The following is a 142,042-nucleotide window of genomic DNA, read 5'->3' as shown; positions in this document are numbered from 1 at the left end:
TTGGGGTTTTTTTAGTTGTTTGTATATTCTGTCAGGTATGTCCAACCTGCAGTTCATGGGCCACATGGGTAGAAAGAGACCCAAAACAAAAGTATTAAACTAGTTTAAATATTATGAGGGGTGTGTGTGTGTGTGTGTGTGTGTGTGTGTGTGTGTGTGTGTGTCTGTCTGTCTCTGTCTGTCTGTCTGTCTGTCTGTCCTGGAACTCACTCTGGAGACCAGGCTGGCCTCACAGAGATCCACCTGCCTCTGCCTCCCAAGTGTTGGGATTAAAGGTGTGTGCCACCACCACCTGGTTTATTTTTCCTATTTTTGTGAAAAGTGGCATTGGATTTTGATGATTGCCTTGAATCAATAGATTGCTTTTGGTAAGGTGGCCATTTTTATAATAGAATATAAATTATATTTATATTGCAGTCCATGATCAAGGAAAGTTGAGGCAGGAGCTTGACCAGGAGGAAAGCTGCTTGTTAACTTGTTCCCCATGGCTTGAGAAGCTTGCTTTCCTCTGGCCCAGGATCTACCGAGGAGGAACTGCCATCGTGGGCTGGGTCCTCCTCCCACATTAGTCTCAGCTAAGAAACCACCCACAGACCCGCCGCAGGCCAGGCTGATGCAGGCGGTTCTTCACTTGACTTTCCTCTTCCCAGGTGACTCTAGATTGTATTGTGTCGACCAAAATGAGGCAACGCACAAACATGTCCATATTTTGGAATCATCTCAGAACCGTTGGTTAGTTAAATCTCTTCTGATGTGTTAGTGTGAACATGTTCTTCAAGCATTTCTATGTCTATTTAGTGGAGATTGGTTTTATTGAGACAGATTTGTTTTATCTTTTATCATTTATCCAAATTTTGCTGATGTCCCTAACGGGGTCACATTTTTCTAATTTGCAGCGGCAGTGGGGATAATTACTGCCTGTGTTGTTATTAATTCAGTGTTTGGGGGTTGCTTTCTTGCAGGCCATTCGTAATTCTGAATCATGTCTGATAGCGGAGAACTAGAAGACAAGCCCCCAGCACCTCCTGTGCGAATGAGCAGTACCATTTTTAGCACTGGAGGAAAAGATCCTTTATCGGCCAATCACAGTTTGAAACCTTTGCCTTCTGTTCCAGAGGAAAAAAAACCCAGGAACAAAATCATCTCCATATTCTCAGGCACAGAAAAAGGTAAGCAGCTGCTGTGACTTCAGGAGCCGCCTCCCATTTGCTTCTGATAGGTTTCCCATCTCGGCATCTTCTGTGGTGAATGATAAACAGATCTATGAAAACACTTTGGCTGGAGAGATGGCCCAGTAGTAAGGATCACTTGCTGCTCTTGCAGAGGATGACCCAGGTTTGATTCCCAACAGCCCTGGCCGTTTCCCAGGGGATCCAACACCCTTTTCTGGTCTCCAGCCTCCACCTACACCAGGCATGCATATGGTGCACATACATGAACACAGGCAAACACCCATACACATAAAATAAATAAATCTTTATTTTAAAATGCTGATAATAGGCCTACTAAACAGACTCTCATGGGCTTGATGGCACAGACCCTTACTTAGTACTTGGAAGACTGCAGCAGGAGGACCACTTGAACTCAGGAATTCAAAGCCAGCCTAGAGGACACAGGGATACCCCATCTGTAAAACAGAACAAAACAAATAAGACTTATTCATTCATGTAGCATTTTACTGTGTAGCCCGAGCTTTTGGTCCTTCTGCCTGCAGGTGTGTGCTGTTGTGCCTAGCAAAACTACCTGATAAGTGTGATTGCTGGTTCAGTCTGCTTGCTACAGACAGTGAGTTTCTATTCATATCTTCATTTTCTGAGACCTTTGTACAGCTTCCTGACATAGTGAGATTGGTGATTGCCCTAGTCTATTTTGGTGGCTTTAACAAAGTACCTGAGGCTGGGTATTTTATGTAGGCCTGGTGGTACACATCTATAATCCCAGCACTCAGGAGGCAGAGGCAGGTGGCTCTCCATGAGTTTGAGGCCAGCCTGCTCTACATATTAAGCTCCAGTGATCTAAAGCTCTCACCCCACTCCCTGAAAACGTTTATTTTGTCTATGCTTCTGGTGGCTAGAAACACCAAACAGCACAACCCCAGTGTCTGATGAGGTCAGTGTCACAGCATGGTGAAGATTCAAAAGAGGAACCAGCTGCTTATGGGAATGTTCAAGATCCTGAAGCAGAAGAGTCAGGAGGGGCCAGTCACCCTTTGTGGGAATCTGCTTCCTCAGAAATCATTGTGCTCTCTGACAACATTAATCTATTCTGAAGGTTATCACTACCTCCTATGAGGTCCTTCTTAAAGTTCCAGCTACTTACTATACTATTTTTATTGTTGTTGTTTGACTGATTTTTTTGTTTTTTGTTTTGTTTAGACATTCTCTTATAGCTGAGGCTGGCCTCAAACTCATAGAAAGGCCTTCTGAATGCTAATCCTCCTAAAGAACATGAATGATTATAGGCATACAGAACCTGCTCTTTGCTATACTGTTGACTGAGGATCAAGCCTCCAAGATATGAACCGTTAGAGCACAAGCCATATCTAAACCATAGCAGTGATATTTTTGAGGTCCATGCTCATGATGGTTAATCTCAGTTGTCAGCTTGATCTAGAACCAAGATGGAAACACCTGCCCACTGTGGGTGGCACTATTCCCTGGCTGGGATCCTGGACTGTCTCAGTGGAAAAAGGGAGTTGAGCCGAAGGAAGCATTCATCTTTTTTGGTTTCTGGTTGTAGTTATAACATGAGAGTAAAAACAAACAAACAAACAAAATGAAACTGAGACAGTGCTGGTATAAGAATGGCAATACAGAAGCCTGAGTTCCAAGTCCCAGCACCCACATAATGAAGAGAGCAAACTCCCACACCACACGCACACGTATATTAAAAGAAAAAGAGTCAGTGTGGGATGGGATTCAGTGAGTAAAGTCCTTGTTGTACAAGCATGAAGGTCTGAGCTCTGTCCTCAGCACCATATAAAAGGCCAGATATGTAGTGTGTACCTATGACCCCAGCATTGGGAGGGAGGGGACAGGCAGTCCAGTCAGTCTAGCCGGCTGATGAGCCTCAGGTTCGGTGAGAGACAGTGTCTCAGGAAATGAGGCAGAAGATGGTGAGCACAGTGTGTAGACCTCAGGCCTCCAAGGTGTGCTCACATACACATAAAAAACAATGGACAATATAGGAGGTTACAATCTTCCAAAATCTTTTTCTTATTTTTCAGTGGTAATGTACCATTTTGTCCTATGTTCTGTCGTAGTCAGAAGGAAGCTTAAAAGGCAGCTTCCACATGTCTTTTAAGAAGTCTGTCAGGGCTGAAAGTAGTGGTACACACCTCTAGTCTCATAGTGCCAGCACTAAGAGGCAGAGATGGCGGGTCTCTGTGAGTTCCAGGCCAGCCAAAGCAAAACAAACAAACAAAATCCCAAACAGTCTGTTCAGATCGCCTGTCCATCTTTAGTCAGGTTTTTTTTTTTTTTTTTTTGGGTAGGGTTTTTTTTGCTTTGTTTTTTTGATTGTTGAGTTCCTCATATACTCTGAATATTGATTCCTTGTTGATTAAATAGTTTGAATATTTTCTCCATTCAGCAGGTTGTTTCCTCACTCTGTTGACTGTTTTCTTTGTGTTGGAAAAGCTTGTCGGTTTGACATAATCCCCTGGAATTATACCTTTATAACAAATTCACTGAAGGGATCCTTTTTTCTTGCCCATTAATGTTTGCTCTATATGAATCACCAGGAATTAAATGATAAGCCAAGCAGATGGTGTCCCTACCCTTACCACACTAGTCCAAAAGCTAGTGGAGCTGGGACTATAACTTGTGGGTAGTGCACTTGCCTAGCATGTTGTGAGGCCCTAGGTTCATTTTGGGTGATGGATGGAGTGTCCCGTAGCATGTAATTGAATTGTGAAAGCTGACACAGTGGTAGTGTAAGATGTCTGACTAATTTGGAGTGTTTAGGAAGGCTTTCCTTTTTTTTAAATATTTATTTTATGTGTATGAATGACTTGTCTTCATATATACCAGGAGAGGGAATCAGATCCTATTACTGTGTGGGTGCTGGGAATTGAACTCTGGACCTTTGGAAGAGCAACCAGTGTTCTTAACCACTGAGCCATTTCTCCAGCCCCCTAGGAAGGCTTTCTAAGGACATGAAAACAGAGCTTAAGACTAAAAGGTTAGAATGAAGCAGTGGTTAAAGTGTATTCTATACCTAGATAAGAATCGTCAGTGGCACGGCCACAGGGTCATAGTATACTCATGGGACTGAATGCAGGCCAATGTTATTTAAAAACAGAGAGGACACGTGATAATTACAGGCAAGTGTGATGTTCACATGGCACTGCACACAGCAGAAACTGAAAAAGTGGGAAAAGATATGGTCAGAGAGGGCCTTGTATTCTGTGCTATAGAACTCAGATTTAGCCGGGCAGTGGTGGCACACACCTTTAATCCCAGCATTAGGGAGGCAGAGCCAGGTGGATCTATAAGTTCGAGGCCAGCCTGGTCTACAGAATAAGATCCAGGACAGGCACCAGAACTACACAGAAAAACCCTGTCTTGAAAAACCAAAAACAAAACAAACAAAAAAAAAAAAACACCTCAGATTTTTCTTGTTTCCTGAGGAACCATTGCAGAATGTAACCCAAGACAAGAGCTAGCCACATTTCTGTTTGAGGTACAGGAGACTGGTAGCCGTATAGAAGTCAGGTTTTGTTGGAGGTCTGAGACTACCTGGGAAACTATCAGGCTTTTGCAGGAGCCTTTAGCCAATTTAGTAGTTTTAATAATGAAAATGGCAATGAGTCCTTGGCTTATCATAGGCTCTAGTCAGATGTCTAGTGTTGAGTTGATAGAGTGTTCATCAGAGGAGTCAGTTTACACCCAATGATTCAGCCTGTGTGCATTTTTCATATCCAGTGGGTTATGAAGATGATATGCAAACATCCTTTCTTGTCCTGAAGTCCAGTATTAATATTAATACTAGCTTATACCTCACCCACTTCCTTGAGAATCAAGACGCTTCTGTGTGATGGAACAAGTTTACTTTCACTGATTTGGCGATCCCATCACTGGTTGTTAGACTAGAAACTGAGGAGTCTTCCATTTAAGTAGATAATTGTTCTTTCTTCCTCTTTTCTATGCACAGAAGTCTTGTGCCTCATTCTGCCAAGTGCTGGGGTCGTAGGCTTGAAGCTGTTCTTAATTGTGACTCCAGTTAGGTCAAATGTAGACAAAGGCAGTGGCCCTAAGATTCCATGTCAGCGTGTGGCTCAGAAGTTTACTTCCCTCCTTCCTGCTGCTGCTGTTTTGTTATGGAATAGGTTTCAGAAGTGATTCAGAGGAGTTTCCGTGGTCCATTATTCCCATCAAGTGATCTGTAGACATCTTATAGATTATTATGTTTGACAAGCAAAGGTAGGAAGTTGACTTACTTTTTAAACATGAGCAAATTTCTTCTCCAAAGCTAGGGTGTCTTGCATAATTATTAATTTCTGCCCAGTGTTGGCATCTAGAGTTGCAGCCAATCTGTAGAGCAGGTTTGTCTAGTACATGTTCATTCGGAGGCTTGCTTTCATATGTTTCAGATGCTGTTTCTAAAACTTCAGTCCTCACCCAGGTGCTACTAAAATATGGCCAGTACTTGTGAAAAAACAAGTAGATTAAACAGATTTTAGTTTCAGGATATCGTGTCATTCTCTTTTTTTAATTTAAAAAATAAACACAAACAAAAGGGTATAGTGGCCCACGCTTTAATCCCAGCACTCAGGAATCAGAGGCAATTGGATCTCTCTGTGAGTTCGAGGCCAGCCTGTTCTACATAGTGATTTCTGGGTCAGCCAGAACTACACAAAGAAACACTTTCTCAAAAAAAAAAAAAAAAAAATAATAATAATAATAATAATAATAATAATTAAGCCAGGTGACACATGTCTTTAGTTCTTGCACTTAGGAGGTAGAGGCCAGCAGACCTCTTGAGTTTGATGACAGCCATGGCTATATAGAGAGAGACCCTGCCTCAAAAAGCAAAGACTTATATTTATTGTGGGTGTCTGTATGCATGTGTGGGGTCAGAGGACACTTTGTGAGAGTAGTCTGTCTCCTTCCACGGTGTGTGGAGATTGAGCTCAGTTATCAGGCCTGGCAACAGGCATGTTTAACCACTGAACTACCTGGCTCCCACCATTTCCCTTTGAGTGGACTAATATATCTAGGTACATCTCTTAGCTGCTTAATTATGTTCATGTCTTCCTATAAGTTTTTGTTCTACATCACTAACATTTATGAAATGTTCTTTTATATATTTTTTTATTCTTCAGCATCCAAAAACTGGCAGGACCTTAGATACAACAAGACTCTGGGATGATTTTGCTTACATCTCTTCTTTCCTCTTCCCCGTACTTGTTTGCTGTCCTTTGCTGATTTAGACTGGACTTTTTCCGTATGTTAGGAAAGGGAGCTTTCAACACCAGCTGGCCTGCCTTACAATCCGGTCACTGGAGCCACGTTGATTCTCTAAGTCTGGCATAGCTCAGTCACCCTGTGACGCAGTTGGCCGGAATATTAGATGGGGGACTGGGGCTAATGTGGCTAATGTTGATGCCCACCTTGGATTAGGCATCTGTGATCAAGGTCATCTAAGGAAATGGCATTTTTTTCCGGTCATACAATACACATTGGGAAATAGTAAAGAAATTCATCAGGTAACAGGAAAAAAGCCTCTGCAACTGACTTTTTAAAAAGAAGCAGCAGATATTTTCATAATACACAGGGTTTTATTTCTCTGTCATCTTTACAAAAATGATATACAAAGTAAACTATTAGTTCATAGCCAACAAATGCTTTCTCCTGTTTGCAGTATAATGAGTTAGAAGCCCAGGGACATAAAGAAAACTAGAGGTCCTGACCTCAGATTACTCAAGTCAGTCTGGTGGAAAATGAAAGGTTGCTTATGATAGATGTAATTATGTGTTGTAGTAAAGACAACACAATTTTATGTGAGCTTAATAATTGCCTTTCCTTGTGCTCCTTTCCTCAGTGGGTGTGACCTGCCTTCTTGCCACAACTCTTGTTGGTAACTAGGTATACCTGGAGAATCTAGAGGAAGCATGGACATTTTGCAGAAATGTGTCAATAGTAGTCAAAAAATGGTATTTTTCCTGTGAGTGCTAGATTAGTAGTGTCTTTATGAGCAAAGAAAAGCATGTGCTAGTGTGTCTATGTACAGATTTATCAAAAAGCAGTGCAATAGGATCTTTTTGGTTAAACATGGCATATTAACCACATTTTTAATTACTCAGATTCTTTAAAAAAAAAAAAAAAAACCGCTTTGCTCTTCCCCCTGAGACTACTAAAATATAGCAAGCACTTGTGAGAAACAAGTGGAGTCAAACAGATTTGGGTTTTAAGATACTGCAATATTTTATTTTTTATTTTAAAATATTTGCATTGTGTGTACATGCATATGCCAAACCCCAAGATCCAACTAAAGCGTCAGTTGAAAAGTCATTTGTTTTTAAAGTCACTGTGAGGGTAAAGGAAAGGAGAAGAGACGGCAGTGCCCAGGAGTTGTTAGCAGGCGCGTAGAGGATGCAGTGGAAAGGGACATACCTGCCTGAGTGGACAGAAAGACTGTGATTGCAGAGTGGGGTGTATGAGAGAAGGGATCCACTTTCCTCTAAGAGTCTCGGTGACTCAGGATTAGAGACTGTAGGGAGGGGAGAATGGGATATCCAGGGTAAAAGAGGGGGCGTTACTTAATTCTACATAGGAAGCTATCCAACGATCACACTGTTTCACTCCTTATAGCCGCCATACATACATTTTCATTGCAGATCATGAAAAGTTGAAGCATCAGAATAAAAAATGCAGGTTTGGTCCAAATCATCACACAAAACTTCTTTCCTCTACCTTGTGAACATGGAAAGTACTTTTTGCCTGTCCTGCCCCTCAAACCAGACACTGGGAGGCTTTCCTCTGGATAAACAGAATGTTCTGGGGGAAAATACTTTAGATGCCCTGAGCCTTATCCTCATCTTTGATCTAGCTTGTCTCCCAGTTAGTTGTGTAATGCTTTTCTGTAAGAATGAACAGCAAAGGGTCACCAGACATCTGAAGAAAACATTTAGACATTAGAGCCCAGAACAGCGGGAAGTACCAGATGGCACATGCCTGGGAGGCCTACCTGTATAACTAAGTGAAATCAAGGCTAGCTGTGGCCAGATAGCAAGACCCTGCCTCCAAGAATCAGGTAATTTTATCAAACAAATTTAGAAGAAGTATTCCACTTCAGGAGAAAACCCACAGGATGGTTCCCAACCCTCTGAAACTCCAGTTCTAGGGATCCAGTGCTATTTTCTGACCGTGTGGACACTTCACATACATAGGTGGTGCATTTAACCTGCATATGTGAAATCCTAGTGCACATTAATGAAGGCTGAAGAGATGAGTTGGCATTGAGAGCACTGAGCACCGCTGTGCTTGCAGAGGACCTGGGTTTGGTTGCCAGCATCATGTCTACCTGTAACTAATGTCTTCTTTTGGCCTTTGGGGGTTCCTGCACACACACACACACACACACATAGAATAACTATGATCCTGAAGAGATGGTTATGTGATGGATGGTTGCAGCAGAGCAAGAGTAGAGCAAGGAACAGTCACTAATAGGTACAAGGTTTCTTTAGGGGATGGTAAAAATATGCTAGCTACATGGTGACAGTTTTTATGGGATTCTGAATATACCAAAATGCAGGTAAACGTAACATAGGAGATGGAAGAGAATAACAAAACTTGATTCAAACGATTGCAAAAAAACGATGAGTAAAGCCGCCGAAACTACATCCTCTAGGAAATCCACTTCATTTCTGTATGAACTTGCATGTTAGGTTAGATTCAAAGGTTTGCTAGGGTTGGGGGTCAAAGTCAGTGTAGGATGTATGAGTTCCAGGTTCATTCTCCACTGAGAAGACAGGTAATGTGTGTACAGGTATATACTCACAAGGCTTCTCTGTATAGTCTTGGCTGTCCTGGAACACTCTCTGGAGTCTGTAGACCAGGCTGGCCTCAAACTCACAGAGATCCACCTGCCTCTGCCTCCGCCTCCCACTTGCTGAGATTAAAGGCATGCACCACTACTACCCCACTGAAATTTCTTTCCTTAATATACAGATTTCCAAAGCTTGCTTTAAAAAAAAAAAAAAGATTAGTCGGGCAGTGGTGGCACCCGCCTTCATTCCCAGCACTCAGGAGGCAGAGGCAGGCAGATCTCTGTGAGTTCGAGGCCAGCCTGGTCTACAGAATGAGTTCCAGAAAAGGCTCCAAAGCTACATAGAGAAGCCCTGTCTAAAAAAATCAAAAAGAGAAAGAGCTATACATTTCTTGAACATAGACAATCTTGGCAAAATCTTAACAGTGGTAATCCAACAGTGTATAAAAGAGGCAATAGATCCCAGCTAAAATAGAGTTTGTTTCAGGACTGCAAGCCTAGTTAAACATTTGAAAATCGGTGTAACTTAGGATAAGCCATATGATCATTTAAGTAGATACAGAAAAGACATTTGACATAATCCAATATTCATTTCTGATGTAAGTGTTAAGCAAACTTGAACTTGAAGGAAATGTACTAAATTTGATAAGGGCATGTTAGAAACAGACTGTTGATATTAAACTAAAAAACAGTGACTGTTTTCACTCCCTGGATCAGTAAAACACAAAAGTTCTTATTACCACCTTTATTGAATCACGTTATAGATTAGGGACTAGCCAGTTCAGTGAGGTTAATAAGTAAAATTAAAAAAAATTATCCAGAGTGGCGGCAGAGGCAGGCAGAGACACGGTCATAATAAAGACCAGGCCAGGTGGTGATGGCACACGCCTTTAATCCCAGCACTTGGGAGGCAGAGCCAGGCGGATCTCTGTGAGTTCGAGGCCTGCCTGGGCTACCGAGTGAGTTCCAGGAAAAGGCGCAAAGCTACACAGAGAAACCCTGTCTCGAAAAACCAAAAAAAATAAATAAATAAAATAAAGACCAGAAACTGAGATATTACCCGCTGAGGAGTTAATGAAAACAAAGAGATTAAGAGCGTGGAACAGGGACTCCTTTAATCCCAGCACCTGGGGAAGGAGCCATCTCTGTGGGAAGCAACCAGAATGGATCTGAACACTCTGCCTGAGGCCAACCCAGGGCCCAGCTGCCGATCTTGTGAAACCCAACAACTTGGAGGTGTTGGTGAGATTGCCCTGCTGATCAACCTGCTCATCTGAGATCCATTCGGGAGAGGATTCAGAAGCCTACAGTCTGCAGTCTGAGGAAACAAGATCAGCTGAGGAGTTGACGAATGAGCAAAACGTGACCTGAGAACACAAAAGAAGATGCCGCCCAGACACTGAAACACATCACCAGAATCATAAGCCTACACTACACTGACTGGGAACAGGTAAGCCCCCATCTCTGGACCCGGCAGATCAGGTTTCTAGCCCCTAGGCCCTACCTATCGGAGTCCCAGGGACCAGACAGCTACCTTTCCCTGTTCCCCCACAAAAAAAAAAAAAAAAAAAAAAAAAAAAAAAAAAAAAACCTTACGAACCTAACAACCACTGGAGCCATAGGCACACCCTGCACCAATTGGGAACAACGGCTCCCTGAGACAGAACCCACTAACACTGATTGGACCAAGCTGCTTCCGAAGAAACAGAGCCCAACAGCACCGATTTGACCAAGAGCTCCTAGTGGACCAAGACTAACAATTAGAACAAGAGAGGCACCTTCAGACACAGACACCGCCTGCACCCAGCAGAGGAAGAGATGAGTAGATGCCAGTGAAAAAGTACAGGAACAACATAAAGACCTATATGACAATATCAGAACCTAGTGATTCTACACCTGCAAGACCTGAACGTACCAAGGCAGAAGAAGCAGAAGAAATCAATCCTAAGAATGACTTTAAGAAGATGATAGAGGCCCTTAAAGAGGAAATGAAAAACTCCCTTAAAGAGGAAATTAAAAATTTCCTTAAAGAAATGGAAGGAAAAAAGTAAAATAAAATTATCCAAATTAGGAAGGATATGCAAGCCTTTTCTTAGTTTACCACAGAATATTACTTTATAGAAAATCCTGTGATGCCTCAAAAATTTTAAAAATAGCCAGATGATGGTGGTGCACACCTTAAATCCTAGCACTCGGGATACAGAGGCAGGGGGATCTCTGTGAGTTCGAGGCCAGCCTGGTCTACAGAGTGAGTTCCAGGACAGCCAAGACTTTCACAGAGAAACCCTAGGGGCGGGGTTAAAAGTAAGTAGAAAAGATAAAATCAGTCCTGAAGAGTGAGTTTTATTTTGTATTTCCTGGTGGGGCTGACCCAAGACTGCAAGCATACTAGATGAGCACAAGCAACCTCTGAGCTGCATCCTGAACCTCAAAACTACCATTTTTAGTAGCATCAAAAATTAATAAGTCTTCCTGTGCAGCAATATGATAAAGTAGTGGCAGGATCTGTATTCTGTCTCCCTATACCAGCAAACATTGCTGAGAGAGATTAAAGACCTCATTTATTGAGATTTGCTATTGGTCGAGGATCAAAAGGCAAGGTTTCAATAAACTCTAAATTGATTTATGGATTAAATGCAGTTCCTGTCACAGCCCTAGAAGGCTTTTTGTAGAAATGTAAAATTTTTTTTTTGAGACAGGGTTTCTCTGTGTTTAGCCTTTCCTGGAACTCACAGAGATCCGCCTGGCTCTGCCTCCCAAGTGCTGGGATTAAAGGCGTGTGCCACCACTGCCCAGCAAATATTCTTAATTTCATATAGTAATGTAGAGAACCTGAAATAATCCCAGCAGATTTGAAAAAAGTAAAAATAAATAAATAAAAGGACTTAAAGGACTTAGACTGTACTTTCAGTGTTTGTACAAAGATGACAGTAATCAAGGTACCAGGGTTGGCATAATGATAGACATGATTTGAAGACAGTAGAGCATCCAGAAATAGACCCACAGGTTTAGGAGCTATAGGTTAGAGGAGGAGGACTGGGGAGGAGAAGGCATTGGTGTGTTTGAATTTGCAAAGGATGTTATATTGATGTAGCAAAAGTGTTGAAAAGTGTTGAAAAGTGTTGGAACCATAGAAAAGTTGGATAATTTAAAGATGTAACATTTACAAACTATAATAAAAAGGAAAGTGTAATATCTATAGGTTGATACAGAAGACTGTCGTGACTTTGAGGCCAGTGTAGACTGGAGAATAAGGTCCTGTCTCAGAAAAGCACGTTGGAGGAGGAGGAGGGGGGAAGGACTTCAGCTTGCTCAAGTGGCCTCTATAAATGTGTCTGTGGATGCACCTCCAGCAGGATGCATGCTGTGTGTGCCACTTTCCTATCAGCCCAGTTCCCAGTAGAAAATTCTTCTGCAATAACTTCATTCCTAATCAGTTTCAGGAGAAATACAAACACAACAACAAATGCCATGATTAGCTTTGTTTAAAGAGATTATTTTCTCTCCCTACCCCCATGCCCTCTAGGAAGTAAAAAGAAAGAAAAAGAACGACCAGAGATTTCTCCTCCATCTGATTTTGAACACACCATCCATGTTGGCTTTGACGCTGTTACTGGAGAGTTCACTGTAAGTTTACCTGATTGAGGTTTGATTTTGACAATAAAACAGAGCTGAAGGGTTGCAGGGATTGTTGTTCAGTAAAGAGAAGCATTTACTGTACAAGTGTGAGGACCCAAGTTTAAATCCCCAGAAAACAGAAGTAATTATAGTACTCCTACAGTATGATGGGAGACTAGAGAATCTGAAGGCTCACAGGGCAGCTAGCGTGGAATATATGTAGTGAAAAGGAGACCTTGTTTCCAGGTGGAAGACAGTGATGTCTGAGATGACCCTGTGACCACTGCAAATGTGCACACACTCACGAAACCGAAAAGGGTACTTGAGAATTTTTAGTATTTTAAGTTTGAAATCAGTTTTTCTCTCTGGTTTTTTGAGAAAGGATTTTTATGTAGCCCAGGCTGGCCTCCTGTGAACTCATTTTGTTTTTGAGGCTGTTCTTGGACTCAGTCCTCCTGTTTCTGCCCCTTCCATGGGTTGGAGTTGTAGCTATGGGCTAACATGACTGGTGTTGAGCTTTTCTATCCCGTATGATTATTAGGTTTTTTTTTTTTCCCTTTGTTGTTGTTTGTTTAAAGCAAATTCTTGCTATAATCCCAGTAGAACCTGGAACTCTGAATCCTCCTAAGAGTGTGGGGTTACATGCTGACTATTATAACTAGCATTAGTTGTCAATCTTACTGTTTTATGCTTGTCATAAAAACATTAGACTCTTAATCTCAGGATCGTGGGTTTGTGCCCCACGTTGGGCGCCATTTGTAGTTGGGGAGCTTCTCTCCAGGTTCCACCAAGCCCCCACGGTCCCATAACCCACGTATAAAGTAATCATACGGACACTTATATTATTTAAACTGCTTGGCCATTAGCTCAGGCCTATCATTGTCTAGCTCTTACTCTTATATTTAGCCCATTTCTGTTAGTCTATACTTTGCCACATGGCTTGTGGCTTACCGGTGTCTTTACATGTTGCTTCTCATGGCAGTGGCTGGCAGTGTCTCCTCCCAGCCTTCGTGTTCCCAGCCTTCTCCTCTTCCTTGTCCCGCCTACCCTATCCTTCCTGCCTGCCTACTAGCCAATCAGCACTTTATTTATACAGAGTGATATCCACAGCAATTGGGGCTGGAGAGAACTACATAAATGCAGGCAAAACATTCATATACGTAAAATAGCCTTTAGCTGTGTGGTGGTGGCACACGCCTTTAATCCCAGCACTTGGGAGGCAGAGCCAAGTAGATCTCTATGAGTTCGAGGCCAGCCTGGTCTACAGAGTGAGATCCAGGACAGGCACCAAAACTACATGGAGAAATCCTGTCTAGAAAACCAAAAAAGTAAAAAATAACCTTTAAATAAATTAGCAGTTAGATGACCTTTTTCTCTAGCGAGCTGAGCCTATCAGGTATAGTTACAAAAAGAACAGATACAGAGAAATGGATTTTTAGGGCTGAGTAATGGCTCAACTGACTCAGTTGACCTGAATTCAGGTCCCTAAACCTCAAATAAAAAGCCAGATGCTGCGTTGTGATCCTGCACTCCCAGCCTCTGGTAACATTCTAGGTCAGTTGAAGACCCCATCTCAAACAGAAGTGGCAAGCCACCTGAGGACCACACTAGAGTCTGTTCTTTGACCACATAGTCCTTTAACAAAAACTGTACTTTGGCAGAGTGTGGTGCTGCACGCCTTTAATCCCAGCACTTAGGAGGCAGAGGCAGGCCTATCTCTGAATTGGAGGCCAGCCTAGTTTACAGAGTGAGTTCCAGGACAGCCAGGGCTATACGGAGAAACATTGTCTCAAAAAAAACTATATATCTTTGTAATCCCAATATCAAGGCACCAAAGGAAAGTATTGTGAATTCTAGGCCAGGCTGAGCTATATAGTTAAAACTTTGTTTAAAAACTAAATTAAATAGGTCTGTAAAGCTGCTCAGTAGTTAAGAGCACTTGTTCTTGCAGAGGACCTGGGTCCATTTCCTATACTCACATCAAAGTTCACAACCATCCATAACATGTGCTATATATATATAGACAGACATATATGTGGGCAAAACATTCATACATAAATCCAAAAAAATACATTTTTTAAGAAAACTTTTTTTTAGCAAAGCCTAAAATGTATGTGTATTGATTGGTTGTCATTGGTCTGTGAAAATGTTCTTTATTAGAGCAATTCACATCATAACTGACTTAAGAATTTCTTCGCGTTAGGGCATGCCAGAACAGTGGGCAAGGCTGTTGCAGACCTCCAACATTACAAAACTAGAACAGAAGAAGAACCCTCAGGCTGTGCTGGATGTCCTGAAGTTCTACGACTCGAACACTGTGAAGCAGAAGTACCTGAGCTTCACTCCCCCTGGTGAGATGGCGGGTGGGGGCAGTCAGCTGTTGTCCTCCTCTCCTGCCTACATCTGCCTTTAGAGAGTGGTGACTGGGGGCCTAATCAGCTGGCTGTGCTGAAAAACACCCTTAATCCCATCTGGAGGCAGAGATCGGCAGATCTCTGTGAGTTCAAGGCCACTGTGGTCTACATTTTGAGCTCCACACCACCCTAAGATCCTGTCTAAAAAATGCTTTTCTATTAAAAAAAAATGGAAACTTTGTGGACTGGAAAAATGGCTCAGGGATTAAGAGCACTTGTTGTTCTTAGAAGACCCAGGTTCAATTCTCAGCCCCCACACAGTGGTTTAAACCATTCCTAACTCCAGTTCCAAAAAATCCAGTGCTTCTTCTGACCTCGGGGGCACCAGACACACGTGGTACCCACCCATACATGAAGACAAACACTGGTGTGCACAAATAAATGAAGTCCATATTTGGGTGGGAGAGAAAGAAGAATGACTAACAGGGCTCTGTAGCAGATACCGAGCAGCCAGAGCTACTTAGCAAAACCCTGTCTGCCTTTTGTTTTGTTATTTGTTTGTTTGGGGGGCTTTTTGCTGGTCATATCCTGGTTTTCTCTTTCAAATTGGTAATATCTTTTCTGTTTCACATTTAGAGAAAGATGGCTTTCCTTCTGGAACACCAGCAGTAAGTTAATAATTTATTATAGTTTATGTTCTAATGTAGGTTACGTAAAACAAATCTTTTTTATTTTGCTTGCTAAAACATAAAACAGTTAGATGTGATAGCCCATGTCTCTAACCTCATCATCACTCAAGAAGCCAAGGTATTGAACTCATTGTGACTTTGAAGGACCATGTCTCAAAAGACATAAAATTAGCCATCAGATAAATATCTATGTAGTTTTTGTTTTTGTTTTAAGTTAGCTACATGATTAGTGGAGGGAAAGAAGCCATATTAAGTAAATAGGATTTTGGGGTGCACTTTACAGGAACTAAACTTTATAAAGCCCTCCAGAGCAACGTAGCTACTTCTCCAGTGTTGCGATATGGAACTTGAATATGGTGAACTGGGTGGCTTCTCCCCAAACCTCCTATAGTACCATTCTGAGTATGGTAAACTGTGGCACATTCAAAGTAGCTAAAACATGTCCGCTCCTTTTCTTGCTTTATTAACTGGTGAACCTGGATCTTAAATGCCTCAAAGTGAGGTTTGTATCTACAGCATCCGAAGACCTTTGCTTTTGTCCTGTGAGTAGATTGCTTCCTTACAGAGCACTGTGTGTGCTTATGTAAAGGGCTTATGTAATAGCACTCCAGTATACTTGAGAGCCATGGATGTACTCAGTGGTAGAGCAGTTACACCATACACAGGCCTTAGCAGAGCTGCCTCCCCACTGAAAATGATAGTCACTGCCTGTATTCATTTACTTTGTAATTGGTTGTATCAGATCCAGTGAAATTCATGTTTTTAAATGAACTGTTGAAGAAATCAACTTTTTAAAATATTTTTAGAGGGGAGTCACATTTTCACCTTTTAATTTTTTTGGCTTATCCTCCTTTTTGCTCCTATGATGAGTACAGCTAAACGCCAAGGGATCAGAAACATCAGCAGTAGTGACAGAGGAAGACGACGATGATGAAGATGCTGCTCCTCCTGTCATTGCCCCTCGGCCAGATCATACGAAATCAGTGAGTGACTGACTGATGATGACCTGCATTGGATGTCTTTAAAAACATTAAGATGCTTTAAAGGCCCTCAAGCTTAAAATATTATAGTATGAGCCGGGCGGTGGCGGCACACACCTTTAATCCCAGCACTCGGGAGGCAGAGCCAGGCGGATCTCTGCGAGTTCGAGGTCAGCCTGGTCTCCACAGCGAGATCCAGGACAGGCACCAAAACTACACAGAGAAACCCTGTCTCAAAAAATGAGTGTGTGTGTGTGTGTGTGTGTGTGTGTGTGTGTGTGTGTGTGCGCGCACATACATATATACATATTGTAGTATGAAGAAACTTGGTTATTTATCAAAATGTACTTTTTGGAGCTGATGGAGTGACTTGGCAGGTAAAAGTGTTGACCGCCAAGCCTGACAGGGTACATTCAATCCCCAGGCCCCACATGGTAGAGGGAGAACTAACTCCTACCAGTTGTCCTCTGCCTGCCTGCCTGCCTGCTGCACATTATGGTGCATGTGCATATACACACAATAAGTAAATTACAACTAATAAAAACTACTTAGTCTTGAGTAGGTGTGGTGGTGCCCATCCTTAATGCCAGCATGATAGATGGATCTCTGGGAGTTGGGGGCCACATTTTAGTGAGTTCCAGGCCAACTAGAGCTACATACTAAGGCCCTGGACCTCATCTCTAAAAGCAAACAAAAAACGACAGTGAACGTACTTAGCTCACTGGGTTTTTCTATATTGTTTCCTCTGTTCTAAAGATCTACTTCTCTAGCTTTCTCAATCTAGGTAGCTATTATATCTAAAACTAAATCATTGCTGTTCCCTGGGTTATGTATTTGACCTTGCTCTCGAAGACTGTGTTTATTGAAGAGGCATTTAGGCATGAAATTACTTACTGACTGAGAGAATTTTACGAGTAGGGCCTTAGTGGAGCCAGCAGTGAGAACCTGCCCCGTACTGTCCTTCCTGCTGTAATGACGTAGAATGCAGGATTGTGTTTGTGCTGCCCCAGGACTCCACTCCACTTAGCAGACAGAGCTGAGTTATTTCAACACCAAGAATTATTCTTTTCTGTTACTAAGATGTGTGTTACTAAGGTGTGCTTTTTAATTATTATTTTATTTTGTGTGTGTGGATATTTTGCCTGGAGTGTATATCTATGCACCACATTGTACCTGTTGCCCATGGAGGTTGGATAAGGGCATCAAATCCTCTGGAACTGAGTTACAGATGGTTATGAACAGCCATGTGGGTGATGGGAACTGAACCTGGGTCCTTTGGAGAAGTAACTAGTGCTCTTAATCACTCAGCCACCTCTCCATCCCCACAAGTGTGCTTCTTTTCATTACATCGTTCTCAGTACTTTAGATATAGTCACACTGGAATTTCAGAGACCAATTTTGCTAGATACTTTCAAAACACATACATGCTGTGACAAAAAAAAAGTTAAACATTGTTTTCCTGGTTACGTGTTGTGGGAGGTAAAAGGGTCTTAGAGTAGCCCAAAGTGTCTGTCCTTTTACTTCCTGTATCTGCCTCCGGAGTGCTAGGCTTACAGACATGCATCACTGTGCCTGGCAGGTATGTGTTTGGTGTGTGAATATACTGTCCCATTCTTCAAAACAGTGGGAAAGATAGCTTAGTTTTGCTACTTTAAAAAAAAAAAAATGCATTTTCTGCTACTAAGACCATCTGAAAATTTTTTTTCTCAAGTCTCAACAGTGAACTATATTTCTGCAGATTTACACACGGTCTGTTATCGACCCTGTCCCTGCTCCAGTTGGTGATTCTAATGTTGATGGTGGTGCCAAGTCTTCAGACAAACAGAAAAAGAAAGCCAAGATGACAGATGAAGAGATTATGGAGAAATTAAGTATGCAATCTATATTTTCCTAAAACCATTTGGCCCAGAGCTAGGGATAATTGCTGCCCAGGGAAAGCATGTGCTTAGTGTGTGTGAAACCCTTGGTCCCTGCCAGCCACATCTACAAGACAGTTTAAAACCCTTTTAACGGGGCTTGTATGCAGCTTCTCAAAACAAACCTATAAAAATATCCCTTGTGTGCTGGTGAGATGGCTCAGTGGGAAAGGACACTTGCCACCAAGCCTAGCATCCACATGGAGGAAGGAAAGAACCGACCCCTAAAATTTTCTGACCTCCGTGTATGCAGACACGTGCATGCACCCACACATATATACATACATACTAAACAAAAAGAAACATAAAATGTTCCTAAAGAATGTGACTTTCTATAATATGTGTCAGCATACAGTGTGTAGGGGGTTCTTTTTCTTTCCTTAAAATTCAGCATTGTTGGCTTAGGTCAAGCATTCAAAGGTAACAGTATATCTAACTGTTGACAAATCTACAGCAGCTTCACAGAGCACTGACTGGGGGTCAGGAGAGTCCCTGTAGATAGTGTTTAAATCGGGGGTGCTAGGTACTGCTTTTTTTCTCAACACTGTCAAGTGTGAGCCTGCTTTCCCCGGCAGTTGGTGGAAACACACAGTGTCCTTTCAAACAGCAGACCAGGACAGTGGCTGCCACCAAAGTCATGACCTCAGTCTCTTACTGGGGGGCTTGGCTTCGTGTCTATAGCTTGGAGAGGTGGAGTACTCAGGTAGATTATAACTTCATATATTCATGTCTTACCTTAAGCAACTGACAATGCTGAGTCATTTTCTCCTGTTTTGACTGACTAGTAAATATGAGTTTAAGATTTTTTCCAGTTTCTTGAATTTAATATTTATTTCTTAGTATATTGAAGTTTTTTCAAAATACTTAGTTTTTCTGGGCAGTGGTGGCACATGCCTTTAATCCCAGCAATCGGGAGGCAGAGGCAGGGGGTTCAACCAGCCTGGTCTACAGAATGAGTTCCAGGACAGCCAGGGATACACAGAGAAACCCTGTCTTAAAACAAAAGGTGAAAGATGGACTGGAAATGTTTGAACGGCCATTTAATGGTCATTCAGTTAGCTTTTTACTCATTTATTATTTCTGATAGTAAGTCATTTCACAGCTTATCAAAGTCGTAGATGGTCATGGTGGCTTTTACCTGTAATCTCAGCATTTAGGAAGCTGAGCCAGGAGTATTGGTGTGAGTTCAAAGCTAGCCCAGATTACATATTAGGTTCTGGGTTAGTCAAGGCTATCTCAAGCAATTAAGAAAAGGGCTGGGGGTGGCGCTGAGCTGGTAGAGTGCTTACCTGGCATGCCCTGTTGTATACTGGGTTCACATAGATCCAGGGAAAGAAGTACTGAAGTACCTGAAGGATGAACTTTCATCCTTTCCTGCTGCAGGGTGATTCTCCCCTAAGATCCAAATCACCCTTGCTCAGCCAAAGGGCCCTTTTATTGTTACACAAATCACACCTTTAACAAGTCAATTTCTGTATACCAAAGTCTTTGATCTAAGCTCCCAGAGGGATAATGCCAAATGCAAATTCTCAGTAACAATACCACAGTTTTCTGGGTTGTTACTAAGTTTACATAGAAAAATTCTCAGATAAGACTTCAAACGGAAGGTATGGAGCCGGGATAGCAATCACAAAAGGCAGATCAAAGCCAGGTACTAACACTCCAGTTTCAAGCTGGTTATAGCTTTCGCAATTCTCCCATCAATGCCCAGGACCCACATGGTAGAGGGAGGGTCCTAACTCCTATCAGTTGGCTTCTGACAGCCTGCCTGCTGTACAAGATGTTTGATCTCCAGCACTACATAAATGGGACAGGTTAGTGCATACTTGCATCCCAGCATCTGTGAGGTAGAAGCAAGAGGGTCAAATGGTTAAAATCATCCTCAACTACTTAGTGAGTTCAAGACTAGCCTGTAATACATGAGCCTGGGTTTTGGTTTTGGTTTTACACACACACACACACACACACACATACACACACACACATACACACACACACACACACACACACACACACACTATACCCCCTGCATCCTGAGAACCCCATGAGTTTCAGGCTGACTGAGATAGTTGGTTATACTAAATGTCTTTTTGTTTGTTTGTTTGTTTTTTGATACAGGGTTTCTCTGTGTACTCCTGGCTGTCCTGGCATTCACTCTGTAGACCAGGCTGGCCTCAGAGATCGGCCTGCCTCTGCCTCCCAAGTGCTGGGTTTAAAGGCGTGTACCACCACTGCCTGGCAAATGTCATAATTTTTTGTGGGGTGGGGGGGTTTGAGACAGGGTTTCTTTATATAGTTTGGAGCCTGTCCTGGAACTCGCTCTGTAGCCCAGGCTGACCTCAAACTCACAGAGATCCACCTGGCTCTGCCTCCTGAGTGCTGAGATTAAAGGCGTGCGCGCCACCACCTAGCTAAATGTCATGATTTTTAAGAAAGTGATTAAACTATCTAACCTGGTCTAACCAGTAGTAGCAAACATCTTTAATCTCAGCACTCAGGAGGCAGAGGCAGGGGGATATCTGAATCCAAGGCCAGTCTAGTCTACAGAAGTGAGTTCCAGGACAGCCAGAGCTACACAGAGAAACCCAATGGAGAAGAATGTCACCACCTTTTATTGCTTATTTTTCTTTTCAACTTTAAAATTTTATGTGTATTGAGTGTTTTGCCTATATGTATGTATGTGCATCACATGTATGCCTACTGCCAGCAGAGGTCAGGAGTGGCTATTGGATCCCCTGGAACTGGAGTTGTGGGTGTATGTAAGCTATTATGCGGGTGCTGGAAACTAACTGTTGAGACATTTCTCCAGCCCCTGCTTATTTTTCTTCAATGTTGATTATTTAAAGCAAATTATTTTTGAAACTTAGTGTATGGGAAAGTACCTTTATAATCAGTGCAGATTTATTAAAAGGAATAATTACCGAATTTTATTTACATTTGGTTTGCTTGACTGGCTTCTAATTTTTGTTTGTTTAAAATAGGAACTATTGTGAGCATAGGTGACCCTAAGAAAAAATACACAAGATATGAAAAAATTGGACAAGGGTAAGTTTGAGTCTGTTGATTTCATATTCAGTCTTCCTAGGTATACAGAATCTTCCCTCAGACACTGAGTACTTAACTGTTCTGGGTGGTACCTTGGGAGTTTGTGTAAATACATAACACAGTTTTATGAAGAGATTTTTAAAACAGAAGTGTACTTCTGAGTTGGGTATAATGATATATACTTGTAATTCTACCACTTGAGACGCTGGGGCAGGATTGCTACAGATTGGAGGCTAGCCTGAGCCCATAGTAAGACCCTGTCTCAAAAAATAAAAGTAATCCAGCACTGGTTAATAGTAACTTTATACTGTCTGTCCTCCCTCCTCGTCTTTCTCTCAACCCCTTCTCCTCTTCACTTCCTCCATCATCGTCTTCAATAAGGAACTATGTAGCCCAGGCTGGCCCCACACTCACTGTGTAACCCAAGTCTTAGTGATCCTCCATCCTTAGCTTCCCTGGTGTTAGGACTAAAAGTGTGTGTCACCATGTGTGGCTTTCATTGCCTTTTCCTGTATGTCATTACCAGTAGGAGATAGGTAGAAAACTACATGTGTAAATTTGAAGATAATTAAAATATTTATTGCAGGCTATTGGCAGTAAAAAAAAAAAAAAATCTTTAAATCAAGTATTAAGCTTTTGGGTTTTTGTTTTGTTTCCTCTTCGAATCTTAATTTAACACAGATTTTAATAACAAAAAAATTGAAAGTCACTGTTTCCAGTGCTGGAGATTAAACCTAGAGCCTTGTGCCTACCAGGCAAGGGTTCTGCTACTGAGCTCCATCTCCAGCCTTTTTTATGTTTGTACTTTTGAATAATAATAAATAATTAATTACATAGTAATAAAGATGAATGAATAAGAATAATACTTATGCATATGACAGTCACAAATCCAGTGTTGAAATTGAATGAAATTCTTGAAACAAAACTTTGTGAAGTTTAAAAATGAAGTCAGGTATATTTCTTCAGAAACATGTCTTTTTGTGATTAGAAGTTGAGAAACATATTTAGGAATGGTACATATCAAACCCAGAATGCACACAGAACACAGGCCAGTGGGTCCTGTTACAAAGGGTAGAGAGGCAGCCTTCGAGTTTTGTCATAGTTTGTTTGGTTTTGTTGTTTGGCTTGAGTTTTGCTTTCTTGAAACAAACTCTCTGAAGCCCAAACTAGCATTGAGCCAGCGTCACCTTCCTGGTGGTATGGGGGGGGGGGGGACCTCGGCTCATAGACATGTACACCTGGCTTATTTATTCATAGGGGTGTTGTTTGTTGTTTTTCACTTGGGGGTTTTTGTTTGTTTAGTTGATTGTTTTGGTGTTTTTGTTTTTGTTTTTGTTTTATGACTGGATCTCTCTACATAGCCCTAGCTGTCCTGGAACTCACTTTGTAGACCAGGCTGGCCTCAAACCCACAGAGGTCTGCCTGCCTCTGCCTCCTGAGTGCTGGGATTGAAGGTGTGGGCCACCACCTCCCTGCCACTTCTTTGTTTCTTAAGCATAGAAGTAGATTTGTGAGTGCTTGCTGTTTTCTTCTTTTTCCTCCCTTATATTTTTATAGTTCTGAAATATTTCCTGGGTAAGTTTTGGCCACAAGGAATGCCTCATTGTTTTTCCCCTCTTTGTTTTAGAAGTCTTGAGTCTTGAGTTGTTAAATAATTTTTCAGTTATTCAGAGTGTTGGAATAGTGTGAATGGTGTGTAACTCAAGAACTTAATTCTGCTCTGTTTTTTCTCCCCCAGGGCTTCAGGCACCGTTTTTACTGCAACTGATGTGGCACTGGGACAAGAGGTAGCTACTGTGCCATTGGCTCTTTGTGTAGGGAGAACTGTGCTGTGGGTACACGGGGCTTGTGTGCTTTCATGTGCATAAATGTGTAGCAGCCAGATGCTGTCCTCACCAAATAAGTGAGGCTGGCTGACCAGGGAACTAGTGGACTTCCCAAGCCTGGATTTCTAAATCCGTGCCAGCACAGCAGGTTTGGGGACAGAAGGAACTCAGATCTTTGTACCTGGAAGTGCTTTAGCGGCTGAGCTGTCGCCCCAGCCCTAGAATGTGTTATATCTGTCATGCCAGGTGGTGGTGGCGGCGCATGCCTGTAACCCCAGCACTCGGGAGGCAGAGGCAGGTAGATCTCTGTGAGTTCGAGGCCAGCTTGGTCTACAGAGCTAGTCCAGGACAGGCTCCAAAGCTACAGAGAAACTGTCTCAACCCCCTCCCCCCCAAAAAAAAGAATTGATCTGTCAGTCTTAGCAACAGTTAGCATGTTAGGGGAATGAAGAATGCATGTATTTACTATCATAAATAAGGAAATATTTTTAAAATATTTGCCAGTTTAGAATTTTAAGAAATAATTCCTTATATAGACTGACCTTAGTTGGTTGGTAAACTTCAAGATAAATCTAGGGTCAGTGAGATAGCTCAGCAAGTAAAGTCACTCAGCAACCTGAGTTCATTCCCTCTGGTTTCAGCATGTGCACCATGGCACATGCATAACCACACACATAAAACAGACAAAATTCCAGTTAGACACAAATATAATTTCGAATCTGTATCACAAGACATTGTGCATAGGCAGTATACATGTAAAAACATCATGTATGAGTAAGTTACAGTCGCACTGTGTGAGGTATACATATTTAACTAGTCAATTGCTGCTTGTAACTTTGTCAGAGAATTAGGAATGCTGTTTTGATGTTTCAAATATGTTTTTATTATAGGTTGCTATTAAGCAGATTAATTTACAGAAACAACCAAAGAAGGAATTGATCATTAATGAAATTCTGGTGATGAAAGAATTAAAGAATCCCAACATAGTTAACTTCTTGGACAGGTAAATACGAATATGTTCTTTAAAATTGAGATCAACGTGGGTTCATGGCTGTAATTCCAACATTGGAGAGCTGAGACAAGAGGATGGAAGAGTTCAGGGCAAGTCTTAAAAGGAGAATGAAGGAAAGAAAGTAAGAAATGAGAAAGGGAGGCTGGAGAAATGATTTGTGCTCTTGCTGAGCACTTACTGCTCTTGGGTTACCCACAGGGTAACTTAGAGCTGCCTGTAACTCCACTTACAGAGGATCCATGCCATGTTTGGCCTCTGCTAGCACTCACATAGTGCACATAAAATCTTAAAACATAAAAAATAAATGAGCAAAGAAACAAACATGCACTGGGATAAAAGTCTGGACATTTAGGGCTGGAGAGGGCCAAGCAATTAAGAGCTCTTGCTGCTTTCTAGAGGACCCAGGGTTGGTTCCCAGCACCCACATAATGGCTTATACCCACCTGTGACTCTGGTCTAGGGCAGTCAGCTCTCTTCCAGTCTCTGTATATATACAGCATTTGAGATTGAAATGCTGAAAAGGAAACCAGAGGAGGAGGGGAAGAAAGGTGAAAACCGTACACTGCAGAGAGGGCCTTTTCTGAAAGTATCTCACTCGGCAGGTGAGAGGACATCTCAGTGAAAGGTTGCTGGTGGAGCTTGTCGTCACTGAAATGAGCAGAGCAGAAACATTAGGAAATGGCTGGCTGGGATTTGTGCTGTGATCTATCTCAGAGATGACTAGCCACAGGTTTTCAACTGTGAGATTAGTTTTTATTTTATGTAACCCAGGAGGAAAGCCTCAAGCCTGCCGTGGGCCTGCTCGGGCCCCAGGAAGCTGGGGTCAGAGCATGTGTCACCATGGCCAGACAGTTTTTATTACAGGTGTTACTTTTCATGTTTCCATTTCAAGTTGCTATCAAAAGATCTCTGAGCTTAGCTATTGTGTTAAACAACAAATAAAGGGCAAAATATAAAATTATGTATGTTACAGATTTATTTTTATGTGCACTAGTGTTTTGCCTACATGTATGTCTATGAGTGCCAGAGCCTCTGGAACTGGAGTTAAAGACAGCTGCCATTCGGATGCAGGGGACTGAACCTAGGTCCTCTGGAAGAACAGCCAGTGCTCTTAACCACTGAGCCATCTCTCTGGCCCTACAACTGATTTTTTTTTTTTTTTTAAAGGAATCTCATTTACTTGAGTGAATGACCACCTAAGTTGTATTAGATAGTAAGACTTTGGTGAATGATAACAGATTGTATTAGATATAATATTTAGTGAATGATAGCATGGGTTGCATTAGATATAATAGATTGCAGATGATTTTCTTCTATATTTAAATTTGCTTAGAATAGGAGACTTTGACCCTTATTTGTAAGGACTTTATTCAAAGAAACAAAATTTTCAGGTCTATTTCCTTGCTTGTTTTTGAAATCTTTTTTGTTTTTTGAAATTATGATTATAGCACCTATGCCTTCTCCTTTTAAGAATTTTTTACTTATATGAATGCATGTGCCTGCTTGTCTGTGTGCACTGCTTCAAATGACGGCCTCTAGAGAGGCCAGAAGAGGGTCAGAGCCTAGAACTGGGTGGAGTGGTTTTGAGCCTCCAGGTGGGAGTCCTCTGGAAAGACAGCTTCTCTTAACACTCCAGCCACCCATTTTTGCTTTTTTGAACTATCAATTTCACAAAGCTGGAGAAATGGCTCAGTAGTTAGGAACACTGGCTACTCTCCAGAGAACCTGGGTTCAGTTCTCAGCACCCACATGGCAGCTCACATGTCTCTAATGCCAGTCCCAGGGGCTCCAGCACCCTGTTCTTGCAAAATACCCATATGCATAAATTAATTTAAAAAATTTTTAAAGTAAAATATTGTTCCCCATCACAGCATGAAAGCTTAGACAAAGCCTAGGCTTTGGGGTGACTGGTTGACTTGGCTGAGGATATGTCAATTTCTATATGTGTGACCTTGGATGAGCTACTGAACACTTACAGATCTCCACTTGTTCATTCCCCCTCTCACATACATGGGGATTAAGAGGTCTTGTTTTTTCTTTTTGTTTTTATTTTTTGAGACAGGGGTTTTGAACTTGCAGCTCCCTATCTCAATGGCTACCATGCCTAGCTTGCCAAAATGAAATGATTCTTTTTAAAGCAATTATATTGGGTTATTCTAATTGCAATAACATGTTTATACACTCTAACAGTGTGAGAAACTATAACTTTAAAATGATTCTGAAACATTTTTGTTTTCTGGCTTTCATTTGTTTTGTTTGAGACAGTGTCTTATCTATAGCTCTTTTGGCCTCCAATTCAGGGCCATCTTCCTAACTGCTTCTTAAGTGTTGGGATTGTAGGTTGCTACCAGCTGAGGGCATCCTAATTTTTTGTTTGTTTGATTGTTTTGGTTTTTCATACGGGGTCTCATTATGGAGCTCTGGCTGTTCAGAAACTCACTATGTAGACCAGGCTGACCTCAAACTCACAGAGATCCAGTGCTGGGACTAAAGGTGTGCACCACTACGCCCAGCTGAGAACATCTAAATTTGTGCTATTGTACCTATCTAGTGTTCTTCCTAGTTCTCAAACTGTTGACTCTTTGGTTTTATTGTTAATATACTTGGCATTTTAATTCCTCACTGCAGAGAGCCATGTTCTTAGGAAAAAAAAAAAAAAAAACCCACGTGTATTTGTATGTTCTGTTTTCAGTTACCTGGTAGGAGATGAGTTGTTTGTGGTAATGGAGTACCTTGCTGGTGGGTCACTCACTGATGTTGTAACAGAAACCTGCATGGACGAAGCACAGATTGCAGCTGTGTGCAGAGAGGTGGGTTTGCCTCCTTTGGATGTTAGAGTGCGCATTTAGCAAGGATGAAGAAAGAAAGATCGTGTTGTGTGTGTGCAGAGAGGTGGGTTTGCCTCCTTTGGATGTTAGAGTGCGCACTTAGCAAGGATGAAGAAAGAAAGATCATGGTGTGTATGTGCAGAGACTTTTCTCTGTATGCTTTTTGTGTGTTCTTTTTTTTGCAAGTTTTTTCTTCAATCCTGCTGGGCATGGGGATGCATAGAAAGAACTCTATAAATGTGAGGCCAGCCAGGACTGCATAGTAAGACCCTGTCTCCAATAAAAACAAAAAGGAAAAAAGAACTTTAGCCCCTTCCTTCCTGTGGAAGATAATTTGGGGACAAAACATGGTCCTGTGAGGTGTAGAAGTCACAGGCAGACTTTAGCAGTGTGATCATCATCTAGATAGGAAAATGGGATACCATTAAAAATGTGTGAATCAGGGGTTGGGGATTTAGCTCAGTGGTAGAGTGCTTGCTAGGCAAGCACAAGGCCCTAGGTTCAGTCCTCAGCTCAGGCAAAAAAAAAAAAAAAAAATGTGTGAATCAAAGCCGGGCAGTGGTGGCATACACCTTTAATCCCAGCACTCAGGAGGCAAAGGCAGGTGGATCTCTGTGAGTTCAAGACCAGCCTGGTCTACAGAGCAAGATCCACAAAAGGTACCAAAACAACACAGAGAAACCCTGTCCCGAAAAACAAAAACATGAGAGTCAATAGTAGAAACTAGAACCAGTGTGACAAACAAGATGTATATGCTTAAGTATCTGTGCAATGCCCTTGGCTTTAGGCAGATCACTGAAGGTGATGAAACTAGTTGTTTTCTTATATACATACATTTTTAATTTTTATTACCTTTTTACTTGTATGTGTATGCGTATGTGTGGGCATGTGCATACATACCATGACACATACAAGGAAGTCAGAGGACAACTTGTGGAAGTTTGTGCTAAGTTCATAGGACTGTTTTGTGTTCTCTGTAGTTTGTCTTTAACCTTCAGCAATGTACGGTGATACAGATGTGAACTGGAAAGATTACATATGGGAGGTCTTTCTTTTTCAGCTTTTACCAAAGGTATTTAAAGCCCAATTCTGAGAAAATATCAACTGGCTGCTCTGTGAGATAGGGCTTCCTGTGGCCCTGGCTGTCCTCAAGCAATATGCAGGAGGATGACTTCATCGTGATACTCCTAAGTGCTGGAATTACAGGTGTGCACTGCTGTGCCTGGTGCCACACAGAGCTCTTTAATAGTTCCAAATAGCAAACATCCCTTAAAGAGTACATTTGGTCACTTAAAAGCTGGTTAAAATTTACAAATTTATGTTTCATTGGTTTTTCTAGCAGTTCTGCTCAGTTGATCTAAGTTTTAGAAGTTGTGTTATCTACCTGGAGAGATGGCTCAGCAGTTAAGAGCACTGGCTGCTCTACCACAGGTCCTGAGTTCAGTTCCCAGCAACCACTTGGTGGCTCACAACCATCTAGTGTTCTCTTCTGGCCTGCTGGCACACATGCAGACAGAACACTGTATACATAATAAATGAATAAAGTTTTGTTACCCATTCACTTTGATTTTCTTTCTGTGCCAGAATTTTAGGACTGTGACAAAGTTGTAAATTTGTATAAATATTTACCTACCCTTTAACCTTCCAAGAACCTGATTAGGTGTACTGACACAGATCTATCTCCCCCACTTAAATGAACAGTTCATAACCAGGCATGGTGATACACACACCTTTAATCCCAGTACTTGGGAGCAGAGGCAGGCGGATCTCTAAGTACAATAAGTACAAGGACAGCCAGGGCTACACAAGAGACCTTGTCTCAAAAAGCCAAGGGGGGGGGGGTAGTTGAGATGATTTTGGAATAGGATTTTTAGTTGTTATAAATGGTATACAGATTTTGTTCTACTCTGAGGGGAATAATAAAAAATACAACTGAGTGTTCTCAGATTTACAATTCAGTCTCATTTTATATTTAAAAACACTAGACCAGAGTTTTGTTTGAGATTTTATTTATTTGATTTTGTGTGTATGGGTGTTTTGTCTGCATATTTGTCTGTGTGCTGTATGCATGCAGTACCCAAGGAGGCCAGGAGAGGGCATTGGGACTGGAGTTAGAGTTGTGAGCCACTGTGAACCCAGGTTCTCTGGAAAAGCGGCCAGTGCTTTTAGTGGCTGAGCCCTCTCTAACCCCCCGAAAAGCTCATTTCCTGTTTAAGGAAGGGAGACACTTAGTCTTTGTACTCAATGCTTTCTGGTATGAGGCATCAGAGGAAAGGTGTTTTTTAACTATTTATTTATTTTTACTTTTATGTGCATTGGTTTTTGCCTGCGTGTATGTCTGTGTGAGGATGTTGGATCCTGGAGTTACAGACAGTTGTGAGCTGCTATGTGGGTGCTGGGAACTGAACCCAGGTCCTCTGGAAGAGCAGTCAGTGCTCTTAACTGCTGAGCCAGCTCTCCAGCCTTGGAAAGTTACTCTTTTATACTAAGGATTCTTTATTTTGTTTTTGCGGTGCTGGTGTTGAACTCCAGCGCCTCATGCATGCTAGTGCTGTGCCACTGAGCCCTACAACCGCTCTCTCCTTTCATCAGGCTGTGGATGTAGTTTGATAGGAACTCCACCATGAAAGTATGAGGATGTCTGCTTAGACCACACTGAAGCCCTAACAAATGCTAACTACTTATTGTGTAGTTAAAATCAGGACTCGGGGGTAGCTCAGGTTCTAGTAGGAATAATCACCAATACACTCTGCGTGCGTGCGTGCGTGCGTGCGTGCGTGCGTGCGACAAGATCTTACTATGTAGCTCTGCCTAGCCTTACAAAAATCTTCCTTCCTCTGCCTCCTAAATGCTGGGATTAAAGGTGTGCACCCCCATGGTTATGCCTGGTTACAAGTCCACTTATGGTTGAGATCATTTCTCAAAAATCTGTGGGTGCTTACCAAGTGCAGTGCAGCTTTAGACATTTAAACCTGAAAAGGCCTAGAAGTTATATAGGCCCAGTCTTATGTTATAAGTGATCCACTGAAAGCTACATTTTGAAAATCAGTGGGAATTGGAGCTTGGAAAGACGGCTCAGTGGTTAAACATGGTTCCTGCTCTCCCAGGGAACTGGAGTTTACTTTCCAGCACCAATGTCTGGCAACTTTCAACTGCCTGTAATGCCTGCTTTAGGGGTCCCATTCCCTCTTCTGGCCTCCAAAAGCATTGAGGCCAGGTACACACTGTCCCCACACATAATCAAAGACCAGTGGGGAGAAACAATCTCCAGAAACAGCGGGCCTTGCTCCTGTGCTCCTAGTGCTCTGTGAGGCTGCAGCAGCGGGTTACAAGAGTTCCGAGCCGACATGGGTACAGAGCAAAAACCTTCCCCTCCCCCCTCAAAGCAGTGACCAAGCAAACAGGTGAGGCATTAGTTAATAAGCCTGACATAATAGCCCACCCTATAATCCCAGCACTGTGGAAGTAGAGGCAGGAGGATCAGGAGTTTGATAATTTTTTGCTATACAATAGCATTCAAGGACAGACAATGGAAGAAAACCTGGGGTGGGTTTTTTTGTTGTTGTTTTTTTTTTTTTTTTTTAAGATTTATTTATTTATTGTGTATACAGAAGAGGGCACCAGATCTCATTACAGATGGTTGTGAGCCACCATGTGGTTGCTGGGAATTGAACTCAGGACCTCTGGAAGAGCAGTCAGTGCTCTTAACCTCTGAGCCATCTCTCCAGCCCTTTGTTTTGTTTTTATGCTATTTATTTATTTGTCAGAGGCTGGGTTTCTCTGTGTAGCCCTAGGTATTCTGGAACTCTGTAGACTAGGCTGGACTCAAAATTCAGAGATCCATCTACCTATGCCTCCTGAGTGATTAAAGGTATGCACCACTACCACCTACCTGCCTTTTCTTTTTAAAGCAGTGTTGCTTTGTTCAACCCAACTTGGGCTATCCCAGAGCTCTCCATTCTTCTCCTCAGCCTCCCAGTACTGAGAATACAGACATGTTTCATCATGCCCAGCCAAAGTTGTAGCTTTTGTTTGTTTTTCTTGACTTTGCAGGTGAAAGGATATCTTTTCTCTCCAGATGTTAAATATTGGAGGGCCTCCTACTGGGCAGAGCACTGCTCAGACCCTTGCACTACATATGACCTCCCTTGGACTTGTTGGGTTGTTTTATTGATAGGTGTTCTCTGTATTCAGTGTTTACAGGCCTTGGAGTTTTTACATGCTAATCAAGTGATCCACAGAGACATCAAAAGTGACAACGTGCTCTTGGGAATGGAAGGCTCAGTTAAACTTAGTGAGTAGCAATGAAGTGACGTTTTCATATATCTGTGATTTATTGTGTGAAGGGTGGGTGACTTGTTAAATGTGCATTGTGAACCGGACAACTTGTGTTTATCCTACTACTTGAGTATTTTGAGCAAATTACTTGATGTGTCTTTGTTTTTTGTTTTGTTTTGTCTTTTCATATGAACAATAGGGAAAATACTAATGTTGGGAATTATTTTTGGAGATTAAAATAAAACAAAATGATATGCAGAGGACTGATATCTGGGCTACCCTGATAGGATTCTGCTTTGTAGGAAACGTGACTGGGTGTAATTGTTTGGCGTATTTTTTTCAGCCTGCCCCTTCAACTTCTTTTGGATACCACCTAATCAGAAATTGTGTGACCTTGACCTCAGAGTGACATGGAACAGTCTCCTTTCCTAAAACCTTATCTGTCAGACACAGGAAGTCATGAACCAGCCAGACTTTTTCCAGGGCCACAGTCCCAACTACATTCCCTGGAGGACCACTTTGAAAACTCAACGCATTATCTTGAATCAAGAAACCAAATCTCATCTGCTAAAAGGGCCTTCTCCCCTCCCCACCCCCTTCTCTTAGCCACACTCTCTAAAATGTTATTTGATAATCAGATGGTCGAAACACTTGTTATTCTTTTGCAGTGGAGCCTTGCTCTATAGCCTGGACTGGCCGTAAAGTCACTGCATAGCCCAGGCTACTGTGAACCTGCGCAAGTCCTGCCTTTGGTCTCCCAAGTGCTGAGGGTACAGGTGTGCCACCACACCCACACCCACATCCATACCCACACCCACACCCACACCCACCCCTGTGTTTTTGAGACAATATCATGTATCTCATCTGGCCTCAGGCTATATATGTATTCATCTTATAAATATGAGACCCTATCTTACAAAGCCAGAAATAAAGCCAGGTGTGATGACACAACCTTTCATTCTAGTGAGTTCCAGGCCAGACTTGTCTATATAGTAAGACTGTATCCCAACACGCCTTTAATCCCAGCACTCAGGAGGTAGAGGCAGTTGGATCTCCTGAGTTCAAGGCCAGTCTGGTCTACAGAGCAAGTTCCAGGACAACCTGGACTGTTGCACAGATAAACCCTGGTTTTTTGTTTTTTGGTTTTTTTTAAGGTTATAAACTAGGGGTTGGGGATTTAGCCCAGTGGTAGAGCGCTTGCCTAGCAAGTGCAAGGCCCTGGGTTCGATCCTCAGCGCCCCCCCCCCCAAAAAAGTTATAAACTAAAAAACCAAGCAATTCTTTGATAGTTTTTATACATAGTAACTTTAAAGTCTAAGGATAACAAGGCCACTTGTTAGCAGGTTTTGTGTGGAGTCACATGGTAGTGCATCCCTATGATCTCAGCATTCAGAAGGCTGTTAGGAGTCTCACAGATTCATCTGGAGGGATTTGTTTTTGTTGTTGTTTTGAGACAGGATCTCACCATGTAGCTGTGGCTGTCCTGGCACTCAGTGTAGAAACAGGCTAGCCTCAAACTCACAGAGATAGACTTACCTCTGGCTCCCTATTGATTGCTGCAATTAAAAGGCATGCACCACCTTGACTGGCCTTCAAAGCCGGCCTAGGCTACATGAAACCCTGTCTGAATAAAATCTAAAAAATAAGGAGTTAAATGGGCTTAACAATAGAAGGAAAGAAACAAAGTTATAAATTCTCATCCCAGCTAGTGTAGTATCAGGTACTACAGTAGGCATCTTGTTCTTTGAGCGTAAATGAGACGGTTGGAGCACGTTCCCCATGCAGTTACAGTTAAATGTGGACTTTTTCTAGGCCTTCTGCTGAGTTGGATGCATAATAATTCTAGCTCTGGCTGTTTCATTAAAATTCCAATTCCTGCTGGCCAGGTGGTTCAGCCAGTAAAGGTGTTTGCTATCAAGCATGACAACCTGAGTTCAGTTCCCAGAACCCACATGGTGAGAGAAAATGAACTCTTGAATATTGTCCTCTGAACTCCCACATGCTCTATGACACATGCACCCTGCACACAAAAGAAATGTTAAAAGAAAGTATTAAGAAACAGTAGCCGACCAAAAGAAGAAAGAAATGTAGTTTCCATGTCCTGAACATTGCCAGGTTTAATCACTGCATTTAGGTTTTTGGATTTGTTTTGGATTTTCGAGACTGGATTTCTCTGTGTAGCCCTGGCTGTCCTGGAACTCACTCTGTAGACCAGGCTGGCCACGAACTCAGATCCACCTGAGTGGCCTCTGCCTCCTGAGTGCTGGGTTGAAATGCATGCGCCACCACCATCTGGCTCACTGCATTTAGTTTTATTGTTTACTTTGGATAATTTTTTTTTTTTACCACTTTCAATTTTAACTCCGTAGAAAAGAAATAGTTATTCAGAAGAAAAAGACCTGATACTGTGTATGTTGTTGTCAAAAGTAAATGTGAAAATTATTAGTAAATAACATCCTCAAATTTTAAACTTCTCTGCTTTGCTTCATTTTCAAATTCTTTGCAAAGAGGACGGTGGACGATGATAGGGCAGCCTCGCCTGCTGAGGTGAGCAGGATGGAAGTCTCTCTCGAAGCCAGTAACCCTGGTGCTTTGCTTCTTTCTGCAGCTGACTTTGGCTTCTGCGCCCAGATTACCCCTGAGCAGAGCAAACGCAGTACTATGGTTGGAACACCATACTGGATGGCACCAGAGGTGGTTACACGAAAAGCCTATGGCCCCAAAGTTGACATATGGTCTCTGGGCATCATGGCTATTGAGATGGTTGAAGGAGAGCCTCCATACCTCAATGAAAATCCTCTGAGGGTAAGACCAATGAGATGCTAGCCTTATTGTAAGGAAGCACTTTGCTTTCTTCTTTAAAAAGGTTTTGCATTTATTTGAGTGGGAAAGAGAGAGAGAGAGAGAGAGAGAGAGAGAGAGAGAGAGTGTGTGTGCGTGCGCGCGCGTGTGCGCCACAGTACATGTTGGAGGTCAGAGGACAACTTATGGGGATGGTTTCTCCCCTTGACTCAGGCTGTCAGACTTGGCACTGAGTGTCTTTACATGGAGCCATCACTTAGGGCCAGGAAGAAGTACTTTTCTTCATAACATACTGTATACTTGGCTTATGCCAACCTTTGGACAAGAATTTAGAATGTAGTTGATGAGATCTAATCTCTTTCTCTGTATCTAAAAATTGTATTGCCTCTGAGGTACAGAGTAGAGAGTTCAAAAGTTTGTAGATTTGGGGTAATGAGTCATACAGTTTTGTTAATGTGAATGTAATTGCTTTCTACAGAGTTGAAGTACCCTAGATAGTTGGGGTTTTTCCTTGTTGTTGTATGGGGGGGCGTGCTTTGTAGCTGAAGATGACCATGAGTTTTTGATTTTCCTACCTCTACCTCGAAAGCACTGGACATGCAGATGTGTACCACTACCACCCAGTTTTATGTGCTGCTGAGAACTGAACCCATGGCATCATGCATGCTAAACACTCTATTAATTGAGCCACATCCCCAGCCCATTAGGTGCCTTTTCCTACACATTTAGGTACCCTGGGTATAGCAAGGTTATCACCAATGAATCTTGGGCTCCTTAAGTCCCAAGGATGAGGAAAGTTAGTTCTCTGAGGTCAGATGCCTAATGGTAATGTTAAAGCCTATATTCAAACAGAAGAGTAGACTGCACTGAGTGCTCCAGCAGCCGAGGGGGTGGACTCTACCTCTCTCTCAACCTTTAAATTTCCTAACAGTAGCTCAGACCTGTAATATGGTACCAAGAGGCTGAGGCAGGAGGATAGCCACAAGTTTGAAGCCAGTCTCAGCTATCTGTGAGCAGCCAGAGCCACAAAGCCAAGAAGGTGCTTTCTCAAGGGACAAGGAGAGGGTCAGGAGAGGTGGCTCAGCAGTTAAGAGCAGTGGCTGCTTTTGCAGAGGACTTTGCTTTAGTCCCAGCACTCGGGAGGCAGAGGCAGACAGTTCTCTGTGAGATCAAGCCTGCCTAGTCTACAGGGTGAGTTCTAGGACAGCCAGGGTTACACAGAGAAACCTCCCCCCTAAACTCCCAAAGTAAATAACAGGAAAGAGAATAAATGGAGTAGGGGGTTCTTGTTTGGAAGATTCTTGATTGGAAGCACTAAGAACCTATATGAGGTAGTCAGTGGTGTTTTTACTTTATTTGGGTTGTTTTGTGTGTCCAGCCTGGCCTAGAACTTGCTATGCATAGACCAAGTAAACCTCCTGCCTCTGCATCTGGACTGCTGAGATTCCGTGCCCAGTGTAAGCAGATGTCAGGTTTAAGGGATGTCAGCCGGAATGGTTTTGCCTTTTCTTTTTGGTTTTTCAAAACAGTGTTTCTCTGTGTAACAGCCCTAGCTGTCCTGGAACTCTAGACCAGGTTGGCCCTGACAGCAAAGCGCTTGTCTTACAAGCATGGGGCCCTGGGTTCTATCCCCACTATGCACCCCCACACACACAAAGGGCATGATGGACACTGGGAAGATCAGTGGAACGTGGGCTAGAATTGCTGGCATTGGCCGGGCGGTGGTGGCGCACACCTTTAATCCCAGTACATGAGAGGGAGAGCCAGGCGGATCTCTGTGAGTTCGAGGCCAGCCTGGTCTACAGAGCAAGATCTAGGACAGGCACCAAAACTACACGGAAAAGCCCTGTCTCGAAAAACATATATACATATATACATACGTACGTCCATACGTCCATCCATGAATAAATAATTGCTGGTGTTGGGGTACTAAGAGTGAAGAAGATGAGCTGTGGAGTAATGAGTCGGTGTAGTTCCTAGTCCTGGTGGAGAGTGTGTGCCCATAAGCATGCGTCTGAGAAAGTGTCAGGGGAGAGGCGGTCAGGGAATGTGATGTGCTTCTCTATGGCTACAGAAATCACCACAGATAGAAGCAACATTAGAGACTGCAGTGTAAAGACCTGTAGTGAAGAAGTGAGGAGGAGTTACCTGGAGTCCCTCTATGTTGAAACAAAGATCCATACACCATCAGAGCACGAGTTAGGAGGTAGATGGTGAAGGTCTCAGAGCAGTGAGGAGCCAAAAGCCCTCAGCCTCTAGTCCGAGTTGTGGGAGAGAAGAAAGCTGCCCCTGGAGAGACAGGGCGACCGGCCAGTCATTTTGTGAGTGACTTTAATATACCAAAACCTTGTATTTTTTAGGCTTTGTACCTGATAGCAACAAATGGAACTCCTGAACTGCAGAATCCAGAAAAACTTTCCCCAATATTTCGGGATTTCTTAAATCGGTGTTTGGAGATGGATGTGGAGAAAAGGGGTTCAGCCAAAGAACTATTACAGGTACATTTGGTGAAGGTAACTTTGGGGGAATGAACTTCATAGTGTGGCGTCTCCCTATTCACTGGCTACATGTCTGGCAGTTCCTCTACTGCAGGCTTTCATTTCTTTTTGGGGGGGGGTGGGATGGTTTCGAGACAGAGTTTCTCTGTGTAGCTTTGTGCCTCTCCTGGATCTCACTCTGTAGTCCAGGCTGGCCTCAAACTCACAGAGATCCACCTGCCTCTGCCTCCCAAGTGCTGGGATTATAGACATGCGCCACCACCGCCCGGCTTAAAATTTTTTTTTTTTTTTTTTTTTAATGCATACAGAAGAGGGCACCAGATCTCATTACAGATGGTTGTGAGCCACCATGTGGTCCTGGGAATTGAACTCAGGACTTCGGGTAGAGCAGTCAGTGCTCTTAACCTCTGAGCCATCTCTCCAGCCCCCAAAATAAATTTTTAAAAAATTAAATAAATAAATAAATAAAAGAACTAGGCATGATAATTCACACCTTTAACCCCAGCATTCAGAGGATCTCTAAGTGAAGAGGACAGCCAGGGCTACACAGGAACCTCGTCTCTAAAAGCTGAAGAGAGAAGAAAGGGAGGGAGCAGCTTAACTAGGGCAGGGGAGATGTCTGTGTACATCTGTACACTTTATATGTCCGTACACTCTAGCACCCACGTAAGAAGCCAGGTGTGGCTGTGTACGTCTGTACACTTTATATGTCCGTACACTCTAGCACCCACGTAAGAAGCCAGGTGTGGCTGTGTACGTCTGTACACTTTATATGTCCGTACACTCTAGTGCTGGAGAAACAGACAGATCCCTGGAGCGTGTAGCCAGTCAGTGGACACCAGAGTCAGTGAAAGACACAAGGAAAGGTGGTAGAGGAGGGCTCCTGACGTTGGCCTCTGGCCTCTACACATCCACACAAATATGAAAACAGTGTAGAGAGACAAACAAGCTCATGCACACAAACCAACTCTCCTTGGAGCTGTGAAAGTGATGTGCTGAGTGTGAGAATGTTAGGAATCAAAGTCCGTGTTTAGTTCACTAAATAATGATCCATAGGTAACTTGGGGGCTTTAGTTTCTAACGAGTAACATTTCTGCACTTCCTTTTCCCCTCCTCTTGCAGCATCCCTTCCTGAAACTGGCCAAACCATTGTCTAGCTTGACGCCACTGATCCTGGCAGCTAAAGAAGCAATGAAGAGCAACCGCTAGCGTTGCCCCTGAGGCCTCGTGTTCTTCTGCCCATTTTCTAAGAGAAGGTTGTAAAACATGAAATTGTTACTCTGAGGGGTGTAAAGAGACAGTCTGCATCACATGGAGAAGACAAGCAGACTACTATTTTCTAAAGATGACCAAGAGAAAATTGCAGTGAGAGAATTATGACTTCAGATGAGCCCCTGCTGTAGGGTCCAAAAGGAATCGTGGCCTGCATCGCTAGCCTTACATTTCCAGCAGACAGCGCTTGACGTTTGCATACTATTCTGATGACTGTCTCTACAGTAGATCCTGTTTGTGTCTCCTTTGGGCTGTTTCTATACTTGAATGGCAGATTCGAGTTGTCTGACCTTTCATCTGCTGGTCTCCTCTCTCCTCTGGAGCCTTCCCTTCTCTGACCCGTTCCTTTTGAGTTGTTGCTTTGAGTTTTTCTCGCGCCTGAATTCAAGGCAAGTGTGATAGGAATTATGTAGCTCTTTATATTGGCAAAGGAGCTTGACATGTTTGAACTTTTTATAGAAGTTAGGACCAGCTGTTGTACGTGTAGAGCTTAAACTGAAAGGGGGAAAGTATGTGATTTTTACCTTTTTTAACAAATGTGAAAGAGTCAACTTTAGAAATTTCATGGTAGTGAGTTTGACATTTGTTACATGTATAGAAAGAGGACTAATAATCTATATTTATAACTAAATCATTGATACAGAGAAAATCCCATTGACTGTATGTTCTTACCATTTTTGTCTTCTTTTCTGCCTGTTTCTCCAGATTTGGCTTTAGGAACCAAAGTAATTTGTTCTTCTTCCGCTCCGGCTTTAGGCCTCTGGTGCCGCTCCCTTCCCTCTGTTCCCTTGGAAATGAGTGTCTGTATATGTTGCGATTCTAGGTGTCGGTTTTTGTTCTGATCAACCATTATTTCACATATACCCCTCCACCCTCTAGGGCAAGTAATAACCATTGAATTTTCAGAATTTAAAAGTTAAGAACTTTTTTCTATTAAAAAGGAAAGGTATTTGGGAGTAGCAAAAACCAAGAACAATTTGAACCTTGGTAAGTTCTAGGCTAGTTGTAATAATGAAATGTTAATATTGTAGAGATGAGGCTCATGGCAGTAACCTGTGAAGATTCATCTGGTTTACAGTGTTCCCAACCAGTTATCAATGTTTTACTGTGAGAGATGAAATAGCAAAGCACGTGGCGGGTCATTTGAGGTGTTGGGGGTCCTTGAGTTTTTGTTTTTCCAGATGAGTAGAGTATTGATGTAAAAAAAACTGGAGAAAGAAAACTGCAATGTGGGTATTGATAGTAATACTTTTATTTTAAAGATTTAATGAAAGGTCTGCGACCTGTAGTGTTAGCTGTTCGCCTGCCCTCCCCTCCTGTCTTTACTCTTTGCTTCTCCTTGTTGCTTTGTTGTTTTGCCTGTGGAGGAAGAATTGTCTGTTCTGTGTTCCTGGGGCCACAGAAGAAAAAGCAGTGTGGTTGATTCAGGTGCCTGTCCTGAATCATCCCCTTTCAAAGAACTTGACACATGCTTGCCACTCTGCACAATACAAATCATGAATGAATAAGTTTGCTCTTGGGGATACTTGGGAAAAGGGTCAGAGTTTCATTTCCTATTGTGCCCATTAAGATATGGGGCTAAGCTCGATGGTGGTGGTGCATGCCTTTTTTAATCCCAGCACTCGGGAGGCAGAGGCAGGCGGATCTCAAGTGAGTTCAAGGCCAGCCTGGTCTACAAAGAGTTCCAAGACTGTTACACAGAGAAACCCTGTCTCAGAAGACCAAAAAACAAACAAACAAACAAACAAAAAAAAAACGGGATAAGAAGAGGTCTCTGGGATTTTCATAACAGTAAGGTTTTTGGTGAAACTCAACATCTAGAGCACTTAATGACCTATTTTCCATGTGATTTCATTTTTCTCTGGACTATATTTGACCTTCTACAACTGTCACTAAATTACAGAAACAAACTGGTTTATTTCTGGTGGGATGCTGTGGTACCTCTTGAGTTCCAGATGTGAGTATTGTTTGTAAACAGTTGTCTGGATAGATTATGGCGGTGATGCTCCCGACAAAGTAGATGATGGAACTGGTTGTCTGTCTCATGACTGCTCAGGAAAGCACTCCATCCTAAGTCATAGAGACCACGTGTGACACATGCCAATGCCCCCATCTTATGCTGGGACTCCACAGGGCTTTCCCTCAACAGAAGCAGTTTGGGGTTTGTAGTTACAGTTTCTTGGATGGTTATTTGCATGTCCATTGCTGGCGACGGACTCTGTCATTCAGACCTGACTCCGAGGTTAAGGGAGCTGCACTGCTGTTTATTCTCTCCTGACCTGGACAGACTAACCTGTACTAGTTATTAGTAATGGTTCATTTGAGATGTGTCATTTTTAAACAAATAATCTTTAAAGCAATAGAGAATTGTGATTTATTAGTTAATTTTAAATTAAAATGTTGAGATCTTGTTGAAAGACAATTGTATGAATTGAGATTCATATTTTTTAATAATTGCCTTCTCTACTCCCCTCTCTTGTCATCTCTTAGAGGAAGAAGCCCCATTGAACCTGCTTTAGTAGGTACTTGTCCTCTATGTCGGCGGGAACTGTTCCCTTGGTGCTTGTCTGTGATTTTACTTGGTGGTGGTCCCAAAAGCGTCTTCTCTTGTTCCTTTGGCTGCCTTTACAGAACATGGTAGCCTACCTAGAAGAGTAAAGAGTGCCTGCAGTGTTCCACACCGTGACTGGCACAGCTCTGCCTTCATGGGTTGAGTTCCTGGAACAAAGTAGGAATCCTGTTCCCTTCCACATAAAATATTAAGCTGCTTGAAATGTATCCTAAACATGCTTTGCCTTTGACAGGTACCTTGAAGCTGCCTAGAAGCTCCTGTGTATACACTCTGTTCTTACCAGAATGCTCCTAGGCCTTATCAGACCATGGTTAGAGTTAGCAGGCAGGTGTTTAAACAGCGTGCATCTGGTTTTGAATATGAAAATGTTTAACATTGGCTGCTCTTCCAGAGGTCCTGAGTTCAATTCCCAACAAGCACATAGGGGCGTGCAACCATCTGTAATGAGTTCTGGTAGCCTCTTCTGCCATGCAGGCATACATGCAGGCAGAATACTAGATACATAGGAAGGAAGGAGGGAGGGAGGGAGGGAGGGAGAGAGGGAAGTAAGTCTGAAGCATACTGAGATCTAGAGTCAGTAAACTGTCAATGTTATGGGGTCAGCAAGCAGTGGTCAAGGGCATTTTCTACTGAGCCTAGCCACTAGGATTTGAGAGAACAGACTCCGAGTTGTCGTCTGACCTCTACACACATACACACACACACACACACACACACACACACACACACACACACACACACATACAGTCACATGGATATATGTAATTGTTCTTTCCTTTTTGAGACAGGGTCTCACTATATAGGCCTGGCTAGCTTAGAATTCATGTTGATGAAGCTGGTCTCAAACTCAACAGAGATCCACCTGCCTCTACCTTCCAAGTAGTGGGACTAAAGGCGTGCGCCATGTGCTACACTTAAACTGTTTCTAATGTAGTTTCAGAATGGGACTGGAGATGTAGCTCAGTGGCAGCTTACTTGCCCACCATGTACAAAGCTCCAGGCTTGATCCCTAGCTCCAATAAAAACAGAATCTAGGCCACTATTTGACATTATTACATAATTTCAAATGTTTAAAAAAAAATCAGTTATTGCTAAAATCCAGTGAAACACTAGTATTTGGTTTTTCTAACAGAATCTCACAGCACTGTACAAACAGATCAGTCTTTGGTGCCCCTGTGCCTGTGATGGATATTTCAGTGGTCTTCTGTAGCCTGTGTGAGGAAACTCCACACTCGCTTCCCCCTTGTCAGCCCATTCAGCGACCACTCTGGCAAAGATACTGTTAGGTGATGCTGGAGTTAGGAGCAGAAGACAAGACACGGCACCTTGCCAGTCATGCTCATTGTGCATCCAAAAAAAAAAAAAAAATTGCTTGAAATTCCAAATTTTTGCTTGGAAAATAATCACATTTTTTGTTTTCTTGTTATGGTAGGTAGAAATTGAGTTGGATAAAAAAGTAACCTGTTTCTGTTTTGTCTTCAAATTTTATATTGCCTTCTATTTTTAATTTAATCCCACATAATTAATTGTACTCTGCTATTAACTGCTGTATCTCATGACTGAATAATTTTGTTCTTTTGGGGCTAGAAATAAAATTTCATGTCCATTTTTTTTCTTTTCTTAAATATCCACTTTTTGTCAGAATAGCATCAAAGAATAAATTTTTAAAAGTCTTAATAGGTTTCCAGCCAGGCAATGGTGGCGCACACTTTTAAATCCAGCTCTCGGGAGGCAAAGGCAGGCAGATCTCTGAGTTCAAGGCCAGCCTGATCTACAGAGTGAGTTCCAGGACAGCCAGGGCTACACAGAGAAATCCTGTCTCAAAAAAAACAAAGAGAAAAAAAGGTTTTCAGAGAAAATATTAGCATTTTGAAGGAGGGGGCGCAGTTTCCCATAGCCCATGCTGTCTTCAAACTTGCTATGTAGCTGAGGATGATAAACTTCCCCTGCCTCCTGTTCCCAAGTGCTGAGATTACAGGCATATCCCACGACATTCAGTTTCACACAGTGCAGGGAATTTGCACTGTGCTAACAAGTACTCCACCAACTGAACTAGATCCCCACCATGTATGCTAGTGTTTTTAAGGATAGCTGTTTACAACCAGTTAATGGTGTCATGGTACCATGTTTGTTTGTACTCATGTAGCCCGAGCTAGCCTAGAACTTGATATATAGCCATGATTTGTCTTGAACTCCTGATCATCCTCCTGCCCCACCTTCCAAGAGCTGAGATTACAGGCTGTGCCGCCACACTTGGCTCTATCTAGACTCTGTACCAAAGCTCCAAATTAGGAAGGGTCTTTAGAGCTTGAGCAGGGGACTGGAGAGACGGTCCAGGGGTGAAGAGTACTTAATCTTGTAGAGCATTCTCACAACCATCTGTAACTCTACTTCCAAGGGATCTGATGCCTTCTGACCTCGCTGGCCACCAGGCATGCACATAGCATACATACATTCATTCAGCCAAACACTCATGAACATACAATTTTTAAAAATAAACTATGGTTAGACAGAAAACACAGTCCTTCTGTGTTCTAAATCTGATTCAGAATAAATTTAAAAATACTTGTAGCCCAGCTAGTCAGTAAAGTGCTTGCCAAACAAGCATGAGGATGGAGTTCCTAACACCCACAAAAAGAGCTGCATACGGGTGGTGCCCTGTACTTAAAATCCAAGAGCTGAAGATGGTGTAGAGATGGGCAGGTCCCTAGGGTTCACTGGCAGCCACTCTAGCCAATTCCATAAGCTACAATTCAGTGAGTGCTAGACACACTACCTCAAAATACAAGGTGAAGAGTAGCTGAGAGAGATACCTTACATATACCTCTGGCCTCCTAGTGCACAAGTGGACACATAACCCACTGTCCTGGCTGTTGGAGAAAGGATTTTTGATGTGCTTGAGTACCTTAGAAACTAATGTTTACCTGGGTGAGGTAATCTGGCCAGAATTTCTGTTGTGCACCAAGAACTCCTTAAGAGTATATTACTTAAGACATGTCATTTGTAATGGGTACTATAACTTGAGCATTACACAAAAAGTCCACTATGAAAAAGCAGAAAATGAGTATCGTTTTAGGCTGGGATACAAGGTATAAGCAATGATTATTTATGGTGTATTTATTACACTATTGGGTTTGGTTCTATTCTAACATTATGTACATTTTTTGGGATGGGGAACTTAGATGAATTAATGCATGTTCTTAACACATGTTATAACTTTATTTGTGCATGTGTTTCTTTAAAGTTTTTGTTAGCATATATTATACATAATGGATTTTGTTAGGATATTTCCTTAATCTATATAATGTCTTTGGTCCTAGTCATACACACCTTATAACTCTCATGTCACTAGGCCCTGTTCTACTTCAGGATTGGTTTTATTTTGGGAAAAGGCCCTAATGAACTTAATTATGGTTGCTTATAGGCACCTTCCCAGTGGCTAACCATGAAAAAAATGTCTTTCTTCCCCCAGCAGACATTAACTGCCTGCAAGGCCCAGAGGTGGGGTGCTAATAAGCCACATTTACATACATTCTTGAGTGCATGCATAATTTTGTTTTAATGACTTTTTCTTGCAGCAAGGTCTTTTCCAGACTCCCCAGTGCTCCCCAGACTGACCTTAAGCTCCTAGAATTAAGTAGTACCCTTACCTCAGCTTTCCAAGTAGCCAGGGCCATAGGCACAGACTGCCGTACCTGCCTTCTAACTTTTTACAGCTCTCAAAGCATTTGCCTAAAAAGTGCCTGATGGTTGATACCAACTATTTCTGTGTGCTTCTCCATGATGTCTCTGACATTTCCCCTCTATCTCAGCAAAACCACACTTGCCAACATCACCAGTTACTTCCTAGTTAAGTTTACCAGCTCTTTTTTTGTTGCTTTGTGTGTGCACACACCATCAGGAAGTCAGACAACAACTTGCAGGGGTCAGTTCTTCCACTGCAGGTTCTGGGATTGGACTCGGGTCCTGAGGTTTGAGCATCAGAGCATTTACCATTGAGCCATCTCCCTGGCCCTTCACCAGATCTCTTCAGTCTTTGAGTAAATTCTGTCACATTGGGCATAGCTGACTGACTCAAACAAAGATAAAAGCTGTTGCTGGGCGGGAGAGATGGGCCAGTGGGTTAAAGTGCTCCTTGTGAGCACAGCTTGAGTTCAGATACCCAGAATCCTCATAAAAGCCAAATGTGTAGCCAGGTGGTGGTGTATGCCTTTAATCCCTGCACTCACCAGTCTCTGTGAATTCTAGGACAGCCAGGGCTACAGAGAGAAATCCTGGGGGGCAAGAAGGGGCCTGGATGTGTAAGCAGGGGCATTTGTAATCCCAGCATGCCATGGGCATGTGGGAGGTAGAGACAAGATGATCCCAGAAGCTAATGGGACTTGCTGATCTAGTGTACACAGCAGAAAAGGAGACCCTGTCTCAAGTAAAGATGGTTTGGTTTTTTTGTTTTGTTTTTGGAGACAGGGTTCTCTGTGTATCCCTGGCTGTCCTGGAACTCACTCTGTAGACCGGGCTGGCCTCGAACTCACAGAAATCCACCTGCCTCTGCCTCCCGAGTGCTGGGACTAAAGATATGCAGCGCCACTTCCTGGCAAGAAGTTTTTGTTTTCTTTAGAAAAAAAGACTGTCTCGAGGCAGAAGTTGACCAACACCTGATATTGTCTTCTGATCTCCACCTGCTCACTGTAAAGTATGTGCCCACATTTACAACTACTCAACACAACACACATGGTATACAAACACAAATTGTTTGTTTGAGACAAAGACTACATAGCCCTGGCTGTCCTGGATCTGGGTGTATACACCACCGGCCTCTGCCACCCAAGTCCTGAGAGTAAAGCCATGCACGACTGCCCAGCATGCACAAAATTTAAGGGGTGGGGGCAGGAGAGAAAGTTTGACTGGAGAAATGGCTCAGTCGTTAAAAACTTTAAAAAGCTGTAAAACCAGGATGGGGATTTAGCTCAGTGGTAGAGTGCTTGCCTAGCAAGTGCAAGGCCCTGGGTTTGATCCTCAGCTTTAAAAAAAAAAAAAAAAAAAAAAAAGCTTGTAAAACCGGGCAGTGGTGGCGCACACGTTTAATCCCAGCACTTGGGAGGCAGAGGCAGGCGGATCTCTGTGAGTTCGAGGCCAGCCTGGGCTACAAAGTGAGTTCCAGGAAAGGCAAAAAGCTGCACAGAGAAACCCTGTTTCAACCAAAAAAAAAAAAAAAAAAAAAAAAACAGGAATGGTGGCTTTATGCCTTTAACCCCAGCACTTAGAAGGCAGAGACACTCAGATCTCTAACTTCAATGCTAGCCAAGGATACATAGACACAGCCTTAATAAATAAATAGTTCTTAGCGCTTGGTCCCCTCTCTGGCTCCCTCTCCTTTTTACTGTCTCTTCTCTCTCTCTCTTGCCCTCCACCCCTCTCTCATGGTCCCGTTCAGACATCTTATGTTTCATATATACCTTTTTTTTATTTTAAAATTTATTTTTATTTTATTTGCATTGGTGTTTAGCCTGCATGTATGTCTATGTAAGGTCAGATCTTGGAATTACAGACAGCTATTAGTTGCCATGTGGGTGCTGGAAATTGAACCCAGAAGAGTAATCAGTGCTCTTAACCACTGAGCCATCTCTCCAGGCCCCTCATAAATACCTTACACACATACAGTCTAAAGGGAATTTTAAGTAATATTTCTAGTACACCTGTGTCTGTGACATGTCACATGAGAGCCAAGTGTGAGGTCTTGTGGTGCCACGTCAGTGCTCAAAACAGTTTTGGATTTGGGCCGTTCTGGATTTCTGCTTAGGGCTCCTTAACCTGTTCTCCAAAGCTGCCTGTTCCGTCACCTGCTGTCAGTTTACCTGGTTATGTTCCATGCCAAGTGAGACATTTCCTGCTTTGCCGCCTTCTAAAAATCCAAACAGGAAGAATGCCGTGCACACTTAGATCTTCGCGCTTAGGTTTGGTTTTGCTTTTGAGACAGGATCTCACTATGTTGCCTTCAATTTAAGAGCCTTCTGCCTCTGGCTCCAGAATGGTAGAATTACATTTGTCCCCTCTTGTGTGCTCTGCACACTCATGACGCACAACACAGATACATAAATAATCTTTTTTAGAAAATGCATGGTTCAGCCAGCAAGATCTAGCTTAGTGGGTTTAAAAAAACAAAAACAAAAAAACTGCCATGGATGCTGATTTGTTCTTTGTCAAGTTGCTAGAGTCATCTGGAAAGAGAGAACTGCAATTGAGAAAATTTCTCCATCAGATCATCAGATTAGTGTGTAGACAAGACTGGGGCATTTTCTTGACTAGTGGCTGGTGTGAGAGAGAGAGCCCAGCCTACTGGGGGCAGTGCCGTTCCCAGGCAGGTGGTCCTGTGTTGTAGAAAGCAAACTGAGAAAGCCATGGGGAGCAAGTCAGTAATCAGCATCCATCCATGGCCTCTGCTTCTCCCTGGCCTCTCTTCATAATGGGTTATAAGCTGTGAAATGAAATGAAATGAGCCCTTTCTTTCCCAAGTTGCTTTGGCCGTAGTGTTTACCCAGTAGGAGGAAGCACACTAGAACACCATATGAGCCTAAAGACCTGAATCAGTTCCCTAAATCTACAGCAGAGAAGAGTCCTGAGAAAGCCGATATGATTTCCACATTCACCACGGTGCAGATACACCTGCTTGCTCTCACATGTGCCCATATTTCCCCCCCTACCACTTCTCTCCTTCCCATATCTCTCTAAAGAAAACGTTTACAAATGCATTGCCAGCTGGGCGGGGTTGCAGAAAGCAGTGTTATGAAAGCAGAGGTAGACAGATGTTCTGTGAGTCCCAAGCCAGCCTGCTCTGCACAGAGTTCCAGTCCAGCCAAGACACTGAGACACTGTCAACAACAACAAAATGCATTGCCAGTAGAGAAAGGCTGTCCAAAAAAAAAAAAATTTTTTTTTTCGTTTTGAAACAGGGCCTCTTTACGTAGCCCTGGCTACCCTGTAATTAGACCAAGCAGACATTGAACTCGAGATCCACCTGTTTCTGCTGTGGAGTGCTGGCATTAAAGGCATGTGCCATTATGACTGGCCTCTTTGTTTGGTTTTTTGGACATAGTCTCACTGTGTATCTAAAATGGCTTCAAGGTCTCAGCAATCCTCCTGTTTTGGGCTCCTGAGTGCTGGGATTATAGGCATAACGCCCCACATTGCAGTCTTTCTCAGTTCCCTTCTTTGCTTAATAAGTATGGGCATGAATGTGCCACTGCACACCTGTAGAGATCACAGGACAGCTTTTTGGAGTCCATTCTCTCCTTCCATCATGTAGGCTGTGGGGATTAAACTCAATTCGCCTTGGAGACAAGCTCCTTAACATACTGAGCCATCTTGCTGACCCCTCAGTTTCTTCACTTCCTATAGTTAAAACCAAAAGTGCACCCTTTTCAAAAACTGCTTAAAGCCAGGCATAGTGGCTCATACCTGTAATCTCAGCATTGAGGGAGTTGAAACAGGAGCTTTGCTGCAGGTCTGAAGCCAGCTGGACTAGCGAGAGACCAGAGAGAGACAGACCACCTTCTTATCTCCCCAAAACCATGTGGGCCGTATGTAAGATCAAGGGTTGCTTGGCTGGGCATAGTGGTGCATGCCTGTAATCATAGCATAGAAGGGAGGTCAAGAGTTGAAGGTCTGGTAGTAGCACATAACTTGAATCTCAGCACTCAGGAGGCAGAGGCCAGCCTGGTCTACAGAGGGAATTCCAGGACAGCCAGGGCTACACAGAGAAACCCTGTCTTGAAAAACCAGAAAAGAAATAAGAAGGAAGAAGAAGAAAGAAGAAAAGAGTGCTGAGTTCTAGTTTGGGGCCAGAGAGATGCTCAGTGGTGAAGAGCACTGGCTGCTCTTCCAGAGGATCCAGGCTCAATTCCCAGCACCCACATAGCAGCTCACAGCTGCCTACAACTCCAGTCTCAGGGGATCTGACACCCTCTCTGGCTTCTTCAGGCACCAGGCATGTGGTGCACAGACATGCATGCAGGCAAGACACCCATACATACAAAAATAAAAATGTTGTAAGAGTTCAAGATCAGCCGGGCGGTGGTGGCGCACGCCTTTAATCCCAGCACTTGGGAAGTTCAAGATCACCATCAGATGCATAGGAAGTTTGAGGCCAGTGGGGGAGGGGAAGAGGTAGAGGAAAGGAGAAGGGCATAGGGCAGGAGTCAGTGATGTTGGTGTTGGCGACCAGACAATACAAAGAACCAATGAGACAGAAGAGTTGGCTCTTTAGAAAAGACCCACAAACCCTGGCCAAGAGAAGAGGACAACCCAGAGGCATGTGACTGGGGCCTCACCTACCTCTGGGCGCTGACCAGCTGCATGTGATGTGCAGCTCCCCACACACAGTGCGGTGTACAGCCCCCTTTTGTTTGCCTCTGCTCTGTCTTAGCCGTGGGGATAGTGCTTTCTTATTCCTGGGATGAAGTTTGGAGCAAGAAGTCAAGCAGTTTTACTATCAAGTGGTGCAAATATTCAAAGGAAAAGCCATTACAGTCGTGCCAAACTAGTTCAGAACTCGGGGGCAGAGGGGACACCTGATGCGAGCAAGGTCATACAGGTGAGGAGAATTGCGAGGCCGTTGCCCCCAACAACAGACCACTAATGAGACAACTCGAGCGGTTTGTTTAAAAGATAGTATAGACTATCTTGAGTGAAGCAGGATTGTGCAAAGTTAATGACATCTGAAAAAAATTCATAATTTCATAAAAAATAAAATTTAAACTCAATCACAAAATATATATTTAAGCAGACTGGAGTCAACATCCTTTACACGATGAAGTGACTCTATAAACAACAAAAACCACAGTAAGAATTTGTAGGCAGCATGGTGGTGCAGGTCTTAACCCCTGCTCCTTGGGATGCTGAGACAGAGGAATGGCAAATCCCATGACAGCTTGGGCTATAGAGGGAGTCTAGGTCAGTGTGAGTTAGAGTGAGACCGTGCCTCAGAAAGGGGGAGAAGTAAACCAGGCTGTGGTGGCGCACGCCTTCAATCCCAGCACTCGGGAGGCAGAGAAGGTGGGTCTCTGAGTTCGAGGCCAGCCTGGGCTACAGAAGGAGTTCCAGAACAGCCAGGGCTACACAGAGAGACCGTGTCTCAAAAAGCAAAACGAACGAACGAACAAACAAGAAAGAAAAGAAGGGGGAGTAAGTAATCAAAACTGTGTAACACTTGGGTTGTAGAGCTGACTCGGCAGTACGAGCCCTGGCTGCTCTTCCAGAGGACCCGGGTTCAATTCCTAGTACCACACATGCAGGCAAAATCCCCATACACATTAGATAGATAGATAGATAGATAGATAGATAGATAGATAGATAGATCCCCATACACATTAGATAGATAGATAGATAGATAGATCCCCATACACATTAGATAGATAGATAGATAGATTAGATAGATAGATAGATAGACAGACAGACAGATAAAATTTAAGTATATGACACTTTACAGAGAAAAAAATGAGGATTTGTTTGGAAGATGTAATTTGTACTGGGAACTGCTTATGGATAGGAAAGTTTAAATTGGGATATTGAAGAGAAAATGTGGTATGGTACAACCAGGGACTGGGCATGTGGCGTGGTGGTACATAGATGGTGCTGAGCTTGCTCAGGGCCCTGGATTTGATCCTTAGCACTGCACACAAAACAAAGTATCAGCCTGAAATACTGGCTTGAAGTCAGGATACATAATCCCTGGAAGACACAAGATGCTAAAAACCATGAAAGTTACCCGTACTAATCTAGCCAGTTTTTCCCCTCCAGTGTTTTCTGTTTGGTTTTGGTTTCATTTTGAGACAGGGTCTCTCTGTGTTGAGTAGCCTGGAGCTTGTTATGTAGCCCAGGCTGGCCTCAAACTCACAGAGATCCACCTGCCTCTGCATCCCAAGTGCTAGGACCAAAGGCATGTGCCACCATGCCAGGCTTTGCTTTTGTTTTTATGGTATATCTAGCCCAGGCTGTCCTGGATTGTAGCTAAGGATGAGCTTGACTATCTGATCTTCCTGCCTCTACCTCCCAAGGGTTGAAATTGCAAGCATGTGCCACCAATACCATATGTACAGTGCTGGAGGCTGGCCAGGGCTCTGTGCATGCTAGTCAAGCACTTTACCTAGTAAGCTGCTTAGCCAGACCCCCTCCCCAACACACTCATTTTTGTTCATTTCTAAGACACAGGCTCACGTATCCCAGGCTGACCTGAAACTTATTGTGTGGCTGAAGATGACCTTGAATTTTCGACCCTCCTGCCTCTACCTTGCAAAGAAGGGATCAAAGCAAGTGCAGCAATGCCCAGTTTAGACAATACTGGGACCAAACTTTTGTGAATGTTAGCCAAGTGTTTTACCAACCTGGATCTAGCCATTTCTTTATCATAGTTTTAATTTCTTATTACATTAATCTGTGGTGAACATGTATGGTCTGTTGTGAGCCTGTCTTGTGGGGCAGCGAATGTTGTGTAACAAAACTCACCCTGGGGAGACACAATGCACCTCTGCTCACCCTGATATCCGGAGCCCATGATAAAACAAAGTATGGATCCCACGGAAGTCCAAGTCCAACTTTGTGAACCAATGAGTTTCTTTTCTTTTTTTTTTTTTATGAAATAATTTCATTTGTGTTCAGTCTGCATGTGTGTCTGTGTGAGGGTGTTGGATCCCCTGGAACCACAGTTATAGACAGTTGTGAGCTGCCATGTGGTTGCTGAGAATTGAACCTAGGTCCTCTGAAGAGCAGCCAGTGTTCTTAACTGCTAAGCCATCTCTCCAGCCCTGAACCAATGAGTTTTGTTGGAGTTATTTACAGGACTATGGGTGAAGGGTTACTTACAAGAACAGAAATGACTCAAAGGTAGCTGCAACACCCCAGCACCAGTGACAGATCACAAACACCGGGAATCTGGAGCACACTGCAGACAGCTCAGCACCGACAGTGTCCTTTCCTCGGGACTCCGTTGGTCTAAACTTCCAGGCAGCTGGTTTCTGCTTCTTCCAGGTAGCTGGTCAGTTTCAGGGACTTCCTGGAGTCTAAGGAGCTTCCCTACAGGATGCAATGTTTCGATCTCAGAGGAAGCTCTTCTCCAACAGAGAAGTCTCAAACAGTAAGTTTGAAGACTGGTCCTGTTAAGAATTGCAGGGTACCATAGCTGATTTCACAATCACTTTTATTTTCCTCTCTCTCTCTCTCTCTCTCTCTCTCTCTCTCTCTCTCTCTCTCTCTCTCTGTGTGTGTGTGTGTGTGTGTGTCTGTGTGTCTGTGTTCCCATCTCACATTGTAAATGTGAACCTCAACTTCCTGTAAGACAACCTGCCCGAGTGGGTTCACACCTCCCACCATGTGAATTCCGGGAATTGAACCGAGATCTTCAAGCTTAGCAACAAACACTGTGCCCTGTCACGGCCCTCACAGACACTTTTGAGACTGCGTAGACTCTGAAGGGAGCAGAAAGAAAGTTCAAAATTTGGATTTGCACTCAGTTTGTTCATGCTTAGGTGTCCTAGATCCCTTCCCATTACTGTGAGGTGAACCTAGGCTCTCACACATGCTAGGTAAGTATTCTACCCCTAAACAAGATTCCCAGCACCCCCCCCCCCTTTTTTGAGACAGTCTTGTTACATTCCGAGCTGGCCTTCAATTCACTGTAGCCCAGGATCTTGCTGCCTCAACCTTATGAGAGGCTGGAATTACAGGCCTGTGCCACCAAGGCAGGCATGCTTGGGTTCTTTCATTAAAAGGTTCTGTGAATTAAACAGTCTCGGGGCTGGAGAGATGGCTCAGCAGTTAAGAGCACTGACTGCTTTTCCAGAGGACCTAGGTTCTATTCCCAGCACCCAGATGGCAGCTCACACAGCTGTCTCTAACTTCAGTTCCAGGAAACCCTCACAGACATATATGCAAGCAAAATGCCAATGCACATAAAATAAGAATAAATATTTAAAAAATGAAAAATAGCCTCCCTGCCAAATTATAATGAAATCAAGTATTAAACTGGAGGCAGTGGTGTACAGTACTTCAGCATTGTGGCAGAGAGGAAAGGATCAGGAATTTTAGGCCAAGCTCAGCTCCACCAGCTTGAGGCCAGCTTGAGCCACATGAGACCCTGTCTCAAAAAAAGGGTGTAGGCTCAGCAGGTAAGGCACCTGCTACCAAGCCTGACCTGAATTTTATTTCATCCTTGGGACCCACATGGTAGAAGGAGAGAACCTTTTTTTTTTTTTTTTTTTTTTGAGACAGGGTTTCTCTGTTTAGCTCTGGCTGTGTTGGAATTCACTTTGTAGACCAGGCTGGCCTCTAACTCACTGAGCTCCGCCTGCCTCTGCCTCCCGAGTGCTGGGATCAAAGGTGTACGACATCACTGCCGGGCTTCAGTTATTTTTTTCTAAAACATAAATGCTTTATTCTAATCTAACTTCTTATTGATTCTTTGTGTCTTTCACATCATGTATCTGGATCCCATTCATTTTCCTATCCCTTCGTATCTGCTCTCTGCCCTTGCAACACCACCCCCCCCCACCCAAAATAAAATCAAATCTAAGAGAGAAAAAGAAAAATCTCCTCATGGAGGCTGCAGTGTGACTCAGTGAGTCACGCAGTAGACCCTGCTGTCCATACAGCTTTCCTTGGAAGTGTTCATTGCAGAGATTACTGGTCTGGTTTAAGGCCTCTGGTTTCTACCCTGTTGTTGCCCTGTGTCCTAGAGTTCCTGCAGCTTTGTGTCTGCAGGACCGGTCCCTTCACATGCTCCAGCAGATCACAGATGGGGTGGGTGTGAGGACCTCATAATCCTGGTTCTGGGCCTGGGTGGTTGATGGGTTGGTCAGCCACCAGCTCTCCCTCATCTCCAACACCAGTGCGAGCTCCCCAGCACCACCCTAGCTAGCTTGCCCTGTGTAGTAAGGAGCAAGGGGCAGGGCCAGCAGAGAACCAATTCTTGCAACTGTTCTCTTACCTCTACATGTGCACCACACTGCATACACAGCCAGCTGCCCACAGAAATAAATAAATGTTAACAAGCTAAAATTAATAAAAATTTAAAAGCAAAAAGGAAGGAAACCAGAAAGAAAGACGAAGGATGCAGCTCAGCTGGGGAGAGTTCCTAGCGTGCAAGATTCTGGGCACCTCCTAAATGGGATGTGGTAGTGGTGCAGGTCTACAATTCTATCACTTACACAGTGGAGAATCAAACGTCCAAGGTCATTCTTGATGTGCTGGATAGTTTTATGTCAACTTGACACAAGATGGAGTCATCTGAGAGGAAGGAGCCTCAATTAAGAAAATACCTCCATAAGATTGGGCTGTAGGCATGCCTGTAGGGCATTTTCTTTTCTTTTTTCTTTTCTTTTTATGAACATTAGTGTTTGGCCTCATGTATGTCTGTGTGAGGGTGTCTGGTCCCCTGGAACTGGAGTTACAGACAGTTGTGAGCTGACATGTGGGTGCTGGGAATTGAACCCGGGTCCTTTGGAGGAGCAGTCAGTGCTCTTAACCTCAGAGTCATCTGTCCAGCCCCATAGGGCATTTTCTTAATTAGGGATCGATCTTGGAGGACCCAGCCCATTGTGAGTGATGCCATCCCTGGTGGTCCTAGGTTCTGTAAGAAAGCAGGCTGAGCAAGCCCTGAGGAGCAAGCTGTGGAGGCAATACAGACTCCATCTTAGAGAAGCACCACCATCTTAGACCACCTGCTGTACTAGTTCCAGGAAGGACCTCAGGAATGTGCCACAACAACTCCTCAAACATACAGGGCAGTATGTTCCTGCAGACATTCTGTCTGCGAGGTTTATGGCCCTTGAAGATACCCAGATAATCCTGCTGAGCAGCCCAGATAATCCTGCTTGGCAAGTTGTGATTCTCCACCAAAAATCCAACCCAATAGCTTCAAATGTGGTTTTGCACCAAAAGTCTAGACCGATAGTTTCAAAAAATCACCTTGCCCCATATCCCTTCTACCCAATCCCAAATTGCCAAAGCGTGTCATTCCTGGCTTGTGGTTTTTCCCTGTAAAAACTCTCTACCCCTGGGCTCGCCACAGCTGCCACATTTCCCTCAACCTGCCTTGCAGTTGCCCAGGTTCGAACCTGATAATAAAAGGACCCTTATGTGCTTGCATTGGAAACTGGCTCCTTGGTGGTCTCTGGGGGTTTCAACACAAACCAGTAAGCAACACGCATCCATGGCCTCTGCACCAGCTCCTCCAGGTTCTTGCCCTGTGTAAGTTCCTGTCATGGCTTCCTTAGATGATGAACAGTGGGTATGGAAGTGTAGACCAAATAAACCCTTTTCTCTCCAACTTGCTTTTGGTTACAGTGTTTCATCGCAGCAATAGAAACCCAAACTAAGACATTTGGCTACATAGATTGAGACCAGCCTGGGATACAAGGGATCCTAGTTCAGAAAGAAAAGAAAAAAAAGGGAGGGAGGGAGGGAGGGAGGGAGGGAGATAAGGGAAGAGTGGAAGAAAAAATGTCAGGCCTCGATTCTGTCACACATCTAGAAGTCAACAGCAAAAGCATGCTCCCAGTCTGTCCGACAGTTCCTTGGCCAGCTCCTCAGGCCTCTTAGTACTCTGCCTATACCCAGTTTGAAAGTTCAACTGAGGCAGAGAAGGAAACAGAAGGCTGAATTCTGTTACCTTTAAAGATGGCGTCATGTAACTGTAACCATGGTACCAGTGTTTGTGTTGCCTGTCAGCACAGTGAGCAGAGACAGGCATTGAATCCTTGAGTTGTTCCTTATCAGAGAGCTGGCAATTTGAGAAGGTGACACACTAACATCTTTAAACCACTGCCTCATCTTGGGCTGTAGCTTAGTGGGTGGAAGTGCTCTCTCGGTATAGACGAGGCTCTGGATTGGTTCGTTAGCAACTACCAAATAAGCCAGGTGCAGTGGTACACACCTGTATGTAATCCCAGAATCTGGGAAGTGGAGGCAGGAGGATCAGGAGTTCAAGGTTATATTCAGCTAAGTGAGACTGCCTCCAAAACAAACAAAAACAAGCTATGAGTTTTGTAAGGACGGGAGCCAAGGCAGTCAGTCATTCCAAAGTTCCATCTTGCCTCTCTGGTCAGGTAGTTAGCCTTGACTCTGAGATTCCTGATGTTGGTGTCCCTCATTATTGTCTCCTACACCCTTCCCCTCCATAGAGTTTGCCTGCTCCCACAGCCCCTGAGACTTACAATCCTTCTGAGGTAGCGCCTGGGTTCAGTCAGAGCCGACAAACCGGTAGTGTGCCCATGCTAAGTCATTTACAGTGTGTAAGTGAAGGTTCCTTCCTACAAACATGTGTCTTTAGAAGACAGAGGGCAGGTGAGATGGCTCAGTGGATAAAGGCTTTCATTGTCAAGCCTGACTCCCTGAGTTCAATTCCTAAGACCTGCATGAGGGAAGGAGAGAACTGACTCCCACAGGCTGTCTCTGACCACCACACACATGCTCTGGAATGTATCACTCCATGAGTGACTATAAGAAGTTATAAAATAACTCTTCTAATAAATTTCTCAGGCAAAAAGATAGCTCAGTGTCCCTCTTGAACCCCACCCAAACCAGGACATTTCTTCTAATTTTTAAAAAATTAGCTGGGCCGTGGTGATGCACGCCTTTAATCCCAGCACTTGGGAGGCAGAGGCAGGCGGATCTGTGAGTTTGAGGCCAGAGTGAGTTCCAGGACAGCCAAAGCTACGCAGAGAAACCCTGTCTTGAAACAACAACAACAAAAAATTTTAAAGTTACATGTATTACCGGGCATAGTGGCATATGTCTTTAATCCTAGCACTCTAGAAGCAGAGGTAGGTGGATCTCTATGAGTTGAAGGCCAATCTGAGCTACATCATGAGTTCTAGGACAACCAGAGCTACATAGTAAAACCCTGTCTCACAAACAAAGACATGTATTTGTGTGTGTGTGTATGTGTGTGTGTTCTGGTTCCCTTGCTGTTGCTGAGATAAAACACTCTGACCAAAAGTAGCGTATGGAAGGAAGAGGGTTTATTTCATGCTAGACTTAAGGTCACAGTCTGTCACTGAAGGAAGTCAGGGCAGGAACTCCAAGTGGCTGAAGGCAGGACTTCTTGCAGTTCCATTCAGCATGACCTCTGACCAGGGAACTCACGTGCAGGAAGTGCAATGAAAACGATCCAGGAACACTGCTTGCTGGCTCACTCATGATCTACTAGCTTCCTGATACAACCCGGGACCACATGCTAAGGGATGGCGCCACTCGGAGTGGGTTGTGCCGCCCTTCATCAACCAGCAGTTCAGACAACCCCTGTAGCTGCATCTGATCAAGGCAATTCCTTAGTTGAGGCTTCTCTTCAATGGCTCTAGGCTGTGTCAAGTTAACAGAAGTTAACAACACTAACCAGGTCTGCGAGTGTGTGTGTGTCAACAAGCATATACTCCCTCCAGATAGACAGCCCTGGACAGATGAAAGTAAGGATACCACCCAAGACTAACTCAATGAACCAAGTTAGGCCCCACCCACCGAAAGCGTATATAAGCAGCCAGGATTGCTGAGGATGCTGCTGCCTGAGGAGAGACACTCTCCACTCTGTCCAGCTGCCTGCAGGCTGTGCAGTGTGCTCCAGTTCCCAGCTTTGTGAGCTGTCATTCCTGCTGGGGTGGGCTCCGGTGATGCAGCTGTCTGAGTCATTTCTGTTCCTGTAAGTGACCCCTCCCCCACACTCCTGGAGGTGACTCCTCACCCACACTCCTGGAGGTGACCCTCACCCACACTCCTGGAGGTGACCCTCACCCACACTCCTGGAGGTGACCCTCACCCACACTCCTGGAGGTGACCCCTCCCTCACACTCCTGGAGGTGACTCCTCACCCACACTCCTGGAGGTGACTCTTCCCCCACACTCCTGGAGGTGACTCCTCACCCACACTCCTGGAGGTGACTCCTCACCCACACTCCTGGAGGTGACTCTTCCCCCACACTCCTGGAGGTGACCCTCCCCCACACTCCTGGAGGTGACTCTTCCCCCACACTCCTGGAGGTGACCCTCCCCCACACTCCTGGAGGTGACTCCTCACCCACACTCCTGGAGGTGACTCCTCACCCACACTCCTGGAGGTGACCCTCACCCACACTCCTGGAGGTGACCCTACCCACACTCCTGGAGGTGACTCCTCACCCACACTCCTGGAGGTGACTCTCACCCACACTCCTGGAGGTGACTCTTCCCCCACACTGCTGGAGGTGACTCTTCCCCCACACTCCTGGAGATGACCCTCACCCACACTCCTGGAGGTGACTCTTCCCCCACACTCCTGGAGGTGACTCTTCCCCCACACTCCTGGAGATGACCCTCACCCACACTCCTGGAGGTGACTCTTCCCCTACACTCCTGGAGGTGACCCTCACCCACACTCCTGGAGGTGACCCCTCACCCACACTCCTGGAGGTGACTCCTCACCCACACTCCTGGAGGTGACTCCTCACCCACACTCCTGGAGGTGACCCTCACCCACACTCCTGGAGGTGACTCTTTCCCCCACACTGCTGGAGGTGACTCTTCCCCCACACTCCTGGAGATGACCCTCACCCACCACTCCTGGAGGTGACTCTTCCCCCACACTCCTGGAGGTGACTCTTCCCCCACACTCCTGGAGATGACCCTCACCCACACTCCTGGAGGTGACTCTTCCCCCACACTCCTGGAGGTGACTCTTCCCCCACACTCCTGGAGATGACCCTCACCCACACTCCTGGAGGTGACTCTTCCCCCACACTCCTGGAGATGACCCTCACCCACACTCCTGGAGGTGACTCTTCCCCCACACTCCTGGAGGTGACTCTTCCCCCACACTCCTGGAGGTGACCCTCACCCACACTCCTGGAGGTGACTCTTCCCCCACACTCCTGGAGGTGACCCTCACCCACACTCCTGGAGGTGACTCCTCACCCACACTCCTGGAGGTGACTCCTCACCCACACTCCTGGAGGTGACTCCTCACCCACACTCCTGGAGGTGACCCTCACCCACACTCCTGGAGGTGACCCTCCCCCACACTCCTGGAGGTGACTCCTCCCCCACACTCCTGGAGGTGACTCTTCCCCCACACTCCTGGAGGTGACCCTCACCCACACTCCTGGAGGTGACTCCTCACTCACACTCCTGGAGGTGACTCCTCACCCACACTCCTGGAGGTGACTCCTCACCCACACTCCTGGAGGTGACCCTCACCCACACTCCTGGAGGTGACCCCTCCCTCACACTCCTGGAGGTGACTCCTCACCCACACTCCTGGAGGTGACCCTCACCCACACTCCTGGAGGTGACTCCTCACCCACACTCCTGGAGGTGACCCTCCCCCACACTCCTGGAGGTGACCCTCCCCCACACTCCTGGAGGTGACCCTCACCCACACTCCTGGAGGTGACCCCAATACACTCAATCTTTTTTTTTTTTTTTTTTTTGAGCTGAGGATTGAACCCAGGGCCTTGTGCTTACTAGGCAAGCGCTCTACCACTGAGCTAAATCCCCAACTCTACACTCAATCTTTATTCTTGCTCTTATTCTCTCCTTCTTTCTTTTTTAGAGAGGATGTTACATAGCCCAGGCTAGACTTAAATGCCAGATCTTTCTGCTTCCATATAGTTCCCAAGGGCTGAGATTACAGGTGTGCACCATCATGCCTGGCTGTTTTTTTTCTTTTTCTTTTTCTTTTTTTCCATTCGAGATAGAGTTTCTCTGTGTAGCCCTGGCTGTCCAGGAATTTACTCTGTAGACCAGGCTGGCCTCAAACTCAGAGATCAGCCTGCCTCTGTTTCCCAAGTGCTGGGATTAAAGGTGTGTGTCAGTCTGTCTCCTTCCTTCCTTCCTTCCTTCCTTCCTTCCTTCCTTCCTTCCTCCTTTCCTCCCTTCCTCCCTCCCTCCTTCCTTCCTTTCCTCTTTCTTCCTTCCTTCCTTCCTTCCTTCCCTCCTTCCTTCCTTCCTCCCTTCCTCCCTCCCTCCTTCCTTCCTTCCTTCTTTCTTTTCTTCTTCTTCTTCTTCTTCTCCTTCTTTTTGTTTTCTTTTTTGGTTTTCCGAGACAGAATTTCACTATATGTGGCCCTGGCTGTCCTGGAACTTGCTTTGTGTAGACCAGGCTGGCCTTGAACTCACAGAGCTCCATCTGCCTTTGGCCACCAAGTGCCAGGATTAAAGGCTTGTGCCCCCACTGCCCAGCATCTTTCTTAAATTCCAATAAAACTGTCCTTCCTGAGTTTCCTTCTGAGTATCTTTTGTCTACAAAACAAAGATCTCATAAAAGAGGCTGGAGTTTTCTAGGGCAAAATTTTGCCTCAACAGCCCTCAGAAGCTAGACTCCACTTCCTATCTCTCGGACACCAATTCCAGAGATGTGTGGTGGTGAAAAGCAGAGAGGAGACTTACTCATTGTGACCACGGTGAGAAGGGGAATGAGTGGAACCCAGTGGTTCCACATCTGTATCAAGAGTCCAGTGTTCATCTTCCAGCCTCTGATATGAGGGCTAGGGTTAAATAGAAATTGAGTGGTATGCCTAATTAAGTAGTGAGTAGTATGCATAATTAAACGGACCTGGTTAAGATGGAGTCCAGGGTTGTTGTGGGTTCAGGTCCCGCCTGCCTGCAGGGTGCTAGGATATATTGTTAAATTGCTTGTCAGTCTGAGAGGGGATAGTACTAACCGCATAGATCAGTGATTTTCAACCTGGGTTGGGACTCCCTTGTGGGTCGAATGACCCTTTCCCAGGGGTCACTTAGACCATTGGGAAAACACAGATATTTAAATTACAATTGGTAACAGTAGCAAAATTGCAGTTATAAAGTAGCAATGAAAATCATTTTATGGCTGGGTGTCACCACAACATGAGGAACTATGTATGTTAAAGGGTCGTAGGAAGCCTAAGGAAGATTGAGAACCAGCATCTCCATCTAGGGGTGGGCGTGGCCTCTCTTCTGTAAGGTTTTATTCTTCTTGGAATTCAAGATTTGAGAAGAAACTGACCACTGTGCTTCCCTCCAGAATCCAGGCCAAAATGAAGGCAGAAGATGGCAAAGTTTACTTTGACTTTTCCTTACGTTTTTGGCACAAGCGAGTAACCAATGCTGCTTGGCAAAAGCTTGTAAATGTTTGTTTCAGGCCCCTGCCATTGGTGACCAAATGGCTTGTGAAGGCCTAGACTGGACTTTACAGGCTCCATTTTAGGGAAAGGACCACCATCTCAGACCACCTGCTGTACTCAGTTCCAGGAAGGACCTCAGGAATGTGCTATGACAACTGGAACAGATACAGAGCAGTATCCTCCTGCAGACATCCTGTCTGTGGTTTATGGCCCTTGAAGATACCTAGATAATCCTGCTGAGGGGTCCAGATAATCCTGTTCAGTAGGTTGTGGTTCCCCGCCAAAAGTCTAACCCAATGGTTTCAAATGTGGTTTCGCACCCAAAGTCTAGACAATAGTTTCAAAAAATCACCTTGCTCCACATTCCTTCTGCCCAATTCCAAGCTGCCAATTCCCGGCTTGTGGTTCTTCCCTATTAAAAACTCTCAGCCGGGCGGTGGTGGAGCACACCTTTAATCCCAGCACTCAGGAGGCAGAGCCAGGTGGATCACTCTGAGTTCGAGGCCAGCCTGGGCTACCAAGTGAGTTCCAGGAAAGGCACAAAGCTACACAGGGAAACCCTGTCTCAAGAAACAAAAACAAAAAACTCTCTACACCTGAGCTCGTGGCCACTGCCACATTTCCTTCCATCTGCAGACAGCGGCCCAGGTTGAACCTGAATAAAAGGACCCTTATGTACTTGCATCGGAAACTGGCTCTTTGGTGGTCTCTGGGGGTTTTGAGAAATGGGTATAACAGGCTGAGAAATCATTGACAAAGAAAATTTAATCTCTCTCTCTCTCCATCTCTCTGTTTCTGTCTCTGTCTCTGTCTGTGTGTGTAAAAATGTGCCATGACAATGCCATTTTGTAAAGTGTCTCTATTTTGGTTGAACATTGACATTTCCCAACACTAAAGTAACTGGTTTGTCTAGATTCTTCCCCCAGTGATGGTTGCCCAAGGGAGTGTTTGTCTACCACTTGACATTCTTTAACCTACTGCTCGTCTTGTTTCTCTTGATACCCCAGCAATGACCAACCATGGGCCAAAAAGAAAACATTGTAGTCTTCTTCCCATTCCTGTGTCCCTGCTCTGTAACTAGGCCTGGCTCCCCGTCACACATTAGAGACCCAGTGAGTTTTGAGATGTTTCTCTCTCCTCTGAAAAACTGACATTCTGATCATCCACTAGGTAGACTTCCCAGAATCCTTGGTGCCAGATAGAGCTTCCCCCTGACTGTGCTGCTCCTCTCATGGAGACCAGTGGACATGGCCCTCTTCCTCTCCATGGGCATCTCACTGAGCAGAGTGTCGAACTTGTGAGGATGCCCTTCCTTTTTTGCCCACTTCCCAGGCCGGGAAAAAAATTTCCTTTCTAACCTGTCCTCACAGCCACAGACCAAAATCCCTCCAGTATGCTGAGGAACTCTCCTTTTGCATGTCTCCTTACAGATTTCCCTACCCTGGGCCTAAAAGGCTCTATGGTGACAACCTATCTCAAGTTCTACCTTAAGACTTCACGGCCACAGTACACAGTCTTGCCAATGGCCACTGCTGCTCAGAGGAGGTAAATCTGGCTTCCAAATTCAAAGGGCCCCTGAAAATGTTCTACATCGGGAAATGGCTGAGGCTGCCGACATCTAAGCCTTTGTTTATCTCTGATAATACAGCTCTTTCAGTTTCTCCACGAAAATCCCCACCAGTCTCTCAGATCAACCCTCTCTGCTCCAGTTAGCTTTCTGCTGTCGTGATAAACATAGAGACCAAAAGCAGTTCGGGGGAAGGAAAGGGTCTATTTCATCTTACAGCTTCCAGGCCATCATGGAGGGAAGTCAGGACAGGAACCTGAAGACAGGAGCTGAAGCAGAGACCATGGAGGGGTGCTGCTTACCACACTGTTCTCTGTAGCTCACTTAACTTATGTTGTTGTTTGTTCTTTGGCTCTTCTGGGGGGCCTGCCACCCAGCTTCCAAATAGATCATACACAAAAGCTTATTCCTAATTATGAATGCCCGGCCTTAGCTTGGCTTGTTTCTTGCCAGATTTTCTTAACTTTAAATTAACTCATCTGTCTTTTGCCAATGGGCTTTTACCGTTCTCTATGTATGCCTCTCTTTTGTATGCCTTTCTTTCTCACTCCATTGCTAGCTGTATAGCTGATTGGCTAGTAGCCAGACAGAAAGTATAGGTGAGACAAAGAGAGAGGAGAGGACTGGGAACTGGAAGGCTGAGGCAGAGAGACACTGCCAGCCGCTGCCACGAGAAGATGGTATCCATGAGAAGATGTTAAGATACTGGTAAGCCACAAGCCACGTGGCAATTTATAGATTAATAGAAATGGGTTAATTTAAGATAAAAGAACAGCTAGCACCGGGCGTTGGTGGTGCATGCCTTTAATCCCAGCAGGAGGCAGAGCCAGGTGGATCTTTGTGAGTTCAAGGCCAGCCTGGTTTACAGAGTGAGTTCCAGGAAAGGCACAAAGCTACACAGAGAAACCCTGTCTCGGAAAAAAACAAAACAAAACATAAAACAACAACAACAACAACAACAAAAAAGAACAGCTAGCAAGAAGCTTGAGCCATTAGGCCAAACAGTTTAAAAAGAATATAAGCATCTGTGTGTTTATTTTATAAGTGGGCTGTTGGACTGCTGGGGCTTGGTGGGACCCAGAGAGAAACACTCCAGCTACAACTTCTCTCCTTTTGTTTCTCCCAGATGTCTCCTTCCATATCTTCTCTCTGCCTGCCAGCCTGCCTATTCTTTCCCCTACCTTGCTATCGGCCATTCAGTTCTTTATTCAACTAGTCAGGTGCTTTTTGTTGTTTGTTTTTTGTTTTTTTTTTTTTCAGAGCTGAGGACCGTTGAACCCAGGGCCTTGTGCTTGCTAGGCAAGTGTTCTTACCACTGAGCTAAATCCCCATCCCCAAGTCAGCTGTTTTATTTATTTTATTTATTTTTTATTTTTATTTATTTCATTTATTTTTTTTTTTTTTGAGGGGGGTGTTTCAAGACAGGGTCTCTCTGTGTAGCTTTGGTGCCTGTCCTGGATCTCGCTCTGTAGACCAGGCTGTCCTCGAACTCACAGAGATCCACTTGCCTCTGCCTCCCGAGTGCTGGGATTACAGGCGTGCGCCAGCCACCACCGCCCAGCAAGCCAGGTGTTTTAGAAAGGCACAGTAGCACAGTTTCAGAGAGTTAAACAAATGCAACATGAACAAAAGTAACAAAACCTTAAAATAATATTTTGCAACATTTCCCCCTTTTTATCCAAATAAAAAAAATGAAAGAGTTTTAACTTAAACATAGTAAGACTATATACAGCCGGGCAGTGGTGGCAGAGCACTAGGGAGGCAGAGCCAGGTGGATCTTTGTGAGTTCAAGGCCAGCCTGGACTACCAAGTGAATTCCAGGAAAGGCACAAAGCTACATAGAGAACCCATCTCGAAAGAAAAAAAAAAAGACTATATACAATAACAATTATCAAGTTAGGATTACATTCACAATATTCTGTCCATTTGTAGTTAGCATATTCAGAGAAAATAATTCATTATCTATCCTATCTTAGTGAATCCAAAATTTTACACCTAATTAACTCTCTATCATAACTAAGGAAAACTGCAACTGTAACTATCTAGTCTTCAACTCCACCAAAGGTCCCCAAAAGGATATAATATTATTTGAGTAAACAAAAAGTGCATTGTAAACAACTTCCAAAACTCTAGTAATGACACAGACATCTGACTGCCTGGACAGTCACCCAGAGTTCCTCTGCCACATTGGGGCATACTTCAGCCTACAGGCACAGAATAGCTGGCAAACTTTTCAGTGAAGCAGGAAATTTGAAGGACTGTCCTGCCTTGTGTTGGCAATGTTCATCAGTCACTTTCCTCTGTGTCCTGCAGAACATCTGGCAGACTCTTCTGTGAAGCAGGATTTTTTTTTTTTTTTGAGACAGGGTTTCTTTGTGTAGATTTGGAGCCTGTCCTGGAACTCACTTTGTAGACCAGGCTGGCCTCAAACTCATAGAGGTCCACCTGCCTCTGCCTCCTGAGTGCTGAGATTAAAGGCGTGTGCCATCACTGCCCCCTGAAGCAGGAATTTTGAAAGAAGGTCCTGACTTGATATGGCAAAGTTCAACAGTTTTTTTTTTTTCCCTGTGTGCCTTGCCTGTCCAGTCTGCACAGCAAATTGTCAGCAGTCAAAGGCAAGAGCAGTTTCTTTGCCCAGTGGCTAACCTTGCCACAGTGAAAGCAAACTCCATCAGGAGTTTCTTCAATGCCCACCTGCCAGGAGCAGATGTGTCTCATTGTTATGAAAAACTTTAAGTTAACAAAACATTTTAAATGCCATATTCCATAGGTCTTTGAAGTATTTGAAGACTATCTAAAATATATCTATTTAACCTAGAAAACATCCCTAACATATCTACAAATTTGATTGTTATAAATGACTAACTACTGACCTATGCTTCTTGATTATCCTATATAGTTTACAATAATAGCTTTCAAAAACTAGAACGTTACCTTACTTTTTTTTCTTTTCTTTTCTTTTTCTTTTTCTTTTTCTTTTTTTTTTTTTTTTTTGAGACAGGGTTTCTCTATGTAGCTTTGGAGACTGTCCTGGAACTTGCTCTGTATATCAGGCTGGCCTCGAACTCACCTGCCTCTGCCTCCTAAGTGCTGGGATTAAAGGTGTGTGTCACTACTGCTGGGCTTACCTTACATTTTTAAATGAACTGCATAGGTACAATACCTTAAACAAGAGTAGAAATATATATACAATATACTGTAACAAAAATAACCTTAAATTTTTATCAATCTACAAGAATCCTTTAAACAAGAGTAGAAACATATATACAGTGTAAGAAAAATAACTTTAAACTTGTATCAATATACTGTATTCCCCTAAATGATAAACTCCTTTAAAAGTAGGAACTTATATACAGTGTAACAAAAATAACTTTAAGTTTGTGTCAATACACTGTATTCCCCTTAATGATAACAAACTCCTTTAAATAAGAGTAGAAACTTATATACAGTGTAACAAAAATAACTTTAAGTTTGTATCAATATACTGTATTCCCCTAAATGATAACAAACTCCTTTAAACAAGAGTAGAAACTTATATACAGTGTAACAAAAATAACTTTAAATTTGTATCAATATACTACTATATTCCGTAAATGATAATGAACATCCATAACCCACCAAATAACCAAAAGCCTCCCAAACCCCTCTTAGGGATGTGGACATAGTTTTCTCTAAACTGCTTCCTACTGGAAGTAGGTGAAGGCATCTTTAGGTGTCCTTGAGAAAATTTTGAGATAATGACCAAGTCCTGGGAAGAACGGCAGTAACCTTTGCTGATAGATATTACCTGTCAAGTTTCAGGAGTTTGGAGTTTCTGCTCTCCCCTCCTTCCTTAACTCTTCTTCTGATATGGGCTATTCTTTCCTGTAGCCTCAGGGATGGATTGGGTTTGTTTTCCCCCTTCAGTCCTAAGGATCCACTCAAGTATCTTCTGTAGGACTGGTTTAGTGTTATACATCCCTTTAGTCTACTCTTACGGTGAAAAGTTATTTTTTTTTTCAGTTATGACAGTTTTGCTGGGTTTGTAGTCTAGGTTAGCAGTCGTTAGTTTCCTTATTAAATTTTTTTTAGATTTAGTTTTCTCATTATTTTATGTGTATGAGTATTTTGCCTGCATGTATGTGTGTGCACCACAGGAGTACCTGGTAACTGAGGTCAGAAGAGGGCACCAGGTCTCCTGGAACTGGAGTTGCATATGGTTGTGAGCCTTCATGTGGGTGCTAGAAATTGAACCTGGATCCTCTGCAACAACAGCAACATGTGGTATTAACCACTGAGCCAACTCTCCAGCCCCAGTTGCTAGCTTTCAGAACTTGAAACAGGCCATTCCAAGTTCTTCTGGCATTTAAGTTTCAGGTAAATAATCTTGTGTTATTCTGACAGACAAGCCTTTGTCGTGAATTGATGTTTTTCTCTTGCCACTTCCGTACACTTTCTTTGTTCTGTATATGTGATGTTTTTAATTGTAATATTATGAAGGGAAGTTCTATTCTGGTCTTGTCTGTTTGGTGTACTAAATACCTCCTATATCTAGATTGGCATTGCTTTGTAGACCAGGCTAGCCTCGAATTCACAGAGATCCCCCCTGCCTCTGCCTCCCGAGTGTTGGAATTAAAGGCGTGCACCACCACTGCCCGGCTACCTGTTTATTAATCCCATCAAGTTCATAACTGAAATTAATCATTACAGTCTTACTTGGTAGACCAGGCTAGCCCTCAGTTTCACGGCAATCCTCCTACCTCAGCACTTTGACTATGGGATTACAGTTATGTGAGACCACACTGGACTTAAAAATGAAAAAATAGTTTTGAAATAGAATAAGGTAAAAAGAGCAATTATTAGATATGCATGTGTTGGTTTATTAAGTGATTTACTATTTGTAATGCTAATTTGCCGAGCATGACTTTACTCACTAAGGGAAACAGAATGATCTGCTGAAATAATGGGTTGTTGTTGCTCTGCACTACCTGCTAACTGCCAGGTACTCTTACACAAAACCTTGCTTGCTTGCCACCTTGTGGTTTTAGAGTATAAAGTGAATATACAAACTGGATCCGAGATCGAACCTGTCTGGAGCAGTCCTGGCTTAGGTTTCCGGGGACACCTCCTTCTCTTCCTCTCTCATTGGTATTGGACTGCGTGTTCTAGAAAGATTTCCGCAATAATTTTATTGAGTTGAATATAGTGGTGCACACCGGTAATCAATCCCAGCACTTAGGAGGCTGAGGCAGGAGGATCCAAGTCCCAGGCTAGTCGGCGCTGCTTAGTGAGACTGTCGTTAAAGAAACAGTCTATTGGGTGATGGGTGAATGCCGAAGCACCCTATTAGAAAGAGAAGTTTTATTGTAGACTTCCTGAGTTCTGGTAGGCCAATTACCACTGAGCTGGAGGCCTTGCCTGGGGAAATGTTAAAGTTACATTACTAAGGGGTAAGATCAACATGGGAAAGTAGAATGGGGGCAGCCTGGGCCAGTCCAGAGCAGGAGTGTGAGGGCTCTGTGGATAATACATCCGCTGTGGTCTAGTTCCGCTTCCTTTTTTTTTTTTTTTTTTCCCCTTTCTTTTTCTCTGTTTTTTTCAAGACAGGGTTTCTCTATGAAATAGTTCTGGCTGTCCTGGAACTCGCTTTGCAGACCAGGCTGGCCTCGAACTCACTGAGATTTGTCTGTCTCTGCCTCCTGAGTGCTGGGATTAAAGGCGTGCGCCACCGCCACCAGGTTTGTTTTAGCCTTTCTGACAACAAAAGCTTGAAGGGAGCTGATGACCGGAAGTCGGAAACCTGCCTTGTGGCGCCTGGGCTAACTCTAGATTGCAGTTCCTCCCCATCCTGCCTTGCCGATCCAGGGTGCAGCACACCCAGCGTCTAGGAGCAGGGGCCTCTAAGCCACGCCCTTCGCACGAGGCGTAGGCGGAGCTTCTGGCGGAAGGGCACGGAAGGAGGCGGAGGAGGCGGAGGAGGAGTCGGAGGAGTCGGAGGTGACGCGCAAAGCGGGCGCCGGGATCGCGCAGCGGCTGGGAGGAAGCTCGGCAGCCCCGCCGGCCGTGAGCAGGCCGGAGTCCGGTCTCTGGCCGGGCTTCTCCCGGTGTGGGCGTGGGCGAGGCAGCGGTCCCGGCCGCTGCAGCGCTCGTCCAGGCAGCGGGTTCGGTGCCGGGAGCAAAGAACGTAGGTAAGCAGAGCGGGGCAGCCCAGGCGTCCGCAGCGCTGCTGACCAGCCCTTCCCCGCGCCAGCTCAGCGCCGCCCGAGGCCCGCACGCTTCCCCACGGCCGCGCCGCAGGCCGCCTAGTGGGCGCTGGTCTCCGGGCACCGCGGCCCTCCTCCTTCCTCTGCAGCTCGAGCCTTGAGAGCCAGACAGACAGAAAACCCACTCCTCGGGCCGCTCCTTCCGAAGCCAGGGGAAGCTTTGCCTGAAGATCGCTGTCAGGCTCCCAGCTCCTGCCGAGTCGGAAGTCGAGGGGGGTTGAGTTGATCCGACAGCCCGGCTTGCTCCTTGCTTTGGTTCCTTCCTACGGTGCTTATGCATGATAACTCTTGGGCTTTAGGTTGGTGTGACGCTACTTTTTTATTCTATCTGTGCTGGGCAGTATTAATCCCGATTCCACTGTGGGGCCATTCTTTTAGGGGAAGAGGCATGCAGAAAGGTCATGGGAGTTTGTACGTAAGAGTCTGGAGAAGCTGAATTGAAGCGCTCGCCTGCCATTTGGTATTGTTTTTAATTCACCGCCCGAACATAGGCATGTTCTTATACCTATACAAATTAGTTGGAATAATTGAATGAAATTTTTTGAGGCTCTGGTTAAAACGCCGTTAAAGAATATTCAGGACACATGGTACATTCCTAATTATCCTTTTGCCTTTTGTCCAGAATAAGCTTAGTATCGAGAAGGGTGCCAGGAGAGATACCAGAATCTTGTGCGGTTGGAACTTAACTGCAATCTGTGCTTTGAGTGTGCAGCATCCAAGAAACCTAGTCACTCATATGCCTTGTGCTTATCGATAAAACACTGGTCTAAGAAGGATAACTCATAAGTTTCTGTCACATTTGTGCACTGGGCTTTAGAAAAGGCCCAGGAGATGATTGGTTGATGTTTCGTTCTGCTTAGGAAGCCTTTGCCCCTATATCTCAGATTGCCGTTACTCTGCTCCTAAAACATTTCGTATGTGGCTCAGGCTGGGAGGCAGTTTGCTGTGTGGATTATGCTGGCCTTGAACTTGCAGTGGTCCCCCAGTCTCAGCCTCCCTAAAGTTGAGATTACAAGCCCAGCTTGTACATCTTCTCTCTTTTGCTCTCGTTTCTGCCACCTCACCATCTTTTATATTGAAAACTGTACCTGCATATTTTACCTGTGTGCACCCCATGCTTGTCTGGTGCCTGTGGGGAGCAGAAGAGGGTGTTGGACCCCCTGGAACTGGTGTTATGAGTGGTTGTGAGGCACTGTGTGGATGCTGGGAATAGAACAAGTGTTCTTAACCACTGAGCCGTCGTTGCCCCCCCCCTCCCGTCGTCCCAGTCCCCCCCCCTTCCCATCTTTGGCCTTGTTTTCTTTGCCTTTCTCCCCCTCCTTTAATTTTATTGTTATTAGTATTGCTGTTATTATCATTTGAGTGACCCCAGGGCATTGCACGGGCTAGGCGAGCTCTGAGCCTGGTTCCCCAGCCCCCAGTTCCCATGTCTTCTTGATTTACTCCTTCATTTTGTCAATGGTACTTCTTATCTTGTGGCTCTTTGAAAAAGGTATGTGGGAGGTATATACTTTGATAAATCACCTGTCTGAAAAACTTTTTCTGTTTTCAGTTATTAGTTCTTAGATGGGCCTAAAATTTGCATGTTAAATAATTTTTCCATCAGAACTTGGAAGACCTGAAGACATTTCTTCACTGTTTTCTAGTTTCTAGTTAAGTGGGGTGGGGTGCACTAGCCTGTGTGGGGGTGCATGATGTGAAGGTTAGGATATCTTCCTGAATCGCTTCTACACCCTATGTTTTGAGACAGGACCTCTGACTAAATGTGGAACTCACCCATTTGGCTGACGGGCTGACCATCAAGCCCTAAGGATCCATCTTCTGTTAGTACCCAGTTCTGGGATTATAGGAATGTGTTGTTGTTCTCAGCTTTTATGTGGATCCTGGGGACCCAAAGTCAGGTCTTCATGTTTGTGTAGCAACCATTTCTCCCACTGAGGCATCCATCTCCCAGCCTTTCTTCCTCCCTGACTCCCTTCCTCCTTCCCTCCCTCCCTCCCTCCCTCCCTTCCTTTCTTTTTTAACTAAGATAGAATCTGGAGATTTAGCTGGTTCTGTGATCTGTCTACCTTAGCCTCCTGAGTACTTGGATTATAGGAGTGTAGTTACACCTGGCTGAGTCAGTTACTTATTTCATTTATTTATTTATTTGTTGGTTGGTTTGTTTATTTTTGGTTTTTTGAGACAGGGTTTCTCTGTAGTTTTGGTGCCTCTCCTGGATCTCGCTCTGTAGACCAGGCTGGCCTCAAACTCAGAGAGATCTGCCTGCCTCTGCCTCCGGAGTGCTGGGATTGAAGATGTGTGCCACCACTGCCTGGCCACTTTTTTTTTTTTTTAAATTGGTTTTTAGAGACAGGATTTCTCTGTGTAGCTTTTGGAGCCTGTCCTGGAACTCACTCTGTAGACCAGGCTGGCCTCAAACTCACAGAGATCCACCTACCTCTGCCTCCCTAGTGATGGGATTAAAGGCTGGGGCCACCACACTAGGCTAGTCAGTTACTTCTTACAGAGGTCGCAGATCTTATTTTTTCTATTTCTTTTATTCATTCTGCTTTTGTGTTTGTTTTTTGAGACAATGTTTCTCTGTGTAACAGTCTTAGCTGTCTTGGAACTCAATTTGTAGACCAGCCTGGCCTCGAACTCAGCCTCTAATCTCTCCATTCCCATCTCCAGTACTGGGATTAAAGGCCTACACCACCATTCCTGGCTTATTCTGTATTTTTAAAATTTGAAATTATGTATAAGGGAGATGTCCCTTCTACCAGTTTTGCTACTCTTTAAAATTATACAGGACATAGTGTTACATGCCTTTAATCCCAGCACTCCAGAGGCAGAAGCAAGCCGCCTCTTATGAGTTCGAGATCAGCATGGTCTACATAGCAAGTTTTAGGCCAGCCAAGGCTACATCACTATGTCTCTGTTTCTATCACTCACAGATTATTTATGTGTATGTTCTGGCACCACAGTGACATTTCAGGTTCATATTCTGCTTTCTCTGCCCAGTTCTGAAATGTTCTTTTCCGGGGGGAGACTACAGTTCAGGGTAGCTTTCCAATGGTCTATGTAACCAGTGATGACTTGATTTCCATATGTTCCTCCATAGTGCTGGGATTTCAGGCTTGAGTCCCCACACTGCCACTTCTTTCCGTAGATGAATCTTTTTAGAACCCAAGATCTGGTTGTCAAGGTGCTCACTTTCTACTGGGAGTGTGCTGCTTCACGACAGGTCAGGAAGTCTGTGTCTGTGTGTGTGCACTTCCATATCTGTATCCAGCTGAGTCCATAGTGGTACCTCCAGTTTTGTCTCGTCATTTCATGAGTCATTGTCTCTCTAGTGTGGAAAGTCTAGCTTCAACTATCCACAGCATATTTTACTTATTGGCTAAACTTTGAATACTGATAATACCAGAATTGACTCCCACTTCCGTGGAAAAGCACATTTGCTGTGCAGAGCACTCTTTGTCTTTAGCTCTTGATGTAGTCAGAATATTGTTTCCTAAGGTCTGTTCATTTTCTCCTTTTGCGGTGTGGTTGTATTGGTCATCCAGCTCGGTGGCGGAGCGCCGGCAGGACATTCATGAGGCCCTAGTTTAATGTCCAGTACTGCAGAGAGGAAAAGCAAGCAAGCCAGGTTCATTTAAGATGTGAAGCATCAGGTTTGTCCTAAAGCCAGAGCAGCAGGAAAACAACGTACAGAGAAACAGCCCTTCCCTTCTCATTTCCTCCACTTATCCCCTGTGGAACTCACCTGAATTTCACCTTCATCTTCTAAGGATGGATCCTCTAAATCACTGCATGCTGGTTGCTGCAAGCATCCTTACTCCAATGAAGCTTCATTCATGTCAATAAACTAGTTTATTCAACCATGCTCTTGCTTGTGGGCATTGGTTAACTATTTGCTGTTGTAAACAATATTGCAGTAGATAGCCTTGTCATTATTATAGCTGCGTCTTCTGTTCAGATTCTTAAAGCAAGCTTGTCAGATTGAAGGATAAATACTTTTGTGGTTTTTATGAAATCTTACCAAGTTCTTTTCCAAAATGATTATGTCAGTTTGGAATTCCATCAGCAAAGTTTGAAAATGCCCTTTCAATCAGGTGGCAGAGGCAGGAAGATTGCATGTTTGAGGTAGGTCTGGGCTACAGAGTGATACTTTCAAAACAAAGTATCTTTTGGCTGGAGAGATGGTCAACTGTAAAGAAAGTAACTTAGCTCCTGAAGGAGAATGTGCTCCAGGTTTTTTTTTTGTTGTTGTTGTTGGTTTTTTTTGGCCAGTGCTGATCAAACCTGGAACTTTGACATATGTGGGTTCACACTATCTTTGAGCATAGCCCCAGCCGTGACCTTTCTTAAGAGTCAAGTTGAAGATATTTTTATGGTTTTTTTTTTTTTTTTTTTTTTTTGAGGTGGGGAGTTTTGAGACAGAGCTTCTCTGTGTAGTTTTGGTGCCTGTCCTGGATCTCACTCTGTAGCCCAGGCTGGCCTGGAACTCACAGGGATCCGCCTGCCTCTGCCTCCCGAGTGCTGGGATTAAAGGCGTGCACCACTACTGCCCGTAAGCCTTTTATAGAATTTTCATTGACACAACTTTTGTATTTTCTAGGCTCCTTATCTTTGTGGTGGTTACAGTGTGTGTTTATTAGTGTGTTAGTTGATGGAAGGAACCAGTGCAGTGGCTAGTATTTATTAGAAGACACTTCAGATCACATTCTGAAAAGTTAATTCAGGGACTCAGTGGGCTAGCTGATGGGGTTCCAACTTGGGGGAATATCTGTGTGTTGATTTACAGATTTTCTTACAAACTAACCCGCTTTTCTAGAGCATGAACCAGCGATTGCCACAATCTCAGAGGATGAGTTGAAAAAGAGTGTGTCTCATTGACTACAGTTTACCCTTTTTGAAGGGTAAACTTGTACTCTTGGGGAAGAAAGGAGCAGTGAAATTAGGATCTGGAGTCTAATACATTTCTTTGACGTCAGAATACATTGAAGAATAATTGTTCGGCCCTTTGGGGAGCATTAGGATATGATCTTTTCTCTTTAAATGACCTTCTCTAGTCCCAGTAGGAGTGGTCTCCTCATGGCAGTATATCCTTATAGAGTATTGGTGAGGAGGGCAAGTTCACAGCATGAACTCATTGATCTCAGCTGGCTCTGCACTGTGCTTTCCTGCTGGCTTGACTCTCCTGACTCATCTTCACCAAGAAAGGGAACAGGTTCTCCCTCAGGGTAGGAGGCAGGATCTGGGGTGGGACTTCCTCTTCAGGCTTCCTGGGACCTTTTTCAGCTCTGTCGGTATTCCTAACCTTCATAGGTGTTTGTTACCTCTAATGTGGGGCCTTTCTGAGGTCATGTTGCTTACTTCATGGCATCTCCTTTTTTGACCTGCTGAGTGTGTTACTTATTATCTGCTTTTTATTTTTTGAAACAAGGTCTCACTATATGGCCTTAACTGACCTGAAACTTGCTATGTGGACCAGGCTGGCCTTGAACTCATTAGAGATTTGAACTTGGAGATTCTCCAGCCTCTGCTGAGATTTTAAAGGTGTATGCCACCAAATGTGACTTCCTTTTAGAAATTTAATTAGTTGGGCTAGAGAAATGGCTTAGAGGTTAAGAGCACTGGCTGCTCTTCCAGAGGTCCTGAGTTCAATTCCCAGCAACCACCTGGTGGCTCACAACTATCTGTAATAAGGTCTGGTGCCCTCTTCTGGTCATACATGCTGTATACATAATAAATAAATAAATCTAAAAAAAAAAAAGAAAGAAAGAAATTTAATTAGTCTTGTCCCTGGGGCTTTTGCTCATTCACTCATGCATTCTTATGATTGACAGGGTCTCATTATATAGCACCAAAACTGGTCTTTAATTTGTGATCCTCTCGCTTGTGCTTGCTGCACCTAGTGGAGTTTGGCCTTTTTAAAATCTAACTTCCATCAGGGTGGTGGTGGCCTGTGCCTTTAATACCAGCACTCTTTTTTTTTTTTTGACAGCGGCTATAACTCTTTATTAGCAATTAACAAGTAACAAGACCAATGTAACTCATTGTGAGCAATGGCAATGCTGTCTTTATAGTACTATTCTCTTATTGTATATGAAGAGCATATCCTAATTTTAATACAGCCATACCAAGGAGGGTGAAGTTGTCGCATTTATGAACTTTGTCATACCCCCAGTTCACTCAGGACCTCTAGTTAAGATTTCTGCTTCTCAAGGATCTAACAACTCATTATAGCACCACCTTGGGATTCAAACCCTTAATCACAACAGAAGATTCCAAGGCCATAGATGTCATCTCAGTGTCCTCAATGCAAGGCTGTACTTCTCTGAGCTTAGTCTAATGCTGTGGAACTTGGACATTTATTCCAAATTCTTGATTATCTAATGTTATATATATTTTTTAGTTGTACAATGTGTTTTTTTTTAATAAATAATTTTTTTCTTTATTATATGTTTTAAATTTTATACATCAGCCATGGGTTCCCCTGTCCTCCCCCCTCCCGCCCCCACCTTCCCCCCAGACCCCCCCTCCATTTCCATGTCCTCCAGGACCAAGACACCCCTGGGGATTCATTTAAACCTGGTAGATTCAGTACAGGCAGGTCCTGTCAGCTCCTTCCAGACTGAGCAAAGTTTCCCTGTGTAAACCCAAGGTTCCAAACAGCCAGCTCATGCACTAAGGACAGATCCCGGTCCCACAGACTGGATGCCTCCCAAACAGATCAAGCTATTCAATGGTCTCACTTATCCAGAGGGCCTGATCCAGCTGGGGGCTCCACAGCCTTTGGCTCATAATTCTTGTGCTTCCATTCGTTTGGCTATTTGTCCCTGTGCTTTTTGCAATCTTGGATTCAACAATTCACGCTCTTGCACACCCTCCTCTTTCTCGACAGCTGGACACCTGGAGCTCCACCTGGGGCCTGGCTGAGGATCTCTGCATCCACTTCCATCAGTTATTGGATGAGAATTCCAAGACGACTGTTGAGTGTTTGGCCATCTGATCACCAGACTAGGTCAGATCAGGCTTTCTCTCGACCATTGCCAGCAGACTACAGAGGATATATCATTGTGGATTTCTGGGGACCTCTCGAGCACTCTGCCTATTCCTGGTCTCATGTGGTCTTCATTTATCATGGTCTGTTATTCCTCATTCTCCCTTTCTGTTCTTGATCCAGCTGGGATCTCCTGCTCCCCTAAGCTTTCTTTCCCTCAAATCTTGCCCTTCATTACTCCCACTGTCATCCAGGTTGTTCATATAGATCTCATCCATTTCTCTGTCATTGGGTGATCCTTAGCACTGCTTTCATAGTATCCCATAAGTTTGGGTATGTGGTGTATTCATTTTCATTGATCTCTAGGAAGTCTTTAATTTCTTTCTTTATTTCTTCCTTAACCCATTGGTGATTCAGTTGAGCATTGTTCAGTTTCCATGAGATTGTAGGATTTCTGTAGTTTTTTTTTTGTTGTTGTTGTTGAAATCTAACTTTAAACCATGGTGGTCTGATAGAACACAGGAGGTTATTCCAATTGTTTTGTATCTGTTGAGATTTGCTTTGTGGCCAAGTATGTGGTCAATTTTAGAGAAGGTTCCATGGGGTGCTGAGAAGAAGGTATATTCTTTTTTGTTTGGGTGGAATGTTCTGTAGATATCGATTAAGTCCATTTGTGCCATAATATCAGTTAAGTCCATTATGTCTCTGTTAAGTTTCAATTTGGCCGATCTGTCCAGAGGTGAAAGTGGGGTATTGAAGTCTCCCACTATTAATGTGTGGGGTTTTATATGTGATTTAAGCTTTAGTAATGTTTCTTTTACATATGTGGGTGCCCTTGTGTTTGGGGCATAAATGTTCAGAATTGAAACTTCATCTTGGTGGATCTTTCCTGTGATGAGTATGTAATGTCCTTCATCATCTCTTTTGATTGATTTTAGTTTGAAGTCTATTTTGCTGGATATTAGGATGGCTACACCAGCTTGCTTCTTAAGACCATTTGATTGGAAAGTCTTTTCCCAGCCTTTTATTCTTAGGAGGTGTCTGTCTTTGCATTTGAGGTGTGTTTCTTGTATGCAGCAGAAAGATGGGTCCTGTTTTCGTATCCATTCTGTTAGTCTGTGTCTTTTTATAGGTGAATTAAGTCCATTGATATTAAGGGATATTAATGACCAGTGATTGTTCATTCCTGTTGTTATTTTTATTTTTTGGTGGTAGTGTGTGTGTACTTCTCTTCTTTGGGGTTTACTGCTGTGGTGTTATCTATTGCCTGTGTTTTCATGGGTGTATCTGCCTTCCTTAGGTTGGAATTTTCCTTCTAGTGCTTTCTATAGGGCTGGGTTTGTGGGTAAGTATTGTTTAAATCTGGTTTTGTCTTGGAAGGTCTTGTTCACTCCATCTATGATGATTGAAAGTTTTGCTGGGTATATTAGTCTAGGCTGGCATCCATGGTCTCTTAGTGTCTGCATTATATTTGTCCAGGTCCTTCTGGCTTTCAAAGTCTCCATCAAGAAATCGGGTGTTATTCTGACGGGTTTGCCTTTATAAGTCACTTGGCCTTTTTCCTTTGCTGCCCTTAATATTCTTTCTTTATTCTGTACGTTTAGTTGTTTAATTATTATGTGGCAGGGGGACTTTTTTGGGGGGTCTAGTCTGTTTGGTGTTCTATAGGCTTCTTGTATCTTCATAGGCATTTCTTTCTTTAAGTTGGGAAAGTTTTCTTCTATGATCTTGTTAAATATATTTTCTGTGCCTTTGAGTTGGTATTCTTCTCCTTCCTCTATCCCTATTATTCGTAGGTTTGGTCTTTTCATGGTGTCCCAAATTTCTTGGACATTTTGGGTCATGATGTTGTTGGTTTTAGTGTTTTCTTTGACTGATGAATCTATTTCTTCTACCGTATCCTCAACACCAGAGATCCTCTCTTCCATCTCTTGCATTCTGTTGGTTATACTTGCCTCTGAAGTTCCTGTTAGTTTACTCAGATTTTCTATTTCCAACATTCCTTCCGCTAGTGTCTTCTTCATTTTTTCAATTTCCCTCTTCAGGTCTTGGATTGTCTCCCTTGCTTTTTCATGATTTTCATTCAAGGATTTATTATTTTCTTCTGCTTTAATTGTCCTTTTCTCTCGTTTTTTTATAGCGTTCTTCCCATTTTTTGTTTGTCTGTTCCTCTACTTTATTTTTGATTTCTTCTATATAAGGCTCTAGCCTCTTCATGATGTTACTTATAAGGTTGTTTTCTTCTTCTTCCATTCCATGATGTTCAGGTCTAGCTGTTGGAGAAGGGCTAGATTCTGGTGATGCTGTATTGCTCTTTATTTTGTTGTATGTACTTCTGCCTTGATGTCTGTCCATCTCCTCTTGTGTTCGTTCTTGGTCTTATCAGTGTACTTGGTCCAGAGAGAGTTGACAGAGTTAGGGAGCCTCTCTCTGGGCCAGATGGGAGTGCTGGCCGGAGAGGAGCTGGGGGGCTGGACTCTGAGTCTCGGGAAGTCCCTGATGTCTCCTTATTTTGTCCAGATGGGAGCTCCTCTTGTCCAGATGGGAGTTCCTCTGGTCTCTGGTCCAGATGGGAGTTCCAGGGCAGGATGGAGGCTTGGGGCTGGTCTCTGAGTCTCAGGAAGTGGCTGGGGTCTCCAGCAGATGGGTGTGGGGGCAGGGTGTGGAGACTGCAGTGTCTGCCTGCAGTCTTGGAAAAGGGGAGCCTTCCCGCAGGGCCCGCCGATTGGCAGGCAACTGGGGCCAAGTTGGTCAGGTCCTCCCAGAGTGGCCTGTGTCCAGCGGTGGGACCCAGGCACAGTTGCCTCTCTGACTGTAACCCAGGCACTCAATACCAGGACTCTTGAGGCATAGGCAGAAGGATCTCTGAGAGTTCAAGGCCAGCCTGAACTATAGAGTGAATTCCAGGACAGCCAGAACTGTTACAGAGAGGAACCTTGTCTTGAAAAACCACTCAAACACACACACACAAATCTAACTTCTAGCAGTGCATGGTGGCACATGCATATAACTCCAACACCTGTGCAGCAGAGGTAATAGGGTTGCTGATTCAAGGCAAGCCTGAATAATTTAGAAAGATTGTGCCCTTCCCCAGTCCAGTGTTTATCAGTGCGATTTGGAGAAGGGACAGAGGGAAATATATATTTAGCCCTCCATGTTTTTTTCCTCACAGGAAAGTGATGCATAGAAAGGTAATGTGGCTTGGCAGTGGTGGTGCACACTTTTGATCCCAGCACTAGGGAGAGGCAGAGGTGGGCAGATCTGTGTGAGTTGGAGACTATCCTGTCTACACAGCTAGTTTTAGGACAGCCAGGGCTACACAGAGAAACCTTTGTCTTAAACAACAACAACAACAACACACAGAGAGAGGGGGTGGTGATGTGTGTGTGGGGGGGTGTGGTATGTGGAGGAGTGGAGATGGGGCCCTTTTCTTAATACACTGTTAGCAAACTTAAATTATGTATTACATTATGTATTATGTATTGGTTTCTGGTTCATAGTCTGCTGTTTCTTCCACTCCTCTTGGTGGCTAGTGTCTGCAGAACTTTTAGTAATAGGAGACATTATTAACTTCTGAAATCATGTGTTTGATTTTTCTTTTCATTTTTGGAGACAGGCTATATACCCCAGGCAGGCTTAGAACTCTTATGGCTGAGGATGACCTGGACCCTTTCCCCCTCTTCCTTTATTTACTTGTTTCGAAATTTTAGATACATAAACACGCACAGTATACTTTGATTGTATTCATCTCTCATTATCCTTTCTTATCCCCTGTCATAGAAACCCCTTTTTCCCTGCAAGTCCACCTCCTACTTCATATCTCCCACCCCCCACACCCCCACACCCCCACACCCCCACACAGGGTTTCTCTCTTTAGTCCTGCCTGTCCTGGAACTCGCTCTGCAAACCAGACTGGCCTCAAACTCACAGAGATCCTTCTGCCTCTGCCTTCTGAGTGCTGGGATTTCAGGTGTGCGCCACCATCGCCCGGCCTCTTTCTCCTTTTTTACTCCCTGTGGTGTCCCACTACATTTAATTGCAGTTGCTTGCAGGAGTATGGGTGAGGGGTTATTACTTGAGAAAGAATAACTTACCCAGTGGCTACATTGCTGAAGAATATGATCCCCTTGCCCAGTAACCTTCCATTATCTCTAGCTCCTCAGGGCAGAGTGGGTGAGCCCGTCCTCCATCCCTGATGGAATGTTGACGGGCCCAGTCTCTACAGGTCCTAAGTAGATAACCATCACTGCTGTGAGCTCCTGGGGGCAGCAGCCTTGGCTCATCCAGAAGACCGTGTTCCACAGCACTCACCTTTTGCCCCTTCTTCCTCCGTGTTCCCTGAGCCTTGGAGGGTATGATGCAGATGTCCTTTGAGAGTCACTTATACCACTTTCACCAGTTATGAGTCTGCATTAACTGTTGCCTGCTCGTGTAGAAGCCTCTCTGGCCAGAAGAGGGCACCAGATCTTATTACAGATGGTTGTGAGCCACCATGTGGTTGTTGGGAATTGAACTCAGGACTTCAGAAAGAGCAGCCAGTGCTCTTAACCCCTGAGCCATCTCTCTAGCAAGCTCTCTCTCTCCCTCCCTCCCCCTCCCTCCCTCCCTCCCTCTCTCTCTCTCTCTCTCTCTCTCTCTCTCTCTCTCTCTCTCTCACACACACACACACACACACACACACACACACACACACACACATTCTCTTTCTCTGTGTAGCTTTTGGGCCTGTCCTGGAACTTGCTCTGTAGACCAGGTTGACCTTGAACTTACAGAGATCCGCCTGCCTCTGCCTCCCGAGTGCTGGGATGAAAGGTGTGTACCACCACTGCCCGGCTAAAAATCTTAACTGCTATATGCCTCTATGACATATTTACATTGAAATTTAACTTTACATTTTTTTTCTGTATAGGTACATCAATTCTCATTATGCATCAGAAAAATGAAAAAACAGAAGAAAATTCTATGGAAAAAAGGAATTCACTTAGCTTTTTCTGAGAAATGGAATACTGGGTTTGGAAGCTTTAAGAAGTTCTATTTTCCTCAAAACTTGTGCTTTCTGAAAGCTAAGGTGGGAAGGCCAATTGTTTGGGGTCGACAATTGAAGCATTTTCAGTGTAGGCAGAAGGCTCTTCCCATCCAGAAATCATGGATCCGGGATGTACCACCTTGTGCAAAGGCGAAGTCCGGAGTGGCTACTCACAATGGTAGTATTTTGTATGCCAAAGTGAAAAGAAAGGACCCCAAGCACTTCATTTCTTCCTCAAGGAGTCTCCTGAAACACCAAGCAGATAAGGCACTGTCATCAGCAAAGGGCTCGGACCATGAATACTGCAGAGAGAAAAGTCTCCTGAAGGCAGTCACTGGCTTGTCAGCAGGTACTGTTGTGGGTAAGGCCAGCGGTCACAAACCTCGGACGGGCGCACAAGCGTCAGACTTTCCCATGAAGTTCAGTGGGGGCAGCCGGAGTCCAGGTGAGAGTGGCGAGGTTGTGGTCTTGAACAAACACAGAAAACACATTTGCTGCGGCTGCTACCCAGGCCTAGAGCAGCACAGGAATGGGAAACCATTGATTCCAAAAAAGTTCCAACTTAATCAACATCGAAGAGTCAAAGTGTCTCTTATGATGTATGAGAAATTATCCATGATTAGATTTCGGTATAGGATTTTGAGGTCCCAGCACTTCAGAACGAAAAACAGAGTTTGCAAGCTAAGAAGAGCCCAGCGAAGCTGGGTGCAGAAGGTCACCGGGGGCCATCAAGAGGACCTTGGGCGGGGCACCGAGGGGGGTGGTAGTTGCAGCCCAGTCCCTTCCCCAGAACCTAAAGACCCTTGCCAGTGTCAGCCACACTTCTCAGACATGGACGCCAGTGCTGCGGTGAAGGGGAAGAACTCTCATGTGCCTGACGGCCACACTGAAGAAAGCCCTTTCTTGGACAAGGAGCAAAGTTTAGATGAAGCATTCCCTGACCAACAGAATGGCAGTGCCACATACGCCTGGGACCAGTCACCCTCCTCTCCTAAGTGGGAGTGCACAGAGCAAGTTCCCGAAACCCCTTTAACAGAGCATCCTTCTAGTAATAAGTTCACTCTGGAAACGGGAAGAGCGAGTCTGACTCTGGCTCAGGAAAGTGGGGCAAGTGCTGTCAGTGACGACAGAGTCACACTGTCAGTGTCTGGAGCAGACACGTCTGTGAGCAGTGTAGATGGGCCTGTGTCTGAAGAGCCTCCTCAGAATGAGAACTTCCAGATGGAGGAGGATGGATCTCTCAAGCAGAACATTCTTAGTTCTAAGCTGCTGGACCACCCGTACTGTAAAAGTCCTCTGGACGCGCCCTTGGTGTGCCGTGAACTCAAAGTAGCAAACCAAATGGCGGGTGGCAAGAGCAGTCAGGAAGTTTCTCTAGTGGATGATGAGCAGCTCTCCACCTGCCTTTCTGGTATGCACTGTTCCTTGTCACCCTCCAACCTCTGGCCCACACTTGGTATCCATTACCCTTTCCAGAAGAGTCTTGGGTTACCTCCCACACATGGCTTTCCCTTTAAGCCATTAGATGTTCGTGGTGCTCCGTTATGGAGATGTTGCTTAGCTCCCTTCTTGGTTTGTTGTTGGACACTTGTATCAGTTTTGCTATAAGGATTCAATGAACTCTCTTATCCAATTGTTTCTTTAAGTTAAATTTCCATTCTAATTGCTGATAAAGAATATTGATACTTAAACACTTTAATTGGATGGCCAAATTACCTTTTAAACTTGTTTTACCAGTCAGTCTTACAGATTACAGATGAGAATTTTGTAAGATTGGGTGTCTTTGTTTTTAGACAGAATCTTAGGTAGCCCAGTCTGGCCTCAAACTTGCCATGTAGTTGAGGATGACTGTGAACTTGTGATCCTCTCAAGTGCTGGGATTACTGGTATATTACCACTATACACGATCTATGGGGGGCTGTGGATTGAACTCAGGGCCTCATGCATGCTAGGCAGACATTCTATCAACTGAGCTCTATCCCCAGCCATGATGACTTGTGTGTGTGTGTTTGACTGAATTTTATTGGTCCATAGTTTTTCTTTTCCTGGCTTTCCTTTGCGTTGTTCCTCTTTTATTAATATATGAGAAGCTCCTGGATACCAGCCAGTGTTCTGGTTTCTATGAACATAGCAACAAGCAGAATGCACTGATCTCTGCTCCCATAGATCACCATAGCAGTCTGATTGTGGAGATGCTAAATTAATTGTAATTGCCAAGGATTGTCACTCCCAAAATATAACATTCTTTAATACCACAATGTTGTTTATTGTTGCTTTAACAGAAATTTTAGTTTTTTTTTTAAAATAGAGTATTGTTTATTATTATTTCTTTGACAATTCCAAATGTGTATACAGTGTACCTTTTTTTTTTTAAGTTGGGGTCTTACTCTATCTCTTGTTGTCCTGGAATTTTGCTATGTAATTCAGGCTAGCCTTGAACTCCCAGAGATCCTCCTGCCTCTGCCTCTCAAGTGCTGGGACTAAAGATGTGTTATACAATGTATCTTGATCATATACAACCTAACTTTCTCCCTAGAACCCCCTTTTCCCTTCTTGCTTCCCTCCCCACTGAGTCCTAATTGGAGAGTGCTACCTGTTGGGATGTTGACTGATTCTGTTGGCCTGACCTTGTGCTAGTAACCATAGCTGCAGTGAGCTCACAGGTGCAATGGTCATAACTTGTCCGGAAGACAGCATTTCTCAGCGCTTCTTCCCAGCCTCTGGCCCTTACACTCTTTCCGCCCCTCTTCCTTAGCGTTCCCTGAGCATTAGAGGACTTGTGATAGATGCCCCAGTTATGGCTGACTGAGCACAAGAGACATTTATTCCCCCTACCCCCAAGACAGGGTTCCTCTGTGTAGTCCTGACTGTCCTGGAACTCACTCTGTAGACCAGGCTGTCCTGGATCTCAATCTGTAGGCCAGGGTGGCCTCAAACTCACAGAGATCCACCTGCCTCTGCCTCCCAAGTGCCGGTATGAGCCACCACCGTCAAGCCTATTCTCAGCATTTTGATCAGTTACAAGTCTACATTAAACACTGTCCACGGCAAAAAGAATCTTCTCTGTTTGAGATTAAGTACTGATCTATGGTTCCAAACATAAATATTTAGAAGGCACTTTGACAACTTATTCATTTAGAAAACAACAGTAGTAGGTTCCCCACTAAGCCTTTAACCTCCCAACCCATGGGCTTTGTGATGAGGTTCTCAGTGTCACGGATGCACTCCTTTGCTGTGGAGCAGGCTTCAGCTCTAGCCAGGAAGTTGCCGTCCTTCACGCCACTGCTTGACCAGTGGACAGACACATCCTGCCCGCCTGCCAGTAATGCAGCAGTCAGGGTCCAAGGCTAAGTGCTGTCCCTGTAGCCTGCACAGCACCCTGAAAGCAGCCAGTAGGAGTAAGTTGTCAGCACAGATCCAGCTTTATTTCTCTATGAAAAGGCTGCTTTTTTAAATTTAAGGAACATCAATCAAGATTGAAGACCTAAAATTTAATTTTTGCTTGGGATATCCCTCCATTTTTCCTTGGGGTAAAATTTCTTTATGATTTCATTTTGTAATTTACCCGCCAGCGGTGGTAGCACATGCCTTTAATCCCAGTACTCAGGAGGCAGAGACAGGAGGATCTCTGTGAGTTCGAGGCCAGCCTGGTCTACAGAGCGAGATCTAGGACATGCACCAAAATTACACAGAGAAACCTTGTCTCAAAAAAAAAATCATTTTGTAATTTAAAATATTTGTTATAAGTTAGCATACAAACTGATGGTTTGATTATTACATTTTTAAAAGATTGATAGATTTTTAATTCATTTTTAATCATGTATATGCGTGTGTCTATGTAAGTATATGCCATGCAAGTGTAGGTGTCAATGGAGGCCAGAGGCATCAGATTCTCTGGAGCTGGATTCACAGGCGATTGTGAGCCACCCAATAAAGGAGCTGAGAACTGAACTGTGGTCCTCTGAAGAATAATAGACTCTCTTAACCTTTGAGCTTAGCCTTCCAACCTTATTGCATTTTAAAACGATTCAAATTTTTATTTTTGTTTTATTATTGTATGTACATACATGTTTCTATGTGGGCAGGGCATATCACCATGCCCGTGTGAAGGTCAGAGGACAGCTTTGTGGAGTTAATATTCTCTTTCTACCTGTATATAATTTTCCACTTGAATGCAGTCTTTCCAAATATTAAGGTTTCCTGACTTGTGTTGGGGCTATTCTTTCGTGTAGACATCAGACCCCTGTGTAGAAACAAGAGAGCTGCTAAGATAGGCAGGCTGGGAGTACAGCAAACATACATACTCTCAGGACTAGAGAAAAAGCTCTGTGGTTAACAGACCTGGCGTATGCAGACACCCAGGTTATATCCCAGCACCCCATCGCAGCTCACATCTGTAACTCCAGCTCCAGGGGATCTGACACCCTCTTCTGGCCTCCTTGGGTATCAGGCATATATATAGACAAAATAACCATACACATAAAATAATAAAAATAAAAAATTTAAAATGTTATGTGTTTTGTTCTTAGAACCTCCAGTAGAATGGGTGGAGAATCAGAGGTAATGATTTTAAAAAACGTAGGGCTGGGCTGGCGCGATGGCTCCATGGTGAAGGGTAAAGGCTTTGCTGCCAAGTCTGATAACCTGAGAGCCATCTCCACATGTTATCCTCTGTCCTCTGTCTATGCTGTTGGCAGGTGTCCCTGACTGTGCGCGCGCGCACACACACACACACACACACACACACACACACACACAGAGTGAATGTAATGAAAAGAGGGAAAGAAAGGGCTGGGGCTGCAGGTCTGTGGTTTGTCTAGCACCTTTGAGGCCCTGAGTTGGGTTCCCAGCATTGCAAAAAGTGGGGAGCCACTCTGGTGGGTGTTTCCCTGTGCAACAAGAGTCCTTTCCATTCTGAATTGACAGCCTAGCAGAAACCACTGTTTGGAGCCACAGAAGGAGCTGGTTACCATTTCCCCTCATAGTCCAGAGTTAATTGTCAACCTGGTAGGCTGTTGCTCTCTTTTTCAGCATTGCCCCCCAGCCGTGCTGCTTCCTCTGTGAGCCCCTACACCTTCTCAGATTCTTGTTACCTGAGAAGTGATGTTGGGGTTCTTTTTCCTAGAGCTTGCTCAGTGGCCATCATTGAAACCATTAAATGAATATATACATAAATTGACTGGAAGATGGCCTTATAATCTGGCTGAAAGGTCCCTTTTGAAATTGTTTCCTTGACTGTAGATGTAGCTCTATTGGGAGAACTCTTACACCACAGCTAAATAAATAATAAAAAATAAAAAAAACCCTGTTTTTGGAGTTGGGGATTTAGCTCAGTGGTAGAGCACTTGCCTAGCAAGCACAAGGCCCTGGGTTCGATCCTCAGCTCTAAAAAAAAAATCCCTGTTTTAAAACAGGTCTCTTGAGCTGTCCCAGCACTCCGGAGGCAGAGGCAGGTGGATTTCTGTGAGTTTGAAGCTAGCCTGGGCTTCAGAGTGAGTTCCAGAAAGGCTCCAAAGCTACACAGAGAAACCCTGTCTTAAAAAAAACAAAACAAAACAAAAACAAAACCCGAAACAAATAAACAAAAAAACAAAACAAAACCCAAAACAAAAAACAAAAAACCAAACCCCAGGTCTCTCTAGAGCTAGGCCTGGTCTGTAATCTCAGGTGCCATGGAGGCTGAGGTGGGAGGTCTTAGGCCAGCCTAGGCACCTGAGGGAAAGGCCTTGCTCACTGTTACCTTGTCAAGCTTCCCTCATAGGGCTGGGAGTAGTTAGTGGGTTTGCTCTTTTGTTTGGAGAAAAGGTCTCACCATGTGGTCTGGAATTTGCTGTGTGGATGAAGCTGCCCTCAGACCTGCCAAGATCTTTCTACCTGGGCTTTCTTAGTGCTGGGGTTACAGGCATGTGCCACTGAGACTGATTCATTGTGAGACTGAATCAACGATCAAGGTGAAATAATACACTGATGACAATCTTTTTTTTTTATTAAGAAATTACTCCTTTATTGGAGGGAAAAAGGATATATTTAACCAAATGGTTAGTTCTCATCCTCCCTTCCTCTTCCTGTCTAAGAGATAGCATCTTGCTATGTTACCCTGGTGTTTTAGTCACTGTTCTGTGGACCAAGATAACTTATAAAAGAAAGTATTTAATAGAGGTTTAGTCCATTATGATGAGGAGCGTGGTAGCACACAGGTAGACATGGTGCTGGAGAAGTAGCTGAGAGTTCTATATCCTGATCTGCAGGCAGCAAGGCACAGCTTGGCATGGGCTTTTGAAACCTCAAACCCCACCCCCAGTGACACACTTCTTCCAACCAGACCAACAAGACCACACCTCCCTATCCTTTCAAATACATGAGCCTATAGGGGCCATCCTTGTGCAAACCACACCTGGCTATCCCAGAATGCTCTAGTGGTCAACCTCTCTCCAGAGCTGGAACCACAGGAGCATAACACTATGCTTGGATTTTTAAGAGTCCTAAGGAGAGGTTTCTACTTCAGGATGACACTGTGGCAGTGTCTCTCTTTAGTCTTGACTAGCCTCTCTAAGTGTGTCAGTAGTTTAAAAATATAGTAGGAGCTGGGCATAGTGGCACACACCTGTAACCCTGGCATGTAAGGAGGCGAATGAGATTGAGACCTAGTCTGTTTTATATATGGAACCTGGCTCCAAAAAAGAAAAACAGCCACCCCCCACCTCCACCCCCGTCCCAGAACTGCTTGCCCAGCTTTTCGTGAAGATTAACCATGAAATAACTAAAAACCCAGTGTGAAATAATAGTTGTGAGCATTTCTTTGTGAATTATAATGGTGAAGGCCCAGACACGTACCTTTTTTTTTTTTTAAAAAAAAAGATGTAACTGTATTTTACAGATGATGGTTGTATGCTATAACAAATGTAAGTATTATGTGTTATGAGAACAACTTTGCTGAAAAATTTCCCGTGTTTTTCTTTTTCCTTTATGTAAGGATTCCTAGATGAGGTTATGAAAAAGTATGGAAGTTTGGTACCACTCAGTGAAAAAGATGTCCTTGGGAGATTAAAAGATGTCTTTAATGAAGACTTTTCTAATAGGTATGTCAGTGATGCAAAAGTTAAGCCCTTAAAGATAGTTACTGCCAAAAATGACTTTTCCCTTAAGAGAAAAGGAATAATTAAATGTTGAAAAAAATGCATGTTAACCTTTTCTTTCAAAATCTGTTTTAGAAAACCATTTATCAATAGAGAAATAACAAACTACCGGGCCAGACACCAGAAGTGCAACTTCCGCATCTTCTACAATAAGCACATGCTAGATATGGATGATCTGGTGACCCTGGATGGTCAGAATTGGCTGAATGACCAGGTTAGTGATCATGGGTTTTCAGGGTAGAAACTTGCACAGGATTTCGGCCAACAAAACCTGTCTCTTGGATTGCCTTTCCGTTGATCTTTAGAAACAAGATCTCTAATCTGAAGTGACTCAGGGTTATTACCTTCACTGCTATCAGCATGTTAACTCACACTGCTGGGGATGTCCTCAGTTGTACAAGACTAATCAGCAGGCTTTAATTTTACAGGTTATCAATATGTATGGTGAGCTGATAATGGACGCCGTCCCCGACAAAGTAAGTGGGAGCTCCGTTCACGAGTGTGCTTGTGTTGTTACTAGTAAGGGGGTGCCAGTCTTTGTTTTCGTTTTTGCTTTTAGACAGGACATAATTATCTGATACTCTTTAGATTAAATGGTTGGATTATGTCTTGACTGCACTAGAGTCTGCCATATTTTCTGTGAGATCATTTTCGCTTAAGCTGAGTACAATCGTACCCCACATTTTATCCCGGCACTTAGGGAGGTACTGCAGGAGGGTCAGAAATTCAAGATCATCCTTGGGTTCATAGCAAATTTGAGGCCAGTGTGGGCTATGAAAGACTATGTTTCAAAAAAGAACAAAACAAAACATTTTGCAGGGCTGGAGAGATGGCTCAGTGGTTAAGCCTGCTCTTCCAGAGGACCTGGGTTCAATTTCCAGCACCCACATGATAGCTCACAACTGTCTATAATTCCAGTTCCAGGGGACCTGACACTTATGGCAAAACACCAATGCACATAAAATAAAGTTTAAAAAATTTTTTTTTTGCCTAAGACTATCAGCGTTCTGCCAGGTGGTGGTGGTGCACGCCTTTAATCCCAGCACTCAGGAGGCAGAAGCAGGAGGATCTCTGTGAGTTCGAGGCCAGCCTGGTCTACAAAGCACGTTCCAGGATAGCCAGAGATGTTATACAGAGACACCCTGTTTTGAAAAAACAAAACAAAAAATAACAGTGTTCATATTTTCTTTTCTTTTCTTTTAGCTGAGGATCGAACCCAGGGCCTTGGGCTTGCTAGGCGAGCACTCTACCACTGAGCTAAACCCCAGCCCATATTTTCTTCCTTATTTACTTGTGTGTTTATTTGCACCCAAACTGAGCTGCTTCTTCTTGTTTTTTTAAAGATATCTTCAACGAGAGTTATTACAGATTTTAACTAATAGTCTTGGGGCTAGAGAAATGGTTAAGAGCCCTGGTTGCTTTCTCAAGGAACCTGGGTTCAATTCCAAGCACCCACATGGTGGCTTACAACTATCTATAACTCCAGTTTCAGGAGATCTGATGCCCTCTTCTGACCTCTGTGGGCACTGAATGCAGAGGCAGACAGATGTCTTCTGAGTCCCCTCACAACCAGGAGTATACAGAGAAACTCTGTCTCAAAAAACCAAAACATCATTGGGGATTTAGCTCAGTGGTAGAGCGCTTGCCTAGCAAGCACAAGGCCCTGGGTTCGATCCTCAGCTCCAAAAACAAAAAACAAAAAAGAAAAACCAAAACATCAAAGAATAAATTAAAATAAAATCCAATGATAAGCAGAATGGTTCTTTTGTTGTTGTTGTTTTTGATTTGGATTTTTGTGACAGGGTCTTGCTATAAAGCTCTGGCTGGCCTAGAGCTCACTATTGTAGGTCAGCTGGCATTGAACTTTAGGCCATCTTCCTGCTCCTGCTGAAATGCTGGGGTGATAGATGTACCCCAATGCATCCAACTCTTGTTTGTTTGTTTTTGAGACAGAGTCTTACTATGTAGACCAGGCTGGCCTCAAACTCACAGAAATCCACCTGCCTCTGCCTCCCAAGTGCTGGGCCCCTAGCTCTTTTTTTTTTCTTTTTCTTTAAGGTTTATTTATTTATTATGTACACAGAAGAGGGTGCCAGATCTCATTACAGATGGTTGTGAGCCACCATGTGGGTGCTGGGAACTGAACTCAGGACCTCTGGAAGAGCAGTCGGTGCTCTTAACCTCTGAGCCATCTCTCCAGCCCTCCTAGCTCCTTTTTAAGGGTATATATCTTTTTTCTTTCAAGACAGGGTTTCTCTGTCTGTCCTGGAACTCACTTCGTAGGCCAGGCTGGCCTTGAACTCACAGATAGCCATCCACCTGCCTCTGTCTCCCAAGTGCTGGGATTAAGGCATGTGCCACTGCTGCCCAGCTCCTAGCTCTTTATTGAGACAGTGTTCACTGTCTTTCCAGATTGGCCTTGGTCTTGGGACCCTCCTGCCTCATAGTCTCCAGTGCTGGGATTAAAGGCTAGAACCACCATACCCAGGTTACATAGTTCTTAAAAGAATTCACTTTAGACTTAACCTGAAGGCATATAAAAGCAGATTGCTGTGACCTACCCTGGAGTTTCAGCTTTACTAGGTCTTGGGTGGGCCTGAGAGTTTTGATTTTTTTTCTTAAAGATTTATTTATGAGGTTGGGGATTTAGTTCAGTGGTAGAGTGCTTGCCTAGCAAGCGTAAGGCCCTGGGTTCCATCCTCAGCTTAAAAAAAAAAAAAAAAAAAGATTTATTTATTATGCATACACACACCAGAAGAGGGCACCAGATCTCATTACAGATGGTTGTGAGCCATCATATGGTTGCTGGGAATTCAACTCAGGATATCTGGAAGAGTAGCCAGTGCTCTTAACCTCTGAGCCATCTCTCCAGCCCATGATTTTTTACATTCCCAAGTGATGTGATTATTTTGGTCTGATGATCATACCCTGAGATTCACAGGCACCCAGGGGATGGATAGTTCTATACTAGAAAGAGAGTTAAAGTTAGAGGGAACACTTTGGGACAACTCTGTGGGACTAGAGATTCAGCTCAGTGATAGAGCGTTTGTCTACTATACACAAGAGCCTGTTCAGTCTCTAGCACTCAATACATGGCAACAATTGTAATGAGTATGAGTATGACCTCAGATGAGCAGATACTGCTTTAAAACAAGAAATCTAAGCTTAGCATGTAAGCCCTGCTGTTTCATTCGGCCAAGGTAATTCTTGTAGCTAGAGATGATTATGCACGCCTTTAATCCCAGCACTAGGAGCCAGAGGCAGGTGGATCTCTGTGAGTGAGTTTAAGGCCAGCCTGGTCTACAGATCAAGTTCCAGGCTGTTACACAGAGAAACCCTGTCTCAAAAATAAAAAAATAAAAGAAAGAAAGGGAAGAAATGATAGTTTTCATATTAGAGAGAAATCTCCAAATCTACACCCTTCAGATTGGATTAGTTTTATAATTCCTACCTTGGAGTTTAAGGTAATCATTAATTATTTTTGCTTGCTTGTTTGTATTTTTGAGACAGAGTCTCTCTGTGTAGCCCTGGCTGTCCTGGAACTTGCTCTGTAGACCTTGAACTCAGAGATCCATCTGCCTCTGCCTCCTGAGTGCTAGTATTAAAGGGGTGCTAACAATCATGTTAATGAACATTTGGAATAGACCCTTCTGCTAACTGTGTGATATATTATCTTCCTCTTGACCAACCTACCTACCTATATTCCTCTCTCTTTCCCTCCCTTCCTCTTTCTCTCTCTCTTATATCTACATGAGAGGATCTCATGTAGCTTGGACTGACCTCAGACCCTGCTATAGCTGAGGATGGTTTTGAACTACTGAACTTTCTGTCTCTGAAGGTTAGGATTGCAGGTGTGTGCTACTGTACCCAGCTTTTGTGGTTCTGGAGATCAAATCAAGGGTTGTGTGCCTATGAGGCAAGGACTCTTTAGTTAGGCCACATTCCTAGGCCTTGAGTTTTCTTCTCATTTGTTTTGTTTTATTTTGTTTTTGAGACAGGGTCTCTGTGTGTAGCCTTGGCTTGCCTAGATATCACTATGTAGATCAGGTTGGACTCTAACTCACAGAGTTACCTCCTGAGAGTAGGATTAAAGGCATTCATTTATACTTGTCCTGGGTTAGGTTTTTAATAAGAACAAAACAAAACAAAACAACTTTTCATTAAAAAAAAAGACAAAGTTGGCATGGCAGCTCACACCCAGTCCCAGCGCTGGGAGAGATGAGGGTGAGGGGCAGTGATGGGCCAGAGGCAGACAGATCTCTGAGTTCCAGGCCAGCCTGGTCTGCAGAAGGAGTTCCAAGAGACCCACAACTACGTCGAAAAACCCCATCTCAAAATTTAAAAAAAAAAGAAAGAAATACAATTTTCATTCTTCTTTTGTTCATTTTATGTTTCCCAATTCTTAAGTTCCCATTTTCTTGTGACTTTGAACCTGAGTGTGGCATAACGTAACCTGGTTGATTGTGTTTGCTCCTGCAGGTCCACTTCTTCAACAGCTTTTTTCATAGACAGCTGGTAACCAAAGGCTATAATGGAGTTAAGAGATGGACTAAAAAGGTACTTGATTTCCTTTTATACTGAATTTGAAATGGATAAGCTCCTCTTGGTTGGAAGATCAGAGCTTTAATAACATTATGCTGTCAGAACCTTCATGTGACTGCTGAATATTTTTTATCTTAATATTTGGTGAATAAGACCGTAGTAAACTCTTGAGTCTGTGGATTAGAATGTGCAGTAAGGAAGGAGTACCAGTCTGGGAGTTCATGATTATAGCAATACTCTTAGCCTGCTGGACAACTTGGACAGGACATTTAACTTGTCTAAGTTAAAAGTTTATTAGATTGCTGAGTGTTAGCATAAAATGCTAACGTATCTAAAGTGCCTTCAGTGACTCAGGTTTTTTTCTTTTCTTTTTTTTTTTTTCTTTTTTTTTTTTTTTTTTTTCTTTTTTTTTTTTTTGTGGTGGTGAACTAGGTGGTGAACCCAGGGCCTTCTGTGTGCAAATGCTTTTGTCACTGAGCTCCAGCTCTAGCCTTGGTTTTTACAGTTTAGGCTGGTCTCTGACCTGCAGTCTTCCTGGTTCAGACTCCCAAGTGTCTGTGTTTGTTGTCATTTTAAAAAGAAGCCAGGCAAGGTGCCACATGCCTTTAATTCTGGCACTCAGGAGGTAGAGGCAAGTGGATTTTTGTGAGTTAGGGCCAGCCAGGGTTATACAGTGAGATACTATCTCAAACCAATCAGCAACCAACAAAACCAAGAATAACTCTTAAGTCAATGGAAATAGGATTTCTTTCTTTTTCTTTTTTGTCTTTTTTGTCTGTCTTTCTTTCTTTCTTTCTTTCTTTCTTTCTTTCTTTCTTTCTTTCTTTCTTTTTTTTTTTTGAGACAGGGTTTCTCTGTGTAGCTTTGCACCTTTTCTGGAACTCACTCTGTAGCCCAGGCTGGCCTCGAACTCACAGAGATCCACCTGGCTCTGCCTCCCGAATGCTGGGATTAAAGGTGTGCGCCACCACTGCCCAGCAATATTTATTTCTTTATTTAGACATCCCAAGCTGGCCTGGAATTCCTGATCTTTCTGCCTCTACCTCAGACTGCTGGGATTCCCAGTGTGAGCACTACGTCTGCCTTATGTAGTGGTGGGGATCAAATCCAGGGCTTTGTGGATTTGAAGCAAACACTTTACTAAGGGAGCCATATCCCCAGACCTGGAAATGATTTGTATCACGTACAGTGTCTGCAGTGTACCATAGCAATCTAAGAGAGATAGAATTCATACGCCAGTGTGGTGACTTAACCACTGTAACTTGAGCACGCTTGCTTCATTTATCCTGAAAGTCAGGCTTCTCTGTAGAACAAGAGGTTTACAATTTGTTGGGAGAATAAGTGAGATTATATTTAGCAAACCACTAAGCGCATTGTAAAATACACAGTAAAATGCTGACTGTCATGCATGATTCACGTGGAAACTCACCAAGTGTTCATTTCAATTTTTTGATGATCCAGTCATTAGGCCTTTATTTTAAAGAAATCTGGAAAGAGAAAGATTTGTAGAAAGATGCTTATGAGATTGCTAATTTTAGTGAAATTAAATTTTTAAATAAATTGGTACCTCAGCTTCATGGAATTTTAAGTCATTTGTAAACCTTATGGTTTTTAGTCACTATTTCTTATAGTTATATATATATATATATATATATATACACACACACACATATATGTTTTTTTGCTTGTTTGTTTAGTTGGTTTTGTTTTTTTGAGATGGGGTTTCCTGTGTAGCCCTGGTTGTCCTGGAACTCACTCTGTAGATCAGGCTGGCTTTGAACTCACAGATCTGCCTGCCTCTGCCTCCTGAGTGCTGGGATTAAAGGTGTGTGCTACTGCCACCACTGGGCAATAAATATATTTTAAACTGATAAAAATTTTTAACAAAGCCAGAATTAAAGACATGCCATTAATTCTTTTTGTGTGTGTGTTTTTGTTTTTGTTTTTTGTTTTTTTAAGACAGGGTTTCTCTGTGTAGTTTTGCTGCCTATCCTGGATCTCGCTCTGTAGACCGGGCTGGCCTCGAATTCACAGAGATCTGCTTATGCCATTAGTTCTTAAAGGTTTTTTAATTTTAATTTAATTATTATTTTTAATGGAACTGGAGAGCTGGCTAAGTGATTAAGAGCACTGGCTGCTCTTGCAGAGGACCTAGGTTTGGTTCCCATCATCCACATGATGGCTTACAGCCATCTGTAGCTCCCATTCCTGGGGATCTGTTACCTCTCTTGCCTCTGTGGCACCAGGCATAGATGCAGTACACTTACATTATGCAGGCAAAGCACTCAACACACAAAATAAAATAAATCAATCTGTAAAAACAGAGGAGCCCCAGAAGCAGAGTTTAGGGTGGTTAGGAGCCGCCATGTGGGTGCTGTGCAAAAGCAGTGAGTGCCCTAGTCATTGAATTTCGCATTGGGTCTCCACCCTGTGGCTACCTTTTTCACAGTTGGAAGTCAGTAGTTTTATTTCTGGAATTTGAAAGCCAAAGGCTAAATCACACCTCATTTGTACCTCCTTCCTCAGCCACACGGTGCAGCTCTGCTCGCCTTCTTGAAACACTCAGCTTTTGTGTCAGTGACATCTCACTTCCTGTGAGAAGTGTGTCTGTGTGTACACATATGTACATCCTGTGAGAAGTGTGTCTGTGTGTACACATATGTACATCCTGTAAGAAGTGTGTCTGTGTGTACACATATGTACATCCTGTGAGAAGTGTATCTGTGTACACATCCTGTGAGAAGTGTGTACTGTGTACACATACATACATCCTGTGAGAAGTGTGTCTGTGTGTACACATATGTACATCCTGTGAGAAGTGTGTCTGTGTGTACACATACATACATCCTGTGAGAAGTGTGCACACACATCCATCCATCCTGTGAGAAGTGTGTCTATGTGTACACATACATCTGTGAGAAGTGTGTCTATGTACACATACACACATCCGGTGAGAAGTGTGTCTATGTGTACACATACATGCAGACGGCTCATTCTCTCCTTTACTGTCTTCTATCTTCTCCCTCAAACTAGGATCTCTGTGTGTAGCTTAGGCTGGTCTTGAACTCATCATTCTCTTGCTCGGCCTCCCAGTGCTGGGATGCCAGGTGCCATCACTGGCCACCTCTCCTGGCTCCTCTTACCCTTCGCTTATTTTCCTTCCCAGTACATTTTGCTGCCTGGTTTGTAGAATGCATTTATTGTCCCTTCTTTTATTGGGGTGGACTCTTCCTGGCAGGCTTTGTCTTAGGTAGTGATATCCGAGCGGTGAATGCCATGAAGGTAGGCACTGGTAAGAGCTGAAAGCACACTCTAGGTAACTGGGTACGGTGGCATGGGTCTATCTGCAATCCTAACATGCAGGAGGCCAAAAGCAAGACCTCTGTGCTCATTGAACTAGTAGTGTTCTCTGGCTCTTACTATGGTGGAATTCAACATTCAGTCTTTCAGCATTGAGTGAGTTCCTGTACCCTTGGTTTTGTGTGTGCATGTGTCTGTAGAGGCCTGAGACAGAATGGGGTATTGTTCTTCTAGGGAGTTGTCCACCTTGCTTTTCAGATGGTTTATTTGTCGTTCTTGAGGCAGGCTGTTTATGTTGCCTTGGATGGCCTGGAACTCAGTATCTAGAGATCCACCTGCCTCTGTCTGCCTCCTGGTGCTGGGATTAAAGGCATGTTCCTGGCCCACCTTGTATTCTGAGACAGGGCCTCTTACTGGCCAGATCTTGTCAGGTAGGCTGAGCTGTTTGAGCAGTGTGCTTTAAGGATCTAACTCTTCCAGTCTCTCCAGTCTGGGGCTTGAAATGTGTCTTACACACCCAGCTTCTTCCATGTGGCCTGGTTACTCCTGCACTCCCCAGCTGAGGGGTGCTGAGCACTTTTCTAGGAGTAGATGAGGAAAATAAAGCCCATGCTCTGTCTCATGGCACTTACAGATTAACCAGGAAATAAAAGCCAATGAGAGTGGGTAATGTAGTTTGTTTGCCTGTGGAGACAGTGGAACAGACAGAAGGGGGGTGTCGCTTTGGCTTTAGTTTTTGAGGCAGGGTTTCTCTGTGTAGCCCTGGCTGTCCTGTAACTAGTTCTGTAGACCAGGCTGGCCTCAAACCCTGCCTGCCTCTGCCTCCCCAGCGCTGGGATTAAAGACATGTTCCACCATGCTTGGTTTTTGTTGGTTTTTTTTTTTTTTTCACATTTTAAAATTTATATTTTTGTGTGTGTAGATAATTTATGTCACAGGACATGTGTTTTTGTTGTTGTTGGTTTTGTTTTATTTTGTTTTTCTTTCCTTTTTTGGAGACATATAATGCTTGGCTCCCCAAACACTACCATCATTAGAGTCATTATGTAGGCATGATTGCTTAGAGACCATTGTCATGTTCATAGGAAATATTTGCAAAATAAACATACTTTGTTAAATAAAAAGATATTATTCTGTTCTCTGAATTCTCCAATTAGGGTAACTAAAAAACATTCCAGGGGTTGGGATTTAGCTCAGTGGTAGAGCGCTTGCCTAGCAAGCACAAGGCCCTGGGTTTGATCCTCAGCTAAAAAAAAAAAAAAAGATTTTATTTATCAAATATACCGTATCCTCCATACAGGAATGCCTACATGCCAGAAGGGGGCACCAGTTCTCATTATGGATGGTTGTGAGCCATCATGTGGTTGCTGGGTATTGAACTCAAGAACCTCTGGAAAAATAGGCAGCACTCTTAACCCCTGAGCCATCTCTCCAGCCCTAGAGCACATCTTTAATCCCAGCACTGGGGAGGCAGAGGCAGGCAGATCTTTGTGAATTCGAGGACAGCCTAGGCTACAGAGCAAGATCCAGGACAGAGAAAACCTGTCTAAAAAAATAAATAGCCCCCCCCCCCCTAAGATTCTCCTGGTGGAGCCATAGGGTCACACCTGTAGTCCTAACTACTCAGGTAGAAGCAGGAAGGTCATAAAGGAGTTCATGTCGTCATCATCTGTGTAGTGAGTTCTTCCCAAACACATGAAGGGAAAAAAAAAAATGAATGGCCTTAAATCTCATTATTATCACCAAATTCAGTTCCAGAAAGACAAGTAAGTCAACCAGGATTTGAATAGTGGGAAAGAAGACACCATAAAGTAGTAACAAAAATGTGGAAGGAGCTTTTAAGTTTAAAATGGTGTTTCTGTGTGTGTTCCAGTGTGCTTGTTGGGGTACACACAGGTGCCTGCACACTACAGCACACATGGGAAGGCCAGGGGACAGCTCTGTGGACGAGGGTCTCTTCTCCCACCTTTCGGATCAGAACTAGTCATCAGGTCCAACAAGCACCCTGACCTGCTGCACCGTCTTGATGGCCCCGGACTGACTTTGAGATAGGAATTCACAGTTGCATAGGCGGGCTTTGCGTGTGTGCTGTCCTACTCCAGGCACGTGACACTGCGTCCGTTTAGATAGGGTCTCTTGGAGCCCACTCTCCTGGAACTCTCCTGTAGCAAGGGTGACTTTGAACAACTCTTGCTATCACCTCCCAAAATCTGGGATTACATGATGTGCTGATGTCCAGCTCACTCACTTTTTATAGGTGTTTATGGAGTACCTACTACTTGGTTATCCTTTGGAATTTTTAATTACATCAATTTCTTTATTATGTGTGAGTGTGGGGGTATTCAGAGGACAGCTTGTGGGAGTCAACTCTCTTTCTACAGTGTTGGATCTGGATTGAACTCGGATCATCAGCTTGGTAGCAGCAGGCGCCTTTACCTGCTGAACCAGCTCACTGGGTCCATCCATTGGAAGTCTGAGCAGAGTAGCAATCTTTCTGGATTATAAAAGACATTTTTAGAATATACAGGGCATGTGAGGAATTTTTGATTTGCTTGTTTTTTGAGACAGTTTCTCTATGTAGCTCTGGCTGTCCTGGAACTTTGTAGACCAGGCTGTCCTGAAACTCCCAGAGATCCGCCTGCCTCTGCTTCCCAGGTGCTAGGATTAAAGGCGTGCACCACCTCTGCCTGACTATGTCGGGACTTAAGGATTTGTTTGAGCTAAAAGGTGTACAGTATTATCAAGAATGTTTTCTCCCTTTCAACATCAGAGACCAGACTGCAGGGTTCACGTGTGCTGAAGTACATTTGTATGTGTATTCATGTTCTTCTCTTATCCTTTAGAACTGCATAAAGTAGGTACTGTTGGCTCCTGCATATTACACCCGAGGCAATCTGGGTATAAAAGGACAAATAAAACAGATAAAGCAAAGGAAAAGAATCAGTATTTAAATTTAAGCAGATTTGCTTGAGGTTGCGTGCTTTACTTTTTAATTTTACTTTTTAAAACTTTGTTGCTTTTTAGTATTATTTAATACTAGCCCTAGTATATGCTAGGATCCCTAGCCCTGTTTTAAAACAAAAGCCAGAATCCACACAAAGGTGGAAGAAGAGAGCCAACCCCACAAAGTTGTCCTCTGACCTACGCACACATTATGCATGCACATTAATAATCAATAAGCTAAGTCACACCAGACAGGTGACAAGAGTACCTTTGTAGATGAAGTGGGAGCGAATGTGTTTATATTGTCTTACTTTACAGACATGGGCTGAAGATGAGACCTGGGTTCAAGTTCTGCCTTACCACGACTTAGCAGGGCAAAGGTCAGCAAATGAGAGATGTTGCCGGTTCTGTGGTGATAGCTCCATTTCTTTCTCTTAATCAGGTGGATTTGTTTAAAAAGAGCCTTCTGTTGATTCCGATCCACCTGGAAGTCCACTGGTCTCTCATTACTGTGACACTCTCCAATCGAATTATTTCCTTTTATGATTCCCAAGGCATTCATTTTAAATTCTGTGTAGAGGTAAGTTAATGTTCTACTCTATCTCTCTGTGACTGACTGTGGCAGATCACTGCTCTAGCAGAGCAGTGGATGGCAGGGCCGCTTCAAGGTGGCAAGAGGCCATCGGTCAGGGCGGGGCGGCTGAGCTGTCAGATCTCTCTGGGGCCCCTTGGAGAGTTGGAGAGTTGTGCCCTGGTTGGATTGAGCATCTTTTAAAATCAATCAATTAATTAATTAAGTTTTTTGACAGGGTTTTTTTTGTGTAGCCCTGGCTGTCCTGGATCTCACTCTGTAGACCAGGCTGGCTTAGAACTCAAGAGGTCTGCCTGCCTCTGTCTCCTGAGTGCTGGGATCAAAGGTGTGTGCCACCACTACCCAGCTGGATTCATCTTTTTTTTTTTTTTTTAATTTATGTGCATTAGTGTTTTGCTTGCATGAGGGTATCAGGTACCCTGGAACTAGAGTTACAGACAGCTGTGAGCTGCCATGTGGGTGCTGAGAATTGAACCTGGGTCCCCAGGAAGAGCAGTCATTGCTCTTAACCACAGAGTCATCTCTCTAGCCCCGGGATTTAGCATTTTTAAGGATCTCACAGAGATCCGCCTGCCTCTGCCTGGGATTACAGGCATGCACCACCAACGCCTGGCTCTTCTTTCTTTTAGAGCTAAGATTGTCTTAGATTTTCAAAGTAACTATCATTCTGGAACAAAATATTAGAGTTTGGGCTGGAGAGATGGCTCAGAGGTTAAGAGCACTGACTGCTCTTCCAGAGGTCCTGAGTTCAATTCCCAGCAACCACAAGGTGGCTTACAACCATCTGTAATGAGATCTGGTGCCCTCTTCTGTATACATAATAAATAAATAAAAATTAAAAAAAAAATATTAGAGTTCAGGTAAAGACATGCTCTTATGTAGCCCAGGCTGGTCTCAGAACTGGTCAGATGACCTTGAACTCTTGCTGGTTTTGTGTCTACTTTCCAAATGGGATTGTAGTGGTGTGTCGTCACACCCTGTAGAGTTCAGCTGATATCAGTAAGAGTGCAACAAGATGGGGAATCACAAAAATCAGCTCTCTTGGGTCTTCTGCATGATGAAGAACCAGTTAGAAAAGTATCCCAGATGCTGGGTGGCGGTGGCGGCAGCAGCGGCGGCGCACGACTTTAATCCCAGCACTGGGGAGGCAGAGGCAGGCAGATCTCTAAGTTCGAGGCCAGCTAGGACTACCCAGAGAAACCCTGTCTTGGAAAACCAAAAAGAAGCAGGTTCTATTACTAAAGTATTGGAGCCCATCCGTCATCTGGGGTGTTCTGCAGTGGGAATGTACAGAGCCTTTCGGGTGAAGAATTTAAAGCTTATTATTTGGAGGAAATCTCAGAGGAGCTCCAAAAACAGACTCAGTATTGAAAAGAGATCCATTTTTACCAAACTAACTTCTGGCAATTTTCATCTTATCAATTCCCTAAGATTTTTTTTTTTTTTTAATTTTATTCAGATGCCCATGCTGGCATCAAACATGATCACCCTGCCCTTAGCCTCCTAAGTCCTGGGATTATAAGTACACAATACCAAGCTTGGTATTGAGATGAGGTCTAATGTAGCCCAGGCTGGCCTTCAGCTTGCTAGGTGGCAAGGATATCTTTGAACTCCTGGTTCTGCCCTTGGTGCTGAGATGTTAGGTGTGTATCACCACATCTGGCTTATATGGTGCTGGATTGAATCCAGACCTCTCTGCATGCTAGGCAAGCACTTCACTGAGCTACAGCCCCAGCCCACTAACAGAACTTTGAAAGGCCCAATGAGCTTCTGCAGTTCACACTGCAGAATTCATGTGCATGAGCTGGAACTGGAACAGTGAAGGAGACTCATCTGGTAGATGTCAAAGCATGTTATCAAAGTTTTAAAATTAAAATGTTACTTACATTGGCTTAGGGATATAGATTGATTGGAACATCCACCATTAAGAATCCACAAATAAAAGTGTGTCTGTGTGTAGAATTTATATGTGGTAAAATTGAGGAAAGACCAATTTTTCAGTTACGGCCCTGGGAAAACTAGCTGCTACTGGAAAAGTTAGAGGCTTTCGATGTACTGTCTATAAGGACAGACAGAACACAGACGCTCTGGGCGTGGTGGGCCCTGCCTCTAACCCCAGCATTCGGGAGACAGACGCAAAGGGATTTGTTAAGTTCCAGGTCAGCCGGGGCTACATAGTGAGACCCTATCTCAAAAGAAAAAAGCATGAAATCTTGGGTAAAATATTGAAAATGTTTTATTCATTCATGGAGTTGGGAAGGCCTTCTTACGCAAAAGAAGAAGAAAACACCAAGAAACCACTTGATAAATTTAACTGTATCACAAAATCTGTGTCTGTGTCAGATTTGGAGTTATAGCTCAGTGATAGAGTACAGGCTTACCATACACATGACCCACGGTTCATCCTCAGCACCACAAAATAAATGAGCAAATAAACATGTCATAAAGTTAACAGACAAGTGGTAGACCTGGAGATGTTTGTGATACTAACTGAATCTCTAGAAATGAGTAAGGGTTGGGAAAAAGGCCTGAGAAAGAGATGAGAGAGGGCCTGGAGAGATGGCTCATGGGTTAAGAACACTGGCTGTTCTTCTAGAAGACCCAGCAACTTCAATTCCCGGCAACCATGTGACAGCTCACAACTGTCTGTAACTCCAGTTCCAGGGGACCCGACACCCTCACACAGATGGACATACAGCCAAAACAACAATGCACATTTAAAAAAAGAAAAAAGAAATAGACGAGAGCTGGATGTTCATTTCTCTCTCATTATTAATGATTACAGCATGTTTTTCTTCTGTCTTTAGATATAAGACAAGGTTTCAAACGTAGCAACTTGACCCTCATAAATGCGCTAATACAGTGTCCAAGTCTTGAGTGCCTACTTAAGTACAGGCTGAGTGGAAACTCAATACAGGTGTCACGCAGCTGGAGACTGTAGCTCCACCTTGGTTGCTGTCTGGTGGTGGGCAGTTTCCATGTTTTCACCAACTAATGGAACACAAGATGTGTGTTGTGGTTTCTTTTTAACCAGAATATAAGAAAGTATTTGCTGACTGAAGCCAGAGAAAAAAACAGACCTGAATTTCTTCAGGGTTGGCAGACTGCTGTTACAAAGGTAAGAGTGTGATAGAAATGAAGCCCCAGCATGTGCATGGAAGGCAGTGACCCAAGCAAGTGTGGGTGCCTGCTGAGAGATCTGAAGACTGGGGCCGAAGAGCCTCCAGGAGATTCCGGCAACTCAGACTAAAGGGTATTTAGTACTTAATCATCTTGAGGCTCAGTCCCACCCAGTACTTGCTGAGAGCAGGTAGCATAAATCATCCTTGGTGTAGTTAGTAATCGAGTGGTACTCTGTGGAAAAAAGCATTTTGGAGGGAGAGGTCACACTGTATGCAGTATTAGGGAAGGTAGTTATAATTTCCATGTGATACATAAAGACTTAGACATATGCTAAAATGACTATTTGGGCCCACAAAGGGACCAGGATGGGTACTTTCCAAGAACATAGTTAAGACCCAGTGTGTCTGGCCCGTAGACAGTAAAGCAGCTCATGTGGAGCAGAATGCTGAGGTAAACGGAGCCTCTCAGTCCTTCCTGGTGATGATCTCCTGTGATCCTTACAGCCTGTGTGGTGGGCAGTAGTTAGGGCTAAGAAGCCTCTTTATTTTATAGACAGGGAAACTGGATATTGGAACTATTGATAGAGGAAGGTCCTTGAACTCAGGTCAGTCTAGGTTATTGTCCCAGTTTAGAGGCAGAGTCTTGACAAATGTTGAACCCAAGCCCAAAAGATCAAGATTAGTTCATCTTTGAACTAAGCCAAATACTAAACTTTAAAACTGAGCCATGGTTTTATGTTTCTAATCATTTACATACTAGTTGACATGAGAAATGAACTTGTAGAGTTTTATTTTTAAAAAACTGTCTGATTTACACATCTAGCTCTGCTAGGTATACAATATCCCTCCAGAGTCTTTCATATTCCTGCCTTAGATACAGTAACCAGTTCTTTGGAAACAACACTCTTTGCCTTTATGATTTATTTCAAAGAATAAAACGGACAATTGTATAATCTGAGGTGAAAAGTTAAGATTACAGAGAACTTTCTTAGCTGATTTTTTTCCATTGCTGTGACAACATACTTGTCAGATAAGGGAGAAAGGTCTTGTGTAGCTCACAGTCTGAGAGTACAATCTGTCAGGACGGGGATGCTGGCAGCAGAGGTTACATTGTATCTCTAGCTGGCGGCAGAGGTTACATTGTATCTCTAGCTGCCAGCAGAGGTTACATTGTATCTCTAGCTGGCGGCAGAGGTTACATTGTATCTCTAGCCAGAGGGATGAATGCCTGTGTCCCACCCAGCATGTGCTCCCGGACTCACATTGAGTTGATAGCACAGCTAATTCGCTAGGTCTTTAAAATGATTTTAAAATTTGGTTTTCTCATTTCCCACATTTAAATTGTGGCCACTTGAAAGATCTTTTCATGTGGCCATAGGCCTCCCTTATTAAGGTATTTGGATAGTGGAGATATAGACCAGCTATTTGGGAGAGAACGAGTTTTCCCATCTCTTGTTCATTTACCCATGGAAAGTTTTCTTATGTGAAGAGGTACTTGATTTATGTTAATGACCGCCTTATTTTTCTCTTCAGTGTATTCCACAACAGAAAAATGACAGTGACTGTGGAGTCTTTGTGCTCCAGGTAATACTGTTGTCTCCTGTGTGTGAATTGGTTGTTTTGTTCTGAGAGAATGGTAGTCCTGTGTGTATGCAGTATTGGGGAAGGCAGCCCTTTCCCTTTGTTGTGGCTGTATTTGCAGATGGAATCTTTAGGAAGAACTGCCCCACCCCTGCCCCCAGGCCAAGAATGAGCAAGGGGCCTTAGTAAGCTTCGTCAGAGAAGTACCTGTGTTTATGGGAAAATATATGAACTCAGCTTTACAGAGACCTTGGGAGGTAGCCCCACTGTGCACCTCACACCTTTATAAGGAAACTCAAGTTTGCACTTTGTTTCCCTGGGAGGTCCAAGTGCAGGCCCGGCACATTGCACCCGGGCAGAGTGGAGAGCCGACTCTCATCTGATTTTCAAGCTGAGTTTAGTGGCTTAACATTTAATCCCAGCACTCGGCGGCAGAGCTCTGTGAGGCCAGCCTGGTCTACAAAGCAAGTTCCAGGACAGCCTGGGCTGCTACACAGAAAAACCGTCTTGAAAAACAACATGATTTTACAAGAACCAAAAACATTACTCTGCAGCCTTAGACTGTTAGGGTGTGTGTGTGTGTCTGTCTGTCTGTCTGTCTACAAGGCAGTGGCGGCGGGGAGCTCAGCCACACCTGCCACCCAGGTGTCTCCGGGACAGAGGCCGTTTTGTATTTGTCTCACAGTACTGCAAGTGCCTCGCCTTAGAGCAGCCTTTCCAGTTTTCTCAAGAAGACATGCCTCGAGTACGGAAGAGGATCTATAAGGAGCTGTGTGAGTGTCGACTCCTGGACTGAGACTCAGCAGGGACTCCAGAAGGCTGGCCATGTGGAGCAGAGAGTTTGTTACTTGAATCTCCAGACACTTACTGAATTTTTACAGACCTTTCAGATTGGTGGTATTGGGCCACTGTTGTTACCTCAAATTTATTTTCGCCCTTCTTCATTTCTCCTGCTATCATGTACTTTTTTAATGTTCAGTTTGGTTTCATTTTAACTTTATGGATTCCATACATCCCTCCCATATTTAATATTTATTATCCAAACGCATGCATATAGACAGAGCATGCAGTAAAGAGTATTAAAAAAAGCCTAGTAGATTTGGTGCAGCTTTTGAAACATAGTTAGATGTGAACTGAATACAGGTTTAAAATTTAACCCCAGAACTTAAAACAGCAGGATGTTTTGATACAGTGTAGCTCGGAATAGATGCTCCCTGTGGCATAAAGGGAGCCGGAGTGGCGTGGAAGAGCCAGCCGCTACTTCTACAGCAGCACTTTCCCTGGTGTCCTCGCCAGTCTCCGGGCATGAGATGCATTCCTTTCGACGGTGAGAGGGTCGTTCTGCTTAGGGACGCAGTGCTTGCAAGCACAGTGCTGATTTGAGGAGAGTTAAGGTATGAGAGGGAAAAAAGCAGCGACCTTGAAGGCCAGTTAACTTAAAGGTTTCTTTCCTTTTGTTGTTTTGAGACAAGGTCTCACTATGTCGCCCAAGCTGTCCTGGAACTCACAGTAGCTAGGCTGGACTCAAACTCAAGCTAATCCCGTCTCTGTCTCCCCAGGGCTGGTAATATAGGTACATACCAATACACTCTACAATACGATTTCCATTTTGGTCTTAAGAATTGTAATACATGGATTAAATCTCATAAAGGCTTTTCTTGGGACACTAAATTTTCTTGTATTGACTTGTGGGGAAAAAAAAAAAAACCCTTAGCATCCATCAAATTCATAAAGGAGAATTTGGCTTTTCATAGAAGTAGTTTGCTAGTTACCACCTATCTTTGTTGCCTCCCATGCACTCCAAGGTAATAAGGTGTACAAGAATGGTTCCACTTTAAGGTATCTGAAATGCAAACATTCACAGTAGAAGACTGGCTGAGCTCTTCTGCAGATGGTGGGAGAAGAGAGGAGGTCTCTGGGAAGAGAGCACACGAGGAATTTTTTTCTCCAGTCTTCTCTGGTGGCCCAGCATCTTGAGGGGTCTTTAGCTTCTGCAAGAACAGTCTGAATCCTGTACTCAAGAACTCCCTGTTTGTTTAACTCCGTCCTCTGGGGACGGCTGTAGAGTAGCCTGTCTGTGGATTAGGAAGAAAGTGGTAGATCCTGCCTCTTTAATCTGGTCTTTTGTGACACATTTTCAAGAAAATAAGTAAGATGCATATTAAGCCTAACCAGTTAGTTTTTCTGAATTGAAGGAGGGAAGATTAATAAACTTGTGCACGTAAATGGCAGAAGATAACTGCCTAGTTAGGCACAAGCTGTTTGAAAAACAGAACAGGTCAAATGGCTGAGCAGGGCTTACTGCGCAGGTAAGGGCTGAATCAAACTTAAGTTTACATGCACGACTCCCTGCCACAGCATGGCCAGTGGGCAGTGGCCCTGGCATCTCTTCTCCTTAGTCATCCAGACTTCAAAGTCCTTAGCATAAAACCAGTCAGTGTTTCTTGTGCTTCAGGTAATTAAAAAGCCTGAGAGTAGAGGTACTTTATGTTGTCACAGGAGGTCACCACTGGGGAAGATGAAAAGTTAGAAAGGAGATGTCCCTTTCATTCCTGTAGTACTGGGAATTGAACCCAGGGTCTGTTTGTGTGTTTGGCAGGTGCTCTGCCACTGAGCTACCACCTTAGCCCTCTTTGTACTTTTTGTATTTTGAGACATGGTCTCATGAAGTTGTCTTCATTGGTTTTGAGTTCACTCTGTGCCTGAGCCTGGCCTTGTTTACTCCTGACACCTGAGTAGCTAGAATTACAGGCCTGACTGCTTGAAGATCTCTTAGGGAAGGGGTTTGGGAAACAGGGTCTCAAGTCAGGCTAGCCTCAAACTCATTATGCAGCTGAAGATGACCTCGAATTCCCAGTTCTCTCCCAGGTGCTAGTATAGGTTTGTGTCACCATAACCCAGCTAAAGATGTGGTCTTAAGACTTTCAGACATAATTACACCAACATGAGCATCTTCAAAATGGATATCCAAGACATAAGCGTGGGTTTTGTTGCTGTGCCTATACTGAAATAGCCAGCAGTGAGGTGGCGGACTCAGTGTCTTGAGTGAGGAAGTATCTATCTCATTTCCCCAATAACAGACCCATCAGAAGTTACAGTTGTATTCCTTTGAGAATCTTGTTGAAAGAGGGTCCTTGTTTAGCCCAGGCTGGCCTCAAATTTACAGTCCTTCTGCCTCAGCCTCCCTGATGTTTAGATTACATGGGTGCAATAGCATTTTCAATCCTGGGAGAATCTTAATGCCCAGAGCCTGAGTTGCCTCTTCTCCTGTCTTAGAAAAGGTCATGTCAGCACTGAGGCATGCAGGAACGAACACTCAGCCATCCAGGTCCACTCTTCCTTTCTAACGTGATAGGGCACCATCAGGCGGACTGCTCAGCTTGCTTTAGCCTAAATGCTGAATGTTTTGAGTATGTTCTAAGTCTTTCTGTCATTAGTGAGACTTGGTTTCAGAGTACATAGTTGCTCTTTCTCTTCTTGCGATTACATGTAAACTTCTGTTTAGCTTTCAAGTCCTAGGTTGTAATTTTTTTGTCTTGATGTTTGCAGGAATGCTTCACTGTCACTGGCTTGGCACTGAACGGTTGATCCCATAAAGTAGGCAGACTTTGTGTCACTGGGATGAATGTAAACCCTGCACAAACTTAAAGCTATTCATATATGATGAGCCTTCAATAAGCTGCTGCCCAGTCCTCATGGCAAACTTACCTGGCTGTAGTTGCTTCTTTCCAGTGGTCTTTCCTTTTGTTCTAGTAATGAATATAGGTTTAATTCATCTTTTAGTTTTCTTAGGCATCATGAGAATTAACTTTCAGTTAGCTGCTCAAGGAAGAGAAGAGCAGTTGCTGCCAATAATCTCACAGTGCCGTTTTGGCTTTGCACTGTGCACTGTTTACTATTGAAGATGAATAACATGGTCATCTTGAATTTATCGTTGGAATACAACAGTAACAGGCCTAACTGGGGACACAGCCAGTCTTTGCCTAGTGTGAGTTATCCCTTTTCTCTGCAGTTGTGGTAAACTGCTTCGTCCATGCAGTAGAAGCAGTCGGGGCCTGAGTGGGTCAGGGTCAGAAACAGTGAGTTAATACTGTACCTTAAATACACTATTATCTGCTCCTCTGCTTCATTGTTAAGAGACCAGGTTAATCAACAGTTACACAGCACATACTTCTGCTGTGTGCTAGGCTCTGCCTCCTGGCTGGTCGATATCTAAGATCTAGGGAATAGCATCTAAGAAATGCTATTGTATTGGGGGTTACAAAAGCAGACCTAGACAAGTTGTTCACTTGAAAGATTATGATCATGTAAAATTACAGTCAGTACTCAACCCTTCTAGCAAAATATTTTTTGAAAAATAAACTAAATGCCTTTATAAACACGTGTTCTCTTGTGTTGAATAACATGTGATGCTTGGTGGGTAGTATTTCCTAGTGTCATTCCAGTGGTGACAAGGCTCACTGCAGAACAGTGACCGTCGTAAGCCCTACCTAGTTCTAGCCATTGAGCTGGGCACTGAAGCAGGAGCTCCTTCCTTGATGGATGTGTCCTACTAGTTTATCTGATACCTTAGCTTCTTGCCAACATGCAGCTACCGAGTATAGAAAATGTGCTTGGTGTGACTGAAAACTCATGGTTCAAATCCTCCCCCCCCAACTTTTTTTTTTTCATTTTTGGTTTTTCAAGATAAGGTTCCTCTGTTTAACAGTCTTGGCTGTCCTAGAACTTGCTTTGTAGACCAGGCTGTCCTCAAAGTCACAGAGAGCCACCTGCCTTTGGCATGTGCTACCACCACCCAGCTAATTTTATTCTTTTTATTGCTATGTGTGATGTCGCACGCCTTTAATCCCAGCACCCAGGAAGCAGAGGCAGAAGGACCTCTGAGTTCAAGGCCAGCCTGGTCAATATAGTGAGTTGCAGACTAGCCAGGACTACCTAGAGAGACACTGTCTTAAAACAACAAAGAATCGCAACAATCATTTATTTATTTTGTTTTTTTAGACAAGGTTTTTGTGTAGTCTTGGCTGTCCTGGAACTCAATTTTCTTGACCCACCTACCTCTGCTTTCCACTAATCCTTAGAGCTGGGACTAAAGATGTGCACCACTACGTCTGGCTAACAGTCATTACAATTTATTTATGAGTGTTCTGCCTGCACATAAGTGTACCATGGCATATGCAGTCAGTACTCATGGTGGGCATTGGATCCTATGGAACTAGAGTTACACATAGTTGTGAGCCACCACATCAGTGCTGGGAAGTGACCCCAGGTCCTCTGGCAGACAGCAGGTGCCACTGAGCCATAGCTTCAGCCCCCACTGGATGATTTTTAAGTAGCTGCCCGTGGTGCTCTGCCACCATATTGGGTAGCAGAGCTCTAACCCAAGTCTCAGGTTTGTACTTTGGCTTACAGTGCGTAGGAAGCTACTGACTTCCAGGTCTCAGGATAGCTGCTCTACTCTTCGCTCACACACTGCAGCCTACCTTGTCTCTGGACTGTTTCTTTGTAGCTTTGTTGCTGTTGTTTGGGCTAGAGATGGGCTGTGCCTTTTGAGATAGGTTCTTGCTGTGTAACCTCGGCTAGCCTTTCCCTCAGCTTCCTAAGAATTAGGATTACAGGCCTATGTGTCACCACACCCAGCTTAGCATACATCTCTGAGAGCTTACTTTCTTTGATTAAAATGGGATATAGTGGGCTAAAGAGACGGCTCAGAGATTAAGAGCACTGGCTGCTCTTCCAGAGGTCCTGAGTTCAATTCTCAGCACCCACATGGTGGCTCACAACCACCTGTGATGAGATCTGGCGCCCTCTTCTGGCCTGCAGGCACACATGCTGTAACATAATAAATACATACATCTTGAAATAGGAAAGAGGGGTGTGGTGGTTTGAAAGAAAATACAGCCGGGCGGTGCTGGCGCACGCCTGTAATCCCAACACCTGAGAGGCAGAGCCAGGCGGATCTCTGTGAGTTCGAGGCCAGCCTGGTCTACAAAGTGAGTTCCAGGACAGCCTCCAAAACTACAGAGAAACCCTGTCTCGAAAAAAAACAAAAACAAAAAAAAAATGGTCCCCATAGGGTGTGGCCTTGTTGGAGGAAGTGTGTCACTGTGAGAGGGTGGGCTTTGAGGTCTCCTATGCCCAAGCTATAACCAGTGTGGAACCCAGATTCCTGCTGCCTTCGGGTCAAGATACAGAACTCTCAGCTACTTCTCCAGCACCACGTCTGCCTGCACCACCATGATGATAATCAACTAAACCCCTGAAACTGTAAGCCACTCCATTAAATGTTTTTCTTTATAAGAGTTGCCGTGGTCATGGTGTCTCTTCACAGCAACAGAAACCCTACAACAAGGGATGTCAAAATTAGCATCCTTAAGCCCAAGAGATATCCTCTTAATTTAGCCCCATTTCCTTCCTGTCCCATCATCTAGAGTCTGCATCCTGGGGAAAACCAGCCTCTCTGCCCTCCTCCTTCAATAGCTGCTTGGTGCGTCTGTCTTTGGTCTTCACAGGGGACCCACACTTCCTCTCATGCACTGCCATGGTAGTTACAAACGCCGGACTGAAATGGACATACGAATTCAGTACATTATCTCTCCCAGGGTACAGGGCATCAAAACGTCCTTTTTTATAGGCAAGGAAATATACACAGAATAAGTTGGTCTAAGTTTATTGAAACTTGTTACAGAAGATAAAATTCCCACTGTTTTGGGTCACAAGATTATAGAAATCTGAGTTATATTTTACTACAAAAGAATATGATAAACAGTTCAAACTACAGTACAAAAACTTTATTTTAAAACTCAAGTGTCTCCTCATTAAGTCTTTGCAAATGGGTTTCCTAAGCTGTTCCATTATAGTAGTTACAGCTCTGAGAAAACCACACTTAATTCAAAAGATGTTCTGCCCCAACTTTGAAAAACTAGTGAGAATTAGAAGATGTCTTAGTAAAAATGAACAGATGAAAAGATTTCCCTTTTTTGTATCTTGAAAACTTATTCACATGTAGTATTAGAAAGAAAATGCAAAATCCTCTAGACTCCCTCTGTAGAGACCTCCAGCTCACTGTTAACGAACGGGCCTCAGCAAGCACAATTTGAGGGAAAAAAAGAAAACAGACATTTCCTGGAGGAGGCTTCTGTTGTTAAACACGCCCAGTTTTCAAACTCCTTTATTGTTTAGGTAGTCCTAAACCCAGAACCACTCACGTAAGTACCCAACCACTGTGCCCTGTGTCTGTCCCCCCACCCCGCCCTTTTCTGTTCCTATTTTGAGGCAGGCACTCAAAGGTGCCCTGGCTGGCCTCGAACTTTTGATTCTCTTGCTTCAGCCTCCCAAGTAGCCAGGATTATAGGCCTGGCTGAAGCCCCTTTAAAAGCCTATTCTATTCCAAGCCATTTTGAAAATAGGAAAAAATAAACCAATGGCTCAGTCACAGCTTCCATGTCCAGGCAGTGTTTGAAATTTCATTCCATTCCCTGCTGACAAGTGTCTTCCCCTACTTCTTAGTATAACAGAGGCTCTCTAACAAAGTCCTTGGGGTTTTTTGTTTGTTTCTGGGTTTTCTGTTGTTATTTCTTGTTTTGTTTTAAACTGTCAGTGAAACATTTGTATCTTTTGAGGAATATGTTTAGTGACCACTCTTCAAGTGCTGATACTGTCCTGACAATAGAAAGCACTGAAGCGGATAGCATCCTAAGACTTTAATTAAGGCTGATTTTTGTGCCAACCATATTGAAATATAAAACGCAAATCCAGTTGACAAATACCTGTTCCTAATTTAGAGCAAAGCTACAGACTATAGCAAAACCTCAGCAATACACATGCAAACCTAAAATGTAAAAAATGATAATCACTCCCCACGAAGATTACCAGACTACTTATAAATTCTTTTTTTTTTTTTTTTTGTCTTGTTTTTCGAACAGGGTTTCTCTGTGTAGCTTTTGGAGCCTGTCCTGAAACTCACTCTGTAGCCCAGGCTATCCTCGAACTCACAGAGATCCACCTGCCTTCGCCTCCCAAGTGCTGGGATTAAAGGCGTGTGCCACCACTGCCCAGCTGTAAAGTCAGCTCTTAAAAGGAAGTGTAGTATCCAGCTGACAGTTTAATTGGCACAGAATGAGTCTGTTGCCCAGGATTACAGTTTTTGACCTAGTAACAGAAATCAACCTAATAAGACCAGAATTAAAGGCATTCTTTTGGATTCTGTCTTTTAATATTTCAGAAGAAAACCGGAAGTGGCTTCCAGTGCAATAGAGATCTGATCAAAGCTTGGGTCATGCTCATCAACAGTGAAGCGTGAGCTGTGTCCTGGGGCTCTCCACTCACTGTTTCTGTACCAGTTTGCCATAGCCGCCTCTGCCAGCATCATAGTCCTCCCGATACTCATCTCGAACCTGATTGGAAACAACAAAACAAAGGACAGCACCATGGGCTGTTGATACAACCAATCACGGCAGACAGAGCTCAACCTTTTCAGATGTCCACGAACAAGCAGGGCATAAAAATTAAAGCAAAACTCATTTTCATGCATTGTGCTTTTTGTTCCAGACCTTGTTGCAGGAGGGAGGCCCCTAGCATGGGTTCAGTAACACTTAGAGAAATGTACAGAATATTTCAGAGTCTGAAATTTCCTTATCATTGGCCCCGGTGCGCACCCATCTGGGATTTCAACATTCAGGAGGCAGAGGCAAGAGGATCTCAAGTTTGATGCCAGTTTGGCTACATGGCCAAGATCTTGTCTCAGGAAAACCCATCAAAACAAACAAGCACAAGCTCATAGAAAAGGATTTCCACACACTGAAAGAGCACCTGTATTATAACTGGAACCCCAAGCAGATTAGCTCAGATACATACCTGACCCCCAGATCGTCCACGTCCATACTGCCTGCCCTCCTTAAAACCTGCATCCCAGTCTGTGCGGATGAGCCGGTCATCCAGACGAGTTCCATTTATGTAGCGCATGGCATTCTCTGCATCTGCTCTCGAATAGTATCTTAAATGGAAGTATTAAGGAATACCACCAGCATTTCTTCAAAAAAAATTAAAGTGAAAAGCTAGCCCAACCAGACTAATTACAAAGATACTCATTTTGTAGAAGCCAGTTCAACCTTGTTCCAACAGCACTTAGGGACACATAAAGGATAGATAAATGACATTTGTCCAGACCTGGGTCAGTCATGATTTCCTAGGTATATCTGCTAATAACTATGTGGTCCACGTTTTGATTTGCAAATAGAAAAATACGGTCAACATAATATTTGACTACAAACTTATGCTAGAACAATGATAAAGTTGAACATAGTGTTTCATGTCCAAACTCAGGAGGCTGAAGCAGGAGGATTGCTGTGAGTCTGAGGCCAGCCTGGACTACAGACCAAGATTCTGTCTCAAAACAAAAACAATGTCAAAAGGGGGTGGTGGTGGTAGTGACTGGAGAGAAGGCTGGATGGTTAAGAGCACTGGCTTTTTCAGAGGACCTGGCCTTGATTCCCAGCACCTATGTGATGGTTTGTAACCACAGCTCCAGTTCCCAGACCTGATGCCTTCTGATCTCAGAGGGTATCTGTCAGGTATGCACACAGTGCAGACATACATGCAGGCAAAGCACTAATCTATAAAAAGTTAAATATATGTCTGGGATTTAGCTCAGTGCTAGAACACTTGCCTAGCAAGCACAAGGCCCTGGGTTCGATCCTCAGCTAAAAAAAAAAAAAGTTAAATATAATAAAAAATTTAAGAACCACTACCACTACCAAAAAAGAAAAATCTTACTCATCTACATGCTTATACATATATAAATTTTAAAAAATTGAGCCAGGCGGTGGTGGCGCACACCACTAGGATTTGGTGAAGGAGGCGGAGGCAGGAGGATCACAAGTTCCAGACCAGCCTGGGCTACACATGTTGGGGTTAGGGATTTAGCTCAGTGGTAGAGTGCTTGCCTAGCAAGTACAAGGCCCTGGGTTCGGTCCTCAGCTCTGGCAAAAACAAAACAAAACAAACAAAAAACAAAAAATAAAATAAAAAAATTTAAAAAAAATTGAGCCAGGTGGTGGTGGTGCATGCCTTTAATCCCAGCTCTTGGGAGGCAGAGTCAGGCAGGTTTCTGTGAGTTCAGGCCAGCCTGATCTACAGAGTGAGAGTTCCAGGACAGGCACCAAAACTACACAGAGGAAACCCTGTCTTGAAAAACAAACAAATAAATAAATAAAATCCTAATTACTGACTTAAGCAATTATAATGCACAGCTGGACTTGCTGGTTTAAATTAGTCTTTCCTTGTCTTTAGATAGGGAAACCTTCAGTGAAGTTCCAGCACCCGACACCTAGGCAATGCCTATCAAGCAGTAAGTAAGCACTTAATGCCTTGTTTCATGAATGCTTGACAAAGAACAAAACCACTTATCATGAAATTGTGGCGGCATGGGCCCCACTGCCTGGAGGCTTATCCCGAGAGTAGAGAGCTAAACACATAACAAGATGCCTTTCCCCACTTTGGAGACGGTCAGTATCTCCAGCTGTACTCATATATGACCAAGCTGAGCCCACACTCACAGATCCACCTGCCTCCACCTTGGGTGCCAGGATTAAAGTGATTCAAGGTGTGTCACCATGGCTAGAACTCTTTTTGGGTTTTCGAGACAGTTTCTCTGTGTAGGCTTGGCTGTCTTAGAACTCACTAGGTGGATCAGGCTGGCCTCAAACCCAGAGATCCACCTGCCTTTGTCTCCCAAGTGCTGGGATTAGACACTTTTTCTTTCTTTCTTTCTTTTTTTTGAGCTGAGGACCGAACCCAGGGCCTTGTGCTTTTTCTTAAAGATTCATCTATGAACAAAACTTCTGAACAGTCTCTGAACTGTGAATCAGTCTCACAGTTACAGAATATGACTCAGAGGAAGAACTGAGAGAGAACTATAAGATTATAGCGATGGCTAGAGTTCCAGTTAGCCAGGGCCACACTGTGAGATGCTCCCCCCCCCCAAAAAAAAAGAAAAAGGCAGGTCCTCTGGCTCTTGAGTGGTTCGACAGTTACATCAGCTCCCCAAGGATACTCCACAAAACAGAACCCACATGCCGTCTTCTTCATTTTATCCAGACCCATGATGATCTTCTTTATGTCACCACTTTTGCTGAAGAGTTCATAAATCTGTTCTTCAGTTGTATAAAAGGAAAGATTTCCGACATATAATGTACAGCTTTTCTTCAGTAATTTCTCTTGTTCTTCGTTGTCACCCTAGAATTTCAAATAGAGACGAAGTTAAGCATTACAACCTAGAGATCTGCTTAGGGCTAGGGCTGGCGACTGCTCAGCGGGTAAAGACACTAGCTATGCAAGCCTGACAACCTGAGTTTGATCCCTGGAACCCAAGTGAGAAGCTGGATGTGGTGGCATGCACCTGAAATCCCAGAACTCCTACACGAGATGGGATAAGGGAGAACCTCCTTGAAGCTTGAGGCCAGCCTTGCCTGGAGTACACAGAGCAGAGCCAAGAGTGACTCCTCAAAGAGGTGAAAGGTGAGAAACCATTCCTGAAGTTCCTGTGCCCTCCGCAAGCATTACACATACATAAAATGAACAGACTTGAGCCTTGCTTAAGTCATATTCTAAGTATAACAAAGAAGCCCATTCTGATTTGGAAATTAAAGCCTCTCATCATCCTGATTCCTAGCATACTGTTCCTTGCCATAAGAGGTGGTTTTGGGGGGGTTGGGGGTTGGGGGTGGATATAGAGATGACTATTCCAGAGGACATTGGCTCAATCCCCATTGCCCACATGGCAGCTTATGACTGTCTAATTCCAGTCCTAGAGGATTCAATGCCCTCTTCTGGCTTCTGTGGTTGGTCACCAGGCATGCATATGGTGAACAAATGTACATTCAGGCAAATGCTCATATACATACAATAAAACATATTTTAAAGTGTGGATTTGTTTTGGGTGGCATTGGAGATTGAACACAAGATGTGACATATTAGGCAAGAACGCTACCAGCCTGGAAGTATTCCTGTTCTAACAGCCTGCTTTTAGTGAAGAAACAAAGCATGTAACTCCTGCTGAACCACACAGCCCTAGGAGTGGCATGGAAAGAGAAAGAGAACTCTTTTTCTCTTTCCTCTTCTTCTTCTTCTTCTTTTTTTTTTTTTTTTTTTTTTTTTTTGTTGTTGTTTTGTTTTTCGAGACAGGGTTTCTCTGTGTAGCCCTGGCTGTCCTGGAACTCACTCTGTAGCCCAGGCTGGCCTCGAACTCACAGAGATCCGCCTGGTGTGTGCCACCACTGCCTAGCAAGACTCACTTTCTTTAAAAGTCAGGATGAAGCCAGAAAGCTAGAAATGGGAGTTAAGTGGGCTTCAACCAGCACACAACAATCTCCAGGGATACAACGGTTCATTGTGGCCTAGACCTGGTATTTGATCATTGTGGTGATGGGGAACAAACTCAGGTTAGCGCGCTATACAACAATCCCAGCCCCAGGTTTGTTTCTCTTTTCTCTAGGACCTTACACTGTAGCCTAGACTAGTCTTGAGCTTTCAAACCCCTGCTTTAGCTCTCTGAATGCTGTGATTACATACACGAGCCACCACACTCAACTAGCATGGTACTTTAGGTGTCATCCCTGCACTTCCTAGCATTCCCGCTGGAAAGGACGCAGATATACAGATGTGATCAACAGGCCCACCAACTGACCAGGCATTTTTAGCCTAGTGTGAGGGCCCAGACATTAGCCATATGATGGAATCCAGCTGGAGAGTAGCTGATTAGACTCATGTTCAGGGCATTCACTCAAGAACACTCCATTTTCCATTTAGCAGTCGTTAGGAAATGTTGATCTAGTTCCCTTTATTCTGAGACTATGAGTGCATTGATCACTTCTGAATTCTTTGTAGCACAGAGCTCAGGCTAGCAGTATTTATTATGTATACAGTGTTCTGCCTGCATGTATGCCTGCAAGCCAGAAGAGGGCACCAGATCTCATTACAGATGGTTGCGAGCCACCATGTGGTTGCTGGGAATTAACTTGGGAAGTGGAAGAGCAGCCAGTGCTCCTAACCTCCAGCCCAGACTAGTAAGTTTTCTGTGAGCAAATGTAGTGGTAGATTAGAGAAACGTGGAAACACTGAGAGGAAACTAAAGAGTCTGGCTTACTTCACCATAGTTTGTTCCCGTTGGGGCTTCAGTCTTCCAGGACTGGGAACTGCTAGAGTTTTGTTTGGTTGGTTTTTTTTTTTTGTTGTTTTTAAAGATTTTTGTTTAATGTGTTTTGCCCATATACGCACAGGAACATGTTCCACCTGCATGTAGTACTCATGGAGGCCAGAAGAAAGAGTTAGAACTGCAGTTAGAGATGGTTGTGAGCCACCATGGGGTGCTGGGAACCAAACCCTGGTCCTCTGCAAGAGCAGCAAGTGCTCTTAACCTCTGAGCCATCCCAAGTTGGAGTGCAAAGTGAAAGGAGAAGAGACAGAGTATGAAGGGTCGATTTAAATGTATGTCTATATGTTTGTGTGGGGGAACATCCATGTAAATGCAGTGCTTTGGAGGCTAGAACAGGGTTGGACCCTCTGAGGCTGGAGTTACAAGCAGTTCTAACCCACGTGGTGTGAATACTGGGAACCAAACCTGGCTCATTTGCAAGAGTAGTATGTGCTCTTAACCACTGACCCATCTCCCCAGCTCTGTAGTTTTGTTTACTTTTTAAATTATTCCCTCCACCGGGCAGTGGTGGCGCACACCTTTAATCCCAGCACTTGAGAGGCAGAGCCAGGCGGATCTCTGTGAGTTCGAGGCAGCCTGGTCTACAGAGCAAGATCCAGGACAGGCACCAAAACTACACAGAGAAACCTTGTCTCAGAAAAAAACAAAAAAAAGTTACACCACCACTCCCCCACCCCACCCCACCTCCGTGTGTGTGTGTGTGTGTGTGTGTGTGTGTGTGTGTGTGTGCACGCGCGCGCGTGTGCGTGTGCACGCGTGCATAGCCCTTGGAAGCCAGAGGCATAGGCTTCCCTGAAACTGGTTGAGATACCTGTTGTACTAGGGACTGAACTAGGGTCCTTCAGCCATCTCTCTAGACCCTTGTTTTGTTTTATTGTTTGCTATTTTGTTTTTTTGAGACAAGGTTTCATGTAGCTCAGGCTTTACTGAACCTACAATGTAACCACGATGACACTGAATTTCTGATCCTCCTGCCTCCACCTTCCAATAAGCACAGGCATTCACTACCACTCTGGGTTTGTGTACAGCTCACGATCTACCCAAAGGCTTCATGTGTGCATGCCAGGCAAATATTCTACCTATTGAGCTATGTCTACTAGCCCAATTGGTTTGCTTTGTGTTTTGAGATGGGACCACAGAGCCCAGTCTGGCCTCAAACTCCCCCAAATGTTTTTCAGTGATAGGCATGGATCACCACGCCCATCTCCAGGTTACCGTTTTTTTTGGTTTAGGTTTATTATTTTATGCGTATTGGTGTTTTCCCTGCTTGTATGTCTGTGCACCATGTCATAGCTAGTGCCTTCAGAGAGCGGAGTAGGGCATCGGATCCCCTGGAATTCACTATAGATGGTTGTGAGCCATCATGTAGGTGCTGGGGACTAAATCCAAGTCTTTAAGAACAGCCTGTGCTAACCTCTGAGCCATCTCTCTAGCCCTCCACATTACAGTTTTAAAAAGTAAGACATGCAGCTGTACACAAGAAAATAGAAATTCTGCCTGCCCCGGGGAAAGCTCAAAGAACTGCAGGTCAGGAAGCTACATGTAAGTTGTTTTATTTAATTATCAGAACTATATGTGGTAGGTCCTAATGCATCATTCCCATATTACATGTGAGAAAAAACAGTTGAGTCACCTAAGGTGAAACACAGGATTTTACAACAAATAGCCAGAATTTGAACTTAGTCTTGGGCTGAGCATGGTGGTATACTCTTGTTAAAGATTTATTTATTTATATTTTATTTATTTATTTATTTATTTATTTATGTATTATGTATACAGAGGAAGGTGCCAGATCTCATTACAGATGGTTGTGAGCCACCATGTGGGTGCTGGGAATTGAACTCAGGACCTCTGGAAGAGCAGTCGGTGCTCTTAACCTCTGAGCCATCTCTCCAGCCCCAAGGAGGCTCTCACTCTGGAGGCTTTTTTTTTTTTTTTAAGCTGAGGATCGAACCCAGGGCCTTGCGCTTGCTAGGCAAGTGCTCTACCACTGAGCTAAATCCCCATCCCAGGTGGTATACTCTTTTAATCCTAGCACTTGGGAGGCAGAAGCAGGTGGGCCTCTGGTGAGTTCAAAGCCAGCCTAGTTTACATGATGAGTTCCAGGTCAGCCAAGGTTATATAGTAAGACCTTGTCTCAAAACACAAAACAAGAAAAAATCCGGTCTTATCCCTACTGCCACATTGCTTTAAGACCACTATAGGACTAAACAGGTGAAGTCTATGGAACCATAGTCACTGTGTGTTCAAACAAATAAAGAGCCAGGTGGTGGTCGTGTACGCCTTTAATTGCAGCATTTGTGAGACCGAGGCAAGCAGATTTCTGTGAGTCCAAGGCCAGTCAGGTCTACAGAGGGAGTTGCAGGACAACCAGGACGGTTACACAGAGAAACCCTGTCTCAAAAATAAAACAACAAAAAACACCAAAACAAACGAACATCATAAGGTTTAAGAACTTTAGATGAGCCGTTAGGGAAAACAATCCCTTCACCATTTGCTTTTTATATGTGCAGGCTGGTCTCAAACTTGTTATCTTTCTGCCTCGGTTTCCAGAACAGCTAGGACTACAGATGTCCACCACCACACCTGGCTAGCAGATTTACTTTGTACTGCTGCTCTTTTCTCAGATACAAGTAAAACCCAAACAGTCTACAGCATCAGTGTAACTTAATTTCACACTCAATACAGCACTGACACGTTGCATTCAGAAGACACTAGAAAAAGCACATGACAGAAATTGTTACTCTTTGGAGAGAGCTACAGCCTTTTGACAGAAGAAATGAATGACTCCTCTCCCGGTTTTAACCTTGCATGATGCTTTAAATTCAAAATGGTTAAGTGATTGATGTGGAACTGTTCAAAATAATGAGAACTGTAAAAAGCGGCAAAAGTGAAACCCATTCCAGACACACCGTATACATTTTCAAATCAGGCTGGTTGAGTTTCCTTTTGTTTTTGTTTGTTTTTCGAGACAGGGTTTCTCTGTGTAGCCAGTGGCTGTACTGGATTTTGCCATCCAGACAACCTTAATGTGACTCGTGTGGCTTGTCCATTCTGATGCCTGTCAGACAGTAAAAACAGGGCTCAACTTGGGAGTCTCCTTACCGCCAACTTTGTAGGACCGTCTTACAAAACAAAGAAACTGCAGTGCCAAACGGCAGGGTCTGGCTGATTACGAAAACAAAAAGGGCTATAGCGTCCAGCTCAGCCGCCGCAGGGATGCCTCCTCTTCATTACAGTCACTTTCCCAAGCCAGACAAGCCCATCAAACAGCCACCGTCCTACCCGAACCTGCCTGCATTGGTGCTGGTACCAGCGGCGGCATTAAGAGAATGTAAAAACAGGTCTCAAGTTCCCTAGGAGATAAAGCGGCTTCAGTGATCTATAAACACTGCTGGGACCCCTATTCGCATTTTGGGACCCCCAACAAAACAGGAAGACACAGTAAGACAAGTGCAAACCGTTTCTCAGTATTCGAGCCCAAGGCTTGCCCCTCTCGTGGCCCGGCCCGCCTCACCCGGAAGTGCTGGTCCCGGTACTCGCTGAGCTCCACGTAGGAGTCGCTGCGCAGCGCCTTCAGGAGGCCACCGGACATGGTGCAGAGACACGAACCGCGACGCGGCCACGGCTGGAAGGACCAGGCGGCGGCAGCGGCGGCGGAAACGGAAGTGTGTGCGGCCCGCGGCTGTCAGCGGACGTGGTCGGGGCCAATCCTGGTGCGGCTGTGTCGTCATCATGCGGCGTCGGCTTGTCCGTCGTCCGGCGTGGCCGGTGGGAAGGCGAGTGCGGCGTGCCCCGGGTTCCGGGGAGCTCGGAGGACGATGATTTTCCGGCGGTTGCTGGCTGCCCTGCTGCACAACCCGCAGCTGGTGGAACGGCTTTCCGAGTCGCGGCCCATCCGGCGGGCGGCGCAACTCACGGCCTTCGCGCTGCTGCAGCTGCAACTGCGCGGCCACGACGCGGCCCGCCGTCTGCGAGCCCTCGCGGATCAGCCCCCCGGCTCCTTGGGTCGCCGCGTGGTGCGGTTCAAGGACACCTTCACCCAGGAACTCCGCCGCCGCCTCCAGGACCGTCGAGGACCACCCCCCGGTCATCAGAAGGGCCCGGGCGCCAAAGCGTAAGCACAGACTGGACCCTCCCGGGCCGAAGTCACGTCCCCTCCTCCCTTCAGTGACCTACGCCGACCTCAGTGTTCATGAGTTATCTGGGGCTCTATGCACGGCTTCTAATCCTGACTCGGATTGTCAACATGCAGATGCCTAAGGTCAAATGGACCTGTGCGTGCTGGTCCTGTGACTAGGCAGGACGTAGAGGGGAGTCTAGAGCACAGCATAGCATGACTGAGAGCCATGGATAAACAACCAGAAAGAACGCCTGCCTTCTGCAAGCGGGACTGAAGCTGAATAAATGCTGCTGCATCCGCACTGGTTCAGGAGAATACCAGGGAAGACGGTGGATGGAATGACAACCCTAAAGTTGCCAAAATCTGATTAAATATGTAAGCTGATTGATAAGTCTGTAGGATCTTGCTAATAATAGTTAACACGTTAAGCGTCTGTGTTGATGTTTGCTGTTGCATTCGGTGTGGTTTATGACTTAAAACCCCATTCGTGTGAGAAAATGGAGGCCACTTTTCGGGTAACACCTTGCAGAGTGAGGTGAGCCCAGGCATGTGACTCCAAGGTCTGTGTTCTTGATCACTCCCTTCTCTTTGCAGGATTTCCCTACTCAGGGACTGCTCTTCCATCACTACTGAGCACTAAGGCCTCTGAAACCGTAGCACATGATGCTTGGTTTCCCCTTCTCTATTTTGAGGGTCCATCTGGGGTACTCGCTATGGTCAGCTAACTCAGCTGTGATTAGGGAACCCATGCATGTAACCTGCCTTGTCATTGTGAGACTCCTAACTCAATTTCTGGACCTCTATTTAAGCCCCTCGGTTAACCTTAGCATCTAGAAGGCTTGCAGCTTTTGGAAAAGCTTTTAAACTGAGGATCAGATTCTGAGCAGTCTGTGTTCTCAGTTCCCACTGGGGCAGGCCAAGAAGGCCTCACAACAGCACTAAGAAGGGAGAACATCTGGGCTCTTCACTGTGGGAGAGTGATTTTTTTTCTTGGTGCCGGGGGTCGTTCCTACAGCCTTGAGCACGCTGAATAGGAACTCCACCACTGAGCTACATTACCCAGTCTTTGAGAGAGTGGCTGGGGAATTCCTCCACTGCCCTCAAAGGAGCAGAAGAGGCTAGGGAGGTATTTTCTAGAATGGCTTGTTTTGCTTGTGCCCAAACACTGAGCCCACAGGCTCACAAGGTGCCATGAAATAAGACAGAAGTACTGTCTCCTAGTTACAGACCTTTGTAGAAATGTGTCTGTCAAACTAGGGGACATGTGCTGCAGGCTCCAGGGCTGACACTGACCTCAGGACCCTCCAATCTGTTGTAAGATTGGGTGGTAGGTTGACTGAGCAGAAGGGACTTGTTTAAGATTACAGTTTGTGCGTCAGAGCGGGGACTAGAGCTGAATGTGAGCCACCTGCCGTCCCTGCTTCACACCGCCCTTGTTTAGAAAGCCAGATTGGAAATCAAAGGACTGTCATGGTAGCCAGAAGTCCGGCATTGTGGGAGTTGGGAGAGACCACTCGGGGATGTCATCAGCAGTTCATAATCTTCGATGAGCGGGTGGCACTCTATATTTGAGACATACACAGCCATTGGAAGTGACGGCATGGAAACAGACATGTGCCAGTGGGTGTGCCAGGTTTCTTTGGGGACCTTGGCATTGGGACTGTGACTGGTCAGATCTTTGGTTTCTAAGGGAAAGGAATGTGGGCTCACCTAGAGGAACACCCGTGGCTGTTCCCGGAAGAGACGGCAGGGGAGTTCTGTTCCAGTGTCCCAGCCCAGCAGCCCGTGCAGAAGGTAGAGTGGCTCCTTTCTATGGCTGGCTTCTGGGCCATAGCTCCTTTGTCACCTCAGGCTTCCCCTGCAGTTCTACGATGTGAAGGCTAAGGTGGTTCCTCCAAACCCGGCTGAGCAGAGAGGACAGGGCTGGAGGGTCCTCCAGGGTCAGGTGGGGAAACAAGAGAGTCTCATTCTTGAGAGGAAAACTGCACTTCTCCAGAGCATGCCTGTTGGTCCCAGGAGTTACTACAAAGAGTCGGCAGAGCTGGGGCCCACCAGCCATTTGGCAGGCTGGTTGTCTGCTGAAGTTGTTCAGGGCTTGGCACACGACCCAGTCCTCAGCGCCACCCATGTCCACCACCTCCACAGGCGATCCCAGGCTGGAGAGGTGTAGGAGGTGCTGGGGAGGCATGTAGGTGTGAGTGAAGAGAAGTGTGTAGTGGATGGTCGTGCCTGGGAGGACAGGCGCATGGACTATGTGCTCCAAGTACTTCAGACCAGGTACCAAACCTCCCTGATGCAGGCAGCCAAAGACGAGGGCACCTAGAGCATTGAAGAGGACCAGGGCACCCTTCCAGGGTATAGGTTGGGTTTGTGGACTGCAGAGCAGGATTATTGGGACTATGAGGGGAATCAGGAACCTGGCCTCCTGGTGGCTAAAGGCAGATAGCAGGACCAGGGGTGTGAAGTAGAGGAGGAGGAGATAAGACTTGGAACTAGACAGTGCACCCAGCACCCTCAAGAAGCCCGTCTGCGGGAGCGCACGGAGGCAGCTGTGGAGATGTTGCCATGCAGCCTGCAGGGCCTGAGCATGCAGTACCCCAAAGAGCAGGAAGCCATTGACTGCCAGGTGAGTGAGCCGTGCATGTGTGCCGTGCCTTGCAAGGTTTTGGGGATCCAGGTTGTAGGACAAGAAGTTGACAGGTGTGAGGACAAGGCTACCGGATCTCGAGAGGCTGGAGAAGTACCAGCTGTCCGTGGTTATAAACAGCATTGCAGCAAGAGCAGCCCCTGGCAACAGTGCCAGGGCCTCCTGCATCAAGGCCTTGATGCCAAGTTCCAAGGCCCTATGGATGCCCCAGAGAGAGAGGGGGGCCAGAGTAAAGGCTAGGAAGGTTGGCCGATTGAAGAAGCCAGCGGCCACGATGGCACCAAGAAGGCAGCTGTGCCACCATGGACCTGGGGTGGGCTTCTTTGATTTGGGACTCCATGCCACATAAGGGGACACCAGCACCAGCAGCCAGGTGAAGAGCAGTCCCTCGATGGTGTTGGAGAAGGTCCTTGTGTAGAAAACCAGGGTGACGTAGGACCCAGACAGCAGGCACATGGCATTCCAGCGATCTGCCCCCCACAGTGGGGCCAGATAGTACATAGCCCAGTCCAGGGCAAAGGAGAGGATAGTGAGGAGGAGTCGGGGCCCCACCAGCAGCATGTAGCCACTCACCAGACCAGGCCAGGGCCCCAGCTCTTCCCAGAGCCTGAGCAACCAGAAGGTAGAGCCAGAGGTCAGCAGTGGGAAGACCACGGTGCGGCAGGAGCTGCTGGGGTAAAACTCCCAGGGCCGTGAAGCCTGCACACCCAGGATGTCCTCTGCAGAGAGAGAGGCAGGGGGTGAGCCAGTTCCAAGATTAGGCTTGTGCTGGGAAGAGTTCTGGGCTGGCACCAGGATTGCACGGCCCCCTAGTGAACAACCCTGGGACTGCACAGCGTGGGATTTACTCATGCTTCGGTAAAGCTACTTGGTGGGAGTCTCAAGTGGCCTGTCTTCTCTCCTTAGCCCTTTAACAGCAGAGAGCCTCCACCTGCATGCAGAGGAGACAGGCAAAGACACAAAGCAGGAAAAGGATTTTATGTGTCCCAGCTGGTTTAAGGACGAAGGGGCTGTTAGCGACAATGTGGGTGACCTCTAGAAACACTTGGGGGCGCCATAAGTGAAGTGAATAAAATTCCGCCAACAGGAATGAGCTTGGAAGCCAGGCATGGTGACATATGCCTAGAATTCCAGTACTTGAGAGGCAGAGGCAGGAGGATCAAACGTTTAAGGTTATTAGTGAGTTTGTGACTAGCCTACGCCATATGAGAGAGACTCATCTGAAAAATACAGGAAAGGAGACTGAATTTCCCAACTCACAGCTCAAATTTACCTGTTGAGCCCTGTGGCAGAGTTAGGTCTCCCATGCCATGATTCTTGTTCTCAAGCTGAGTGTGCTGGTGCACACCTGTAACATTTGGGGGCTGGGTCAGGACTGTTACAAGTTTGAGGCCTTTCTGGACTACAGAGTGAGTTTGAGGCCAGCCTTAGCTGTCTAGACAGATGCTATCTCAAAAAACAAGCCAAGCCAAGTGTCCTTGAACCTTCTTCCTTTAGTCTCTTAGCTGGGCACATGGCCAAATATAAAGACTTAATTTCCCAGCTGTTTCTACAGCTATTGTGGACATGCGATACATCCTGACCAGTGGGACAGAAGAGTATAACAGGGTCAGGTGTGTGTGGAGACTCTCAGAAGTCCTACTAGGAATATTGCCATGACTTTTAAGGGCAAGCCTGAGCTTCAGTGTAAGGCCCTGTCTCAAAAAACAACAACAAAAAACTGCCCGCCCATGGTGCACAAAATCCTGGAGTCAGTCCCAAGTACAGTGTAAACCAAGCATGGAGGCATGATCACAGCACTCTAGAAGTGGGGGCCAGAGAATCAGGGGTTCATGGTCATAGGCAGTTCAAAGCCAGCCTGGGCTACTTGAGACCTTGTGTAGAAGGACCTTGTTGAGTTTGAGTCCATAGTGAGCTCCAGTACAGCCAGGACTTCATAGACCATGTCTTAAAAAAGAAAAAGAAGGGCTGGGGGGTGGCTCAGAGGTTAAGAGCACTGACTGCCCTTCCAGAGGACCTGAGTCCAAATCCCAGCAACCACACAGTGGCTCACAACCATCTGTAATGAGATCTGATGCCCTCTTCTGGCATGCAGGCATACATGCAGACAGAGCACTCATACCTAAAAAAAAAAAATACATAAAGAAGAAAAAAAAAGAAAAGAAAAAAGGTTTGTGTGTGACTATTAAACATGGTCTTAAGGGAGGAGACCCTTCCTCCTGAGCCTACATGAAACAACTTTACAACTTTCCTATGTCAGGCAAGCTTCCCTAGCCACTGGGAGAGCCCAGCTCTGAAGTCAGTCCTGCTGACAAGTCCAGCAGAACCATCATTCTGAATGACTTGTTGGCCCAAGCAGGAAAACACGGAAGAGGCTGGTATTTCATAACCATCCTCCAGAAGGTGAGGAAAATGCCCACTCCCCACTTCCAGTTCTGACCCCAGAAAGGCTGCAACTCTGCCTGTTCATTCATTCCCACACGCATGTCCTTCCCCACCACACAGGGACTGGTGCCCCAATCATATTAGCAGTACGTGGGGGTTTTACCTGCCATGACCTCGGGGGACTGGAAGAACTCATCTGGGTGTATGTAGCCAGTCTGGGGAAGGAGACACCATAAGACCCGAAGGAGGCCGAGGCTACCCCAGATCACCCTGGCTGCCATCTTCACATCAGATTGTCAAACACAGGGCTGAAAGCCTGGAATGACTTCACGGCTGTCACTGGTGCCACTCTGGAGATCTACAGCTGCTGAGAATGACATTGGGTAGTTACTGTAACGGAGACTAGACCACAGTCTGAAGACATCAATGTAAAAATGATAATGATAAGATGTGATTAGTACACATCCGTAACCCCAGCATGGGAGAGGTCGACAGGTTGACACAGAAGGATTTCAAGTTCCAGGTCAGCCTGGGATACATGGGAAATGCTGTCTCAGACAAAACAGAAAAAGAAAAAAGTTAGACATGGTAGTGAAATCCCAGCACTCAGGCAGACGTAGAAAGATCAGGTGAGAAACCAACGAAACAAAAATCACATTACAATTAAAATGAATGTAAGGGGTGGTTAGGAGTACTTGTTCTTGGGGAGGACCCAGACTGGATCCTCAGCACCCACATGGTGGCTTATAACCACCTTTAACTCCAGTCTCAGAGGGTCCAACAACCTCTTTTTTTGTTGTTTTTGTTTTGTTTTTTTCAAGACAGGGTTTCTCTGTGTAGCCCTGACTGTCCTGGAACTCACTCTGTAGACCAGGCTGGCCTCAAACTCGCAGAGATCCACCTGCCTCTGGCTCCTGAGTGCTGGGATTACAGGTGTGCTGCACCACCACCACCACCACTACCACCACCCAGTTTCAACAACTTCTGCCCTCCACCATGGGCATGCACATGGTACACATGCAGGCAAAAGATTCATACACATTAAATAATAAAATAAATACATTTTTAAGAAAATGAAAATTAGAAGCTGGAGAGGTGGTTCAGAGGTTAAGAGCACTGGCTGCTCTTCCAGAGGTCCTGAGTTCAATTCCCAGCACCCACATGGTGGCTCACAACCATCTGTAAGGAAATCTGGTGCCCTCTTGTGGCCTGCAGACATACATGCAGACAGAACACTATGCATAATAAATAAATTTAAAAAGAAAAAAAGAACCGAAAGGGTTAAAATGGCGAGGTTAGTAAACTGAGGAAGGTGAAAACGGCTTGTATGAGACAGACCAGGTAGGAAGAGCAAGGCTCTACCCAGCAGACTCTGGAAGGATCCCAGGAAGGGCCACCCCCTGGAAGAACCCTCCCTGCCTCCAGGATCAGGTACAAAACATCACTGTCCTTTCCCTCGTAAATTCTAAGCTTTTGGGATAGTTAACTTCACATCTATTCTGCAAGAACCCTTGCCCGTTCCATAGTCAGCTTCTCAACTTTATGGCTTGTTGCACCTGTATACATATTCCTATAATTGTGTCAGACTGAATTGTGGGAAAGGATGGTTTCTAAGAAAATCTCTACCTCTTCCAGGAAGCAGTCCCCAGGACAGCCTCAGAGATGGACAAAGGAGGAGCCACGGTATCTAAAGACTTGCATGTCTCAGCACTGGAGGCAGCGCTTTGCCGTGGATTCCGGCCTGGGTCTGCCTTCCCCTCGAGAGTACACCTCCATTCTACCTTCTCACCCGCTGAAGTGAACCCTGACTGCTCGCTCTCTGGGTCCCCATATGAGTTCTTCAGAACTGAGGCTGCTGTCAACGTGACCCAAGCTGGAGTCATCAGAGAGGAGGGAGCCTGGGGCTGAGGAAATGTCTCCTTGGGAGTCAGCTGTAAGGCATTTTCTCATTTAGTGATCAGTGCGGGAGGACCCAGCCCTCATCCCTGGACCGTTGGGCCTGGGTGGGATGAATGGGCCAGGGAAAACAAGCCAGTAAGCAGCACCCCTCCACAGCCTCTGCATCAGCTCCTGCCTCCGAGATCCTGCTCTGTTTGAGTTCCTGTCCTGACTTTCTTCAGTGATGAACAGTGATATGAAGGTATAAGCCAAATAAACCTTTTCCTCCCCGACTTGCGTTTTGGTCATGATTTTTATCACAGCAATAGAAACCCTAATTAAGACATCAAGCCAACAGAGGAATCGGGGAAAGACTAGATTTGTCTTCTTCCTCCTTTTTTTTTTTTTCCTTTGAGACAGGGTCTCCCTGTATAGCCAGCCCTGGCTGTGATGGAACTCACTGTGTAGACCAGGCTGGCCTCGAACTCACAGAGATCCTCTGATTCTGCCTCCCAAGTGGAATTAAAGGAATGTCGAGGATCGAGGATTTAGCTCAGTGGTAGAGCAAGGCCCTGGGTTCGATCCTCAGCTTTAAAAAAAAAGAAAAAGAAAAAGAAAAAGGAATGTCGAAACACTCTGCGGATCTCCAACTCCATTCAGCTTTGTTGACTGCAACACACTTCTCTCTCTTGGGCTGGCTCCACTCCCTGTTAGCAGCTCTTCTCAGCAGGTACCCCACGACTCTGGCACCTCTGACATCTTGGGTTCTCCAAAGCCGTGCAGGCTTTGATTTCACAGCTTCATGAAATGGCCTCTCTAGGCCTCCATTCAGGGACACCCCTGACATATGCCCGGCCTCAGTGGCTTTCCTTAGTTGTAGAGAAAAGTTCCACAGTCCATTTCTTCTATCCTTAACTCTAAAGCCAGAATAATGTGGCTGAAGCTGCCAAGTTCTGCTGCTTGCTGGGGCTGGAACATGTCCCCCTCATTCAATTACACCTTCACCAGCTTTGTGTCATTTTTGGCTGTCCTGGAACTCGCTCTGTAGACCAGGCTGGCCTCAAACTCAGAGATCTGCCTGCCCCTGCCTCCTGAGTGCTGGGATTAAAGTTGTGCGCCCCCACACTGGGCTCTATGCTTTTTTAGTATCTTTACACAAGACAAGAGAAAAAGAAAGAGGAAGAGGAGGTCCACGAACAACTGGGGCCTTCAATCTCAACAAGTCAGAACACAGCCTCCAAGTTTCCTCACCTCTGTCTGCTGTAGCTGGAAGGAGGAGACGGCTGGAGACCAGCGTCCAAAACTCGTCAAACCGAATCCCCGGCCTTGAGGGGCCTGCTGTGCACATCTGAGGGGTCTGCTGTGCACATCTGAGGGGTCTGCTGTGCACATCTGAGGGGTCTGCTGTGCACATCTGAGGGGTCTGCTGTGCACATCTGGGGGGTCTGCTGTGCACATCTGGGGGGTCTGCTGTGCACATCTGAGGGGTCTGCTGTGCACATCTGAGGGGTCTGCTGTGCACATCTGGGGGGTCTGCTGTGAACATCTGGGGGTCTGCTGTGAACATCTGGGGGGCCTGCTGTGAACATCTGGGGGTCTGCTGTGAACATCTGGGGGGGCTGCTGTGAACATCTGGGGGTCTGCTGTGAACATCTGGGGGGCCTGCTGTGAATGTGGTGAACATCAACTGTAGAGGAATGCGATCCCAAACATCGGAAACTGGGGGAAATGAAAGATGGAGAAGGTCGTGAGCTGCCTTTGCTGGCACTTTCCTCTGATTATACCGGCTTTGGGTTTTGTTTTGTTTTTTTTTTTTTATTGAAACAGGGTCTCACTATGTATCTGGCTGGCCTGGAACTTGCTGTATAGTTCCATCTGGCCACACATCCACTCTGGTCGTGCTGTCTCTTCACAGCAAGGAAACCTTAAGACAGGTAGGGTCTTGATATGTAATTCAGGCTGCCTTGTCCTCTGGAGTGCTGGGTTATAGTCATTATTATATTAGTCAGGGTTCTCTGGAGTCACAGAACTTATAGAATGAACCTCTCTATGTATGTATGTATGTATGTATGTATGTATGTATGTATGTATGTATGTATGCTGCAAGACACAGGAAAATGTAATGGAATCCAGGTATCATCACAAAAGCTACTACTTGGAAAGGTCAAGGACTTTTCCGAAGGTCAAGCCATGGCTTAAGAAGTCTTGGTGAACTGGGCAGTGGTGGCACATGCCTTCAGTCCCAGCACTCGGGAGGCAGAGCCAGGTGGATCTCTGTGAGTTCGAGGCCAGCCTGGGCTACAGAGTGAGTTCCAGGAAAGGCGCAAAGCTACACAGAGAAACCCTGTCTCAAAAAACCAAAAAAAAAAAAAAAAAAAAAAAAGAAGAAGAAGAATTCTTGGTGATATGTTAGCTTTTGTGTGTATATATATTAGCTGGTTCCTACAATGATTTTCTTGTATGCTATGTGTGCTTCCAAGAACTCCTAACAGTGTATTTATCTAAAATAACTATCAAGCATTTCCTGCACTAAGGTAACACCCTATGGAAACATGCCTGTTTCCTAGGTCAGACAGATAGCTTTATTTCTTGTGCAATTTAAGCTAAGACCCTCCTTTTATTTATTTATTTATTTATTTATTTATTTATTTATTTATTTTTCACTTTTTAAATTTTTCTATTATCAGCTTGATAAAGTATAAATTCTTATCCTAATTGTTAAATGTTTCATTGAGGCTTAGCCAGTAATTGAGTAAAACCAAAACTTATTATAAGCCACAGTCATCCTAGGGTCCCCCTGCTATGTAGCCTCCCTGGTTCTGTGGGTTGCAGTCTGATTGTTCTTCGCTTTATATCTAGAATTCACTTATGAGTGAGTACATACCATGTTTGTCCTTCTGGGTTTGGAGACCCTCCTTTCTTACACAGCCTTACTAACATTATAGCCTCCTAACTTCTTACCTAGCCGCTTCTAGGAATGTAGACTGAGCACATGGATTCCCCTTTTTGATGTACTAACCGATATTAGCTCTCAGTTGACCTCCTCCTTTTACCCTTCCCTTTTGGGGTTGTAAAAGAAAGCCTGACAGTCACTGTCTGAGGACAATTCTTACCTGCCTTTATGACCCTGTAGGGATTCAAGCCTGGTGACCTGTCTGGAGGAGGAGGATTACTATTGATTGGGTTTATAACTGAATACCTCAGAGACTTGGGGAGAACTAAGAGGGATAAGAAGACTTAGAGGAGGATTTTGACGAGAAAACTTGAAGACGAGACAGAGAGGAGAAAAGAGAACAGAAGAACTAGATGGGTAAGAACTGGCCAGGAATGGACTAGATGGGAAGAACTAGATTGAAGGGCTAGAAGAGAGTACTAGAGGAACGAGATGGAAGATGAGGACGAGCCAGATGGGGAAGAACAAGATGAGGAAGAAGGAGATGGGAGAGGAGCTGAGATGGGAAAGAACTAGATGGACGAGAACCTAGATGGGTAGAACTAAGATAGAACCTAGAGGGGACAGCAGATGAAGGTAGAGAGAAGTCAGGCACGAGAGGAGCCAGGCACGAGAGCACAATAGAAGCTGTGTAGAGAGAACTGACTCAGAAGAATAAAGTGTATGGACTAAGGGGTTTCATGTATATAGATTCACTTCTTTTCATCAAAGGTTTAATTATCAGCTGGTTGTAGATTCTTCCTGGACCCTGGGAAACGACTATCAAGGGGCAGGACCCCCATAGTCTCCCTTATATGTATATATATATATGCATATATATGTATATACATATATATGTGTATGTGCATATATATGTATATACATATACACACACATATATATACAAAGCGCACACACATGTAATTGGAATGACATACAGTCTGAGTTCAACAATGGTTATCTGTGAATGGAAAGTCTAAGAATCTAGTAGTTGCTCAGTCCCACGAGGCTGGGGGTCTCAGCTGGCTTTCTGTATGTGCTGGAATCCAATGCCAGTGAAGGAATGGATGTGTTGACAAGGTGAGGGCAAGCAGGGGAAGAACGAACCCTTCCTTCTTCCCTTGTCCTTATCTAGGCTTCCAGCAGAAGGTGTAGCCTTCCAGCCTCAAAGTCCGGATCATAAATGTGCCCTCCATTTCTGGATTGTAGTTCATTCCAGATATAGTCAGGTTGACAACAAGAACAGCCACCACAGTCATTATGGCCTTTAAACCTACTCAGCCAAGAGAACCCTTCCCCCAAATCCCGCAGCCCATTCAGAGGACTCACCCTTAAGTTTCTGCCCCTCTGCAGGGTTTGGTGGCACACACCTGTCATCCTCGGTACTTGGAAGGCTGAGGCAGGAGGATTGTATATTTGAGGCCAGCATGGTCTACACAATAAATTCTGGGTAACCCTGGGCAATTTATGAAGACCCTGCCTCCAACCAAATGGTTTTTTAAGGGCCTGGGGTGTAGCTTGGTGAGAGAACACTTGCCTAGCAGGCACAAGATCCCAGGTTTAACTCCAGAAGCACAGAGTTCTGTTCTTCCAGCCCCACCGTCCCCAGATCTGCCCTATGTCAGAGAATCACAATAGTGAATGTACCTTCAGACTCATTGTGAGGGACCTCATTCAAAGGGACTGGCTGGGCACATCTGGATCTGTAGGGCAGGCCACTGGGAAGACGGACTGGATGCAATTCTTTGGCAGAACTAAAGCTGAAGTTCATGGAGGGAACTGATTGCTCTGTCTTTGTTGTTGTTTTTGGTTTTAATTTTATGTGCATTAGTGTTTTGCTGTGGGTATTAGGTCCCTTGGAACTGGAGTTACAGACAGTTGTGAGCTGCCGTGTGGATGCTGGGAATTGAACTCAGGTCCTCTGGAAGAGCATTCAGTTCTCTCAACTGTTGGGTCATCTCTCCATCCCCTCTTTGTTTTTTGAGACAAGCCCCTATTATGTAGATCAAACTGTCCTTGAAGTCACTATGTTGCCTAGGCTAGCCTTGAACTCCTGGTCTTCCTGCCTCAGCCTTCTGAGTGCTGGAGTCAAGGCAGGCGTGCATCAGCTCATGATGACTTTTAAACTTCTGTTCCTGATTCACATGCTCCAAATCTTTATCTCTCTAGGCTGTAGGTTGCAGTCCATTCTGTCTCCCAACCCCTAACTATTAAAAAAAAGAGCTGTGTCTGCTAAACCCTGTTTAAAGGATTTATTTTCATAATTTAATAATGTGCACATATGTATGTCTGTGCAGGGGCTGGCAGAGTCCAGAAGAGGGCATCGGACCCTCAAGCTGGGGTTACAGGCAGTTATGAGTTATGTGGGTGCTGGGAAACAAACTCAGGTCTTCTGGAAGGGCAGCCAGTGAAGCAGGCTTGGAGCCAGAGGCAGGAGGATCAGGAGTTCGTAGCCAGCTTTGGCTACACAGGGCCAGCCTGGGTTACACGAAACAGTGTCTCAAAAACAAAAACAACAACAACAAAAAAAAAAACAAACAAACAAAAAAAAAACAAACAAACAAAAAACAACCAAAAACAAAACAAAAAAAAAAAAACTGAACAAAACAAATACAAAGAATGAGGACGAAATAAGATTTTCAAAGAAACCGAAACTCAAAGATCATCAAATGCAGACCTTTGGCTGGGTGGTGGTGGCGCACACCTTTAATCACAGCACTGGGGAGGCCAAGCCAGACAGATCTCTGTGAGTTCGAGGCCAGCCTGGTCTACAGAGCGAGATCCAGGAAAGGCTCCAAAACTACACAGAGAAGCCCTGTCTCGAAAAACAAAAACAAAAACAAAACAAAACAAAACAAAAAAGCAGACCTTTGGCTGATTCTAAAGGGTCTATATCAGACAGATGGAAAAACACATTTCAAACACATCTGGGACGGAAGCAAAATACAATGATGCTGGACAGCAGCTGAGAGACATCTGGAAAACAGGTCAAGTGAGGACCATCCCTTCCCACTAGGCCCATCCTTCCTGTTCCTGGTGATCAGGGGGCTGGCAAACTTTCTGAAGGAACAGTTCACGGTCATTCAGCAGCTGGCTGTGGGTACAGATGCAGCTCTGATGGTTTGCCAGTGGCCTTGTAATCTTTGAGCCCAAAGAAAGCACTGTAGTCTTGGCTGTAATAGTGCCCGTGGTGGTGAGCTAAATCCACCCTCTCCTATAGGAGACAGGGAACGTGACTCCCCCAGCTCTGTGTTATTCTAGGAGTTATTTCAGGAGACGCAGTCAAGAGCTTGGTCATCTCATTTAAGTGGCAGTCCCCCAAATTCATCTCCTTTACAAGTGACATACATAGTTGCTGGCAAACAATATCGGCAATGAGAACTGAGAGTCACGCTGTACTGCCAGGATCTGCTGCTGCATCTAAACCAGTTTCGCCACCCTGTGCAGACCAGACCACATGGAAACGAGCCTGTGCTGGAGGCTGTCTCCACCTCACGATCCCCTTTGTTGTTTTGTTTTGGCGGGGTCTCACCATACAGTCCTGACTGGCCTGGAACTCGCTCTGTAGAAGAGGCTGGCCTCGAACTCACAGAGATCCTCCTGCCTCTGCCTCCTGAGTGCTGGGACTAAAGGCATGTGCTACCACGCCTAGCAAGACCTTCTCCTTTTTAAAATAGCTTCATTGGGATGTAGTTGATATACCATATAAAATCACCCACGTAAAATGGCTTTTGGAATATTCACATAGGTGCAACCACAATGCGTAAGCTGTCAGCTTGGCCCAAGCATGAGATCCAGCTGTAAGGCATTTTCCCAATTAGTGATCAATGGGGGAGGGCCCAGCCCATGGTGGGTGGTGCCATACCTGAGCTGGTGGTCCTGGGTTCTATAAGAAAGCAGTTTGAGCAAGCCATGGGGAGCAAGCCAGGAAATAGCACTCCTCCATGGCCTCTATCAGCTCCTGCCTCTAGGTTCTGGCCCTGCTTGAGTTCCTGTCCTGACTTCCTTTGGTAATGGACAGCAATGTGGAAATGTAAGCTGAATAAACCTTTCCTTCCCAGTTTGCTTTTTGGTTATGGTATTTCATCGCAGCAATTGAAACCCTAACTAAGACACACAGTTTTTAGCTTTATTTTAACTTTACATGTATTGGTGTTTTCCCGGCTTACAAAGATCCTGGTGCGGAATCCTGCAGCTCACTACATTTGCCAATCGCCTGGTCATTTCTTTGCCCTACTGGGCTGAGATTCCTCCGAGGTTAGGATCCGCTGGGCTTCAACTTAGACCTATCCAGAGTCTAGTTTAGGTGGACCCACTGAGGACATCTGTCAAGAATAACAGGAGGTCCCCAGGAGGAGGTAGCAAGATGGGGGGGGACACTGACCACAGGTGCCAGAATCTCTAGACCCACAACCCACCCGCAGCGGCTCCCCAGGTCGACACCAAGTTAGACACCAGGTTACAGACGCGGTCCTAGCGGTCTCCCGCAGACATCCTAGGGGCGGAGTCAACGCGGGGGCGGGGTTCACGCAACTGAACACAGTCCCCAGCTCGGGTCCAAACCCTGCGTCTCCCGAAGCCCCCTGGCTGGGAGTCTCCCAGAGAGCAGGGGCATATGTTGGGTTACAGAGAAAGCTCCCAGGATGTGGAGATGAGACTGTGGGGCAAGAGAGTGGGTGCGATGACCAAGAAGATGGGGGACGACCGGCGCGTCAAGGTGTGGGGCAGGGAGAGACCATGTTGGTGGCAGGGGTACAGCAAGCGGGAACCACAGCGCCGGGCACAGAGTGAGGGTGGGTGGGGAGGGGGAGGGGCTGAGGAAGAGGTCAACATTTGTGGGACCGGAGAAGGGATAAAGCAAGAGACTGCCCGCTGAGTCAGAGACCTGGGTCCGTTTCTCTGATGCCCAGTGTGTGTGCAGCACCATACCGGCTCTGGGGGCTGCAATTATGTGTGGCTCGGTTCAAGGAAAGTCCCTACCTTCAAACTGAATCTTCCTGACATAGCTGCTGGGTTCTTGCTAATGGGAGGGGCGGAGAATGGATCCTCTTGGGTCTAGCGTTTGGAGGAATTTTTAACACCGTGGGAGAAGGACCCCAGCACGACCACCCAATGCTCCTGTTCCTTCAAAGCCAAGAACTCACTCAGTCTCCAGGATCCATGTCAGACACAGAAGGAGAACCACTCTCCTACGTACATTTTCCTGTTGGCTGGCATTTCATTCACCCTCACCTTGACCCTGAGGCTGCGCTGAGCTCTGCAGGGGGCTCTGCCTTTAAAGCAGCCTTCTTTGGGTTGCCAGAAGGGACGGTTTATTCTTTGATTGCTGTGGAATCTGCGTTAAACACATCTGGGGCGTACCATTTAACTATCCACAGCCCGCCGCAGTTCCAGGCCATAAAATAGGAACTCCATTTTGTACCAGGAAAATTCAAGGCCCTGACCATCTTGACAGTGCTTCTCAATGGTTTGAGGTAAAGATGTCTGGAAGAGATGTGTGACATTTGAGGACAGGGGAAGGGTGTCCTCTTCACCGAAAGCAGCAACTGTCCCTGACATGATGATGTGTGTTGCAAAGACCTCCATGACCCACGAAGAAAGCTTTGCACTGGCCTACAGGGGTCCCCCTATCCCTTGTCCATCCCCCCAGGGGACTCCTGGATCCCCTTCTCTCAGCAGGAAAGGCAGGCTTAGCTTGATTTTCCTCACTAAAATTAGGGGAAATCTCTCGGTGCACACTGACGTCTTTCTCCACACTTGGCAGCGTATTTAAGTTTCAGTTCCACAGAGACCTTGCTGCTGTGTTATAGGTGGGGACGCTGAGACAGTATGGCTGTGAAACCACCCAGGAACCCCGGCTGCCCAGACAAGTCTGGTAACAGCAGAGGACGCATACCTAGGCCTCTCTGGGCCCTAAGCCAGTGCTCTAAAATGGGAAGTACCCTGAGCCTCCCTTTCCAGGAAAATGTCATCATGAGTCCCCTAGGTTCCTGGCCGGTCAGTGCTCTCACAGCCTGCAGAGTCCTTTGGGGGAAAGCTGAGGGTGAGCTTGCTGGTTCCCCTGATGGTCTGTGGGCTGCGAGCAAAGATCAAGGTGGACCCGGTGGCCTGCCCCATTGCGCCCTCATCCCGTCCCCAACCACTCTTCCCAGGCCAGGACTGACTCACCCACGCGCTGCCTCTGGGCTGCACCTGCCGCGCTGGCTACCAGGGTCACCCGGAGCGAGGGCCTGCCCCCGAGGCCCTAAGGCCCTGCGCCTGCGGGGCAGAGGACCGCGGGGCGGGGTGGGACGATGGCCTTCCCTCTCCACAGCCGGCTCTGGACTTCCACCAGGGAATTAGGCCAAGAGATCAGGCAGAACTCGCTAGGCGGGGCGGAGAAGGATGGGGACAATTGTGCATGCCCCCGCCCCCAGTCCCGCAGTCTGCAGTGGTCGCGGTGGGGACTCCTGAGGGACTGATCCTACTTAGCCTGTGCTTTGAGTGCGTTCTACCAGCAGCCCCTCCTTGTCAATCTGTGCCCCATAAGCTTCCTTTTTTAGTACTAGCTTAGCTACGCCAGAGCGTTTCTCGCCGTACCACTCTGTTTTGCTTGTTTTGAGACCGGGTCTCGGTGGTCTCGAACTCGCCATCCTCCTGCTCACCCTCCCGAGAGCTGGATCACAGGCGTGCGCCACCACACCAGCTTTCGCTCACACTTCTTTGGTCGTTGAAAACAATCACCTTGTGCTGGGGGGGGTGGGGGGGGGGGGGGGGGGGGTGGAGAGCTAGCCTAGCATGTATGGGGTCCTGGGCTCCTCTTTAGCCCCTAACAAAAGCAAAGCCCACTAAAACCAAACCAAACTGTGAGGAACGCCGCGGAGTTTCCTGTGCCAGGCACCGCGATCGCCTAAGGGAATGGGGCTAGGGAACTGGCCCTTCCGCACGCAGCTGGTTCAGTTCTCTCAAGGATGCTGAGCACTCCAGGCAATCGCCGGAGGCAGCGCCTTCCATGCGGACACAGGACCATGCTGTCCCTTTGTGCACGGTGCAGGCGGGGACACGCTACTTGCCCAACCGCCAGCTGCAGAGAAAAGGGTCGCAGGAGTCTTGGCCCCGCCTGCGTTGCGGGGCGGGGGGCTTCGGGGCGACTGGCATCGGTGCCCTATGCGAGAAGAGCCGTGCGCAGAGCGGAGCCACGCGGGGACGCGTCACAGCTCCGTCACAGCCCCCCTCCGCAGATCTATGCACCGCTCGGGATCCAGTAGCTTCCTGTAGCTTCCGGGGGTCCCTCGAATCCCCGCCCACAGCTGGAGGGGCGTGTGGCTCGCAGGCTGTGATGCCGCCCCCTGGCGGCACGCTGTTTCTCTGTGATGCCGCCCCCTGGTGGCACGCTGTTTCTCTAAGCCTCTCGGGTAACTGAGCTGGTAGGGAGAGGCTGGCTCCACTCTTCCAAATCCTGATTTTGTAAGGTCTGGACAGTGACCTGCTTGTGCTCCTTTCGTGATCCACAACAGTGTTCACATTAAAAGTCAATCAGTCAGTCAATCAATCAATCAATCAAACAAAAGACAAAGGAAACCGAGTAACTACTGTATCGAGATATTATTTACATACAATAAATGCCAGAAATGGTTCATATTGTCTGAGACCTGAGGCTTTTGACAAGTGCTTCAGTTCAAGAAACACGTTTTCATTTCCCCCCAAAGCTCCCTCGTTTTCTCCTTCCAGACTTTCGACTTCTACCACTGTTCCTGACCTCCACTGCTCTGATTTCTGTTACTGTCCCCTGTCATTCCCAGAATGTCCTCTAAACAGAAGCAGTCAGCCAGGGTTGTTTGTGCCTGGCTCTTTTCACGGAGCACAATAGCTTTGAAATCCACCCCAGCGGCTGAACACAACAGACAATTGTATTCTCTTCTGACTCTGGGTTGAAGTCTGGACAGGGGTTACATACCTGCCCTTGGCCTCATAGAGCCCCGGACTTGGACTTAATGTTTACACAGGACAGTGGAGGGTAGACAGCTGCGTGGGTGTGTGACGTATGACCACACGTCCCCATCACAGGAAATGTGTTCACACTGGCAAGTGCCCTTGTGGCTCTTCTCTTACTGGTATCTAAATTACTCCTAGAAAGACAGCCCTCTCTAGAAGAAACCTGGCTCCCTTCTCCTTAAAACACTTGGTCAGGTGTGGTAGGCATGTGAGCCGCAGAGCAGGGACCCAACGAAACACACTGAACGCGGGTAGTGTATTATAGACCCCGGGGAAGGCAGGGGTGGCTGGACCCTTCCCCTTCACTGTCCTCAATCGGGAGATGGGCAGGTAGGCCAAGGCCTTGACCAGAGCCAAGAAGACACCCCAAGGCAACTTCTAATTGGTTTGTTTAGTTAAAGAAAGCAGGCTTGAGTGGGGTTCCTAGGAAGCAGGTAGTGTAGGTTAGATGCCTGAATCTCATTAAAGCTGGGAGGGCCAGAGCTGGAAACTGTCGGAGATGATTAACCCTCGCTCTGGAAGGAGTCAGCGCTGGACTCAAAATGGCCTCCGAGGCAACATACAATCTCTAGCCCTTGCTGGAGTGTGTCTTTCTGGTGTCTCATTTGTCACCCAGGTTTTCCTCTGCATGGAGACACCGCACACTCTCACCCATTTAAACACTCCAGGCTGGTGTTGAGGCACCCTCTCTGAGCCCCTAAGTGAGATATTTTGGGGTTGTTTCCAGCCAGGGATACTGTGAATAAGAATAACTTTCCAGATGTCTTTAAAACTCATTATATGATGCTGGGTGGTGGTGGTGCACGCCTTTAGTTCCAGCACTTGGGAGGCAGAGGAAGTCAGATCTCTGTGAGTTCGAGGCCAGCCTGGTCTACAGAGCTACAGAGTTCCAGGACAGGCTCTAAAGCTACACAGAGAAATCCTGTCTTGAAAAAAACAAACCAAACCAAAACAAGGCCAAAACAAAACAAAACAAAACAAAAAAAATCAATTTCCACCCAGAAAGCTGAGAGTGGATTTTGTTAATGACCTGGTGAGCTTTATGCTATCTGTGGAGGAAGACCTCACCCACCTTTTACTATAGAGATAGACCTCACCCTAAATCCCCAGAATGATTATTCCAGACTCTTCCCTCCCTAGACCGTTACCCATCCTTAGGGGAGGTGTCACATGTACTTCATGGCCTGCTGACCTCTATGCTGTCGGTCAGAGACCACACCAAATTCTAGGCCTTTAGCTACAGAACCCACCCTCATGTTACACGTACTGTGTAAAGGAGTCTCTATGTAGTTACAGTTTAAGCTTTATTGTGCACCTAGAATTGGACTAATTGTTAACAGCCTGGAAACCTTTTCCTCAAACTGTACTGTTTTAAATATACTGACAATGGACTGCCTGGCATTAGACCTCCTGAAGTCAGATTCAGGTTGATGAAGTCAGTCTGCACCGGGTTTTCATTCTCATCTTGTCCAGCGGTTTTCTTCCCTGAACGACACCTCTGCAGGAACCCCTCAACATGACTTTAATCCCAGCACTCAGGAGGCAGAGGCAGGTGGAACTCTGTGAGTTCGAGGTCAGCCTGGGCTACAGAGAGAGTTCCAGGACAGCTAGGGCTACACAGAGAAACCCAGTCTTGAAAAACCAGAAAGAGAGAGAGAGATCCATATCTTGCCATTGGAGTTTTTGAGGCAGATTCTGCCACTGGCTTCTGGCTCACCAAGTAGGCTGGCCTAGCTGGTCAATGAGTCCCAGGGAGCCCCTCTTTGCCTTTTTCTGTACTGGAATTTCAAGTGTACGCACCTGGCTTTTTACATTAAAGAAAATTTTTTGAGACAGGTTCTTGCTAATATAGCCCCGGCTGTCCTGTAGCTTACTAAGTAGCCCAGGCTGGCCTCCAGTTCACAGAGATCCACCTGCCTCTGCTTTCCAAGTGCTGGGATTAAAGGCGTGACCCCCCACTGCCTGCTACACCTGGATTTTTACATGGGTTTTGAGGATGGGCTTCTGGTCTTTGAGCTTATGTAGCAAGTACCTTACTCATCTCTCCAGGCCTAAAAATGTTTTTTTCTTTCCTTCTTTGAGATAGGGTCTCACTAGGATATTTAAACTGGCCTTGAGCTCGATTTATAGTCTAGACAGGCTTTGAACTGGTGATCCTCTCTTTTAGAGTCCTGAGTAGATAGAATAACAGCCTGTCCCTTCAGGCCTGGCTTGGAACATGTTTTTGGATTAAAGAAAGTGTTGCCTACTTTATATTTTCCTCCTATGTTTTGGTCTGTAATTGAAGACATTGTATCACTGTGTTTGGATGTCTGATACAATCAGATTAATTTTTCCATATGATATGTGGAGGAGGTCAAGACTCATCTCCCCCTTATGTGGATATCCAGTTTTTCAGCTTAGTTGAAAAGACTTTCTTTTATTGTTTGATTTACATTGATAACCTTCTCAGGATCCAGTCCGTTAGGCCAGCACTAGTGGGACACACAATGGCATCTGGACACCTTGAAAAGACATCCTGTTACTCCAGGCAGAGGCCTGTTGGCACCTTAGTGAGTCGTAGTGTCTTTTTGTAGGTTGAGTTGTGTGGGGTGTGGATATGGGGTGCAGGGGTGTCTTGCTATGAAGTATATATACACTTTATCCTGGGGATGATGAGGGGCTTGTCCAGATTTTCAGTTCACACGTCTATTATGGTTTAAGAGCAAAGGGGGAGTCAGAATGTGGCAGGCGGACAAGTTGGGGGTCATTCACTATACGCCAAGCGGGTCTCCCCATTAGTCTTTTCAATTGGGATAAGCGGTGTTGTTTTGAGATAGGGTCTGGCTATGTAGCTTAGGCTGACCTTGCAGCTCTTTGCCTCAGATTCACGGTGCTGAGATTAGTGAGTGTCACAGTGTTCCCCAGAATGTCCTGATAATGTCATTGAGAGATGATGTGGGGTGGGGGTGCTGAAGTAGTCCTTTTTTTTTTTTTTTTTTGGAGACAGGGTTTCTCTGTGTAGCTTTGCACCTTTCCTGGATCTCACTCTGTAGACCAGGCTGGCCTCA

The 142,042-nt window shown here is 44.9% G+C and overlaps 5 protein-coding genes across 7 annotated transcripts in view; 3 read left to right on the top strand and 2 right to left on the bottom strand.

Annotated features, from left to right (window-relative positions):
• Pak2 (p21 (RAC1) activated kinase 2) overlaps positions 1 to 39,746 on the top strand; it is a 62,455-nt gene extending 22,709 nt beyond the window's left edge. The window contains exons 2-15 of the mRNA XM_036203919.1: positions 963 to 1,169; positions 12,518 to 12,618; positions 14,813 to 14,960; positions 15,600 to 15,631; positions 16,528 to 16,635; positions 18,371 to 18,503; positions 21,530 to 21,593; positions 23,332 to 23,380; positions 24,310 to 24,422; positions 27,124 to 27,241; positions 31,454 to 31,553; positions 34,146 to 34,342; positions 36,700 to 36,837; positions 37,960 to 39,746. Coding sequence (XP_036059812.1) covers positions 983 to 1,169; positions 12,518 to 12,618; positions 14,813 to 14,960; positions 15,600 to 15,631; positions 16,528 to 16,635; positions 18,371 to 18,503; positions 21,530 to 21,593; positions 23,332 to 23,380; positions 24,310 to 24,422; positions 27,124 to 27,241; positions 31,454 to 31,553; positions 34,146 to 34,342; positions 36,700 to 36,837; positions 37,960 to 38,046 — 1,575 coding nt within the window. The 5' untranslated portion in view covers positions 963 to 982 and the 3' untranslated portion in view covers positions 38,047 to 39,746. The remainder of the gene's footprint in view (positions 1 to 962; positions 1,170 to 12,517; positions 12,619 to 14,812; positions 14,961 to 15,599; positions 15,632 to 16,527; positions 16,636 to 18,370; positions 18,504 to 21,529; positions 21,594 to 23,331; positions 23,381 to 24,309; positions 24,423 to 27,123; positions 27,242 to 31,453; positions 31,554 to 34,145; positions 34,343 to 36,699; positions 36,838 to 37,959) is intronic.
• Positions 39,747 to 68,340: 28,594 nt separating this feature from the next.
• On the top strand, positions 68,341 to 105,332 carry Senp5 (SUMO specific peptidase 5). Of its 2 annotated transcripts, none has more exons than XM_036203551.1 (10): positions 68,341 to 68,532; positions 80,508 to 82,035; positions 87,598 to 87,703; positions 87,836 to 87,974; positions 88,189 to 88,236; positions 92,240 to 92,317; positions 98,988 to 99,125; positions 102,172 to 102,255; positions 103,793 to 103,843; positions 104,526 to 105,332. In XM_036203551.1, the coding sequence occupies exons 2-10, from the start codon at positions 80,538 to 80,540 to the stop codon at positions 104,634 to 104,636; spliced, it is 2,253 nt and encodes a 750-aa protein (XP_036059444.1). In that variant the 5' UTR covers positions 68,341 to 68,532; positions 80,508 to 80,537; the 3' UTR covers positions 104,637 to 105,332. The 2 variants fall into 2 exon arrangements, with proteins under 2 accessions (XP_036059444.1, XP_036059445.1); XM_036203552.1 differs by lacking the exon at positions 68,341 to 68,532 and adding an exon at positions 68,576 to 68,906.
• Positions 105,333 to 111,852: 6,520 nt separating this feature from the next.
• Positions 111,853 to 120,730, bottom strand: Ncbp2 (nuclear cap binding protein subunit 2). Its single transcript, XM_036203300.1, has 4 exons — positions 120,571 to 120,730; positions 114,894 to 115,075; positions 112,697 to 112,835; positions 111,853 to 112,236 (listed from the first exon to the last, which is right to left on the bottom strand). Exons 1-4 carry the CDS (start codon positions 120,646 to 120,648, stop codon positions 112,165 to 112,167), a joined length of 471 nt encoding a protein of 156 aa, XP_036059193.1. The 5' UTR covers positions 120,649 to 120,730; the 3' UTR covers positions 111,853 to 112,164.
• Positions 120,731 to 120,781: 51 nt separating this feature from the next.
• Ncbp2as2 (NCBP2 antisense 2 (head to head)) lies at positions 120,782 to 128,128 on the top strand. 2 transcript variants are annotated; one of them, XM_036203299.1, is made up of 2 exons: positions 120,782 to 121,551; positions 127,858 to 128,128. In XM_036203299.1, the coding sequence occupies exon 1, from the start codon at positions 120,875 to 120,877 to the stop codon at positions 121,172 to 121,174; it is 300 nt and encodes a 99-aa protein (XP_036059192.1). In that variant the 5' UTR covers positions 120,782 to 120,874; the 3' UTR covers positions 121,175 to 121,551; positions 127,858 to 128,128. The 2 variants fall into 2 exon arrangements, with proteins under 2 accessions (XP_036059192.1, XP_036059191.1); XM_036203298.1 differs by having other exon boundaries at positions 127,844 to 128,128.
• Pigz (phosphatidylinositol glycan anchor biosynthesis class Z) lies at positions 122,714 to 137,261 on the bottom strand. The gene is made up of 2 exons (XM_036203297.1): positions 137,187 to 137,261; positions 122,714 to 124,542 (listed from the first exon to the last, which is right to left on the bottom strand). Exon 2 carries the CDS (start codon positions 124,382 to 124,384, stop codon positions 122,987 to 122,989), a length of 1,398 nt encoding a protein of 465 aa, XP_036059190.1. The 5' UTR covers positions 124,385 to 124,542; positions 137,187 to 137,261; the 3' UTR covers positions 122,714 to 122,986.
• Positions 137,262 to 142,042: the final 4,781 nt, after the last annotated feature.

This window comes from Onychomys torridus, chromosome 12 (assembly GCF_903995425.1).
Source record: "Onychomys torridus chromosome 12, mOncTor1.1, whole genome shotgun sequence".
NCBI lineage: Eukaryota > Metazoa > Chordata > Mammalia > Rodentia > Cricetidae > Onychomys > Onychomys torridus.
This window is presented reverse-complemented; position numbering and strand designations above follow the sequence as displayed.

Excerpts from the sequence above, each read along its gene's own strand:
- Pigz (XM_036203297.1), bottom strand. The coding sequence starts at position 124,384 with ATGCTGCTGGTGGGGCCCCGACTCCTCCTCACTATCCTCTCCTTTGCC.
- Senp5 (XM_036203551.1), top strand. The coding sequence starts at position 80,538 with ATGAAAAAACAGAAGAAAATTCTATGGAAAAAAGGAATTCACTTAGCT. Across the intron at positions 92,318-98,987 it reads TTAAGAGATGGACTAAAAAG|GTGGATTTGTTTAAAAAGAG; the intron begins GTACTTGATTTC and ends TCTCTTAATCAG. Across the intron at positions 103,844-104,525 it reads GTGGAGTCTTTGTGCTCCAG|TACTGCAAGTGCCTCGCCTT; the intron begins GTAATACTGTTG and ends TTTGTCTCACAG.
- Ncbp2as2 (XM_036203299.1), top strand. The coding sequence starts at position 120,875 with ATGATTTTCCGGCGGTTGCTGGCTGCCCTGCTGCACAACCCGCAGCTG.
- Ncbp2 (XM_036203300.1), bottom strand. The coding sequence starts at position 120,648 with ATGTCCGGTGGCCTCCTGAAGGCGCTGCGCAGCGACTCCTACGTGGAG. Across the intron at positions 112,836-114,893 it reads TGTGGGTTCTGTTTTGTGGA|ATACTATTCGAGAGCAGATG; the intron begins GTATCCTTGGGG and ends CTTCCATTTAAG. Across the intron at positions 112,237-112,696 it reads GTGGACGATCTGGGGGTCAG|GTTCGAGATGAGTATCGGGA; the intron begins GTATGTATCTGA and ends GTTTCCAATCAG.